Source organism: Amblyomma americanum, chromosome 3, assembly GCF_052857255.1.
Source record: "Amblyomma americanum isolate KBUSLIRL-KWMA chromosome 3, ASM5285725v1, whole genome shotgun sequence".
NCBI classification, from domain to species: Eukaryota; Metazoa; Arthropoda; class Arachnida; order Ixodida; family Ixodidae; genus Amblyomma; species Amblyomma americanum.
Window position 1 is genome coordinate 136,435,230 of NC_135499.1, and position 144,179 is coordinate 136,579,408.

The 144,179-nt window shown below is 46.4% G+C and overlaps 4 protein-coding genes across 38 annotated transcripts in view; 2 read left to right on the forward strand and 2 right to left on the reverse strand.

Annotated features, from left to right (window-relative positions):
• The window catches only part of para (sodium voltage-gated channel paralytic), a 178,491-nt gene extending 161,673 nt beyond the window's left edge, over nucleotides 1-16,818 (forward strand). For all 6 annotated transcript variants that reach the window (XM_077657917.1, XM_077657918.1, XM_077657920.1 and 3 more), the window contains 6 exons: nucleotides 4,214-4,477; nucleotides 5,635-5,691; nucleotides 7,437-7,574; nucleotides 7,979-8,086; nucleotides 9,421-9,691; nucleotides 10,251-16,818. In XM_077657917.1, the coding sequence (XP_077514043.1) occupies nucleotides 4,214-4,477; nucleotides 5,635-5,691; nucleotides 7,437-7,574; nucleotides 7,979-8,086; nucleotides 9,421-9,691; nucleotides 10,251-11,341 (1,929 nt within the window). In that variant the 3' untranslated portion in view covers nucleotides 11,342-16,818. The remainder of the gene's footprint in view (nucleotides 1-4,213; nucleotides 4,478-5,634; nucleotides 5,692-7,436; nucleotides 7,575-7,978; nucleotides 8,087-9,420; nucleotides 9,692-10,250) is intronic.
• A 17,689-nt stretch (nucleotides 16,819-34,507) lies between these two features.
• On the forward strand, nucleotides 34,508-47,527 carry LOC144123338 (apolipoprotein D-like). The gene is made up of 5 exons (XM_077656191.1): nucleotides 34,508-34,661; nucleotides 36,202-36,338; nucleotides 37,781-37,866; nucleotides 41,880-41,972; nucleotides 47,328-47,527. The coding sequence occupies exons 1-5, from the start codon at nucleotides 34,527-34,529 to the stop codon at nucleotides 47,450-47,452; spliced, it is 576 nt and encodes a 191-aa protein (XP_077512317.1). The 5' UTR covers nucleotides 34,508-34,526; the 3' UTR covers nucleotides 47,453-47,527.
• Nucleotides 47,528-47,596: 69 nt separating this feature from the next.
• On the reverse strand, nucleotides 47,597-114,883 carry LOC144124954 (CREB-regulated transcription coactivator 1-like). Of its 30 annotated transcripts, none has more exons than XR_013313324.1 (16): nucleotides 114,645-114,809; nucleotides 108,732-108,806; nucleotides 101,960-102,214; nucleotides 101,554-101,618; nucleotides 100,730-100,818; nucleotides 98,330-98,410; nucleotides 96,797-96,909; nucleotides 90,955-91,025; nucleotides 87,241-87,530; nucleotides 84,683-84,951; nucleotides 78,998-79,270; nucleotides 61,921-62,205; nucleotides 57,076-57,331; nucleotides 51,498-52,558; nucleotides 51,299-51,404; nucleotides 47,600-49,880 (listed from the first exon to the last, which is right to left on the reverse strand). XR_013313324.1 is itself a non-coding variant. In XM_077657947.1 (14 exons), the coding sequence occupies exons 1-14, from the start codon at nucleotides 114,753-114,755 to the stop codon at nucleotides 52,329-52,331; spliced, it is 2,466 nt and encodes an 821-aa protein (XP_077514073.1). In that variant the 5' UTR covers nucleotides 114,756-114,820; the 3' UTR covers nucleotides 47,597-52,328. The 30 variants fall into 30 exon arrangements, 22 of the variants coding, with proteins under 22 accessions (XP_077514073.1, XP_077514066.1, XP_077514061.1 ...); XR_013313326.1 differs by having other exon boundaries at nucleotides 84,755-84,951; nucleotides 100,724-100,818; XR_013313321.1 differs by having other exon boundaries at nucleotides 57,061-57,331; nucleotides 100,724-100,818.
• A 13,875-nt stretch (nucleotides 114,884-128,758) lies between these two features.
• Nucleotides 128,759-144,179, reverse strand: part of LOC144124957 (A disintegrin and metalloproteinase with thrombospondin motifs 7-like) — a 130,372-nt gene continuing 114,951 nt past the window's right edge. Inside the window, exons 18-20 of the mRNA XM_077657948.1 lie at nucleotides 135,712-136,041; nucleotides 132,827-133,006; nucleotides 128,759-132,312 (exon numbers count right to left, since the gene is read on the reverse strand). Coding sequence (XP_077514074.1) covers nucleotides 132,157-132,312; nucleotides 132,827-133,006; nucleotides 135,712-136,041 — 666 coding nt within the window. The 3' untranslated portion in view covers nucleotides 128,759-132,156. The remainder of the gene's footprint in view (nucleotides 132,313-132,826; nucleotides 133,007-135,711; nucleotides 136,042-144,179) is intronic.

Genomic DNA, 144,179 nt, shown 5'->3' on the forward strand with positions numbered 1-144,179 from the left:
ATTGGTTGCCTCGTACATTGTTCGTTACACAATATGGCTGCGGCAAGTGGCTCAAGCAAGTGTGCTTCACATGTTCCCATGCCTGCAAAGCTTGGCAAGAAACACGCACCACAGATGCGTTTTGTTATTTGTGGAAAGTTAACTTGCGTACCCTTTAAAGCACACAGTAATAGAACACACAGAACTCGCTACCCCCCAGTCAGCTCTTCAGACAAGATCGTGTCCAGTATTCGGACTGCAAATTATGTCTAGTCACACCTTGCTGACCTCTCGTAAATCAGTGACGTAATCTTTCTGCCGAGGTGACTACGGGGAACTCGCGAGGCTGAATACGCACCCATTACATGACACTTTATATTTTTTGCGTCCCGAAACACAGGAATGTCACTGCATGTTATCCTGTGTGCCCCTGCATGTGCTCATGACTGCCAGCATGTGCCCGTGCCTGCACTCGCTGAGATCCCACACGTAAGCGCCATCTCACCTGATGGCTGTTTTAAAGTTCCAGGTAAGTATGTCATTCATAAACATACTCTGACGGTGAAACACTGTGGCGTCCTATTCGTGTACCAACTGTGCTCCTACTCCTAAGGTGAGCGATCCAACGATGTCTGTTCAAGTATCGGTGTCGCATGTTTGTCTGCGTGTTTCATGACTCACAACACGAACGCCCAGTGAGTCGTCAACCTGGCGAGCGGAGGCTCATGTACAAATTTAGCGTAAAATGGCCAAAATGCGACTGTGAACGAAGTCAGCTTAACGTTAATGTCATACTCCGTTCCTGCCACTGTTGGCTACTCACAGAGAAAACAAACCATCGTACATCACCCACAACTTCGTTCTTCCCTTCTCATGAAGTTATTTGCACCTCGTTTTCATTTACTCCTTCTGGTTTTCATCTCTTGTGCCTCATGGAAAATGTGCTAATGAGCTTGCTTTGACTATGTTGCCCTCTGAAAATAGTAGAATAGAATATTTCGCACATTACTGCACACTGATAACTACTTATTGCTGCATGAATATTGATATTGTTTATATTTTTCAGTTCCTTTACGTTGCCCTGCCTTGAAATTTAGCCTATGGCGGCATTCACTAAATAAACTGCCCGATTTGAGTTTATACCCTTTCGAATCATTTTTTTTTTCTTCTGTGCTTTGCACATCAAAGCATGGTGCATTCCGAGCACACAGCCTTGAATGGCAAAGCCCTTTTTATGACAATGTTACATATCTCGTTTATTACACGCATCAATTCAAAGAATCCCAATAAGAAGACTAGTACTATTAACCACAATTACTTCCCTTCATTTAATAGAGCCAGCGACTTTGTCATGGAAAGGTTACAATTTATTCACCTCCTTTACAGGCTCTGCACGAATTCTTGCATTCTTTGTGGTGACCTGTTTGATTTAATATTTTATACCATTTGCTCTCATGTTTCGCATTTCTGTAAATCAAAATTCATGTCAAAAATTAAATTGCTCATTTGTGCTTACAATTTGCCTCAAAGCGAGATCAGAAAGACAGACTTAACACAGGCTGAACCCAAAGGTCGTTTCAAGTTCCATGGACATAACGAATTTCATCGGCATTTCATTTTTCATCCTTGAGAGCCTTGGAATAATATACACACTTTGATTAAATTTACAGTCATCGCGTCCTCTGCACACTTTCAGGGTTGTCAACTTTCTTCTTCCGCATAGTCCTTTAGTTCATTCATTGCCTACGGTGGCACGTTTAGGATTTTCTGTCTGGACTGCGCAGGTTTTCTGAAATACACCATTCACGCTTTAATTTTCAGTTTTAATGATACTTTTCGCTGTTCTGAGTGAAATAGGTAGAATGCAGACCAATCTAAACTCGGGTCTATGTAAACGTTGCCTGTTCTGTGTAAATACGCATTCTCAACATCACAGTTATCAAAGCGGAAGAGAGAAAGCAGCAGCTCTGAAAGGACATCTGGCTAAACTACATCCCTCGAGAGGCTCCATTCTGCTAGTCGCAGCTTTGCTCAAACGTTGCCTTTTTGTGCTAAGCTCCACGTTCTCTCTTTACTGTAATGGTATGCACAGTAAGGCCGGTGCTTCCATCTTTATTTCTCAACGAACCAGACTGACTCAGCTTACCATCGCCAGAGTACATATTACCATTCAGCAACAAAGCAGGCTATTGCGCTGCCAAATGTAAGCAAGACGCAACGTTTTCAAACGTTAACAATGTGCCTTGTGCCTGCAAAAGTCTCAGCGTTGCACAAGTAAAAGGGGCAAGTCCTACCCCTGTGAAAGTCTTCGTGTCACAGAAAAATCAGCTTGGCAGTCAAGTCCCACTTTAAAGTTACCGCCGTATGATCAGCCATTGTAAGGGTTCAGGCAACCGTCAATGCATTTCACCAAACTGAAGAACGAAAAGCCAAGAAATATCTTATGATCAGGTCGAGTTCTGAGTGACATTTTACAGCTCAGGAAGCACTCGCATGAAGCTTTGATTGCCTTAATTCACAAAGTTCGCTCAGAACTTGCAATCAAGCTGTAAATGATGCAAATGCTTTCGATTAAGTTCTAATGTGGTGATTAAGTGTGCACTACTTTGCCCCTGAAAAAGTAAAAATCACTCAGAAACCAAAATTTGACTGAACTTAGTTGAAGGCTAGAGCCACAAAGAATGCATAGATTTCAAGAGCTAACATCACCTACTTGTATCGACTAAAACGCAGCACTCTACATTTTTTTTGTTCTAGAAGCAGAAAAACAGGTGCGCAGTCTGATTATTCTTGAAAGCTGACTTTTTTTTGGCATATTAAATGTAAAAGAGGAGAAGGGGTGCAGCAAAAGCTTACTTAATATCACTTTCTACGTGCTTACTCGCTCTCATCGACGCCTATCAGCTGACAGCATTCTCAGCCACCTCCTCTTTACGCGTTTTAATTATAAAAGCGAGGCTACGTTCAGCTATAGCATTGCGTTTCTCGGGAGTATAATATTCACTCTCAGTTGAACACCGTCCTTTAGCCTGAAGACGCAGAAGGCTTTCAGCTAAAACTTTTATGACGCAATGATCTCACGTGGGTCTAGCATCGACTGCTACAAAATACGCTTTTCGAACCACGCGCCAATGCAGATGAGCCATAAAGGTCCACGAGGAAAAAGGTCGCTGCTTTGCACAAAAAACAAAGAATGTTTAGCAGAAGCCACATGACTATTCTTCTTTTTTGTGGCTGGCCAGTGTCGTTGGGAGTGCCGTTTACATATATCTCTGTATCAGTGGTCGATAGTGTGCGGTGGCCTTCGACTATGTAAACGAATGGTGTCGGCCGAAACCAGAGTTCCACAGCAACGTTGGCGCAACTAAAGTTCACGCTACAGTTCAAAGTTTAAGAATAAGATGCTTACCCAAATGCCTGGCGCTCCTTCATCACTGCGGCGATCCATAAGGTTTGCTATATTTAAGCGGCCGAACTCTCTCAACATGGTCCGAGTGTTATTAAGAGTAAAATTATATGCGAGAAAATGCATGTAAATGTAGGCACAAAGTGGTTCGTCTACCGTACGAAGAGGCAAGCCTACCGCATCGCTTACGCTGGCTTCATCCGCCATCTAAAAGAGTGGATAGCCGCAGGGTATTAAGCCGTTTTGCGGGACAACGTAACTACATTTTAATGAAAATTAAATGTTTCAGCGCTCCAATGCAGTTATTCCAGCGGATGTCAGTGGTCCCAAGTGCCTTCAAGTGTGTAACACGACGACTCACATTGTCGAGGCTGCCATTTCGTCAACAGGGCTAAATTCGTGCGTGTGCGTGCAAGCCCCAATACATTTGCGAAACCTTGGTCGTAGACTTTAGTAATACGTCAGTTCTGGTCATGATTCTGAGGTTAAGGCCCTCAGCCGGAGAAAAGTCCAAGAGCACGTCATATTTTCCTCCCCAGAACGCTCAACTGCGCAGAAGCCGTCAGGAATATGCGCGCACTTTCCAGCCCAGCGCGTCGTGCGGTAGTGGCACGCTCTTCCTTCGTGTCTAAACAACCCACAATGAAGCAGCTCGCATCCCACAGAAGTGCCAAAGGCACTTGCCACGGCTATAAAATAAAATAATAAAGAAGAGGTGGCATGAGAACCTGTCGGCGTCACAGTGCTGCCAAAACCTTTTCTTTCTTTTTTTCCACCTGACACTTGCGCGTTTCTTCCCTACGCCGCCGCTGCTGCTGCGGAACCTAGGTTGTGGTGAACGCCCTGGTTCAAGCCATCCCTGCCATCTTCAACGTGCTGCTGGTGTGCCTCATTTTCTGGCTCATCTTCTCCATCATGGGCGTCCAGATGTTGGCGGGAAAATTCTACCGCTGCGTCGACGCCAACGGCACACGGCTCAACAGTTCTTACGTCCCAAACCGGAAGACCTGCGAAGCCAACAACTACACTTGGGACAACCCAATGATCAACTTCGACAACGTCCTCAACGCCTACTTAGCCCTCTTTCAAGTGGTCAGTGGTGGTCACGTCTACAAACTCCCGCCATAATGCCATGCATGTGCAATACGAGCAGTGATTGCAGTGCTTTTTCAATGTTAGTGCCAACAAGCTCAGTTATGTAATCGAGCTAGTGTCTCGAAGTGCACAATCACTTGACGCCTCTCATAATAGTTGCGTGCCTTCAAAAACATGCATCAGTTGTAGGTTTGGCAGTCTCTTTTAAAATAAGCAGTTTTTTTTCTTAAAGCACTTAAAGTGTCTCCTCGTGTGTACAACTCTATTTTTGTCTCTCTCATTCGCTTTCTAAACTTAGTAAATTTTGCCCATACAGGGACACAAAAAGGAAATACAACACAGCAGTTGCGTCTAAGCTGCCTATTAACACGAATTCAAAGAAATAACGTGTCACTCATGTTTGAAATCAAAATTACCCAGTATTAAACTGTCCTTTTCACTGTATTACATTGTTCTTTTGACGAGGACACTAAACACATCAGATGCTTGAAAAACGACTCCACTAGAGTATGCCGGCGGCGATGAAGCATGCCAGATATAATGCACATTTTCTTCATTTCACTGTAACTGGATAGAAAAGAATACGCGAGGCTTCGTCGCCCAGTTGTTGAAAGGTAGAGACATCAGCAATAGAAAGAAAACATTCCATTTAAACTCAAGAACGCGATTCATCAGATTCATATGGTAATCAGATTCATAGAGCGCTTGCATATCAAGGCGTCTGTGTATAGCTCGGCAGGAGAGAGCACGCTAAGAATTGCATCGCGAAATGCGATGGTGCTTGCAAATCAAAGCGTCTGTGTATAGCTCGGCAGGAGAAAGCACGCTAAGAATTGCATCGCGAAATGCCAGTTGTATGTTCCAGTTATTATTTTCTATTTAGGACTTCTCCACAACTGTGCAAGTTCTATGGTTTCAGTTTACGTATCCTGAATTGTGTAAAACGACTCTCAAGTACACACCTTCTGCTCCGGAAACTTCCGTACACATTAGGGCATAGCATTGAAGAGTGCATGCACATAGAAGTGACATGTCTTGTTACTTGTCTTGTTCCAGTCTCTGTTGTGTCGCACACTACAGTCACTGGCAGCCCATGGTCTGGCAGGAATGACCCTTATTACGTGTTTCTCTATGTACCATTTTCTCCACCTCAGGCAACATTCAAAGGCTGGACGGACATAATGGACAATGCAATCGACTCTAGAGGCGGCGTAAGTTCACTATTTCGCATGTTTGACAATAACGCATTTTAAGTAATTTGTTATTCAAGGAGTATCACGTTAATTTTTACCCTTTGATCCCACAGCCAACTTTTAAATGCAAATTATCGGGCTTTATTGGAAGCTAAGTAGTGTGCCTCAGAATAATCCGCAGTGATGTGCCCCGCTTGTCTCAGTAAAGTAACCGGTCTTTGTTTAACAATTGGTCGAGATATGCCGGCTGCTCTATACGCTTCCAAACATTAAAATGAGCCGTTTCAGCCAGGCATGCTAGAACTATTTTTTCAGAGATAATCGCACTCACTCTATTTAACTGCACCAGAACGAAGACCTACGAAACTGCAGACCTGCACAAATAGCTGGCTCTTATGAAGCCGCGTGCGCCAACTTTCGTTAGCGTCTGGGTCATTGAGGTCACTCGATTGACCTGTTCTTCTGCTGTAATCATCATCGCCGTCTGCTTTCTTCTGCGTGCAAATTTAGAACATTTGTTCTGAGTTCCTATGCTCTCTAAAAATCAGCAATGAAAACAGACATAACGACAACTTTTCGCACTCCAGAACAGGAAACAAAAGCGTCTTCATCGGCGCCGTCACGCTTAACACAAATGAATGAATGATAAAACGAAGGATAAGGCCATTTGTACGCGCAGGTATACATTAGCGCCTCACCACCAATACTGTTTCTGCCCTAGCGACGAAAGGGATGAACTGGGACATGCGTCCTGGAGCAGTGCTATCTATGCAGGCCTTGAGTTTAGTAGGTATTGGTCAGTATGCCCCAGGTATTATCCGTTTCACAGCTTGAAGTTCTTGATTACTGCACGAATGGCGCACGAATTCACAGCACGCGCGAATTTCCAACAAAAAACAAAAAAGTGCAATCCAGACCAATAACATAGCACCATTAGCTAGCACAAAGAAGAAAAAGAAGTTTCATAAACATTAGTCATGCTTCAGGGGCAATCTTTATTGCTTCCTACTGTAATAAAAATGGACACCTTTTGAACGCTTAAGCACAATAGAGCACTGAGCGCAATAGTTGCCTATTTGAACAATGAACTGTTTCTTCGGCTACAGTTTCGTTTTCAAAACAGTGTCATACTTTCTCTTGCTCTTTTCATACACGAAACACACTGTGCCTTGCGTGTTAGGTTCTTTCCACAAAACCACACGCTCACAACAAACCAAGGCTGCATCGAGCAATTCAGTTCAATTTCTTATCTCATTTTCGTTAGGAGGACACAGGGCTAAAACCTGTGATGGCGGATTGACGTGGGTCCTGGCCCTTCATAAGTTCTCATTTTACACAGATATGGCTATTATGGCAGGTTAGAGAAAGCAAAAGTGTTATAAACACATTTCAAAAATTATTCAGCATGGAGCAGTAGTCAAGCCCAGCGAAATAAGTGAATACAGAAGTTACCGAACGCTCAACAGTAAATGTACACTGAAGCATATTACATACATCACTTAGTCAAATACGATAAAAACAACTTAAGACCGCAAATTACTAAACGGATTTGAGTATTCATGGTACGACCGGTTCGATAAAGAAGCTAAGGTATATGATAAAGATCGCTCGTGCCGTGGGCACATTGCATGTTTAATTCGCACACCTGCAGGTTCATCTTTGATAAAAACTCGTAAAAATGCTGTAAAACAAAGCGGGAGAACGTTACAAGAGTTTAGTTCGCACTGACGTGGCTATGTGTGCTCCATCCGTGCTTTTTACAGAAAGAGGACCAACCCGAATACGAGGCAAACATCTACATGTACCTATACTTCGTGTTCTTCATCATTTTCGGTTCGTTCTTCACCTTGAATCTATTCATCGGTGTGATTATCGACAATTTCAACGAACAGAAAAAGAAGGTGCGTACTCGATAAATATATGATCGCGTCATGTGCTATTTGTGCATTGTACGTAGAGCGATTGTATGTGGCTTAATCACTCGCTTTGTCGTGTGAGATGCGCTTCTATTGAAACGCGACCATGGTGTTCTCGCTGTGTGCATCTGCGTCTTATAATATATTTTCAAAAGCGCCTATTGGTGGTTTGCTGTTAAGGCATGGCGCTTAGACAAAAGGTTTGTTATCCCTATGCCTTAGTGCTTTTTTTTTTTGCATAGGTGTGTACTGCCCAGTATAAATACACAAATGGTTGTGCTGTGTGAGACAAGAGCTTTCTAAATCAACCCTTCAGCGTCATATCGAACATTCCATCTTGCTGGAAAAAATGTTATTACACACTTTTTCTCCCCTCATTCTATTTCCAGGCTGGAGGATCTTTAGAAATGTTCATGACTGAAGACCAAAAGAAATATTATAACGCCATGAAGAAAATGGGTTCTAAAAAGCCAGCCAAAGCTATTCCAAGGCCTAGGGTACGTACGCAGGCTGCAGCGGCTGGTGTTCGACATTGTACCTAACAGAGACAACTGCATACGGTACACTGCGGCTTGAACAGCGCCTAGATTGTCCGTGTGAAAGAACTGTCCGCACAACGAAAGTGAGAGCGTCGGTGCCGGGGCATGCGAGGGAGTAGTGCATGAGAAAGAGGGAGAGCGCACGGTGGGCTACCATTGGAGCGCAGAGCGCAGCTTGGAGGGAGGAGGGAGAGAGGGACATGTGGGAGCACGTGATGTCCTCCCATAGGAAAGAAGCGGCATTGTGTGCTCAGATTTATCGGGCCACTTCTAGAGGCTCTGGTTGACTTCATAGGCGGTGGGTACGGTGATCGACTCACAGCAGCTAGCCCGCTACAGTCGCATAAAAGAACGCAAGGTCAATGTTCGCGTATGAGCATGAACCCGAATAAAAAGAACATAACTTTTGTAGATGTGTTGTTGACCGACCATACCCAACTACCCGAAAGTTCTCCTCTCGCCATATTTCTGTGCTCAAAGCATATCGATCTCGCAGGTCATAACAATTTCCACAAGCTCACAGATTATTACAAATGTCAGGAAGCCTTTCTCGACGCAGTAGCTCTTCCTTATTCCGCACTTTTCGAACGCTTCAATAAGTGCGATGGCCGGGCTGGTTTGAAGTACACTTAAATGTTGAAAACACTGGAAACATAAGATGTTTCATGCCGCTTCAGTATCGCTGGGTCAGTGTTCAAACTTGCATCCCTTTAGAAGACGTCACCTTCGGCGAAACCTGATTTGCCAAAATGCTGGAAGAGGATCTATCACCGCATCCGCTTCCGGCGTTTTGATCAATCAGGTATCAGCGAAAGGGACGCTAGTTATAATACGGGCTCTGATCTCATCACAAGCCCATAAATATTTCCATAGCCTGAACACTCTTTCAGCTTGGCAGTGCACTCCCGATGCTAAAGGCGAAATTCAGGCTCATTTATTCAGCCTGTGTCCTTGAGATACGTCATCTCATTAATCCAAGTGTTGCTCGCAAGGTACCCAAATTTCACTGAACGCTCTAAGCCGCATTACAGGTAATATCGTGCTCAGCGGTTTTTTCAATGAGCGTATGAGAGAGCGTCGAAGCAATCGGTAGAGCACAAACTAACTTCAATGCACATATCCTTCACCGCATGCATTAAAACTTATAGTTCCTCTCATACGTTGCTAAAGTATATATGGGACAGCTTTCCTAGCTATTTTTTTTTTCAATTGGCTACTACTGCATTCTGCCAAGTACTAACAACAATTGAGTGGTTCAGTAAATAGACCGCTGTTATTTTCCAACTTTGCAGTTCAAACTCCAAGCCATGATCTTCGACCTGACCACAAACAAAATGTTCGACATGGCGATCATGATCTTCATCGTGCTCAACATGACGGTCATGGCACTCGACCACTACAAACAGTCTCGGCTGTTCGAGTCCATCCTAGAGAGGCTCAACATATTCTTCATCGCTGTCTTCACAGCCGAGTGCCTGCTCAAAATTTTCGCCCTACGCTGGCATTACTTCCGGGAGCCATGGAACATGTTCGACTTCGTAGTTGTCATCCTGTCCATTCTAGGTAACGTATTCCTCTCTACGTTTCCTTGCTTATAATTTGCAGTTTACAGCGATTAATGAAGCTTTCTGTGCGATTGAGATGGCAAAAAACACTGTGGACGAGATTGTGATCCGCAGTAACATTTAGGCTTTGCACATTACCAACAACACGTTACATTCAAAAATGATACTCTAATTTCAGTCCAGCACTTTGACCAAAGTTCGTGTTGAAAGTGGGCGTACAAATCTGTGTGTGATACTCCAATGTCATCTCCCAACAAATGCCTGCTCAGCTATACACCAGATGCAGGAATGATGATAGAAAAGAGTAGATGTGTGCTTCGTCAAAGCTTTCCTATGCACCTTCTTTCATTGCCCATGCCTCTGTAGAGTAAATGTAGTACAAAGTGCCAGGCCATTACGCAACTTAATGTTGGCCGTGGCTGGGATCGTCCTGTAAATAGCGGGTAATGAAGACCTGCAGCCCCACACATGGCGGGAAAAGCATCTGGATCTTGCTAGTGCATGCGTGTGGAGCATGCGTGGAGAGCATATCTGAGCAGCGCGGGCCTCTTGCGCAGGTACGGTGCTCAAGGACCTGATCGCGACCTACTTCGTGTCGCCCACACTACTCCGTGTGGTGCGCGTGGTAAAAGTGGGCCGTGTGCTGCGGCTGGTCAAGGGCGCGCGGGGCATCCGGACTCTGCTGTTCGCCCTGGCCATGTCGCTGCCAGCGCTGTTCAACATCTGCCTGCTGCTCTTCCTGGTCATGTTCATCTACGCAATCTTCGGCATGTCCTTCTTCATGCACGTCAAGCACCGCTACGGCGTCGACGAGAACTTCAACTTTGAGACTTTCGGCCAGTCGATGATCCTGCTGTTCCAGATGTGCACGTCTGCCGGATGGGACGGCGTCCTGGCGGCCATCATGGACGAGCGCGACTGCAATCGGCCCACCGACGAGTCGGAGGGCAACTGCGGCAAGCGGGGCATAGCGGTCGCCTACCTCGTCTCGTACCTCATCATCAGCTTCCTGGTCATCATCAACATGTACATCGCCGTCATCCTCGAGAACTACAGCCAGGCCACCGAGGACGTGCAGGAGGGCCTCACCGACGACGACTACGACATGTACTACGAGATCTGGCAGCAGTTCGACCCAAAGGGCACTCAGTACGTAGCCTACGCGAACCTGACCAACTTCGTAAACGCACTCGAGGAGCCGCTGCAGATCCCCAAGCCCAACAAGTACAAGCTGATCGCCTTGGACATACCCATCTGCAAGGACGACATGGTGTACTGCGTAGACATCCTGGACGCCCTGACGCGGGACTTTTTCGCCCGCAAGGGGCACGCCATCGAGGAACCCCCCGAGATCACAGAGACCGTCATCCACCTGGACCGGCCGGGCTACGAGCCGGTCAGCTCGACACTATGGCGCCAACGCGAGGAGTACTGCGCCCGCGTCATCCAGCGGGCCTGGCGCCGGTACAAGGGCGGCGGCGGCGTCGGCGGCGGTGGCGGCGACGCCTCCGGGGCCGAAGAGGACCCTCCGGCGGCCGCCCAGACGGCCATCGTGGTGGACAGCGACGGTCACGTCACGCGCAACGGACACCGTGTGGTGCTGCACTCGCGCTCGCCCAGCGTCGCCAGCCGCTCGACGGACGTGTGACAAGAGTAGACGCCTGCCTCCGCTTCAGGTCCCGCGGATGAGCAGGACGACCCCCCCTCGTTCTTCTCTCTAGCGTTGTTTAACTCAAGGGACTCAACTTTACAATTACTCCAATTGCTGAAAACCCTTCGACGCAGCAGCAGCAGCACATTCCCCTTCGCTCCCCCTTCGAATCTCTCTCTCTCTCTATCTCGGCGCACTCCCGCAACAACAGAGGTCGCGTGCGTGTGTGTGTGTCTCTCCACTGCATCCGGCCAACGTTGAAGAGTACAGCACCGTAGCTTTGGAACTGCCACTTCTGCAATGCAGAAAACAAAACGCTTGCTGCGATTTTGAATTTTAAGACAAAGAAGAAAGGATATATATATAAATATAAATATATATATATAAATATAAATAATATATATTATACATATATGTGTGTGTAAAGGGAAAAAAAAGGAGCGCTAGTTGCACACCCGGGGGTGACCGGTGACCTTCTCTAGCGAGCAAAAGCTGCACTCGCCAACAATGTATGCACACAGGACCACGCGGGGGTATTCTTGCACCCTGCGCCGGGAACTCATCGCCTCTCGCGATAGGAGGACTGCCGCCGCCGCTGCTGCTGCCGCCGCTGCCGCCGCCACCGCCGCCGCCGCGAATTTTTCTCTCTTCCAAACGCAAGAAGAAGCCGCCGCTCCACGCCGTGGTGATCCCGTGGCGCGGCCCCCTTCGGACTGCCCGCCGCCGCTGTGCGACGCCGGCCGCCGCCGGCCGCCAGGGGTCTCCGCGGCTAAGCCTGCTTGGACCTTACGCGCACGCTCCGAGATCGGGGGCTGGCTTCCCCGTCGCGGGACGCTCTCCGGGTTCAAGGAACGCATACAATGCTCAGCACAACAAAGTTTGCTTTTTTGCCGTTAAGAAACACATAACATAGTTCTACTTAACAAGCTGATACTTGCCGAAGGGAGAGAGTAAATAAAAAAAAAGAGAGACCCGCGAGCAGCTCCCGCCGACGTCCGGGCCCAGGCGCCGTTAGCGTGCGCTCAAGAAAAGGCATGTGTACATAAGGTGTATATCTGCGAGAAAGGCTGCTCCAGAAGCCGTTCACAAACAGATTTTATTTCCTATGTGCCTTTATGGGTTAATACCTGCTTTTCATTGACTGCATCAGCTTTCAACCATGCAACGAGTGTCCTGGTTTTTCTCTCTCTTTTTCGTCCCGTTGCGCGTCCTGCAAAGTTGTTAGCCAGTGTTGTCGAGGATTTTTTCTCTTCGGGACGTCTCAGGCGACTCCAGGAGCGTGCATGCAAAAAAAGCCGCCGCCACCGCCACCGCCGCCGCCGGCCAAGCTGTAGTCCCTTTGGTTACCCCCGTCCCGTCCCGTGCCTCGCCTCATGAGGGACCGCGCACGGAGTCCTTCTTCACCTCCCACCTCCTCCTAGCCCCATTTGTCCCTGTCTCGCACCCCCCCCCCCCCCCCGGCCATTCCTCCTCCTCCTGCCCCCAACTACCGGCCTGCAAGCACAAGAGACGCACTCGCCTGCATCATCTGCCTTGCCTGAAGAGAACAAGTGTCTCACAAACCACCGCGGAGCCACGTGTGTAGGTGAAGCCGAATGCACGCAGCAAATATGCGAGTCCGTTTCGACAAATGCTGTCGCTATGCTCATTTATTTTTCTTTCTTTCCTTCCGTTCGCGAGAGCGAGGACAGGTCCGAGTTCCACAGAGTCCAGAAGCAGGGTGCCGCAAAAGCCTTGTCCAGCGACACGCACGGAGTCGGGAGAGACGCGCGCCAAAAAAAAAAAAAAAACCTATAGGCCCCGCTTTTTCTCGCGCATAAGCCGCGCCGTGACACGCCTTGTGATGATCGCGCGCAGCCAGCCACTCGAAAGAGCTGTACAATAGAGAAATCTCAGCCCCGCATCCGCCTCTCAAGGAAGGACCAATACTCTCGTTTTAACGTCCATTGGCGCCAGAGGGTGCGAAAGGCCACCGTTAACCACTTACGACACGGGGAAACACGCATAATGGCCGCGCGTTCTCTCCTTCGCTCGCCCGCCTTCGTCTCGAACCAACCGAGCTCCCGCTTTCCGCAGCGCCGGCATACACCTCACACACGTGGCTCCATCTTTTGCCTTTCGCAAGCACCGGACGTCGGCAGCGCAAAGTTGATTCACTACGTGTTACAGCAGCTCTAGTCTTACGCACGGCTTCCTTCCCGGGTAACGTTCGAAATCCGGTTCGCGTAGACGAAATGCTACTTTGTCCCATTCGTCCAACGTCGCGCGGGGCGTTAATATTGACAGTGGTCGTCGCGACGTGCGCTTTCCTTGAGCGTTTCTGCGAGTCCCCAATAACGGCGTAATAAAAACCTTCCGTACTCCATCCTCCCGTCTAAGCTCTGCGCCCGTTCGCCTCAGTTACCGATCTTTGAAGAGTTCTTTTGTCTTTTCGGGCAAGCTCAACAAGTAGCAAATAAAATTTCTTGTTTTCTTCAGCGCCAAAACCGTGTGAAAACGGCTTCGACTCCGCACACACCTGCCAAGGAAAAGCTGGCACACAACGCGCTTCCTGTAAAACGAGACAGGCTGTTATGCACGCTACCTCATTTCCCCACTTGCCTCTCTTCCCATCCCTCAAAACATCCCGGAGATGCGCGAATGCCGTCTTGTCTCGGATATCAGACAATAAGCACAAGCCTTGCGACGCTGAACCGCACTGCCTCGACGCCGTGCGCTGTATTCGAACGTAATCCGGTTGTCGTACCACAAGCTTCTGCACGTATACTTCTTGCTAACAGCCACGCCTTAGCCAATGGCTTGAATGTGTTATTTTCTTCATTCTGCCCTGGTCCCAGCCAGTGACGTCCCGGTACAGCCTATTTCGATTGCCAGCTCAACTTCACCGCTGTCGCCAAGCGTTCGAACGTGAACGACTTTGTAGGAACGGCGCATCACACAATAATTGGCTTTAGTGCAAGTAGGCGCATCGCAGACGCCATAACCTCTTGAGCTCTGTGAAATGTCCTTGGCATCCTTTCCTTCTAGCTTGAGGCCAAGTGGGTCCCCTAGCCCGTTTGTCTAAATGGCGGAACAGCGTATGTTAGAGGAGTGCACGCAGTCTTCGTCAGTGTCTGCAAGCAAGTTTTTTCCGGTGTAAAACAACAATTGTCACTGTGCTGACTAGAAAAGAACTGCGCTGAGCGATCAACGCTGTTCAAGCTTTGCAAATTTATTGTGTACGACGTAAAGCTTTCCGGCAATCCAGACACAGCATACTTCAAGAAGAAAAGAAACAGAGATCTTTTTTTTTCTACTTGACAAAAATCATCGTAAACATTCTTTTGCAGCCTTGCAGCTTTCTTGCACGACTCAATAGCTGTCATAGAAACTTTCCGTCGCCCCTACGTGGGCCTCAGCCAGTATGCAGAACAGCGCCTTCGTGTAAACTAACCAAACCATCGTCCGCGCCTTCGGAAAATACAAAGGCTGTCCAAATATTGCGTGCATAAAAGCTATCGAACAGTTTTCATGAATGTCAATTTACTGCACTACACCACAAATTTCTCACAACTCCCTCTTCTTATCCGTAATCATGACAGAACGATACGCGCACGACCCCCCCCCCCCCCAAAAAAAAAACATATATATATGCATCGTTCTTAAATTTTTGTCACTAGCTGACTGAACGCTTTTCAGGTACCCACTGCCGCTTGAACGTCAAGTGTATAAGCTTATAACTCTCTCTAAAATGCAGCAAAAATTTTCGTTTGTTGCCTCATCTCGCTAAGTCTCGTTTTCGAGTGGAAATTTATAAGTTAAGGTGTCAAGCTGCCTAAAACGGAGACGTCGTGTTCAGACTCATCCAGTGTCTGTTTGCAGCAATATTTAAAAAAAAAGAAAGCTTATGTCAGAAAACAGGCGACTGTAAGCGTACAGTCAACCTGCTCACTGAACAAAAGTCCACCGAAAGTTTTTGTGTTTTTTTGCCCGTGCTCAGGACCATTATTTCTCGACAGTAGTCTTTGCGTTCTAAAGTTTAAGCTCCAAGACGTTCTTGTAGTGCACAAAAATCCCTTGTGAACAGCAATTCAAAGCAAACTTATAACAGTCGATATGTTGCTTTCAATACCGTATTATCTTCCGTGTAAGACGCAAGCCTATAGGTTACCGGTGGCACTACCCTCTCTCTTATTTCACCAGAAATCGCGCAACCCGAAAGCGCGTCTGCACACTTTCTTGTGAAAGCGTGATCAGACTGTTTCCTTTTTTTTTTAATAAAGAAGTTCTTCGCTCATAAAAGTAGTAAAAGCACATAAATCAAAGCGCGTTCGAGCTACATTTCGCGTAGATCGGTTCAGACTAAACGACTGAGTGAACTGTCCGAGGCAGGCAGAACGATACGCTTCTCCTTGAACCCTTCCAACCTTTCCCCCATTCCTAAACCTTCCCGTCTCTCCTTCCACTGTTTAGGGAGTGTGGGATCGACAGTGTATGCCCTTCTGCGTTTTCTGTTCACCGCGCGGCGGGGGACTCTCGCCTGCAGTGTTGTTACAAGGCGGCATTGTTTTCTTCGCGAAGGTTGTACTGCTGCTGCCATGGTTAACATGTGCGCGTTGTGCAATGGAAGATGGTTGACACACAACATGTGCGTTTTTGCTATCTGCAATTTTACTGTATCAGTTTTTCTTTATTTGTTTTTCCTGTATCAAAGAAAACTCGCGCGGCGCATCAAGTGAATGCAATGTAAAAAAAAAAGTTAGATGAACAAGAAGAAGAGAGAGAGAAATACAGTTGGCTACTGCAAACAAGGGTGGCGCGTTTCTAGACATAGGCTGTTTTCACACACATGCGTGCTGTTATTAAAACATGATCTCTCCTTTTTGCCCAGCAAGACGCGCCGCTGCTTGTGCGCGCGTTTCTTCTTTTTTTTCCCCCTTTCGCGGCTGTGGCTGAGTGGTGCCATGCACAAAACGTCCGAAATATTGCCTCATTTCTTTCCTCTCTCTCTCTCTCTCTTTATTTGTTCCGAACCCTAGTTTTTAGTTCAGAGACCCCCTTCTTTCTCTTTCCTAAATCATACCTTCGTTTGTTCTCCCTTTCCACGGCGCACACACATTGTCACTTTTTGGAAAACGCAAGGGCGTACAGTGAACGTTGGCTCGAGCGCACTGATGGTTGTGTCTTTTTCACTTGCGATCCGCCGTTTCTGTTCTGTCGTCCGTACAAGTGTCCTCCGCCCCCTTACCTGTTTGTAAGCTTCCGTTTTTGTTTTTGTTTTTCTCACCCCCCCGCCTGTTCGCTGTTTTTCAGCAAAACACAAAGTGCTACAAATCGCTTCGTTATTCCGTCGCGCCACGCACGCCAGTGTGTGCGCCTGCGGACAGATGGCGCTTCATATCTGTTCCGTTTGTTGGAAGCCTGTAAAAAAAAATACATGCAAGCCACTCTTTTTCGGCAAGCCATAACAAATATATATATATATATATATATATATATATATATATATATATATATATATATATATATATATATATATATATATATATATATATATATATATATATATATATATATATATATATATGATACGAAAGGATGGGTTCGGACCACCATCGCCCCACCAGGCTCGGTTATAATAATGAGGGGAAGTTACAGAGAGAGAGATACAATGGGAAAAAAATGGTTGTGCGTAACGCCGCAGTGGTGGACGATGTCTATATACGTGAGAGAAGAAGAAAAAAAAAGAAGACGAGAGAGAGATAAGATATATATAAATATATATATACACACACATATGACGAGGGCTGTGACCGACGATGACGGTGATTCTTGTCTCCAGACACACAAATTGTTTCCGCACAAAATGTAAGCCACTTCTTCACACACATGCGCGACGTCGCTCTATCTCTCTCTCTCTCTCTATCGCTGCGTCGTTTTTTGCAAAAACGCGGACGCTTAGACGTAGTGTACAAGAATTTCCATGCTATAGGACTGAGCAGCTAAGAACCTAGAGAACGTCGAGGGTCTTTTCTGACTAACACTTAGGATCAAACGGCGAGTGCATGTGTTCAGTTGTCTTCTCTCTCGCCGGCAGAGGGGTGAGGGGAACGTGCCGACCGCTCGCCCTCTCCTCCCCCTTTCCCTTGCCACATAACACAACCCCTTTTCTCCACCCCCAGCCTGGTCAACGCCTCTGTTTTAGCCAACATCGCGCCCCGATGTTTTCCCGTTGCAAGATCGGGCGACGCGAAGAAAAAAAAAGGAAAAAAAACGTTGCGTTGCGTTGCGTTGTTTTCGGAGCCACCGCCGTTGCCACCGTAACGATATAGTGAGAGTTACAATACCTGAGACGGATCTTGTTTACAAGCAGTTCGCCGTTCCGTGTGCGCCGCAGCTCATGTGGTTTCGACGAAGTTGTTGTTGGCCGTCTCGGCTTAGACAGAGCAAAGCGGTACACTGTTATACACACGGTAACGAGCGGTTTTAGAATTCTACTACCGCAGAGCTCCGGCAGACGAGTTATATATTCCGGGACAATGGTTTACTGCCGTTACTGCGCCTCTGTTTAAGCTGCGTGACGCGAGAGGAACGTTTCCTTGTTTGCTTGCTTTTGAGAGGAGGCTTTGGCGAACGGTTGCCAGCCGCGGCCATCCCCATTCGGTCTGCTCGTGCCCACCGCGCTTTTAGGGGAACGCGAATGACTAATGATACTCTCCTTGTACTCTGTGGCTGACGTGTGACGTGACCGTTCCAACGAAGTGGCGCATGGCTACACAAGTGCACGCCGATGACTGTGTTCAAATGGTGCTGTTCACGGCCTGACTGCAATGAAGCCGTGATGAGAATAGTGTACACTTAATTGTTGAGCGATAGCTGCTCAATATATTCCTGTGCAATCCTTCCTTCCTTTATTTTTTTCCTGGCCACATTATGAAAGTCCAACCCTATCTCTTTGCCTACACGCTTTTGGCCTCTGGTCTGAAGAGCAATATTAGTCCTAATGACCACTGCTTGTTCATGTACTCAAACTGCAATCATCACGTTGTCAGCGCGCCTTAATCCACAGAGCAGGCGAAAAGGCGAGCGATAAAGTAACCACTACTTTTCCCTTACGACGTAATGCAAATATACCCCGACAGCATTGTTGCCCCTTTGCTTTCTTCAAGCGCCTAACGCTAATTGTCAGCAGAACGATGTAAGTACACGCCACGACTTCCAAGACAGGATGCTTGTTTGTTTTTTTCTCGTAATAGTAGAAAAAACGACGTGTTGTTAACGTTCACAGGACAACCTTTCCCTTGGCCATCGTGCCTTGCCTCAGGAAGTGTACGTGTAGCGTTTCTAGTGTTCGTAAGCCCGGGCATATTCGTCTGCTGGCATCTTGGCACCCTTAGTAGGGGGTCGGATCCTTACCGGCATCCTTCTCTTTCAAGCGCGTCGGTCTTCTAGTCGGGCTTTCATAGGTGCGAGGCCCTGCATACACGCTGGCAAGCCTTAAGAAGGATCATTCTCCTCAAGGGGGATCAAAACAAGGCCAACAATCTAGGCGTGGGTGCGCGCTGGAACTTGTCTTAATCTTCATGCATCTGTTTGTTACGTCCTCTGCCAGTGTACGGTGCTGACGCGTCTTAACGGGCACCTAATCAAACGCCAGCGCACGGGCAGACCGAATGAGCCGCTGAGTGAGTAGGGCAGGAGTTAACAACAAACACAACACGTATAGCCTTCGTTGTTGACCACGAAGCAAAAAGAAGAAGTTGTTGTTTAACCTTGTTTCTTCCAAGTCACGGCATCGTGAGTCGCTCTGTTTGTCCTCAATTAATTCCATCTGCCTTAACAAGTATGGTCAGGTCTTAAAGCGTAGTACTGAGGAATGAAGGTACCGTAGGCGACTTGTCCGCACCAAAAATAAAATAAATTAAGAAAATATGCGCAGAGAGAATAACCTGTCATAAGCGAGCTTCTCGCTAGCCGGAAGAGAGTAATCAGAATGACATTTAAGAAGGTCCGCTCAATGAAATGTGTTTTCCTTCGATAGAATCCGCTGGATCTTGCCAATTAGTTGTCGTTTTTTTCTTCTCATCACACAATCGAGACAGCATCCAGCGGAAACAAGCCTAAACAAACAAAAATATTAGCAAATCAGCGTGTGTAGCAGCACATTGAAAGAGGTCGTAAAAAACAAACAAAGAAGAGAGATACGCTCCCTCCTCTCCTCCAACCTCCTCTCAGCATGTTTCCCTTTCCAAACCTTATTTTATTTCTTCCCGTTATTTGCGAGCGAAACAGCAGAAAAGCTAACAATTAAAGACCGTTACCTCTCTGGATATAAGGACGGGGAAAAAAAAGCAACACTCACTTAAGCCTTTTAAGCTTGTACTTACTTTGTAAGATGTTTTCAACTTCACAATTTGTACCACATTTCCTGTAAATACATCATTGAATAAATTTTTAATAATTTATCACAACAGAATTCTACTTGTTATTCAGTTGTGAACTCTAACTCTCGATAACCTTATCTCGAGAAAAGGCCCCGGCAAAGCCCTGGGACTGCCGAATGGAACGGCGCATTCATCGCCTTGCAAAAAAGCACTGCTGGCAGGCACTTCAGTGGCATTGTCGAAGGATGATCGTCATTGTCATCCCGATTGTCTGCAATTAACATAACCGCGCATCCCAATGCGTATCGTTTTCCACACGCGCTGATTAGCAAGTGCGCTCTATTTATTTTTTGTTCGAAACCGGTGTCTAGTAAGTACACATAAACTACTGCAGATATACGTCCTAAAACATGTTCCGAAAACAAAACTCCCCGATGTATGTGTTCCTTAGCACGAACCTAGTGGCGCCGTTTGCTGTTCTCGTGTGACCACAGAGGCAACGGTTTCCGAGAGGAGAGGGATTTTATTCAAGTATACACGAGTTCACCGGAGTCATCTCGTGGATTAAATCATTAGCTTAAGCTAGGCGCTATAAGATGACAGCAAAACAGCATGAAAGAACCCAAGAACGCTGAAAAAAAAAACTGGCTCAGTTCTGTTCGTCTGTCCTTTTTATTTTTTATATATGCATTTGAGTTTTGCGCTACCCGCAACTACCCATTTCTCAGAAGCTACTTTTGAACAGCACGTATTAACAGCGTCAAATGAAACGCGAACAAGACGACTAAAACGCTAACAGCAAAACCGAATGGTCGCATGCACTTCAAGCAGGCTGAATTCTTGCGAGGTTGATTTCCACTTCGGAGGTGGGGAGGATGCTCTTTCCAAGTGTTAACGGACAGCCCCTATATTTCCTCTGCAGCAGCTGATGTTACTAGTGTTTTTGTTTCGGCTGCGCAGTTCGCGTTGCGTTCTACGCTGGTGGTATACCGAATACTGCCTACTCCTTTTATTCTTTTCTTTTTTTTCACAGGGCAGCTTTTAGCCAGGCAATTGCCTTTTGGGTTTTTCTTCGATGGGCATATCTGACAGCAAGAGTGTAGCACCAGAGGGAAGAACGCTTACGCTCTGGATCTGTGTGATCACTTAAGGGGCATATGACACGACGACATTATGTAAAGCGGGTTGTGATTTTATTGGCCCTGCCTGTGCAGTGAGGAAGCGTAAAGCGCAAGATCGCGCTCTCTAAAATCACCCTGACGTTCAGCTGCCTCGCTTATTTGTCGGTTCACACAAATTTAAATTTCACGCGAGCAATATGTGGAACTTGGCAAGCTCATTCACCTGGATTGGCTTACTCATGAATTCAATCACACCTGAAAGCGATACGCCACAAAACATGCTCATACAGCATCATTCCCAGTCGTTTTGTCGTAACTGCAGGTTTTTCTGTTTTATTTTAGCTTTTTTTGTAGTACTGTAGTATTTTGTGCACTACTTTTCTGTAGCATCTACTTCTGTAGTTCATTTCTCTTACAACTACAGAAAATTCTGTTTGTTACTACAAAAACTCCTGTCGGTACAAGTTTATGGCCAAAATTAATAGAAAAATCTGTTGTGACGCCAGAAAATTTTCGGTTGTGTTTTTACGGCTGGGCTGTGTTTTTGTTTTCAGTAGTCTGAGCACTCATTTGGAATCAGGTGACAGGCGGGATTCAAGAACCGAAGGATGTGATGAAAGCAGTTGTCAATCAAATCTGCTCTGATTTAGGGAACCAGCTTCGCGAACCTAAGTGTTTGTTGAGAATTAGACTCTTCGTGACCGAAGTGTAATTGCAAGCATTGCGTTTAAATACGATGGGATGGCGTCAAAGCATGTAAAATAGCGTATTCGCAGTATCTTTTCTACTGTAGCCATCACAGAGCTACGCCGCCGCCCTTCAATCTCCTTGAGATTAGACACAAAGTTCGCTCGTCTTGCATCTGAAGCAGATAATCCGGATATCTCGAATTACTGGCTATATCGAACACACAGATTGTCCCACGGAAAATCCTGCGTAAAAGAATAGGAAAGTCGCTCTCTATATCAAACTAAAATTTCGCCCCGCCGTTCGATATATCGAACTTCCCTTTCAAGGGGCGCTTCTCCTAGTGGCGCTCTTCGAATACTTTCCACTTGCAGAGACGGGTTAGTTGCGAGGCCTTGAGTGCCTGTTAAAAGAGCCAGCGCTGTAAAACCGTGTGATAAGGTAAACGTGCGATGCGCTTCAGGGTGACCTTCGATCTCTTGTACGCATTTCCCACGCCACACTACTGTCATGCGGTGAAGCCAACCTAACTAACTAGGTTGGCTTTAAAGCGGCCGCTCTCGCACGGTGTCCTTCAGTGGGAACCAACTGTAGTATGATTTTAATTATCTATTATTCTATTCATATTGTACTAGTACAGAATTACACTTCTTTTGATAGGCAGCGCATAGTTACGAAGCAGCGTCCGCTGCGGCTTCGATGTGAAGCAGATTGGACCTAGCAAGTGCGCTGGACGACGGCGGGGGGCACGTCACTGCCATAAAGGCGTCACAAGCGTAGGTGCAATGTATTCTCGTTTCGAGGTTAGAGATAAATTTATCTGTTGGCATTTTTATATATCGAACTATCTATATATCGAACTATTTCGTAATTCCCTTCGAGTCTGCGCTAGAGTTTGTGTTCGACCTTCTCCGATTTCTTTTTTTATATTTGTGGCTTTTACTGAACTGTCAAAAGAAATTTCCCCCATTATTTCTTGAGGTAAAAGTATTCCCGCCATGCGTCAGTCATGCGAATTCTCCGGGCTAGTGCAAAACTAGGTCTCCGAGAAAAAGTTGCAGGCAAATTGTTTTTCTTTTTTTCACACAAAATTTTTTATGAACAATATGTAGGAGTTATACTTTTGTATCATGCATCAAGGAATTTTCGGTGCAGATAGATAGATAGATACAGATAGGGGCAAAAGGCAGGGATGTTAAGCAGAAAGGTTCCCGGTTGGCTACCCTGCTCAAGGCGCATCAATTTCGAATGTTTTAAAAACTACATGCGAAATTTGTGAACAATGCAAAACTTTATATCGTCGCTCCATAACATGTAGTATTTGGAAAACTGTTTAAAATAACTTTTAGCTTAATTACGTTAAGGAAAAATATTGTCATTTTTTTAAGTGCGTTGTGCTGCGTATTCGGCCGAAAATTTCATACTGAAGTGCTTCTTGCAAAAACACAAAATACGTTCAACTGATAGTTCGTTTGATTGTAATTTAGCTCAGCAATTATTATCGAAGTATTTTTTCTTTTAGTCGAGAAAAAATTTTCGAAGTGGTGCGTCGCAGCACAGGCGATGGTGGCCCCGTACTGCTACTTCACTGCAAAACAGTCTCGGTGATGCTCAAACTGCTCTCCTTCCGTGCACTCGCGTGCTCAGGCGTTGCTCATCCGCTTTGAGCGAAGCCGGCATTATCGCTTCTCGTGTGCTGTATTTACAAGAGAGCCGACGCGCGAAGATGGAACCAAGTGACTCTAAGGGGCAACCTCAACAGCAGATGCATGATCGCCTAAGGAGGCCTGCGTTTTGCCATCGCGACCTGAGCATATCACTGCTCTTGAGCACTCTTGCGCATTCTTTCGAGCGTGACCTTCAGCTTTAACGCTTGACAGCAGGCGGATCGGCATTAGCGGCGGAGAGGTGTGGAGAAGTCTGGAGTGGCAGCTGTTGTGCCTCCACTCCTCTGTGCTATGATATCATACAGCACGTGGCAGGTGATGTCACAGCGGCAGATGGGGACATCTTACAGCTCTGCTAAGCGGACCGGCTTCATTGAAGCTTCGCGCAGGGAAACCGTGCATAAACCTCAAAATGCACAGCTGTCGCTGCAAAAATTCCCGGCATTCCTTAGTCACTCCATGGTGGATGAAGCGTAGCATAGCCAGCTTTCCCTCTAGTTATATTAAGAAGCTCTATGATTTGCGCAACCTGCCTTGACCTCATTCTGCGCCAGTCTGGCGCCTGCACATTGGTAGCGGAATTAAATGTGCGCTGTCACTGCCGCGACATGCCATCGTGGCCTGTCGCCTGACCTGCAGCTTTTATCAATCTGCTTGCAAACTCGCGACAGACACACGGCTGACTGTGATTCTGGCAGGTACCGAAGTAACTCTCGAGAGCATCAGCGCGGTGTTCGCATGCAGTGGTTTGTATTTGAGGTTGCCTACAAGTTATCCATACAGTTTCTAAATATTACCTAGAGGGAAAGCTGGCGCCACTGTCTACGCAGTTTCTGTAAGAGCACTTCATCCACCGCGGGAATGCAGGGAAGACGCGGTTTCTTACTTGGCATGGCTAGTGTTAGTCCTAAAACGTGACTACGACTGTAGAGATAAAAATTTCCGCAAAAAAATAAATTGCAAGGAAACGTTGTTTAACAATCGAAATGTGCTATAATGAAATATGCTTACTGTCAATTTCAATAAATGAGCAGAAAAGCACATAGGTATAAACGAACACCGAATAGGTGAGGTGCACTTCCGAAGTGAACGCAAAGGATCATGGGAAAATCATCTCCCAGCTACTTCCCGTTCCGATTTTCTCCCGCGCACTGCATTTTGCATGGCAATCGCCGTGCATGCGTGCATCGTTTTCTCACTCATTTATTTGTGCTGCGACATCGCTCGATGTACAGCATCATCGTAGCTTATGAACGTGTCCTGAGCGCATAAATTAACAATAACGAAAGGTGATTGTGTTTTGTCGCGGTTATATATGCCAGTGTAGGTTTTCTGTTCTGCATAATCACGGCAGGCAGTTGGTTTCACGTGTGTTTGAATGAACTTAACGCGTTGGTCATTATATATTTGTTTTTCGCCGCGCTGTGCAGGGTTTTTCACCTAAGGCTTTAACCATTTTTTTTTAAAATAGGCTTTTTGAGTTGGAAGAGCGTTTTTTTTTTTTTGGCATAGAACTGTCAGCAGTATAGTAGATCAGAATACAGCTAAGACGTGCTAACTAGCAGGCTGTTTAGCTAATATTGAATAGCTAACTTTTAACTATTACCGTTAGGCTCCTTAATTACTGAAAGGAGTTTAGCCCACCGCAATTAATATTCATATCAGTTTTTAAAATTTCGAAAACGCGGTTACCTTCAGCGCTGTGGGCCGACAAATTTTGGCTATTTCGACAAGTTACGGGCGCTAGAGAGGTTGCTTTGCCTGCAAGCTTCTCGAAAGCGCACCTATTTTGACGCTACGCAGCCAAAGTTTGTTGGGCCACATCGCCGACGGTAACCGCGTTTTCGAAGTTCTAAAAAGTGATATAGGTGTTGCTTATGATTGCCTACACACCTCTCAATAATTAAGGAGCCTAACAGTATTAGTTAAAAGTTATCTATTCAATATTAGTTAACCAGCCTACTAGTTATCTTGCCCTAGCTATATTCTGATGTAATACACCGCTGACAATGGTATGCCAAAAAAGCGCTCTTGTAACTCAGAAAGCCTATTATTAAAAATTGTGTAAAGTCTTAGGTGAAACACCCTGTATAGGAAGGGCGGAAACGCGTGCACAGTTTAGCAGACGATATATGTATTTTCCTCACAGCGTGTAAAGGCTGCCAGTGGGTTAGAAAATTATCCATTTATGCCGCTGTGCGCACAGTGCGTCTCATCACATCGCACATAGTACGCATAAAAAGTCTCATACCATTATAACGTTATTTTGGTTGCATTTCGTGCGAGAGCACGCTATGAAGCAGAGCGGAGTCCACGTCGCGTTCGTCTTGCGATGATGCAATACAATCAGCGATGTTGTAGTGAAAACAAATCAGTACAACAAATGATATTGAAGCGAAAAGCTTTCCTACGCTAGGTAAAGCAGCCGTCGCGTAGGCCGGAGAATAACCTTGAACGACCTTCAGCCCAACCAAGGATAGCCTTGTATGGTTGAGATGTCTACCGAGATGTCGAGATCTGAGAGCTACTGCACCCCTTCCTTTCGTAAAAAACGTTTGCTTTCCTCAGAGCACGTGCTTTCGCATTCCTCCACGCAAGCAGACTTAAGTGCCCTCAGAAAACCAACACTAGCTTTAATGCGGCTACACTGTGCCTACACACTCCACAGGCACCAGCTGGGCAATCGCATCTTGCAGACGCAACTGATCCACAGCTTTTCTAAAGTAAGGCAGACCTCATAGGGCATTGATGCCTTCTTCTGGAAAAGCTTCACTACGCTAGGTAAAGCAGCCTTCGGGTAGGCAGCATAACGACCTTGAACGACCTTCAGCCCAACTAAGGATAGCCGTGTATGACAATATGTGGTACAGTTATGGTGTCGAACCCCTGACCTTGACCCATAGCCTTTAGTTGACCTTTGACATTTGGTGACCTTTGGATTGACCTTTGACATTAAGAACATCCGATGGGCTGATGTGAAGCCACGGGATTACATCCGATGGGGTTGTAAGACCATGTGATACCAGGTCATAGCCACGTGGTCGTGTGGGTATATATAGAATGGCTGTCGCGAGCGTGTAGCATAGCTGCCATGGATGAGCCTCAGACGCTTAGCAAGCGTGCTTGCTTTTCGCTGAATTCCAGGGTTAGCCAGGTTAAGCCACTGCCATTTTTTTAACACAGCGACTGCATGAAACAAGCGAGCTCTGGCAGGGAGGAAAAGTTGGAACCGGTAGTAGCATTAGCAGACAACTTTCCCATGATCCTCTGCGCTTACTCCGGAAACGCACCTCACCTGTTTGTCCACAGTGTGAGACGGTTTTCTCTTCATTGCGCCAAAAATAGCTAACCGTCGAAACCAATTTTTTTGCGTCAAACAAACATACTTTTCAGAAAAAATATTTTTTTAATTTGTTAGCGATTAAAAGTCAGGAGCTTTCGTTTTCACACTGTGAAAAATAGAAACGTCTTATTGGTGCCGTCTGCTATTGAGGGTTCGCGCCCCATGAGAAGCTTCTCAGAACTCTCACCTTTCTATAACAAAGTTCTCTGCGCGCGCAAAGTTCCGGCTCTCGCTCTCTCCTGGCGCTGTGCTTATTGATTTTGTCGAGTATTTTGAAAAAAACGTGAACTAGGAAATGAAATCCCATCCTACCACATGTGACAGATGTGTTCATGCTGAACATGCGCATAATTCCATGAACTGATTCGTGAAGTGTAAGTCGCTTCTGCACGCAATGCGCAGCCACCGCCAGACTTCGAAATCAAGCAAATGCCAGCCTCAACGAGTACAGTTAACATAAGTGGCGCTTGTAGAAGTACGTTGCGCTTCTAAACGATTAGTGTCTCCGAGACTCCTATGAGAAATGCGCGGTGGAGTCACAGTAACAGGGTGCTGAGTTTTAAATTCACAAAAAAAAACTTTGTTCCCTTCTTCATCTATCCCAGAGCTTGTTATGAACATTAACAAACAGTACTATAGCGAAATCGTGTTCGTGTCTCGTGAATGTTTTTGCTCGGCGACCGATCTCGCGACGACACGGTCGGCAGACCGGTTTTGTCGGCGTCGCGGGCGTCAAAGCATGTCACACTACGGAGACATCTGGTCGTCGGACGAGTTGGTGTCGTTGTCGGCCTAGTGTGACAGCTTGGTCTGCCACAGACAATGTCTGCCGACCGGGTTGGCCGATCTTTCGTGTCTTTGTCGGGTCGGCGTCGGCGGCGTGTCGGGCTAGTGTGACAGGGCCCTCAGTGCAGAGGTTCCTGCTGGACAAACACAGCTTGCTGCGTAAATAGCCCCAAGCGATGGGGGAAACGGACTTCAGGCTTAGCAACACCGTTCTGAGCTCACGTCGAGTCAAACGCCTTCGGATGCTTCGGATCTCAAATAAACTGCCAAATAAACTACACCATCACAATGCGCACAAAACATCAATGAAAACGAAACTGAGCAAATAAAACCATAACTCGTAGAACAATCAATAAGAGCCACCAGATGTCAATCCGAAGCCACGTACGTCTTCCCGGCATGCGTAACGCGGCCTTGCTGGGTGATGTCCAGCGCCGCCAGCTTTCCCTCTAGTTAATAGTATAAAACTCTATGCAAGTCCGCAGTAATGGCGTCCCTTAGAGAAGAGCGTGTTGGTATTGCAGCGTTTTGGTGTTTCCTATCTTGCAATGCAAAGAAAAATCGAAGATTAGCAGCGCTAATCTACGCTGTTCAGCATTTGGAGCGTGGCTTACCTGTAGAAACGTTGCTTGTGCATGCAGAGGTCAAAACGCTTGTCTGGAACGGCCGAACTGCGTGCTCCGAGCCGCTCCAGGCCAGGCGCGTGGCACATGGCGATAACGCCTGGCTCGAGACGGGCTGGGTGTGAGCATGCGCGCGGCCAAACTGATAGCATCGCTTATCTTTTCGCACTTCGCTGGTCGCCGCGGCCTCACTGCAGAACATGCATCAGAAGTGCTGTCTACGGTGCCGGCTGCGATACCAAATCTGAGCAGCGTGCAACATTTCGTCTCGACATGATTTGCCAAATCACTGCATGGTCATTGCGTGCACCGCTCCATAGATAGTGCGCAGGGCTTGGCAGTTTGCGGCCGTCGTCAAATCCCGTAATGAGCATGGCGTTATTTAAGGTTTCATAGAGTAAGCGCCGTACGTATTAACAGCGTAAAAAGCAGAGAATTTAGCAAGATTACTGGTTTCGGTTTTTGCGCATAGAAAGGAAGAAAACGCTAGCTTCTCAATTTTTTGTTATTTTATGGAGAGTAACCCAAGATTCTTTATTTTTCCAGGGGGTTGAAATTTTTTATCGAGCAAGGAAGAGTCCTTGCTTATTCTTCCGACACCAGTAATAAACTACATGAAGACAACTCGTCGCACCAGCTCAGCCGATCTAACCGCCGAAATCAGAAAGTGTAATGCGCTGTGTTTGTCTGTGGAATCACCGGTATACGTCAGTGTCTTCATTGTTAAATCATCGCGGGTAAAACGACACCTACGCTGTTTTAGCATGATTTGGCCGAACGGGCGAGTCGAAATAAATTGGTTTCGTTCACAATCTGCGATTTGGAATACTGCTAAGATATTTATATGAACAAAGTTTTCAGTTTATCCTACCGGCAACACCAGTGTGTAGCGTTCATAAACGCATCCAACTAATATCTCTTGCTTCTATCATTGTTGTGCGCTGGCCTAGCAGAGCAACTGAAATGCATACAATTGCTAAACGGGCGAGTTGGTAATACATTCTTGAGGGTAGCAGCGGGAAAGACGGGGACGGAAGAAAGAATACAGGACGAGCGCTGACTCGCAGCTGAAGTCAGCGCTCGTCCTGTGTTCTTTCTTTCGTCCCCGCCCTCAAGAATGGAATACGTAATTTAACCTTACCGCGGTTTATCAGGGCGCCACACCCGCTTCTGCTTGTTCCAGCCTGTGCTGAAGACCACAGCCCTCCAATTGTCTGAGATCCCGTCCATCACGCACAAGCCTTTCGGGTTCTCGAAGATGTGTTTTCTGCGCAGCAGTTCTTTTTAAGCCTGCTGCCTGAAGCCTATTCCGAATCATCTCAGTTCAAACGTTCAAGATAAACAAATCCCGAATTTCCTTTGCGCTGAAGAACATGTCATCAGCGGTTCCTGCGACTGTCATTCTGTCCTCCTTCTCAGTCGTCACACATTGTGGCCTATTGCGAGCAGCATCACTATAAACGATGTTTTCCAATTGGCGATCCGAAGCAAGTCTCCTTGCTCCGCGAAACCGAAGAGCGTATTTCAATGGGCGATTCAGATTCAGATCCCGAGTTCTGACTGCACCGCGACGGATATCCTGCTCCTTCGCGGATTCAGGGAGCTGCCCCGGATCGCCCATTGAAATACGCCATATAAGCCGACCTTCTCTGCAGAAAGGCTTCAGCACTCTGTTTACTGTAGCCATATAACGCTCTGTGGTTTCAGCTATGGCTCTTTGGGAGATCGACCCTCCACCAAGGGATGGTTTTTCTCCGCTCAAGCGTTAGTTTCGATGCCATAGCCAATCCCTCCCGGTGCATCGCCAATCGCCAATCCAATGCGGCATGCAAAAGTTTAATCTGCCTACCGTATGTGCGCTCTTGTGCATCTGTGAATCTCCACGTTCTCATGACTCCGAGAACAATGACACAAATAGTACGTGATTCACTAACGGTGGCACAGTGCCAAGCCCTGCGCACAAGTGTGTGGCGTGTTGCACGCGATTATCGTGCAGCGAATTGGCAGAACCGTGACGCGACGAAATGTAGCCAACCGCTCAGATTTGGTTTCGCGTCCGACAACGTAGACAGCGCTTCAGACTGCAAAATCGTGTAGCGAAGCCCCAACGGTCAACGAGGCTCGAAAATACAGGCAATGCTATCAGTTTGGCCGCGCATGCTGACACCCAGCTTGTCTCGAACCGGCATTATCGCTAGACGCGGCGCGCGTAGCCTGCAGCGGCTCGGAGTGCGCAGTTAAGCCATTCTATACAAGCGTATTGCCCTCCGTACGTCTTTGTAAACTCTTTGCGCCAACAGGTTTAGTGAAGTTTCGGCGACGGCGGAAGACGTGCTTTATAGACGAAGATTCTCAGAGCAGCATGGTCATTTCATAATAATAATCATCAGTCTGACTACGTCCACTGCAGGACAAAGCCATCTCGCATATCCCTCCAATTAACTCTGTTCTGTGCCAGCTGCAGACTTCCTGATCTCGTCCGCCCAACTGACCCTCTGACGCCCGCTGATACGCTTGCCTTCTCTTGGAATCCCCTCAGTTGCCCTTAAGGGACCATCGATTATCTGCCCTTCGTATTACATGCCCTGCCCAAGACCATATCTTTCTCCTGATTTCAACTAGGATGTCATTTATTCGCATTTGTTCCCTGGCCGATTTTGCTCTCCATGTCTGTTAACGTTACACCTATCATTTTCCGTTACGTAGCTGGATGCATTGTCCTCAATTTAAGTTGAGCCCTTTTCGCTAGCATCCACGTTTCTGCCCCATAGGTTAGTGCTGGTAAGATACTGAAGTTATATACTTTTCTCTTGGGGGATATTGGTACACTTTCATTCATTATTTGAGAGTATCTTCCAAATGTACTTCACCCCATTCTTATTCTCCCAGTTATTCCACTCTCGTGGTCCTGATCTGCGGTCACTACCTGCCGTAGGTAGATAAATTCCCCATCATTTCCAGCACTTCGCTGCCTATAATAAGTTATTCCCCACCAAGACTGTTTAACGATGCTTAAGATTTCTTCATATCGATCTTTAGTTCCACAGTTCTGCTTTGCCTCTCTAGATCCTGGATCATGCCTTGTAATTCGGCCCCTTAGTTAGCAAGGCAATGTCATCAGCAAATCGGAGATTGCTAAGATATTCTTCATTAACTTTTATGCTCAATTATTCTCAATCCAATTCTTTGAATACTGCCGGTAAACATGCCATGAATATATACTGAAGAGATAGTGCCTACCTGTCTTACACCGTTCCTGGTTAGTATTTTATTAAGTTTACTGTGAAGGACTACGGTCGCTGTGCAGCTGCTATAGATATTTACCAGTACATTTACATATGCCTCTTCTACACCCTGGTTACGCAATGTCTGCATGGCGAATATTGTTTGGTGTCGGGTAGCCTTTCCTAAAGCCAACCTGATCCTTTGACTCAAAACTAAAGCTGACCTAAGTCGATTAGCGATTACCTTGTCAATACTTTGTAAACAACGGACAGTAAGCTTATCGGCCTGTAAATTGTCATGTTCTTGACGTCCCCCTTATAACGGATTAAGATGATGTTACTGTTCTTCCTATATTCCGGTGCTCTTGAGGTCATGAGCCACAGCGTGTGCTGGATGGCAAGTTTTTCTAGCACAACTCTTCCAATTCCGCTTCCGGTTCTCCCATTTGAGGAAGGTAGTTATGATTCGTAAATTATTTCGTTCTGCGAACTCGTTATACTAATAACTCTTTTCTGTTATCCTAGGACTATGAAGTAGTGTCCCCACTGCCTATTCGCCTACCTTCGCATTGAAGCCGCCCATCAGGACTGTGTTTTTACTGTGTTTTTACTTTACTCACTGTTAATTCCATGTCCTCATAGAGTCTTTCGACCATCTCGTCATCATGACTGGATCAAGTCCAGCTTTCTAGGGCAAACATTTTGAAAATTAGAAAATTGTAAGTCACTGTTTTGGAAATATTGAAGGTAATGGTCCATTATTCTGATATGTAGCAAAATCTTTCTTTTAAACTGTTTCCAGCGGTCGCTTCCAACAGTTAAGACTACCATAGAAAACCAACTGAGAACGCTTTTGACGATAGCAAAAACATGAATAGAAAAAAATACAAGACTGCCGTCGGGTGACCTGCGGATATATTGACTGTTATAGTAAAATCTTACATTATATGACAAAATTGCGTCTATAAACGGTTTCCGGCTCAAAAAGGCTTTTGTCCAGAATGGCTGGGTATGCTAGGTTCTTAGGCCTGTACAGCCTTCAATTTGTGCCTCTTTCAATACGTGCATACGACAGGGTTAATTGGAAAGGCATACGGGAGAGGCCGTTTGTCCTGCAGTGGGCGCAGTCAGGCTGATGATGACAATAAATGATGAATTTTTACGACAACTGCCACCCTCTCGTTAATGATGTACGATTACTCATTGTTGTCAGCTATACTCTTATTGAGCAGGAGTCCCACGCCTAGCTCTCGCCTGTCCGCTAAACCACGACAGCACAGTATATGTGCTCGCCGTTCAACACTGTATATGCTTCATCTTTCCCTATGACATCCCATCAAACGCCCGCTAGTTTCTCAAACAACACTGCAAGGCTAGCCTCACTAGACAAAATTCTAGCGTGAAACAATGCAAGGTTCAGTTTCCATTGATGGCCTTCCCGGACCTAGATGTTCTTAACATCCTTCGCTGCGTCGCACGTCCGACCGCCGCCTTGGTGAGTTGCTCCGCAGCCTGCTGCCCTGACGGCCAATGGTCATCAGCTGGAGGCCAAATCCTGTTCTCTTGAGAGAGAGCGTTGTCAGCTCTGGCCGCCAGTACCAGATCACACCCCAGGCCTAGTACAGCAAGAAAACTTTCCCCACATCGCCGAGTGGCATACGATAATAGAAAGGTGATATGGTATGATGAGGCCCAGTTTTGCCGCAATTCAATAGTTAACCTTCAAAATTCCCCCTTGGTCTAAAGCGAGCCCCCATTGGCTCCGGCATTCCAAGAACCCGGTGAGGTGGTCAGTGAACGCGTGGTGCGGAATCTCGAATGACAGGACCGTGGGCCCATATTTCTTCAAGGCCAAATTTTACACTGAAAACATACTCGGTGACGCACTGGAAGAGGTCAGAGCTTTGAAGACCTTCCGATCAATTCACTCATTACAGCAAGATGGCGCTTCGACGCATGTAAACTTACTTTCTGTGAGGTGCTTGAACGAGATCTTTCACCGGTACAGGGTAGGACGTGACAGCACCGTCCCATTGCCATCACGACCTCCGGACTTAACACAACTCGATTTTTTTCTGGCCCAACCTACTAGCTAGCCACATGCATGACAAAGAACCGGCTAGTGGGGATGACCTGAAATTAAAGGATCATGACTGCATGCGCACAAATTGAACCTGTTATGCTGAAGAATGTTTCAGAGCTCGTGAGGGGGCCACCCGATGGTGCGCCTAAGCATGAACAGGCGGCATTATAAGCATCTCTGCTTTAATGGCCATCAGATACGAATAAAGTCACATCCGCATCAGTTCTGTTAGTTGTTAAATGGATACAGACACAAAGTCTCTGGGTATCCGTTTTTTTGCCCTGAAAGATGCCAACATGGGCTACCAGGATACTGATGACATCGGCGTCACCGGCAAGCATTAGTTGTTCTTGTGAACAATCGCCAAGTTTGGTGACGTCACAACAATTGGGGCAAGTGCACCTCGACGTCGATGCGAGTGGAAATGCCTAGCGCCTCTGCTGACAACATTCAAAATCATATTAAGTTTTGTTCCACTCAACGCCTGCAAATGAAACTTGCTAAAGGCACCTCTTTACACCGATGAAACAAATGATATCGCTTGTTTGCTTCCGAAATTTTGTGTCTGGATCCCTTTACTTTAAGACGGTATAAATAGAATTATACAGATCAATGTGTGTTTTGCGTTATGTTTAAGAGAAAAGCAGGAAATCGTTTAGTTTCAGGTAACGGAGAAAAATTTATTGTCCCTCAGTACCCGAGGATGAATATCCTTGAATGTAGTTCACCCAACTTCATAGTATGCAGTCATGGACAAAAGCTTGAGGGAAGGTGGATGCCAGAAGGAAAGGAAAAAAATATAAGCAAGAATGCGTCCATCTTAAACCGAAGCAAAAGGGGTTGATCTTTACCGCCTTAGCCAAAGAACTTGGCTTAACTGGCGACTGCACGTAACGAAGACTCAGCTGTACCCACTCTTGTTTTGTGCCAGTCAACTAAAGCGGCTCAGCAGCATACAGTGCTCCTCAGAGCTCCTCACCCCCGGAGCCGTCTTCACCTCACCTCACCCGTCGCACTATAGAGCGACATTTCGCCTCACTAAGTAAAAACAGCGCGTGCGAAATTAGTTCAACGGCCCGCTCCGCAGGCCTCCCGTCCTAACAGCGCGCCCCATTTGGCAGGGCGCACTAGTGAACCGCAGTTCCTGACATGCACGGGAGCCGAGCGGACGACGTCCCACCCCACCCGACCGCGCTCGGCTGGATCGGCGCGCGCCGACCTCGACGAAGTCGGTCTTTCGGCTGCCGTTTGTGAGGTGACGACAAAAAGGAAAGGCCCGACAATAATGGCAGCACAGCTGTCGCTGCCGCTACTAGTGACAGCAGCCCTCGTTGCAGCAACGTCCCCGGCCTCGTGCCAGGTGATCGACATCGGGCCCTGCCCGGCGGTCAAGGTGCAGGACAAGCTGGATCCAAACAAGGTGAGTCCTTCCTGTCGCATACTGCTAAACATCAACATAAAAAGTTGAAGAGGCACTGAAGTTGCTTCTTTATAGCGGTTGATTCGTTTTACCCGCAGGGAGATACTTTTTTTTAGGTCAGATTCGCGTAGAAATGGAATTATTCAACAAAGACATTTATAATTCGGGTTTTGCGGTTTGTTTGTTTGTTTGTTTGTTTGTTTGTTTGTTTGTTTGTTTGTTTGTTTTTCAGGGGGGAAAAGTCATTTTTAGCACATGTTGTTGTTTGGGGTCTAAAATTGTCTGTTTGCTTTCATCAGTTTCATAAGCAGTTTAATGGTAGCAGCAAGAAAGTGCTCTCCTCATCAGGTATCTGTCGTTTTTTGTTGTTGCTATACAACTATTTCGTCGTGTACGTATACCATCGTAGTGAGCGTGTCTTTGTTATACCTGCCTTCCTACACTGCGCAAATATTCAACATATCAGAGAATATTTCAAACGACCAACGGTCTTGGAATGCGACGGCGTAATCGTGGGTAGCTCTTGAGACAATGATGGAAATAAAACATCCCGTCAGTGCCTGTGATTTAGCTTCTCGCTTCTAAGACGTACTTTTCAAAATTTTCTACAGATTAGACAATGTTGTGGACAACACACATAAACTATACTTAAAATCATTACCATGTAACTGAAAATGCCGCTCGAGGAAAAGTACATGAGATCCGCTAGTTTCCGTGCGCTGCCATCGGCACTGTGCTCAGAAAAATTACAATTTTTTGTGATACATTTTCTGGTATAAATTGGGTTTAACCACAGTGTTTACTCAGCTCGGGGTGCAAGAATCGTGTGAAACCAAGTTTGACGAGAAAACGAAGGCCATAACGTCTCAAGGAGAAGTTCGTTTCCTCCATTATATCCTTTACCTCGCTTTAAACAGTTTTGTGGCGACGATTTTTTTTTTCGTTGGTTACACAGTTACAGCGCGCTCTGTAGCTTGTTTTCCCGTGTTTTACCAGCATGTTTTTAGATGAACATTAGACTCGCGCTTCGAGACGAAAGATAGCGCTTATGTACAGTATAATTCTTTCTTCTGCGTATTTTTTTTTCATTTCGGTGCCTAAAGCAAAACCTGCAGCCTTAGCCCGGCTACACGCATATATATATATATATATATATATATATATATATATATATATATATATATATATATATATATATATATATATATATATATATATATATATATATATATATATATATCAGTTAAGGAAGCATTTTTTCATATTACAACGTGTTTTTGCCCGAAACATCGGAGAGTGACATATCCGGAGTTGACACTTTACATGCTGGTACTGAGGAGTGCCATCAGCAGCGAATGGAAACATTTTCCAGCCTTGGAAACACTTTCAATGTCAGGATTACTTTAAAACTTGGCAAATACCTCATAAAAGCTTATTTTTTTTATGAACAAGTGAGAATACAGGCAGCGTGAACAGGGAGGTCGTCGGTCCGCTCGCAATCAGTAAAGTGCGTAGCTGATGCGCCGTTGCGTGCGTGCAGTTCTCCGGCAAGTGGTTCGAGATCGAGCGCACCTTCGCCAGGTACGCGAACAACCAGCGCCTGCACTGCGTCAGCGTCGAGTACTACTACGACGGCCAGGGAAAGTTCTCCGCGGTGAACAGCGCGGTGCTGCCCAAGTAAGGAGTCTGCGTGCATGCTGATCGGCGCCGTGACATATTGCGCATTAAAGCAAGCGCTCAACTTCGAGACTGGTCAGTTAATTGTCTAAAGTTGCGTGCTGTCTGTGAGATCAAAAACAAACAGACAATACAGCCGTCTTGACGCCGCTTCTCCGAAGCGTTCCATACGCGACAATGCTCTTGAGTGACTCGCTACTCTTGCATAGTACTTCCTTTCTCTCAATCACTCACGCGCATGCGCCTTTTGTATGCGACAAGTGCAGGTGTTAATTCTTAACGCGCTTTTTCATTCTTCACAACTTCCTCCTGTTCCTCCTCCCTCCACACGCATTTTTTTACTACGCTCCTTGCTCGCCACTGACCCGCCGCGGTGGTTCAGTGGTTAGCGCTCGGCTTCTGATCCGGAGTAGCAGAGTTCGAGCCCGGCCGCGGCGGCCGCGTTTCGATGGAGGCGAAATTCAAAAGGCGCCCTAGTGGTGTGCGATGTCGGTGCGCGTTAAAGATCCCCAGGTGGCCGAAATTATTCCGGAGCCCTCCACCACGCGGCACCTCTCCCTTTTAAGAGCGTTAGCGCTTACTCATCACTTTTCGAGATTTTGTGGGGTCTGCTACCACCCTGAGGTCAAAGCGCCATCTGTGGCTGCAACTAGAAAACAGCGCATCTCGCATTGAGGCTTGTAGCGCCATCTACAATAGCATAGTAGAAGCAACTACCTGCCGCGTGCCAATGATGACGTCACGGTCCAATATGGTGGATATAGGTGGAACTATCTAAGTATGACGTCAGGGGACGAAATGGCCGCATAGTTTCGGTTTCTCGAATCCAGCACGGCGGCCATTAAAATTGGTTGTGCCCTCTGAGCCCACTGAGCCACCGCGGCGCGTATGGCTTGCGTCAATGAATGACGGCTCTCTCTCCCTCTCTCTCTCTCTTCCCACAACCATTGTTGCCCCCTGCGTCTCCGCCTAAAACGCTGGTTTTCAGAATATTTGCAGGTTTCGACACTTAACTGTAATGTTGCCGACATGCCTTGAGGATAATGTCAACGTTAAGTTTTTTGGCCGCCCCTATGGCACAATACCACTAGTGCCTGCTAAACACAAAAACGTGCAGCATATTCCTGCTACCAGAAGTAGAAATAAGCGTGAAGTGATATATAGAACATTACCGACAGATAATTGCTCGCTGCCGCTCGTCGACATCATTGTCTTTCTCACTACAAGGCCATTCCTTTTTCCTCTTCCAATGTACCGAATGCTCCGCCAGTATTAGAGATACCCCGAGTGCATGCTGTCGCCGATGCCGCTTCACAAGGTATAAAGTGGTGGTCCAAGGATGCTAGAATGGATAACCTAAGAAATGTCTGAGGTATGAGGAAATAACGTCACACGTAGTCGCTCTTACTGGATACTTGCTAATGAGAGCTCATTCAATGCAGTGGACACACAAACCGCGTCCTGGGTGAGCTCACAGTCCTCAACCAAACAGAACCAGCCAAGATGTCGATGAGGTTCTATGCCCGAAGTAAGTATACTAGAAAAAATAGATAGAACGGGAGATAAAGATTGTATGCAGTGGTGAAACCAGCGAAACAGACGCAGGACAAGAACAAGGAAGCACGCACAAAACACCGCTGGACTTACAACTGGTTTATTGCGAGGAATTAAGCCACATTTATACATACTTCCTGGGCAAGCGCACACTTTACACAAGGTGAGGGAAACTTTAGGGTGATAAGAATCGAAACTCCTTTTCAGTGATTATGATTGAAGGGTCGCTTACGCATATCTGCTTATTTTTTCCTGATTAAAAAGCATTTTTTTTCTTATTAAAAAGCGTCTTTAATACGTCAGCGACCCTTCAATCATAACGACTGAAAAGGAGTTTCAATTCTTATCATCCTAAAGTTTCCCTCACCTTGTGTAAAGTGTGCGCTTGCCCAGGAAGTATGTATAAATGTGGCTTAATTCCTTGCAATAAACCAGTTGTAAGTCCAGCGGTGTTGTGTGCGTGCCTCCTTGTTCTTGTCCTGCGTCTGTTTCGCTGGTTCCATCATTGCGCATTATGAACCAACTAGCCAAGCAATTTACTCTATTGAAATAAATATTCCGTCCCCGCAGTGAGATATTAACAGGGTAACGTGTTAAAGGAATTCCACGGCAGTTAGCACGCGCATGAAAATAAATCCTGACTGCCGTTCGTAACAAACAGCTCAAAATTCTGCGCTGCTTTCGGATAGTGTTACATTTACCTGCAGGTAGATGTCTCTAGCAGGATGTCAGTATATTGGCGTGCTCAGTGATAGCCACCACCGAGACACGTCTAACCCTTAAAGGGGGCCCTGCAACACTTTTTAGCAGAGTATATAAACTTTCTCAATCGTTAGGTTATGCTGTCATGAACATCTGACCCAAATAGTACACTTCTGCATGCAGCAGAGAACCTACAATCGCTCTTAAAAGTTGGTTAGATCTTTCCGGCGACTTTTCAAACTTACGCCCTTCTTATTACCGTGTGTGTATCTAGGTTAAGAAATGTTCATTGGTCAGATTCTTTCAGACGGCCCACAGCTGCCGTGGCCGCAGCCAGTCAGCTGCATCGCGCAGAGGAATCAAAGCTCCGCCTCACGGGGAATTCCCGCGCGCGTCAACAGCCCGGCTGAGGGGCGGGTTGTGTGGGTTCAGCGGAGCAGAGGAAAGCACAGAGGCGCTGAAATTCAAATTTACTCAGCACACGATTCCGCTTCTATTAAACGCATTTTAAAAAAAGAACTTGGAGGGACACCTTAGCTCCGCTTTAAAGGTATGACGCGACAGCGTTAGTGGATCCCTCCAGCGGACTCACTCCGCAGACATGGGCACCGTTCTTTCTTTCACCTGCACATAACGCTTAACCTATTCTTAAGAGTGCACTGCGATAGCATTAGAGATCCCTCCCGCGCAAGTACTCCTCCGTCGCCTAGGTTCTGTCTACATATACCCATATATGCAGAATAGGTCATTCACTACTTTACATTCAAAGATCGCTGGGAGTCCTCATACCCCTCCTGGTGCAGTGGCGCAGCGGCTAAGAGATGTGCCACTGCCCCGACAGGTGGCTGTTTCAAACAGTGAGCAACCTCTCGCGACCAATCATTAATTTAACTGCCACCATTGTGGGAAGGGTGCGACAACATCACAAGGTCACGTGACCTAGGTGACAGGTGGAACGCCTGCTTTTCTCAACACACGCTGAACGGACCCTTAACTATGTCGCGTTAAAATTCTTGCTGGATGATAATCTTATAACGGCATCGTTTAATATCCGAGGCATGCCGTAGCTTTCTTTAGCAGTGTAGCATGCAGTGTCCCCTTTAAAAAGAATGGGTGGTCCGCTCTTCTCGCCATACAACTTTCCCGAACAAAACCCATTTCAATAACCTGCGGTATCATTCCACTCTTAATTGGCAGCAACGCTGAAAACGAGAGCAACTTGTCTTTTTTGTTTTTTTGACCAAGGGTAAGTAAAATGACTGAGCAGTTGGTTAGTACTAGTGCACACGTGTAGAAAAGTGAAGGTCCGCGTAAGCTTGAGCACATGGCGCCATGCGTAACGAGTGACGTTGCGACAGCACACCGCGTAAGCCAAGGCAGAACATTGCACAGGCCGCATTCTGAGGTCCAAGCCCGGCCAGCGGCTTCAAGCCCGAGGCCGTTACTTTATCACTCTGCCGAGCCCGGGCCCGGCCTGCCAAGCTCGATCGACGTGAGGCTCGGCCCTGGCCCGGTGTCCATTCCCGAGCAGCTCAATAGGTAAATTGCTCACTGAGTGCAAGTAGCTTCCTTCTACAGAAGTAAAGAAGTGGCCGGCAAAGACGCTTAAATCGCAATAACACTTGAAATAATTGGTTTGGTAAACATGAAAATAAGAAAGAGCGGGTACTCCCGTTCGACTCTTTGGACAGTGATCTTGTCTGTGAATAGCCCCGACGTTCCGAGAGCCAAATGGAAATGATTGCATTCACGCCCAACGTACTTTGCGCTACGTCCACAGTTTTGAGCAGTAATTTTTTTTTTTTACGAACCGCGATGTCTAATAAAACGTCCTCGAAGCCGTAGCAATAATATTCCTTCTTTTAATGAGCACGAATTCGCAGGTTCGATTTATCGCCGCACTGACCGCGCGTTTCTATAGAGAAAAAAATTGGCGGTGGTTTAGCTCCGGTTAAACCTGGAGTGACGCGATAGCTACAGCTGGCCGAGTGGAATTTGCTCAGTTGAATTGCAAAGTCAGTCTTCCGGCGCTCCGTTTCTCTGGGCTTTCCTTCTTCATCTTCGTCCCACTTGACACGGCGCATGCGCACAGCTGTTGCAGCTCAGTTTCGCCGGCGCGCCGCGCCGCCGGCAGCTGCTCCGCACCACGTGACCAACCACGTGACAGCGTGGCGGCGCAGCCACGCTGAAGGCTCGAAATGCTGCCGTAATGTAGCTATCGCTACAAAAATACAAAAGCGCCTGTTTATTGCACATATATGTTTGAAGACCCGAAGTGTCCTATATCAACATGATATTTTCCAATGGCGTTCGTTACTCGTAGCGTAATGTGTTTTGGGGAGGCGAAGGTAGACAATAAAAGACTATATATCTGGTAACAGACGGCGGCCCGTTGAGTAATCGAATGAAGGTACTTCTCCTGCGGTTCTTGACTTCAAATGTTCAGTCAGATGCGGAGATACCAAGCAGATGCGGAGCCCACTGATATATCTGAAACAGGCCAAGCCAGGCGTGCTGTGTACTTTAGTAGGTGAACGCACTCGTACAAATGAGCTGTCAGAGGTTATATATACGAATCGCTTCATTAAGAACGCCGCTGCAGCGCAGCCCACTGCTGGATTTCGCGATTTTTCTTTTTAACTTTTGTATCGTTCAATGCGCCAGCTGTGCGTTTCCAATATGTTACTTGGACATAGCACTGCGAGTGACGCTGATTAAAATAGGTCTACATGAGCTTTCCCCCATTCCGCGTCAGCAAAAAGCAGTACTTAAGGTTTATTAATAAACATCTCGAAAGATTTTAACGCCTCGATTACTTCATTTACGATACGTTCCCGCCCCTAGTGTACTTCACCGAGCAATAATGAATCAAAAGCCGTACACAGCATCTCTATGTACGGGTCCGCGCCGACCCAGGGCCGCAAGTTCAACGCGGACTCGACCCAGGCCCGGCGAAACAGCACATTTTCCGGCCCGGCTTGGCCCGCTTGCCGGGCCGGGCCTGGTTTTTCGGCCAGGCCCGAGCCCCCTGAGGTGCTCTAAGCCAAAGGTTACGCATTCCTCGTTACACTGACGAGTATTCATTTACAGAGATTTTCCTGCAGTCACAGTACGTGCCACAGTTCGCATGCGTTGCCTTCTGTATCACACTTGGGGCCTTCAAGTTCCAAACAGTACCACGCGGTTTGCGTATTACCGATGAAGAAAAAAAGCCCCAGCCAAGTAAATCATATATGCCTCCTGAAACGACTGAAGCACCGTCCGCTTTTCTAACTGTGGTTGCAGATCCAGAGCAGCGGCCTTTCTGGGTCCTCTACACGGACTACGACAAGTGCGCCATCGTGTACCGCTGCCGTCGCTCCCTCTGGCTTCACACAAGTATGCCCCTTTTAATCCCGCTGACTGAGACGGTGGCGAACTGTGTAGCATTCTTCTCGCCCCAGCTTCTTATGAGTGTTGCTTGTTCTCAGATATAAACGAAAAGCATAACGACATCTAAATCCACCATAGCGCCCAAAGACGTTGTTGAGAAATTTTTCGGCGCCCAAGCAGGGTTATCAACTGTGATGCGTGCACAGATATCTTCCGGGCATCCACTTTATGTTCAGGCATGCAGTTGCGTGCGTGCGTGCGTGTGTGCGTACGTACCGCAGATCGACCATCGTGAGTTCAGGTTACCTGGGCTTGCCAAACGGGAACGAATAGGCAATGAGAACTTGGAGGAGGCCACACGTGCGCGCGCGTGAGACGGCATGTCTAGAGAAGTAAGCATCTGAGAAAAACCTTTAGAATTTGGAGGAAAAATACCTTGTCTTTTCATTGCCCAGAAGGAAAAAGAGCCTCCAAAATTTCCAAACGGAGATTGCTGCACAGTAGCGCGCCAACGTAGCGCCCTCTGTAAAATTTGGTCCAAATTTGGGGATGTTTGAGAGTCTGATAAGCGTCTGGAGCTGTGCACATGGTGGCAACCAACCGTTGACGTCACTAGCATCAGACTCTTTCATGACGGCTGCGTCATGTAAAAAGAAAATGGTGGCATGAAGTTCCGTAACGTGCATACCAAGCTGCGCAACATGCTTGCCGGAAATCGCAATCAGAAACCGTGTACGTGCACTCGAACCTCAACGAGGGAAAACATGCACAAGCAGACATTTTCGTGCCCAGCCATAGAGTTTTCAAACAGTAAGAAACTCAGCCAGCAGTTACAGTGAACTAGTCAGTACCAGCAGTGAAGAGTCAGACCAGAGTGGTCAGACTGACGCAATGCTTTCCGTCGATTGTGTTGCAAGCAATATGCCGCTATATTTTCCTGAAAAAAGTCTACACATCTTTGCTCTGGCACAAAAATATAATTTTTTGCTTATTTTTGAATTGCAAATTAAGAGAGAGGTAGAGGAAAGGCGGCCGGGGAGGTTAACCAGAAGGGTGTTGCAGTTGGCTACCCTGAAATAGAGGAAGGGTGTGCAAAAGGGAAAGAGATAATTGGCAAATTGGTTCTTGGGGAAAGGAAATGGCGCAGTATCTGTCTGACGTCTCCACGGACACCTGAACCGCGCCGTAAGGGAATTGGGCGGAAGGTGGGAGTGAAAGAAGAGAGAATTAAAGAGGTGCCGTAGTGGCGGTCTCCGGAATAATTTCGACCACCTGGGGATCTTGAAGTGCACTGACATCGCACAGCACACGGGCGCTTTTGCAAACGAGAGATGTGAAAATGCCGTCGAAGCAGTGGCATAGTGGCCTGCGCAGCGCCAGCGATTTCCCTGCACACCACCGAGGGTGTGTTTACACATCCCTGTTTTTTTGAAGGCACCCCCTTAATTCGTTACATTTTACAGCGACAACTGTTAAACGCCCGACCCTGGGTTTCGCGTCGTAGTAGTATGTCGTAGTCGTTGGCGTAGCCGGTGGGTGCGTTGCCATGGGAGCCACTCAGAGGGTGGTTACCCATGCGAGATGGAAGGTATCACGTGATGCGGAGAAATGCGTAACCGGTGGGTGGTTACCACAGCAACCATCCGAAGGATGGTTACCGTGGAAAGAGGGGGTATTGGGACAGCGGAGCAATCCCCAACCGGATGATAGTTACCCTGGAAGGAGGAGGGTATGGCGAGAGCGGAAGATGCAATCGGTCGGCGGTTGCCACGGAAACCACCAGGTGGGTATAGTTACCCAAGAAGGACGAGAAGCGTTACCTTGGAAGGAGGAAGAGGGCGTAGGAAGATCACCAGGTGATGGCTACAATGGTGACCGTTCGGAAGGTGGTTACTTTGGAATGAGGAGGGTATGGCGAAAGCTTTGAAATCCCCAATCAGAGGATGATTACCATGAAAGAAGGAAGAGGGTATAGCTAGAGCGTAAGAAGGTGCACCTGGTACGAGTTTGCCATGGGAAGCAACTGGAGGGTAGTTACCCCAGCAGGAAAAAGGGTTGCCGTGGAAGGAGGGTACAGCGAGAAGAGGAGGTGGTGAGAGTGTAGGAACGCGTACAGCCGTTAGAGGCTGTTGGTACAGCGGTAACCATCCGGAACGTGGTTACCGTAAAAGAAGGATGAACGTTGTGGTGAGAGCGGAGGAATGTAGCCCGCTCCATCTGCGACAGCTACTGCGAAACGCGCCGCCCGAGGAGAGGATCATCGGCGGCGCTGTGCTTCTGGAACAGCGGACTGGAGAGCAGACCTAGATGAAACATGACAGTGTGGAAAACTAAAAAGAGCGCCCTATAAAGCTGTATAGATGTAAGGTCGCTCTCATATTCTCTACCATAACATATCGTAAAGTACAAATACCATAACAGCTCTCGCTGAATCTCGCGTTAACCAGTCAGTGGTAACCATTCGGTCAATTTTTTTTACATGCAACGAGAAATATTTCACATCCTTGTCAGGAGTGTTGGGGTCATAAACATTGCTAGTCCTACGCAACACATCAACGACAGAAATAAAAATAGTGACTGCTGTTTTTCCTGCACCCTCAGCACCTCCTTCTTACTTTCCCCCTAGAAATTTAAATCCGCTCCTGTAATTTCAATTCATGGGGAAAACCCTGCTGCGTACCTTGATGGCTGCTAAGCACTGTGGTCTCAGTACAGCACACAGCACTCGTCTTTCATTGCCAAACAAAGGGCGTTCACACAACGCAGGCATTCCAACATGAAGCAAGCCTGCTTTCCGTCATGGTTGATTAGACGAATTAAATGTGAGTTGGCTATTGTTGGGCATAAAACGTAGATTCAGCCGTGAAACTATCACTGTTCTCAAAGCAAACGTCACAGAAATGCTGTGAATGTTTCCATACCAGCCTAATACCGAACGTTCTCTTGCGTTAATTCTATTGAAGTAGTGAAAAAATTCGGCAACACACTTAAAGTGCTGACGTGTGGAATGCGAGAGCATTACTATCCCTGGTTCATTGTTCATGCGCAATGTTTATACATGCATTAAACTTCTTTTATACAAGATTATGTGTATGATACCACCCAAAACGCTGTATGATGAACGGTTGCATCACAATTTTGATATGAAAGTCTGGGAAGGCATACGAATGAATGTGCAGATGTCGGTTCGAATCAGTGTCACAAGCTAGCCTCCAACTTGACTAGCACATGTAAGCTATATGCAACGAGAAATTGTGTGACACCACCTTGAACGCTGTATGACAATTGGTTGTGTCACAATTTTGGTACGAATGTCACTACATGGAGGTCGGCCAGTGGGGAGTATGTACAGATGAACGACATGTATAGGATTGCCTGAAGTGGCGGTGCTCAGCTTGCTATGTGCATCGTATGGCCGCTTTACGACGTCCCCCTATTATTCTTGCCATCACTGGGACTTTTTGCACCATCTACGAGTACACACACACTTGCCGCCGGCTTTTCTTGTAATGGGTCTAGTATTTATTTCGCATTAAAATGCAGTACCAAAATAACATTTAATCTGCGCACAGAGGAAAGCGTCACGGCACAACTACCAATTTCAAGATACAATTCATGCTTTCGGCCTAACCGTAGACAAGCCAAACACTACTTCGTCTTCCCGGCATTCCCGCGATGGTGAAGGGGTTTTTAAGAAACTCGCATAGACGGTGGCGCCAGCTTTCCCTCTAGGTAATATTTAGAAACTCTATGATCAGACCATCCGCAGTAGCCACAATATTAATTCTGCAAGTTCAATTCAGTTTATCTCAGAGGAATGCCGGAAAGTATCCAGCGGGCCTATGACGTACAAGTCTAGTTCGGAGTTCTAAATCACCCTTAGGGAATTTATTTAAAAGAAATCCTGATGAATTTTTTCCCTCTAAAAAGAACCTTTCCAGAAAGCAATTCGCATTTCCCGCGCTTCGAAGCAGTCAGTGGCATCATTGACATCACAGTATCATTTTCAAAGAAGATTTGACGCCGAAATTTCATCAGAAAAATGACGCCGCAGCTCGTTTTTCATGACAGTCATAACTTTTATGCAAAAGACAACATAAACACTGCGTTGCTACCCCGAGCGTCAGGGATATGGGGCCACCTGTATGCCACTCCTCTCATCAGCTACTCCGAACCCCTCAAACACTATACAAAGCAGAAATAAAAACATTCCCACTCCAGCACAAATCATTCTCTAAACACGGAGATCCTATACAGAAGATTCCAAACCAATAGCCATTAAGTCATACACTAGTGCATATCGTACTAGTGCATATCGTAACCAGAACAATATAGCCTGGAGTGTCTACACTGTGGCCATAGCATAAAGGAGGCTATGCTGTGGCAAACCATGCCACCCGGTACCACGTCACTTGGACATGCCAACACAATCCCAGTGTAGACCAAATCCCGAGCACTCGCAGTGAGAGGCTGCTCTACGCAGCGGCGCCCCTCGTAGAGTTTATAAATAAGAAACTATGGTGCCCGTGCCCCTGACTGCCAGAAATGATTAGTTGAAAGGGCCCTTGCATTGAATGATTTTTTTTTTTTTTACCATCACCATGAGGGCAAAGTGCATGGCGAAAATGGATGCAGAAACGAAGTGCATATGTTGCTTGGACACATGCATGGGTACAAGCAGCTGTGCAAGCCACGTGCTCAATTCGTATTGTTGCAACTAGCCCTTGCAGACAGAAACCTCAGCAATCGGGCCCGCAACGTGGCTGAGGCGCAAGCTCGACAAGTTTATCTTAAGCTCTTGGGAACTATAGCAGGGTACAAATCAAGAATGCAGCGGCGAATGCTTCTCAGAGAAGGCCCTCCAGCCAATAGGGTCCAGCTTTTGTTAAGTCGTCCCGTAGCATGACATCGGAGGGGTCTGGCAGATGCCTCCATGAAATGGGATTAGCCGCGACGTCACTGGGGAGGGCCTCTGATGGGCATCGCTGCGTTCTTGAGTCGCTGTATAGTTAGAAGGGGCACAGCCGACCTAGCAGCCAGCCGAGGGGCTCGACAGAGGCCGGCAATCATCTTGCTAACCCATTTACAGCGAACGGCAATAGAATTCCGAATTGTAATTTTTGAACTTCTACATTCCATGAAACTGCCGAATTCTTAGGAGATTCAGTGATTCGTTCATGAGGAAGCTGAAGGTAGCACAAAACAATCATAGCCCAAAAAAACCCGAATTCCTTGGAGAGCCCTGGACTACAGGCATTGCCAATCAGTGTACTTCACCATTTCCTCCTTCCAACGGTCGGAATCAAACCGCATGCAGGTCGCAAAATGCCCTCTGCCTATCTACGCTTTGTGTTTATGCAGTGTATGTCTGGATCCTCTGCCGAAACCACACTGTGACGGAGCCTTACCTCGCCAACTTGCGCGGCTACGTTCAGCAATGGACCGGCATCCCTGCCCGCCTGTTCAGCAAGACACCCTGCAAGTAGTTGTGGCTGCCTCTGGTCGGCTTCTCGATCGCTGCAAAGCACTATGAAGGTCGTCGTCAACATCAGGAGCTCGCAATTCCATTACCACCGCCAGGCTCCTCCTCCGTTTGGAGGGTCGACGAATAAAGAGACAACACACCAGCTGGGAAAACTTTGTAACTTTTTCATTGATAATGATTCACTGTACAAATGATAAAACCATTACGAACACGAACAACATAATATCTTGAGCAGACAACTTGGCAAGAAGACGCTAAAAAATCCCGAACAAAGGGTGCAGCGACGCGCTCTTTGAACGGCGACCATGTGTGGTCCAGGCGGTGCCATTCGCACGCAGCGTCCCGGAAAGGTCACGAAACGACGGCGGGAGGGGTGAAAGAATGGGCAGCCGTTATGTCAACAAACATCAACGGACAAGACAACGCGCGGCGGCCACTCGCTACGAAATGGGCGAGGGCCTCAAGAACCAAGGGCCGAGAGAAAAAGGTGACAGGAAAAAAAAAACCAACAGAACTTTTTACAAGTTGATTGCTTTCACACACGGCACTCAAATCCGTTTTCTGGTGTCAGATGCGCTACACCAAGTCAGAGGGGGAGCAGTATGGCAGTTTGTTTCCGCAAAAATGCGGGCTCCTGTTTATATGCTGTACAGTATTATACAAAAACATGCGCCTGTGGCTTGACCCCAGTATGCGGGGGCTTCTCCCGTCAATGCCCTCCAAGCTGATGACCCCGACCAGGAAAGACAGCAGTCTAGACCACCCAAGTGCATTATACCACACACCTTGGTGGCAATTCTTGTTGCAACTTGCCCAACAGCTGCTTATTTCACTAGATCAACACTCCCAGAGTCACACCAACCATATTCGAAAAAGCAACAAAGTTCATGCGTGTAGGTGCAGTGAAAGAGAGAGGTGAATGCAGATGCCCATATAAAGTGGCATCATCAGCCTGCCCCATAGTATTTTCAAGTGCCCACACCACCACATCTTTTTATATCATAGCCAATCAGGTTTCAAGCTTCACCTTGCATCATCATTTTTCCAAGGCCTACAATAATTTTCTCTCTTTAACCCTAACCCATGTGCCCATCACTGTCTGGCACACAGGTAATTAAAATCAAGTTCACGGGAGAAGTCCCCTTAACTGAGCCAAAGGCCACAACGTGGTGGACACGAAGGTTTTTGCAATGCCCACAAATTCACTACAAAAATCCTGATAATGACACGACAGGGAATGCGATGACCCATGGCTCTGAACGTTGCACACAAGTTTTTGCACCGAGAAATGAGACTTTTCTTGGGAGGGGGAAGAAAGATACAGAGAGCTAGAATTAGAAGTCTTTAAAAAAGCTAGTGAAACTGTACAGCAAAACACTCATCGCTCGTCAGTTCTCCTCCTTTCTCGTGAATGGTGGGAGATGGGTGCAGAAAGGAAGAGGTATATGTTCGGTCCCTGCGACAGCGCTCACACTGCCCTTCGTCACTGAAAAGATGCGTGCACAAGCACCCATTTACAAGAACCTGTTTGCAAGTGCATCAAGCGGAAACCGGGAGGGCAGGAGGGGATGGGAGGGGGCACGAGACATATACAACATATGGAAAGCGGGTCCTCTGCCTAAAGAAACACCCAGCACTTCATGAGCTCTCCAACAAATGCATTTAAACTCGAGCCAGCCGAATGTGGCACTAGTGCCTCCCACATGGCCAGAACACCTAGTTTCCCCTAGTCGTTCCCCATCAGGCGACCACACACGCAAATGCACAGCTTCCCAGATGACACCAACATCATGGTACTGCAAAGGGCAAGCACACCATTCTTTTCAGCCTGCTAATAAAAAAAGAACACTTGTTCTTGCTTCTGTACAAACCACAGCATCACTCACAACTTGCCAAGCCTTGATAGCAACGACAAGAACTGTCGAGCTCACCTTTAAAAAGTGCATTCAACAAGTGCTTTTGCCAGCTCGACCGTTAAAACAAACGAGAATTTGAGTGCATTAATTTCCATGGCCACAACTCCTAAAGTCCCTTGGAATGCTAAGTAACGACAGAGAACTAAATTTCTATCTACAGCAAATAAAAGAAAAGCTCATTTTTGCAGCCAGAATGCACTGGATGTTTTAGCCCCAAACTCATTGCACATGCCCAAACAACAAATGTAGAAGTCTAAGCAGAAGCCCAGCAGCTTCTAATTTACAGTGAAAGTCAACACTAACACAGGCATTGGCGCTGGCTGGCGGAAGAGCCTATAGAATACACTTCACAGAATGCATAACCGCTGAAAGAACTTTCCACTGTTCAAAACTGCTTCTGCTGTGGGACTTAACCACACATAGTCCTCCCTGTGCATCCATGTGCAGAGTCACCAGAAGAGCTCCCAAGGCATCGTTATTCATTCTTGGCACTTTTTCTGGCAGTTGACGCAACTGTTGATTCCAGAAACATAAATGTCAGGCCAATCTCTAGGAGCAATAAGTACAGCAAGCTCATTATCGCACCCTTGTTGTTTAGCTCCTGTGAAGTACTTTGTAGCAGAGATCAATAGCACAGATACATAAAAACCACTCAAGTGGAGCTTCACTGTTGCCAAGGGCGTTGGAGAGAAGTTAATTGTAAATGACAAACGATGTGAAAAGAGGCATGACAGTGTAAAAGACATCATAAAAAAGTACCAAAACATGAGCGATATGAAATGAACCATGCTGCGATATTGAAAATGTAATGCCGGGCAAAATACCTGTAAATACTGAAATTCCTCAGCTCAAGTGACCAATACTATGGCAAGGACTATGCTATCACAACAATTAAACAGTTAATAAGCTTAAATTATGTTTAGCTCAACATGTAACAGTAACAAACAGGACAAAATGGCTTCACTCAACTTCCCTGCAAATGCTGAACTTTCCGATGTAACACACAAACATGAGCATAAATGCCAATCAGGTAACGGCCAGCTACAAGTTTGTGCAAGGCATAACAATTCATTGTTGTTGAACAGAATAAGCTGCATGGCTCAATAGATTTAGTATCTACTTACACCACAGATGCTTGCAAAGATGTTGCTGTGGCTGAACCATTACACTGTGCTATGCACAACTGTCCCATTAGATACGATTCACAGAAGTTGCTGTTCAGTAAAATTTTACAGAAAGCACACAGAGGCGTCAGGTTCACCGAGTTGAAATTGAATTTCTGGTAGCAATCTGTCATGTTCTCTGCTGCTATTCCCACACGTAGTTAATCACTTAACATCCTCCTGAATTGCAAATGATGTACACTCACGCCGCCTGCACAGTAACCAGCCCCGTCACTGGCAGCGTGCTACCATTTACGCAATTATGAGCCACGGTACAGCTCAAAACACAGGAAAACAACACAGTCCTCAACCAATGGCCTTCATCAATGATTTTGATAAGCAGAGCTTTACTAACAACAGTGCTCTGTACTACAGAAGGAGATCAAATCAGTCGGATATAGAGCAGCAAATTCAACTGTGACTATGTGCGCATTTCTGCTGTATACTTGTCTTTCTGCAGCCGATACACAGAGAGGAAGTTTCAGAGCAAATTCATGTTTACCTCGCAAAATTGCTGCATGAGTTCTGGATAGACAAGTGTGCAGTCAGCAAATTGTACATACAGAAAAGTTTGCACTGTTACGAGAGCAATCTGGTGACTCTGCTACACCCATATGGCAGGCAGGCATGCATGTACTGAATGCTGCAGCCTGCAACCAAGCAAAATAAAACGACAAAGGGGCTTGGAATACCAGAATAGTGCAAGAAAGTGATGCGCATCTGCGAGGCATCCTTATCACATCAAAACTGACAATAAGATGCACCTACAGCAATTTTTTCTTTCATCGATGCAAAAGAAAGCAGGAAACCATCTTGTCTTGATGCAGCACCAATGGCTTTTTGACCACCACAGCGATGCAGCATCCTCTTGCACCTACAAAGCACAACAGCAGACTATCGGCCTATCATGGCCGAAATTACATTTGCTGCGGCTGCTGGCTTCAGCGTTTCAGTGATGCATGCGTACCTCATGCCTTCAAGGCTGGCTTCTCGGCTGCTGTCATCAGTCTGGCTGGGTGCCACTGCATATCTCCACATAAAAAACCTTTCCTCTCACTGCTCCAACCGCAAAGGTGTTCATTAAACCTTCACACGTTTGGCTGGTGTCAAAAAAGGTGAATAAGAACATGCGTGTGCTATCCCAAGGACTCCCCTAGCAGACAGTAGGGAGGAAACAATAGGGCAGGTACCTTTCCACACACTTCCCTCAAAACACAGCCTAGGCCCATTGTGCACCCTGCCATGCCCGAAAGCAGTTCCCCTCTCCATGCACACTCTGTGCCCCCTTCTGAAATCACAAACATCCAAGTCACAAAACGCTCGCTGAGATTTGTCCGCTAAGTGAAGGGACTGGTTGGAAGCGCCCAAAGCGGGGGAAAGGGCGGTCAGTCGCGATGAAATGTATGCTCAAAATATGGTGGTTGGCTTGCTCTCGATTGCTCCACACAAGCTGGTCGTCTCCCTCCCACACAGACAAGCTGGCCATTGGCCGTTCATGCAAGGGCACATTGGAGTGCTGCCAGCAAAGGTATAAAAATGGGAAGGGTGGTAGTGGTGGGAGGAAGAACATCCCAGGGAGAGAGAGCATGACAGCAAGCGATACAGAGCAAGACAAAGAGAGAGGGCAGAAGGCAGGGAGCAAGGTCTGTGTGTTGTCCTCGGTTCAATCGTGGCGGTCTTCGCTAGCCGTGGCTCGCCCCGCATCTGGCTGCGCCCGCGGAGTCTCCGGCGCCCTCAGAACTTCTTCTTCCTCTTCGTACTCTTCCTCTTCCTGGGGCGGCCATAGCTGTGGCGACCACTACGACCGGTCGAGGCGGAAGGCTTCTTCAGCAGCGGGGTCGCTGATCACTGCCATGTCGGGATCGGTCAGGATCTGCAGCCCATCAATGTCAATCGGACCAAGGTCTGCACGCAAAGCCTCTTCGGTAGAGAACAGGTCGGCCGAGTCAAACGAGCCCAGGGACTGGCCATCGACCTTTGCCTGCTGCAGCGCACCCTTGAGCAGGGCTGCCTCGTCCGTGCCAGGCCCTGCAAGACACAATCCAGTGTTTGTTCATGGCCACCTTAAAAGGAAACATGGATAGCATCCAGCTCCTTTTCTGTTTCACAGGTGCAGCATTCGATTCACAACCTGGTTCTCCGAGGTAAGTGCTCAGAGCTGCAGTAAAACCCTGTTAAGGAACGCTCATTTAAACGGTAACCTTTCATGTCGTTTCAGGTATCAGACTAGCCCGACAACAACTCTTGCTAAAGTTTAAATGGTAGTTCTAGTCACATTAAATCCCTGACTAAGCTTCCATTAAACAGCGTGCATTTGGTGCCTGCTTACGACGCACTAGAGGCTTATCATGAAAATGTTGGTTAGCATGTAACTGTAATCGCGTATGAGGCTGAAGGGATCTCTCATGAAGCAGCCGTGGCCTACGTTGCGCACTGTAAAAAAACTATTCAAGTGCTCCTTATATATATATTGTAGCAGCATGTCGATAGTGAAACGATGCAGCACGAGACATGCACACTTGCAGCTGTTGACATGGCCAAAGAGATGAGCACTCTCACCTCTCGTCTGTGAGGGAGCCAGTGTACCCCATCACCCCCAATGCCCCACCAACACCCCATTCGCAAACTCCGGTGTCCACGCGGTCACAGTCTGAGCTATGTGGATTCTACATTCGCCATTGCTATCGCTTATTGTCACATGACACAGCTTCTCTGCAGCACGGCGGCTCCACAGTTTAGGCTGGCAGCAGCAAGCTTTAATTTTCCTCTTTGTAGGCACTGTCAAGTTGCTCGCTGACCAGCATCACTCCAAGGTTGTGATTCTGCTCCATCTGGTTGCATTGTCGTGTTACTGGTGTTGTCATGGATCGCATGCTTTCCACATTTAGTGCTTCCCAAGTGACATTACTCTCCAGCATGTCTCATGTAGGGACGAAACTCCAAGTGTTGACCACCACTGGCGACCTTCACAGAAATTTTGAAGCGGGAAGGCACTAATGATACTTTCATCTTCTGCATGTTTAAAGGCATAGACAGTGCAGTTGAGACTTCTCCACCATGGTTCAATAGTGACACTGTTGCCTCTATCGCTGGCAAAATGTCATACAGTGCAAGTGATGCTGACGAGGAAAAGAGACCAGGCACCATCGTTGTAAAAATTATGCGCACTCAAGACGTGCTTTGCCTGTTCGCCTGAATATCGGGCCTAACACAGCAGATGAGACCCGGTTTAAATGCGTTCAAGGCTGCAATACTAGCTGCGAGGTTGCCTCGGCAGCAGACATAAATAATGAATTTCTGTGGTCCTACGTAAATAAAAGCTTCTGCATATGCCTTCGTTCATGAAATACCTCAGGTATCATCTTCTACCACGTCAGTAGATATATTAAGCCGTTTTCGATTAGAGCGTACTGCTGCTTTGCACATGGTTTTCCCACAGTCCTGCGAGGTATACCTTAATTAGGTTTCACTGTACAGCTCTGTCCATTTATAACGTAACTGCTTATAATGCGCGACCGCATTATATGCGGCTTTTTGTGACAACCGCTTCGTCTCCCATAGAGTTCAATGTATTGGCGTACCGCTTAATACGCGGCAGTGTGTAACCGAGGACCTCATATAGTGCAGGTTCTGAAAAACCTGGCCGGCCTGGCGGCCCGTGTACCGGCGCGGGTCTGGGAGTACCGGCGGGCGCGAGGAGCGTGCTTCCCAGATTGTGCAAGAAGGGGCAACAGGTGAGACGGGGGAGTGTTGTCAGCGTGGTTCAAGGCAACGCTGAAGACAGGAGAGGATGGGAAAAAAGAATAGAAGTCGCAAAGCAGATGCTTTTCCTCTCACTCTCCAATGCGCCTCCATTGGGCACACTGATTGGACAAAACTTGAAAGCACGTGATGGCACGGCTAGACGAGCATGCTGGAGCGGCGGTGGCGGCGAGCGCGTACTGCGCGCACGTGCAGCAGAATCTTGTCACGCCTGAGCCCATGAGCGAGACATGTGTTGTTGCGTGTAGCGAAAAGCCGACAACGCAGGCAAGTCAGCTGACAACGTGAGCAAGTCTGCCAGCCTCTGCTGTCTTCAGTTCCAAAGCCAGGAAACGGCAAGCTTTCGAAACCAAGCAGAGAATTGTGAGGGACGTCAAGAGCGGTTTGAAAAAGGCTACGGTGGCAAAATAGTATGGTGTCGCCGACACTGCTGTGTCCGCCATTTGAAAGAACAGTGACAATTTGCGAACAACAGAACAACAGCAACAACCGCTACAGGAAGACTCCGCGTCGCTTGGAAGGAAGCATATTCGTGTGTCAAAGTACGAAGATGTCGCCGCTTTGTTGGAACGGTTTCGCGAGGTCTGGACCCAGAGCGTTTCTGTGAGTGGCTCGATATTGCAAGCCAAGGCCAGGTACCTTGCAAACGTTTTGGGGCATGATTGTTTCGACCCAATTGAACGGTTGTATTCAGCGTTTCAAGGACCGGCACGATAAGGTCATCGTCGCCGATCCCGACAGCGTTGAGTGTGAAGTAGCCGCCACAGATGACACTGTGGCAGCGGTGCGCGGTCGCGATGAGCCTCTATCCGAGGATGAGCCTGACGAAATGAGTGAAAGTGCAGCAGGAGTTTCGTGCAAAGACGCGCTCGACTGTTACAACAAACTGCACCTCTACTGCGTTCAGAGAAACCTCAGTGAGCAAGCGCTCTGTTTTTGAAGATGAAACCATTTGCAACACAGTTCAATCGCAGCACCAAATTAAAATAACGTCGTTCTTTCATTCACTACGACGCTTATAAATTTTTTTGTTGCCTTTGATTGAAGTGTTGTGCGTCTGATGCATCGTCAGGTGCACTTTGAAAGGTAGGCTGGCCATTCTGAAAATGCGAATGCATGGAAAAGCTGCGTTTTGGTTACAGTGCAGTACCGCTTATAATGCGGATTTTGCCGACTCCCGCGGTATGCGTTATAAGTGGTCTATGCTGTATAAGTTTTAAAAGGCTACCGCGTCAGCCTCACCAGAGACAATTACAAGCAGTGCAAGACCTTGATGCGGCTGTGAGAAAAAAGTATCAAGTAGTTCCATTCACATGCTAGGCTACCAAGATACAACAGCGGTGCGGGGGACTACCTCTTTTCTATCCAGACTCAATCTATTCTCTCTTATCTCTCTCACATGATAGACTACTTGCACCCTTCATTTACACAATATCTGCAATTTGCATGACCTTCAGATAGGTACAAATGCCACCAAAGCAGAAAAGCTTTTGTTTTGTGCAATAAAGGCAGAGACACTTTTGGGGCCTTCCTTGATTATCTACTGACAATCTCCTATTCAGCATCAAGAACTGTTTGGTGATAACTTTACATCTGCTGTTAAAAAAAAATGTGTATGTAGCTTAAAGAGATATTAAGGACCACTCCATTAGGTTCAGTTGTTAATAAAATTTGATAGCTGGGCCTTTGATGATTATGACCCTTGACATTTGCTCAGCAGCAAAAAACGCTTTCATTACAGAGAAACTTGAAGTTGGAATATATTTTGCCCCACTGCAGTTCCAAGCTCGTGATGTTGGGTGAAGACAACGAGGGTCATGGGTTTGCTTCGTCAAGTTTTCCATGTTTAATTCTTGCTTTCATCTTCCTTGTGCAAGAAAAAGTACATTAGTGGCGTGATGCAAATGTTACCTTGATATTCGCATGCACACTGCTTCATTTTCTGTTCTATTTGACAAAAATCTCACTTGGCATCACAGCAGTGTACTTATAGAAACCGCGGTGGCAGCACCACCTGTCCATTTCTGGATTTTCTTTTTTCAAGACATCAATGTTTTTCTTATCAAGACAGCAGCCTCTTTGCAAATGGGAAGCCATAATCCATTAATCTAGGCTAACTCCAATCTGCCCTTAGTGTCCTATTAAAGGAGTATAGACACCTAATTTTAGTGGCATGTTTTCTTCTCTACAATGATGCAGAAGACACTACTACGCATGAATCACCATGTGGTATTCGCCTACGACCGTTAAATAATTTATAACCGAATTTTTTCTGTCATGTTGTTTCGGTTTCGGTTTCAACAGCCGATCGATGGCTGTGACATCAAAGAGTGCTTTTGTGTCATGTGAAGCATCGAAAAACGTCCATATAATCGCTGCTTCATCGTTTTAATTTACTTCAGTGCTGAAGCCTTCCTCAAGAGCCGGAATGACAATGAAAGTGGAAGCAGCAATTATACTGCAGTTTTTCATGTCTCATGTGACCTGTAAGCACATGTTGACGTCACAGTCCTCATTCGGCTCTTGGAACTGAAACAAAACAGCACGAGAAAGAAATGCGATTATAAATTATTAAGCGGCCGTGGGAGAATACCAGGCGGTAATCTATGTATAATAATGCCTTATGCATCATTACAAACAAGAAAACAAGCACCTAAAAGCTGCACGTCTATACTCCTTTAGGAAACAAAACCATCACCAGCACACACTAATGAGTGCTATTGAAACCACAAGGCGCATGACACAGGCATGGCCTGTGCGCAGCTTACTTCCAGGTACAGCACCTGTAAGAATGATGTCAGGGATGCTGGTGGGAGTCTGAGGCGTCTGGGGAGCCCCACTCGAAGGACTGGCGGCTGTCTTTGCCGAGTACTGCAGGTCACCCGTGTAGTACAGCGAGTCGTGGGAGTAGGGCAGGGAGCAGCTCAACGCATCACCACCCATGCCTGATCCCGGGCCCATGTCAGCAAAGAACACACTGCCCCCCGAGGAGACACTGGTCGGGATACTTGGATTGCTGCAGTACCTGCCATCAGGCATCTGCATGTCCCACAAGTATGGGGTCAAAACCAACCCACTGTAACACTTGCTCCTAGGCCAAGGCACAGCTCATAACAAAGCAAATATGGAAGCAAGAAATAAAAAGAGAAACAGATTCGTGCGAAAGGAGCAAGCAACAGCTCTGTACAAATGCATGTTCAATCATTGGCTTGCACCACATCACTTTTAAGTTTACTTCCTTTTTTATATTCAGTGGATAAAAACTGGGCACTATGTTTGGCATTGAAAATCTGGTATGTACGTATACCCAATCAGCCGCAAACATCTTTGAGATGCCCTAAGTCTAAACATCTATGTCCTAGGGTAACACCTCTATGACATTCAATTTGCCACTGTTTCTTGAGAAAAAAAAACAGTAAATATACTCAAGACGCTACACCTATGTTAGTCGTACTGAAATCCAAGGGATGTAAGTGCAGTGTTCAACATCTACCCATTGACCTTCAGTCACACTTCTGAATGACTTGTAAACAAAATAGGTTTGACCCCACCAGCCTGTGCCTGTATCTTTTTTCCAGCAATTTCTTAACACTTCACAGAAAAACAGCCTTTGGGAGTAGCAATTCAAACAACTGATTAATGCTGACTGGCTGCTGGGCACTACTGAGATTTTTCAGTTGATCCCAGTCGGTTCAGACCCTGCTGATCTTGGACAGTTGCTCCCACATATGTGAACTAGGTATCTTTGCAACACTATCAATCTAAAGTACGTCGCATGGATGTATGGCATGGACGTGAATGAGAGGGCTATGCATACAAACCCAGGTTTGCTTCACCACATGATATGCAGTGAACAGAACACTGGCTTTCCCACATGACCATGGAATTTTGTTCAAAACAGGTGCACCAGACTGAAAGATACCGCCAAGCACGCCCCACGTTCCCCTTACCACACTGTTTTGCAGTATCTTCAGGTGGCCAGCGCTGCCAGCAAGTGTTCAAAACTGTGCTGTTCAAGACTGTGCAGCCGACCACTGCGCGAAGTGACGGCGGAAGCGCAGTTACGAAAAGCACCACATGCAGAGGCATGGCATGCCATTTCATATATCGAATGTTCCATTGCATGGGAGTTCGATGAAGCAAATAGTAACGCGATACTTTTGCATGGTGCTTTACAGCATTTTGCCCATTCGATATAAGCAACAATTCCATATATCCGGGAACCACTGTATATTTGCAAATGACCTGTAAGTGACAGGTTATCTGCACAGAGGCAACGTCTACAAAATCAATTTTATTCCCTTACTTCATCTCTTTCCAGTCTTTCATCACATGAATTACTATCTGTACTTGGCTGCCCACTCTTGTACAAATTCACTGTTGGTCTACACTCAGTTTCACACCTCCCATCTAAAATGCACAATCCTGGTAAAGCAGGGCAGATAATGTGGGATGGCACCAAGTTCGAAAATGCTAATGTCAGATGAACAACTCCTGGCTTCAAATGGGAACTTTTCAAGCTTGTTCTGAAGAGAGGCAATGTACACTGGACGACTTGCGTAAAGCTGGCTTTACTATCGTCAAGAAATGAAAAAAGCACCTAAGATGGCATTAAGATATGTGCCCATGCCCATACTGCACCTTAAGCTCTTTCGCTGCCAAGCTGCATGTTTAACTCGACAGTTCTAATAATTACTTTTGTGCAAAAATCGGGAATGTCTCCTGTACCCAACCACAAAGGACCCTAAATTTAGATACAGCAGAGCTCACTTTTAGCAAACATGACTGTCCACACTATTTGTTCTTTGCACAGTGAGACCCCGTTATAGCAAACTGGTAAAAAATTGTAAAATAGTTTGACATAGGCGAAATTAGTAATATATAATATTGCCATAAACTCATGCTGAATCAGCTACATTTAGCCACCCAAGGAACAGCAATAGGGAGAGACGTTTTCTGTAGTTTTAGCACCATTTCGAAGCCGGTCGCGGCAATTGCGGAGGCTGCAAAAAAAAAAAAAACAAGCAGCAAACACCAAGCAGGCTGACTTCTTCGCACAGCACTGCACCACATGGCGGTGGCAGGTCAAACACCAGACAGAGTGGCTTCCTCATATTACAGCAGTGTCGCATAAAAAATCTGATGGCAGGATGAAAGCTATTGTCGTTTTCACTACCTCCACTCCATGAAAGTCAACATGAGCAGAGGATGACTGCTGGAAACCTACAACAACTGACCGTGTCGCTAGTTCCGGAGCACTACTGATGGCTGCGAGAGGCACAAAGTGGTGCTGACTGCTTGGCTACCAGCTGTTTTCGCCACTATGTCTTCTGTGGAGCTGCTGGCAAATGCGAGATAAAGTGTGAACTGAGGCCCAAATGCCTGCCGCGCCACCACTAGTCAGCCGTTAGTGAGGCAAAGCCTGCCGCCAGCCATCTGAGCGGGCACAGCTTGGCGCTCGGCAGTTCGATATAATCAGTTTTATGGCAAACCGCCTTCGATATGCAAAGTAAGAAATGCATGTGCCTGTTAAAAATATTTAGGAACAGTTTGATAAGTAAATAAATCATAATATTGGTGTTAGCTATAACGAGGTTTGAATGTATGCCAGTGTTCACACTCTAAATGAACTAAGCATAACATATAGCACTCACGTAAGGAAAACTTTAATCATAAACTTTTATGTTACAACATGCACAAACCAAAAATCAACCCACTAAAATTTTGGCACTTGTTAGTGTCTTTTTGCGTCACTGCCCATTTCTGCTTTAAATAATGTGAGCAGCGCATGCATCAAGATCAACAAGCCTATCAGTACCTTAAGGCATGCATGCCTGCTGAATTTACCAATCAGAGCAGTGGGCCATTTGAACCTACCAATGAGTTAACGTTTTCACATGCAAATTTATTTGTTTTTTCATTAACAGTGTTCCAGTGCTGTCATGTTACTGTATGCGCTGAGTAGTGATAGCTAGAAGAGCGTGCTAGCGGAAGAGCGTGCCACTGCTATGTGCAAGTGCAGAAGCAAGTATTAACGGTTTGCAGAAAATGTATCGTGTTGTCGAAGGTTTAGTCTGAGCCTTATAAGCCAAACTTCGGGCCCAATAAAGGCCAAGGGACACTTGCAGTCACAATGGCAGAAGGCAAAAGTTGCCATGTGGTGCAGCTGGCTGTCTGCTTTTGGCCACGGGCCATGCTGCTATAGCAGATTTAGTTACATAGTCCTTCAAGTTTCTCCATCTGCATAATGTTTCATCTCGCTTTGAAGGAACTGCTGATTGGCGCATAAGCACAAGTGATAACCTAGCAATGAGGAATGCATTATTTCTTGCAGTTCAGCGAAGGTGCGCAGTACAATGGAGGGCCTTCTGTCAACAAAAAGAACGGAAGGCAGCATTGTGCAGCCATGAATGACTGATTCCTCTTTTCTTCCATGCCACGCGGCCATTTTTCTATGCTTAGCACTGCCTACGCCTGCAGGAGTGGGCTGCATTTTCCTCTCTATTCTTTGCTTCTGAATCATAACAGTAACTCAACTGCACAGTGGAAGTCATGGCAGTAATCCCTGCATTTTCCCAGAGAACACACACACCAAAGTGTGCCACTCAATTTGCTGTCACAATGTGCAAGTAATCCACTGAGCTAAACAAAGCAAGAAGAGAGAAGCCATAAATGTGGTCAAGCCCATGCCAGCACCGCTTCCAATGCTGCGCTGACCGTACGAGAAGTTCCTCAAATGCAAGGATGTATGCAAGGAAGGGGAGGAAGATAGCATCAATTTCTGCTGCAGCATACTAAAGTCACAAGTGCTTCAAGTGGTGTGAAGTTGGTCTTAGACACACAGCATCTGGTGGTCAGAAGAACAGCCCCCATCAAATGCTTGCTTTATCTTTAACGATGCTAATTCGCACCAAGAGGCATTTAATTAATGCTTTCAGGCACGAGCAGACACGCTGCAGTTTGCTTGAAGGTTCACTCAGCTGTGACATCAGTACAAAGTGCACTGCACGAAGCATGCAATCTATGCCACCAGGTGGCATCATCCACAACATGCCTCCACCGATGCCTCTATTTGTGCAAATGCTATGCAGCCCTCTGCTAATGCCACAAGGGGAAATTAATGTCCACTGCCATGCACCATCACTCCATTACCCCTAAACACTTTCAACAACTATACTCCGGGACAACTTTTTCTGGTAATGGAGCAGAAGCAATACAGCCGAAACATGCCCTCTATTTCTACGCAGCACAATGCAGACCCTGCTTGCAGTTATTAGTTTCCTCTTAAAACATAGCATATTGTTAATATTCATTATTTAAGGCGTATTTCTAACACAAATGCCCACTTTCAATGTTGGAAATCATGGAAAAATAGTTTTCTTGATGAAAACAAATATTCTAGACAAGTTTAGTTAAAAGAAGCTTCAAAAGGTGGAGCAAACTGCTACTGCGACGGAATGAAGTTACCATGGGGAGGGCAAATGAGAAGGCAGCCAGGCGTACTGGCGTGACGCTGAACTATGTGTTGGAAGGACACAGTTACAGATGCTCCACACCGCAGCCTTCCCTCCATTGCCAAGAAAAGCTGTCGTTGAGTACAAGGGTGTGCCAATGGCACTGGTTCTCACCACAAAGTAGGGGCTCTGCGTTTGGGCTGCAGAGGGTGAAGTGGAGTCATCCGTGCTGCCGGCTGCCACACGGAACTGCTCCATCTGCTGCTGCAAGGGGGATGTGCTACCCAGGGCAGAGCCCGTCCGGTAGCCACCAGCCCCATAGGGGCTGCCCACCGCACTCGGAGACGAAACGGGGGATGGTGCGCCATGCGACACAGGGGACGCAGGAGCACTACCCGACCGCTCGGAAGGCGGCGCGCCACCCTGGTACAATTGCCGCGGCCTTGGACTCGGCGCCTGCTGCGCAGAAGACAAAACCACACGCTGGTCTCCTTGCCACATAACACTCTCACGGCTGCGTTACGTACGGTCTTGTACATAAACACCCTCAAAAGCACAACAGCAGCCTCACCACATTTTCCACGAGCATAATGGCTAAAAACTAACATTATGGGTGATACAGGGAGACTAGGCAGCATGAGGGTTGGAAGCATGAATACCAACAACGCAATTTTCACAAAGTGCAACCAAATACCAATGGTGCCATGAAATATGTGCATGTAGAGATTTGAGTACAAGCACCAATACATTTACAGCTCATGTGCACACTTCAGAAAAGTATAGTTTATTGTACCAGACCACCAGCACAGCAAGCGGTATCCAACAATGCAATCTTGCAGGAATGTGCAGTGCCACTTTGCTAACAGATGCACTGAGAGGCGAGTTACTGCTAGTTAGTATACTTAAGAATCATCAAGTAACTGCATGAAAACGAAGAACAATGGAAGAGATGAGAACACCTAAGCTGAGCTGTGCTATGCCTGTGGTTTCCATGTGTTTTTTACCATTCGCATTTATTTGCGCAGTCTTTCAAACAGGAGTTACCATTAGCATTTCCAAGTTGTTCAGCACTCAGGTTGTAATAAGAGAGGACATGGCAAAGTAAATAGAGTAGATGCAAAGGATGTTATTGTAGCTACATGTGGGATAAAATCACCTATCTCTTGTGATGGCTTTTGATGCTAGAAACCAAAAGTTTAGGTTTCAAGATATCTGGTGAACACATAACAAAGTCTTTCCAACGTCTTTATTCACTTTGCACCTTAACTAAGAGAACTTATAATGACAAGCATGACAGCAATGCAGAAGGAATATTGAAATTCTTCCCTGGATACAGGCAACAAGTCAGCTCCGATGCATTATCTGCCAGAACATATCTCCCAGAGCAAGAGCTGTTTTGTCAATCATGAGCCAGAGCCAGCTGATATGCCTTGATTAAGAAAAGTAGGGCTCAAATTAACACTGGCTATCTGTTCATCTAGTTTTAAGGTGCTCCATGTATGAACTAGGGCAGATTTAAATGAGCAGCAGGTTGTACTTTTACCCCCAGTTTTGAACCCTAGCCATTGTGCTACCTCTCCTCTACCAAATCAACATAGCAGCATATGCATGAAATTACAACAGTAGAGTCAACTGGGCTTGCTAGCATGGAGACATCTTATGCATTTCCGGGGTGTGCAAAGTTGAAAACAAAGTTGAAAACATATTCATTTTCTATGTTTTTCTCTTTAGTTTTATTATAGAGAGGTTATTTCAGACTGTTTTTTGTTAACGCTTAAGAGAGCTATATATTCTGCTTTCGTTCTGATAAAGTTCAGTTGCATGCAATTAAATGGACTTTCTAATTACTTTTATCGACAACATTTTTCTTGGCATCAATCGAAAGTTCCTTGCCTAAATAAATGAATACCCGGAGGTGGTACTTAGAGACACAGCAGAACAGTTTAAAACCTGATTTTTTTTCACATAGTAGTCTCGTTTTCTCCTCGTAGGCAGCATTTACAAACCCTGACATTGGGGACACAATATACAGTTAGTATTATAATTCAATGCAACTCTAGGGACATGACGACTGCCTCACCGCTTAGGCAACATGCACTGGCAATAATGAGTGTGACATTAAGCAAGATGCATAATTTTATTAAACCTACAGTTGAGAGCACTAAGGTGGTTTTAAAAATACTGTCAACAAAATAAAACTGTTGACATCTATCAGAGATACTAGCAACCACTTTTGCCAGTAGCAACGCTGTCAATAGCAGTACCACTGGCAGCAGAGCAGCAGCCTGCCTTTCTGAAAATGTTGGAAGAGATGATGACGCAGCATGATTAAACCATTCAAGAAACCGTGATTAGTTGCAAGAGAAAAAAATTGGGGCGTCTGAAATTTTTCCCCGGCAAAAATAGCAAACCAACGCCATGTATAGTGCTAAGACCTATTCATAAAGCGTAGTATATCAACTTCATGTGATGTAGACACATAATTTGGAGAGCCACAATGTTTTAACATGGCATGATGCAACCGTTGGCTCTCGCCAACCTTTCTTTGTCAATTTAAAATACAAATTGCTCTCAAAACCTTGAGTTCTACCGTCAATACTGTCACCATAGTAAAAGATATACAAAAACATGCCAATAACCAATCCAAGCCTTGTTATCATGACCCCTCCAAATGGAAGACGAATTGTGGACAAATTTTGGGGTGATGTACTTATGTCAATGCACTGTGACCTCATTATTGCAGAGACTCATTGTTCATACAGCAGCTAGGCCAAAAGTGGGTACAGCCTATGGGAGGCCTTTGTATTTTTGTCATGTTCACCTAGCATTTACATGAAGTTAATATATAACAAAAGCATCTGCATCTAATGTATCAGCACCCAATACAAAGTGTGCAGATGCCTATGCATTTTTGTTTTACTAATGTGAATGGCACTGGTACCTGCAGATCCTCAAAAACACATCAAAAAGGAATACAGTAGGTATGGCTAGACTGAAGGTCAGTGCCTGAGATTGCAAGTATATCATTTTCACCTAGAAAATTGATTGGAAAAGCAAGAAAATAACGTAAAGCCAATTAAAATACAGCAATGCCCTCACAGAAACCAGCAACTGTGCCCCATCAAGTGAATTCTTCACCAGCCCCGACTGATCCCTCACTGTCATGCACAACTGTACTTGACAACAGAAGAGGAATGCAGCAAGTGCTGCCGTCATATGAGAATGTGAAGTGCTGCGTGCATCACAGATACTGTGGTGACATCTGTTCACAAATACTGTAATGAAAGACTGATAAACTGACTTGTGGTCAATTAGTTTCGTTTTCGTTTGTTCTCTTCAACTCACCATGAGCTACTAAGTTTAAACCTTAAATTTAAGCGCAAGTATAAAAGGGGGAGAAAATCGGCGACTTCATTTGCGATTGTCTTAGCAATACAGTAACTTTTTCGTGCAGAAAAGCAGTGTTGGCATTGTTTGCCAAGGATAACTTATCTGTGTAGCATTGCTTCCTTCCTCCATTAATATTTCTCTTCAGTGTCCCTTCAACAAATGGAAGCAGACATACTGCTTCCTGTCCTTTTGTGTACTGAACCCCCAAGTGCCCCAGTGGTGGCATCCCCTTTCACAGTGGAATTTCATGTCCAAATGTCAACATAGTATACACAAAACATGCTTCTATTTACTGTGGCAGATGTACAAATTGGCTTCCAGCACCAGCAACAAGAAATGAAAATTGAGAGCAATCAGAAATTTTCCTACTCTGATATCTAATTGCATTTGGCACTAGTGGACAACTTCAAAGAAGACACAGTGTGTTGGATTTCAGCTGAGAGTGTGCAGTAATAGTTGAAATCGGACTATTTCATCATGAATCCCAAGGTCGCAGGTTCGATACTCGCCACAGCGGCTGTATTTTGATAGAGGTGAAATGCCTATGCGCTGAGCGATGCCAGCGCAAGAACCCTAGGTGGTCTAAATTCATCCTGAGTCCTCCACTACAGCATCCTTCATAGCCCATGTGTTGCTTTGGGACGTTAAACCCAATTTACAATTTCATTTTATCATGACTGCCTTTACGAAACCTCTCTCTGTGCGTATTTGATTTTACAAATGAAAGTCCACTTCACTGTACTTGCTAATGCAAAACTGTGACAGGAATATTCATGTCTTACATAAGCAGTATAGTCTGAAAATCCATAGAGATTCCCCCCCTTTCCAGACACTCCTGTCTCAAAGCCGTGACATTCCAGTTGCGAATCCAACATGTCAAAGAGGCAGTGCTTCATGTTAGACGCACTCTGCTGCCACTACACAATGCTCTGTGATATAACTGTCTATTGAAAACTTTCTTAGAAGAAAATTTCTTCGGAGTGTCCCTGTCCCTTGACAGGGCCTGCATGTCATTGATGGGCCTTATGCTAACAATAGTCTGATGCACATGAAAGCTAATTTAAATGCCACTGACCCTTTCACCCACCCCCCCCCCCCCTCTATAAAAATTTGGGCGACATTTTGGCTAATGTGAGACATCATGCAAAGAATGCCCTTCTACAAAATATTTTTAATCATAAACACCCAGTAATTGTGCAGTTACAGCCATTATAATTAGGCAATTTTTCCATATTTCTCCCAGCTATGCTCTCTCCAAGACAGTTCCTCTTACATGTCACCGACTTCGTAGACCGCAGCCACTTCTGCTTTCCTTAATGTCATTAACTACAGTGGCAAGGAAGCTAAGCATGCAGTTACCTTCCCAAGTAGTAAGGACAACCTGCTTTTCACCAAAACAATCCCACCAAGACATCCAGAAGAACGTTCTTGTGGGTCACTCCCATTTGTAACTTCCAATTCTCACCTGATTATTTGTTCATTAGCTTAGGACAAGCAGCATTACAGAGGCATTTAATCAAGTAAAGCTTATTTTCGGCTGAAGAAAGCATCCATAGCCATCCCGTTACTGATGTAGAGCTATTTCAGTATCTCTAACTCTAGAGGAAATAAATTTCTGTGCAAAAAACAATTCAAAATACGCTGTAGTCTCTTTCAACAGTGGTTGATGCAGTGTGTCAGCTAAACCGCACTGACTACATCGAAGACATCATGTTGCACTAGTAGGCTTATATGAAGAGTGACTTTTTGGTTGAAAGCAAATTCGAAGTGAACAGTAACTTCCTGCACACAATTCTGTACCGAATATTCCAAATTGTTTTAGCACACAAGGCCATTACACTTACGTACACAAAAAATAAGGTGCAGTTTAACTACTTCTGAACCTGGTTACAGAGTGAAAGCTGTGGTGTATCGGGCAAGTAGGCACGGCCTAAAGTCTAACGTTGAGTGCGTTCCACATTAGGCAGCGCGCCCACCCTGCCATCCTGGCAAGTGGCAGTTAAATTAATGGTTCATCACGAGAGGTTGGTCACCCAATGAACGCTGCGGCCCAGTCTACCGCCCTCTGCCGGCGAATCGAAAGGCAAAAGGTCAAAGTCAAAGGTCAAGTGGTGCGACACCATGGTGGACCACATATGGTAAGGCCTATAGCCACACTTGACCTCTGGCTCATTTGAAGGTCAACCAGCAAGGCACAGCGAAATCTGCTTTACATAGCGTAGTGAAGCTTTCGCTTCAAACTAGAATGAGTGCACTGAAGCTTTGTTGCACTCACTGAAGAAGCCATTTCAACCTTTTGCAAAAATGACCATCCCCCAAGTTGACACAATCGACATACACAAGGAGCCAGCCCATTTGCGGAGTTCAAGTAGGCGGCCAAGCCACGGGTATGAATGTGCCTCGTGCCAGTACCTGCTCCCACAGCGATTCATGGAGCTCCGTGCATTAAAAACTGTCTAGCTTTTGCCAAAACGGCCACCCGAAATTTGGAGAGTCGACCCGCATGTGGAGCTGTCCTATTTGTGGGGTCTAAGATAGAGCCGCGGGCACTAAGCGCCTCATGCTGGTACCCACTCCCACCATAATTCATGGAGCTCCACGCATTAAAAACTGTCGAGCTTCTGCCGAAATGGCCACCCGAAATTTGGAGAGTCGACTCGCATGTGGAGCTAGCCTATTTGTGGTATCTAAGATAGAGCCGCGGGCACTAAGTGCCTCATGCTGGTACCCACTCCCACCATAATTCAAGGAGCTCCACGCATTAAAAACTGTCAAGCTTTTGCCGAAATGGCCACCCGAAATTTGGAGAGTCGACCCGCATGTGGAGCTAGCCTATTTGTGGTATCTAAGATAGAGCCGCGGGCACTAAGTGCCTCATGCTGGTACCCACTCCCACCAGTGCCTCATGCTGGCACCCACTCCCACCATAATTCAAGGAGCTCCACGCATTAAAAACTGTCGAGCTTTTGCCAAAATGGCCACCCGAAATTTGGAGAGTCGACCCGCATGTGGAGCTAGCCTATTTGTGGGGTCTAAGATAGAGCCGCGGGCACTAAGTGCCTCATGCTGGTACCCACTCCCACCATAATTCATGGAGCTCCACGCATTAAAAACTGTCGAGCTTTTGCCGAAACGGCCACCCGAAATTTGGAGAGTCGACCCGCATGTGGAGCTAGCCTATTTGTGGGGTCTAAGATAGAACCGCGGGCACTAACTGCCTCACGCTGGTACCCACTCCCACCATAATTCATGGAGCTCCAAGTCTAAAAAAATTGTTCGTTTGTTAAAAATCACTGGCACTAACAAAAATTGTAACAGCACACTGTATAATAAACGGCAGTTGAAGTCTAGCGTCTGTCCTGCGTGTTTCTGCTCTCTGCCCTTTGTGTGTATTTTAACGCTAGTAATACGTCGCAGTCTGCGGATCACACAGTATACCTGGCACTATACCACTGGAGATAAAATGCATAAAAGGTGTTCATTTGTTTATATACTAACGCCTTATTATGGCAGGGATAAGTAAAAATAAATAACATTGGGGCCTTGAAAAATAGTGCTTAGTGACAATGTAGTATATGAGGACCCGACAGAAATTGTATAATTAAGCACTAGGGAAGGTTCGAATTTTTTTCTGTGCGATCCTGTCATGCTTTCTACAAAAACCTGAAATTATGCAAATTTTCTCTCCACTGGATTATAATTCACGCTGACGGGGTTAAGCCCCATGCCCACAAGCAGATGCACAAGCAGTCGCTTTTCGTCTGCTGGAAGCAACACAGCACATGATGTGCGTATGACACCATGTCAGATCTCTGCGCTGCACAGACTGCAAAGAAAGACAAACATCTTTCCTGCATTGACAAGAAAGCACCCCAGCAAGGAACTTCCTCCACAAGAAAGCTTCCCTTGAGGCAAGTTTCCCGCAAATTTCATGCCTTCATTCAGACAGGCTTGAATGTGTAGGGAAACTTTTTTTTCTTCCTTGCTTGCCTTGAGAGTGCTGCAGAGTCCATAGGCGGCACTGCGCAGAGTCGCCACAGCTCACTATCACTAAACGTCCCGCCTTTATCAAGAAATATGCATAGCCGCTAATATTAAGTGAATTTTTTTTACATCGGGTCTATGGGGAACCAAACATATGTTCTCGCATTATTTGCTTCAACCAAGTTTGTCTTGATGGGAGTCAAGAGTCATCATGGGTCACTGAACCCTTACGAAAGGGATACATAGCAGTTCTGTGCCACCCACTGTGCACCTAGTGATGACTTTTGTTGGGTGGCATGAAAAAAAAATGGTAAGAAAATAAGCCAAAAGCAAGTGCGGTAAAAGGATAATAGATTATGGCAAGAAAAGTTTGTGGAGTGCCATTCCACAACCAATTCAATGTTGACTATGGTCCAACAACATTACATTGGTTACAATATGGCCCTTCTATGTGAAGGGTGGGACAGATGCTTGAATGATGCAATCAACAGTGTCCCAAGTGGCGAGAAGGGTTTTAAATTAATGTCAAACAATTCACTGGCCAAAGCCCCAGGACAATAAAGTCTTAACACTCCTGGAATAATTAACCCTAATGCTGAAGAGCAATTGATAAAAATTTCTGTTGAGTAGCACCATGCCTTTTGATCTCTGAACCATTTGCACCCCCACCATAAGCTAGTTTTTTTCACGCGGCAGTTTGTTTATGTAGACACACCTTTTGTACGAAGTGGTGGCAAGCAGCAGCTACTGCCTGACAATGACAGTTATGATTTGAAGTAGCACGCTGTACTGTGCCCAACTTATACCAGGGCAATCTCAAGCATTGTGACCAGGGTCCGTATTCCGAGTTTGTGCCATAATAAAAAGCGTCATAATCTGCCGCAGTGACCACACCTGATTGGTCGAAACGCCGGAAGCGGATGTGGTGGTTTGGATGCAGCGAAAAGGGTTGAATAAACCGGACGGCGACGTCAAACACATAGCATACGCTGCTCAAGGACAGCCAACATGGCGGCGCACTCTGAAGCTGAGCCTCTCGCTTCGAAGTTAACTCATCGGTGTTACTGCGTTTCTCGGCACATGAACTGGCTATAAACTGGATACAGGGTTTTTGCTCCGTCTTATGTTGCCTGTAACAAATTGAATTGACTATAAATTTTGCCTGTTTTTATTCTGTTGTACGATTCTGTAGCTCCTAGGCCTAACGGGCACTGGTTTATTACAGAAATTGTTCTCTTCATCCAAACCAGATGGCGCCACTATCACCAGAGTCATTGTCTGCGTACGTTGAATGATCTAACAGAAACCATAATGTCCCACAGAATGCTTACGCTTACTGTAGTTTGCTGCACGCAAACGTGAATTTCCTATTCTAGAACTCTCTATTAGCTGTTGAAGCGCCCTGCATCATGACCGTGTCTAATGCCTGGAAGCGTGAAACCGCTCATGTGCACGGATGCTCAATCGCCAGCGACGCGCTACTAAACTGACGCGTTTGACATGCCATATACGGTTTTTCAGCACGCCTTAGTGTTCTCAATAGCCGCGGTGGTGTGGTCCTGCATTGAGCTCGCGAGTTAGCTTGCAAGTTAGTTTTGTTTCGCACCATGGCGAAGCTATGAAAACTTCGTCTGCGAAGTCTCCCAACGCATATATGAAGAGAAACACAGCAAGAAGGTTTTTTTTACCTTATCCTTTTTATTTATTTGCTGCAGAAAAATTAGAAACCTAAACGTGGCATCTCCGGGTTCTTGCAGTGCCCGCATAAAAGGAATGAAAAACGTACATTACCATCTGCACAACCGTGAGATTCCAGCACCAACTTACGTTCAGCATTAATGCAGACGGCAAGTCGTCACGGCGTTTTGGTTCAGCACGGGATGGAGCGTGCATTGTGCAGCGAGTAAGTGCATGCCACAAATTATCCTCTCCGTACCCTTTTACTCTCAAGATAAATGTAAAACGACGTGTTGTGCGGACAAGCTAGCTGCCTTTTATTTACCATCGGCGATCGACGGCTGTAGCAGCCGCCTTCTGTCACTTCTGTCACTGCAAAGCCATGCGTAGTTGAGTACAATATTTTCTTCATTACGTACACCTCCGGCCTTTACGGTGCAGAAAAGAATATCTGAAGTATTGTTTCTATTGGTTGAAGTCGATTGGTAAATAAAGCAGCTTTGACATTACCCCTTTACTGCGGAATCTGATGTGCAACTAAACTAATGGCCGGTTTTTTCTTCTGTCGCATTGGTCGCTTTCCATTTGTCAGCACAGAGTAAAAGCGTCGCTGGACGTTTCGCAACAGCAACCGCAACGCAGTGACATTCTGCCGCCACTCACAGCCGCAACCGAACTGACATCCGCTTCCGGCATTTCGACCAATCAGATGTGACCGCTGCGGCAGATTATGGTGCTTTTTATTATGACACAAAATCGGAATATGGCCCCAGTGCTCATGCATCAGCACATGCATCAGCTCACAAAATGGTGAGATGCACGTGTGGCCAGTTGCAGTACGTAATAAATGTTGCATACCTTAGACAATGTAATCAGTAAACAGCCTCCTCTGTGATCACAGGGATCAGCCAAAACCAGTTTGAATTATATCTTCCCTTAAACATTTTTATAGTACATTGAGTTATCGATATACTGAACCATCTTGCTATATCAACCAAATACAGTATATGTACTATTAAAGTTCAACTGCAATGCATTTCTGCGTTTGGAATCTGCTAATGATACAGCAGCGCTGCTTCCTAACATGTCCACATTAAATTCCTCTGCATGGCCCAGAATGGTTACTATGTGCACTGATACGAAGAAAATGTATACGATGGAACCAAGAACTGGGACCGAAAGAATCTTAAACATCCACATCAAACACCTACTGAAGAAGCCACATCACAGTTAGCAGGCTTAAATATGCAGTGGCAAATGACATCTGCTGGATAAGTCAAACCCATACCACAACAAAAAGCACTCAATAATGAAATAGACCACGCTGTTATGTTAGACCACGCGTTAGACCATGCTGTTTGGCAAAGCGATGCTATGCCATTTTCATCACATGTAAATTTATGAGCTCTCCAATAATCAAAGGAAACAAACAAAGATAAAGCTTGACCCATTAATCAGACAGCCATTCACTACCATATTTATCAACACACAGTGAAGATACTGTTTAACACACTTCACATTGCAACAGAGTAACCCTAAGACATGGTGGCTTCTCCATTGAGAAAGAGCGCAAATGGCCCTGAAAGCTTGTATCTGGCTAGTATTTCTGAAGTTTCCATGCATGACGCCTTCATGCAGCCCAAGTGAGTGGCATGCGAAGCTTGTGATGATTCGCATTCTCACTTCTTATCAGCACTTGTCATGCTGATTTTCACACGCCGCTGAAGAACTCATTTGGCCAGGCCCAGTTACCAGAATACTAAAGAGGCGCCACTAAGTGTCTACAGATGCCACTACGGATGCCACTACACAACAGCCAGCGCAAACTGAGCGCGACCTCTCTCGCCTGCCCCCGACATACTCTCCTCCTCCACTTTTCACCTTACGCTTCTTGCCTTTCTCTCTTCCCCCACTACCCCCTCCTCTGCCTTTTCATTCTCGCCCTAGTTTCATCCTTCGCCATGCTCTTCGATTTGCAATAGTTCTGCTGGTTAGGCCAATGACGACGATGATGCACAAGCCCGGAACGGGCGCCTAAGAGCTGCACTATAAAAGATATTTAGTATGTATGAAATGTTTTCTGGAGCAGGCAAACACCGCCTTCGCAAGTCGTTGTGGTTGCTGCAAACTGAGATGAAGCACAGGACGGACTGTAAAATCAGGCCTTCTTTGACAAAACAGTTTTAGAAGAAACAAATATGAAAAAGAAAAAGAACTCGACAAGCTGCACACTATACAAGATTATTGCTACATGCGATAGAACAGACTTGAGACAATGCACAAGGTTGACACACCAGGCATGTACTACGGGCAACGTTGTTGCTCCAGGCATACAAACTGGCACAAACATATCAAGACATGTGCAGTGCCTCCTTTATTCTTAAAGAGAAAGAAAAAACACCGATTGTGTATTCTCATGTTTCTTTCTTGCTTTTTCCTTTCTTTTTTTTTTGCTGACATTCAGGTCAGTGTTCAGTTTTTGTGTTTTAGCATATTTTCCTTCCGGACCTTCACCGAGCTTGTGGCTTCTGCTACCTCCCTTTAGAACCCTTGGTGTGGACGGTCACTGCAAACAGACAAATGTGTGCCTAAACATTACGCTAATTGACCGAGCTACAAATTCTGATGTATTGATCCGTGTGTTGAGCTTTGTGCGACTCTACATACTAAACATGCTAAACATGTCGGGCATCTCCATAATTTCTAGCATCTCATTCGTAGCCTCAATAAAGACACCAGATTACAAGAGGTGCGCAAATATTCAAACTTTCGAATATGAATCGAATATATTTGTTAGTCAGGTCATACTCGATTCAGGAAATAGATATTCGAAAGTTTCTCAACATTCAGCAGTGACTGAGTAAAGCTGAGTTTCGTAAATCCGATCCTGATAAAACCACAACATCTGGGTAAATTGTCTGAAGATCAAGTTGAAATGTCAGGAAAAAAGTACAGTCTAGTTCACTTTTATTTTCAACTTGGGCCTTAATCGCTCGTTGCTGTTTTTGCTTAAAGCTCGCACTTCAGAAAGCACCAGTAGGCTTAATTTAGCTCTCTTATCACTGTGCCCTCAAGCAAAATTCCTCCTCGAGCAACTTCACTGTATGCATCAACCCTCACGTCAAAATCAACTGTCCCAACTCTATAATTTTGACTTTTTTGTCCACAGTCTATTGCTTGGACTGGTCGCATTCCACCACAGATGTCATCGGATGCTCCCGGGCCCGCTTCCAAAGGTTAACATGAACGGTCTTCGAACGGGCGAATAAGATGAAGTGTGACCAGAAGGGCAAGCGATCGAGCAAATACCATATTAACGAGAATCTAAGCCCTTTTTTTTGTGTGAAAGCACTACTTCACGAGGTCAAATCAGCTCACCAGTTTGTGTGAAGCTTGACCTTGAGGGTTACTTAGGGCAAACCATAAATAAATAAATGAATAAAGTAAATACTGATGCGACTGGGATTCGAGATCACGGCAGCGTAAACAGATCAGCTTCACTGGCCACTGCGCGAGAACACTGGGTTATCACCACAGCCGATCACACCTCGTGTTAAACTGCAACACATTCTCGCATTGTGCATTGAGCATCATCTCCTTCATAAACTAATACCACTATCAAACTAATATTCGTGCTTTGAGCTATGTGGCAGTAGTGACAGAAAGATATGCGCTGCATACGTTGGCAGTTGGCACTAGAGCATTATGCGTTGGCATTGAGAACATTGCCGCGGAAACGCAGCACTGGAGCATAAGCCACTAGCGTACATACGGTAAATTAGCATTGACGACAAAATAAGTTGAAGACGCGTATGCATAGCCAGCTCCCTGGGTCAGTGGACCCCCCAATTGCACTTTCAGGTATGTGGCGGTGGTGTCCACCTGCAAAAAACTGTGCTTTTGCACAATATTTTGTGCTTAGCGATGCTAAACCACGAGCTATTTTTTTTTTTTTTAAATGACGAAGTTTTGGGAGTCACTCAAGATTCAGGGCATCTGAAAATCGGGTTCAAGAGAGATCAGCCCATGCAACGAAAGAAGAAAGCTTAGGCAAGAAGTGCACGAGAGGCTATGGCAGCAGCCTGGTGAATCTAGCAGGTTGCCCACGTCCTCTAGAGCCCAACTGGGTTGTGGCCATACAAATTTTGGTGGTTGCGACCGTTACTTTGTCGTTCTCTGTTACTGTGACAGAGAACGATATTTGACTCAATATTCAGTCATTTTCTTCTGCAACTCATATTTGATTTGCATTAAAAAATTCCAATATATTCCTCATTCTGTCGCCAATCGATTCTTCAGGCTCAGCAGGACCCGAAAAATGGTCCGAATAACCAAACAGTCCAAAAAAACCATGAGTATAAAAAAAATTCAGCCTAAAAAATCACGAACTTTGCCGTTTTCTACACTTAGTTTGCAAACGATAATATTACATTATATCTATGCTGAGTCATGCTTCTGTTATGTCCACAGCACCTCATGTCACCAATACTACCAGAAAGCGCACCATGGATGAAGGTCATGATGTGAATGCGTCGCAATGCATGCCCTGTGCCGTGCGACATGAAAGTGTTTCCTTCCCATGGCAACGATGGTTACAATGGCCAAAGAGGAACCCACAGAAAGAAGCGAGCGGAAGCAAGCAGCACCAACTGCACTCCAACCCCAACATCCCCATATCTGCCCCGCACCATGGGTGGTCTCACCTAAGTGAGCTGTCCGATTTTCAATGCAAACGTGTGCTCTTTTTTGTACGCCACCTTGATGGAAACGAAGACTGTGCCATTAACTCAAGTGGCAACAATGAGGAACAAATAGCCAAGCCTATGTAAGCTGATCCATCCGATTGACTTCATTTAAATTCAAGATGCAACTTTCACGGTGGCAAAGAATCGGTTGGGTGTGACAGTGACGGCCGCATGGGTCTATATTAAGTCCAAGAAACAAACTTTTGGTAGACAAAATGATCTCCTCAGTATTGCTGGCATTTATTTTAGTCTGAAAAATCAAACCTTTAGACTACAAAGTCCGAAAAATCGGTCATGAAAATGTATACAAGTGAGGTGCACAAAGGTCAAGTCCAAAATATCGTGCAAGTTTGAATTACTGAAGACCAAAAATTTTGTCAGCTACTGTATATTGTTCACGTGACATAGCATTGCTTCTGTACTTTTCCTCCCCTTCATAAGTCTACTTCTCTTGAAGCAATGCATGGCGAATGTGTTTTCTGGTATGTGCATACAGAGGGCATTTCCGTTTACTCGACTGAAATTAAGCATAAAACAACACATTATAAGAATAATGATTATGTAAGGTAATTAATAATTTAAAATTTAAAAGCATGCTTGAACAAGATACTATCGATCTGGTAGGATAACCCAACTTCAAAAACAGTGCTTCGTCTGCACAGAATAAAAATAAACGGCCTATATGAGCCACTGCTGCCATGTCTACACCTCGTGTTTTAATGGCTGGCACACTATCTTCAGCAAAAGCGAATTAAAACAACAGCTAAGCTGCACAGTGGGTGGTACTGGAATAATGAGAGCGGTACAAGAGTGTACCACACAGATTATATGCAGTTATGTTTTGTCGCGTTCGCTTAAATCCAGGCCTGCAACACTCTGCAGTCTGGGTTCGGCGTTTCACAAGGCACAGCAGGCATAAGGTACCTTTCTTGTGTCCCTTAATGTCCATCCTACCGTCTCCCTTATAAGTGCCAACACCAATCTCTGACATAACCAAGAGGCGGTCGTGCTGCTGTCACTGGATGGGAGTAACAGGTTGAAGAACTAAAAATGGCGCCGCGACAACGGACAAGAAAGAAGAAGGACAAGCGTTGTTTTTAGTTTTTCAATGATGCATCAACTCGCTCAGTTTTCAGTTCTTCTGGGGTAACAGGTGGGTGTACGGCCCATAGGAATGTATTCGATGGTTTGACGGCATTTTGTCTGGTCAGGAATCATGAGTGAAATCAACTGGTCACTGACCATGGTGAAAACATTTCTTTTGATGCGATTGTATCCCATTCAGCGCGAGTGAAAAATCCCCAGAGAAGCAGGTGGCCCACCTGCCAGCCATGTGACCTTGTGATGTCATCCCAACCTACCCATCAAAGTGTGAGCAAACTGGCCACCATGGCATGTGGCAGTTAAATTAAGGGTTGCTAGGGAAGAGCAACCTGGGTCTTGCAAGCTCCACCGGTGGTTGTGCTTGAAACAACCACCTACTGGGGCAGTGGCACATCGCTTAACCACTGCACCACTGTGCCAAAAGTGGTACGAGGACTCCCAGCAATCTACGACTGTGAAGTAGAGATTGACCAATTATGTAATTCTGCTACACGGTTAGTGTGCAGTGAACTTCATCGGCCTAGAGGAATGCATGCAAACAAAAGTTTTCATAGTTTTTTGATTTCTCAGAGAACCTATGAGTTTGTCCCTTTGGCCGCCACGATGGCTCAGTGGTTACGGCGCTCGGCTGCTGACCCAAACGACGCGGATTCGATCCCAGTCGCAGCGGTAGAATTGCGATGGAGGTGAAATTCCAGAGGGCCGTGTACTGTGTGATGTCAGTGCACATTAAGGAACCACTGGTGGTCGAAATTTCCAGAGCCCTTCATTACGGCTTCCCTCATAGCCCGAGTCGCTTTAGGACGTTAAACCGTCATAAACCAAACCAGTTCGTCCCTTCGTTAACAAAAGGCGAGCACATCCTATACCAGAATGTGGAAATAAGGAATCTCATGTCAAAGCCAACGGATTCTGTACAAGTGCATGTGGGAGTTATCCTAGGGATGGGGGTACCGGGCAGGAGTGCAGCACATAGAAGCACATGAAAACAAAACTTTCCAAAATAATTTTCTCATTTCACAGTGCACCTATCAAGGTGCTTTTAAGAAGAGCTTCAAAAACAATGAAACATTGTTTCAAAGCTGATATTTTTTTTAGACATCAAAATAAACATGCATTGTGATGTGGGACATACCTCCCACAATGTCTAGGCGCTCAAATACCTAGCTGGGTGTTTATCCGAAACGAACAAGCTTCTCATGTAGTCTGACATCCTGTCACGTGTGCGACACTTGCTCGCAAATACAGCTGTTCAGAATAGACAGGCTAGACAGCTGCACATGGAAGGCAGTTTTTAAAAGGCGTGACAATGGAACTGTGCACCATAGCAGCTGCAGTAGACGACAATCCCACCAATACCCCGGCCCGCGCCCGGCATCAGCAATTGCCCCTTATGTTTGTAAACACGGTGTTGGTCTACAAGAGCTCAGCATTAAGGAAACCTTTGAGAGACACCAAGGAGGCAGCTAATTTTTCTTTTTTTCAATTTACAGAGTATCACAACAGCTGCAAGAATGCCATTACATTCAGCACATCTCTACTTAATTTTTTTTTATCAAGCAAAGAGTATTCGTTGCACTCTAACAATCTGGTGCTATATTTATTGTTTATCAAGCTGGTGGATACCACATCTTGAGCCTGTTAGGTGAGAAACTAGTGCCGATTTAGAAAAAGAAAAGAGAAAAATCATCCGAGTCCAACAAAATACACATATGCAATGCAAAAAATCAAGTTCATGCATCTTTTACTATGCCATTCCAGATGCTTTGGGGACGTTATCTCACATGCTGTTCCTGCACAGTACAGAACAGATTTTGTATGCCTGATCATAAACAATTTTTGTGGCAACCTGCATGCACAGCCATCAATGCAATCGAAGCAATAAACATCCACTAAAAATACCAAAGTTGCAAACTGAACTCAGAATAGTTTCTTTTCCCCCTCTCTTTAGCATTAGTCTGTGCAGCACCCGCATGGTACCAACATATTACAGATGACAACACTATGTCAGTTTTTTCGACATGCAATTCTGGTGCTCCACATCATCATCATCAACAGCCTGACTATGCACACTGCAGGACAAAGACCTCTTGCATATCTCTCCAATTAACCCAGCAAGCCACGGCTACATTATTGCCACAAACTTCTTAACCTCATCCCCACACCTAACTTTCTGCTGCCCCCTGACATGCAATTTTGTGGAATTTTGAATATCCCCTACTGAATCAGAAGAAGCATTGACCCAGCAACACATTTGACAGAGAAAATGGAGGTCAGGCCATTCCACAAACAACATCATTCAACCAAGAGAGAGGCCAAAAATAAGAGAAAAAAAAGGGAAGAGCGCTCACTTGGGTTAAGGTTGGTGAGGAAGGAGGATAGGCCAGAGGGGAGCCTGGACTCTGCCCCAAGCACTGCGGTGACTGAGGCGGGTAGTAGCCAAGCTGCTGCTGCTGCTGTTGCTGCTGCTGTTGCTGATGCTGTTGTTGCTGCTGCTGATGTTGGTGCTGCTGCTGATGCTGCGGCTGATGCTGATGCTGCTGCTGATGCTGTTGCTGCTGCGCCTGCTGAGAACCACCTCCATAGCCATCCAGGGAAAGCGCATTCGTGTCCATGGTCAGGCCCTGGCAGAACATGTGCAAGCAAACGAAGGAGCCTCAAGACCCTGACTTCTGACCAGGCCAACGCAGTGAAAGAAAACAGCCTTTCGTCTCTGCGCAGAAAATTTCCGCTATGTTACCCTCAGCAAGTTTGGAATCACTGTTTAGACAAACAGGTTATGTCAGAACAGGTTATGAACAGGTTGTGAACAGGTTACAAACAGGTTATGTCTGACTGAACAGATCATGGTTATAAACAAATCTAAACAAACTACAGTCTAGGCAAACAGGCTCCAACATCCACGAGAAGAGGAAAAAAAAAGAAATAACCCAAAATGACTTTGGCCAATTTCCGACAAGTTTTGGCCAATGGGCAGTCACCGTGAACTGCCAAGACTGGCAGATCAAACACAGTGCCAAAAAATTATTGCCGCTACACCAAATCTTAAAACTACAAAAGTGCCTCGTGTTCAGGCAACTACTTACTCAAATGTGCTACTTAAGCACACATAGGCACAATAAAAGGAAATGTTTTAACAACTTTGCATTATGAGGCGGCTGTGAACACTGACCAAAGACAAAATGGCTGACCTAGGAGCCCTTCTGCTAGGCCCACTAATTCTAGATGATCACCATACACACGCTGTCACACAAGCCCCAAAACCAACTAAACAGTGACTGCTAAAACAAAAGGCAAACCTGGCTTTCTACAGCTACCAACCTAAACAAAAAATCTACAAAGGTAATATCCAAATGAGACCAGAACGTTGTTCAAACCCCACCATATGCACTCTTTTAAGAAACATTCCTAGCATACTACTCACAAGAATCAAATGTAAGCATTGAAGATGCCACAATCTCACGAGACAAGAAGCGGACAGGTGACCGTCTCCTCAGCAGCCATTAGCAAGGGGAGCACTTCTGCAGCCACGAAGCGGACGGCGACTGGCGGCGTCACGGCATTACGGGTGCGCGGATGGCACGGAAGGGGGAAGGGTGGTAGGTCAGTACGGAGAGAAGGAGAATGAGCCCTTCAAATAAAAGCCTCAGGTGTTATTGGCAAACGCTGTAAGGGTAACCTTTTAGGCATTACGACAGACAGCAGGGGACGTGTACAGCTCAGAATGCTTCGTCCCGCCAAGTCCCCTGCCAGAAGGACACACGTGCGTGCTGGTGCATGCCATGCATACTAGGCAGGAAAGGTCAAGCAAAAGGACTCGATAAAACAGGCAGCGGATGAACCAACAGCGAAAGGAGCATTGCATTGTTGCTTTACAGGTATGGACCCAGATGACACAAGTAGCGCAATCACAACTACTTTTCCTGACCTACACAGAACTTTCAAGCATACAATACAGTTCTGTGCCTCGTAAAGCTAACTGCAAAGCAATAGGTAAGCGCTAACTGTCAGGCCACACAGCCCTGCTGCCGAAAGAACTGCTGACATAGGTTCAATGGAAAAGCTGCACTGCTTGATGAAAGCCTCACAAATTAGCGGCACTAGAATGAAAAGGTAGCAGGAAGGAGCAGTGGTGGCGATGAAAATGTGCCTTATGACGCCACTTTAGAAAGAATCATATGTCACTACTAGTACTTGCAGCGTTTGTTCCAAGCATGCTGACAACTTTGACCATCTGGTGGTGCCTGTGCTCTGCAAAAGCTCTGACTGATTGAACAAACAAGTTCTACAGTGCTCCAAAGCCAGTGGAACAGATGGACTGATTTGGCAGGAATCAAAATATATGTGCAAAGGAGCCTATGATTCACAATGTCAGAAATGAAATCTAGTGCTTGAAGCAGCTACCAGTGCTATGATGACAATAAAAGATATCACATATTTCACTTGATTCATCCGAAGTAGGCACTGCAGGTCATTTTATGCAGTAAATCCGAGTTTCAAGTTTATTCGAATTGATACTTTGGTTCAACTGCATTATTAGTATAACACCATATATTATGTCAAACAGCTATATTTTCAAGCATCCACTTTGCAGATGAGCATACTGTTGCATAAGTTAACAAAAAATCAGCCAAGCCACTGGAGTGGAAGTCAATCCACTACAAACTGGCAAAATAATTTGTGAAATGGCTTCAAGCCAAATTCTTAAGCCATGAACAGTCTGCCAGAGATCCCGTCTTTACTGTAAATGTTGGCAGGTACAACTCTGACTGGTTACAAACGTACTGCAAATTAAGACATGGAAGAGACTAGCGTAAGCTTTCACTGTTTCCTGTGCTGTCAAAAAAACCAAAAAATGTGAAGTGAACATAATCGAAGGTGAACACTTCTGTGAAATGCTCACAAGCAGAGGAGCTGTAATAATAATGGTTGTTCTGGAAAAATTAAGTGTGGACGGCTGAATAACGAAATTTAATACACATTAATTTACACTGGGTGTTTCATATAACCTGCAAGCAAGCATAAGTTAGATTAGCACAGACATTATTATACACAAGAATTCAAGCACGTTTATGACTCAAAGTATGTCATTATGACCCAAGGCTCACCAAGATGCAAGAACTGCTATGGCACAATGATAAGGACACTATGATAAAAGCAGATTACAGAAAGAGGGCTATGACACAAAAACTAGGATGTAAGGAATGTCATTTTAAGTATGTGCACATATGTATCATGTGATACACACTACATGCAGCGATGCAGTTGAATCAAAAATTGATTGTACAATTACACTTGTGAACCCATAAAAAGCTCAGCTTCCAAAGAAAGGAAATAAGCATAGTAAGGTAAAGAAATTGCACTGTATTCAGGATTCCATTAAACCGGAGCTAAATCTGAATAGAATTAATATGAATAAAATGTGAAGACATTTGAGAATTCAAGAATTCAGTTCAAGAATAATATGCATCTGCACGCTTGCCTTTTAAAGTTTCCTTACACCCGCATGCAAATTTTCATAAAAATAAGTTTGATCCCTAGCATGAGCTAGCCTGTGCACACAAAACACTACTACTGAGATTAGTATACTCGCTACTGCTGCTAAGAAATTCTCAGGCCAGCTCAATTCATAGTTTAGATAATACAGTCGAGCCCACTTATAACGAACACGAGCGTCACACGGCGTCAGTTCGTTATATCCCGAAGTTCGTAGTAAGTGGACAACAGCTTTAAAGACAGTTGCTTGTCTTACACAAAATTTTTTCTTTGCGAAAAAGTCCGTGATGGACGTCTGTTTTTGCAGCGCAGATCCGATGAGGGAGGTTTCCAGTTTATTTAAAACAGAAGCGTGCTCTTCGCCGAGGCCCTTGGCATAGACAAGTTGTCTGAGGCTCTCTATGTAGCCCATTGCTACAGGTGCGCTTACGGGTGCTGGCTCCTAAGTTTCATCCTCATCTGATTCCTCCGCGTCACTCTCGTCCAGCACTTCAGAAACGATGCCCTCGTCCGTGCACAGTTCTGCGTTGTCGGCGTCGTCACTGACAGAAATAAAATCATTAGAACCAATGTAATGACCCCCCATGTAGGAGTCGACGGCGCGCTGCCATAAATCGCCGCCGGGCTGGTCATCTTCCGAAGCATCAGGCTCGGCATCAGACACCGTGTCGACAAAGCCAGCCTTGCGGAAGCAGTTCCACACGCCAGTGGCCGTCACCTCCGCCCTGGCCGCTTTCATTGCCTCTACCACTGATTACAATGGAAATGGGCATGGTGTTCCCATCCGCAATCCCGAATTACAACCAGGGCCCGAGATTTGAACAAAGCCAACGAAACGCCCACACCCCGCATCATAAACAACAAGATTGACAAAGCGCACGGCGGGGTAGACGTGCAACGCACACAGGCGGCAATCAAGCCAATCAAGCTAAAGATACAGACGCACTGCGCCAGCGGAGAGACCAATGAGGGGCGTCCGTGAGCGTCAAGTCAGCCACCTCTTGGCTCCCATGGAAAGCCTGCTTCACGAAGCGAGGCCTCCACTATCGGCACCGGCGGTGTTGCGGTTGATCCCAGAGGCCACGCGCAGATTTGCAAGAGAGTGAGGAGAAGGGAGCGGAGTTGCGAGGAGGGGCGGGGAAGGCGCGTCGGCACGGAAAGGGTAGCTCGGTACGAGCGGTACGAGCGGTTCAGAGCGGTACGAAACGGTGTGGGCACTTTGCCTGTGATGAGGCTCAAGAAAACATGCCACGCGCCGGGCGCACAAAGGGGTCGGAGGCAGGTTATCTCGCATCGCGGTACCGGGTTTACGCCATCCGTTTGCTGTAACCGATCAGCAGGGCTTAATGACGTTCGTTATACGTGTGATTTTGTGCCATTGAAACATTGTATATTTTGACGGTCGCGCAGGTCTCCTTCGTTATAAGCGAAAGTTAGTCTTAAGTGGGACCGTTATGTGTGGGCTCGACTGTAACAAGAGTTCTGCCAAGGTCCCAAAGCAGAATGAAAGTGGCAAAGGCATTTTCTGTTTCATCTACAAAGCAGCAAGATTTCAAGAGAATGAAGCACGTGCAATAAACTCTATGGTAATGTCTATTATGCAGCATACTTAGCACTCCCCACAGGCCCTCAGGGAAAAAGGAGTACTACAGCGTGCAAGGGTAGGAAAGCAATAGCAAAAAGAAAAAAAAAATAGGAAGGTAGCGAACAAGTAGCAGAAAATAGGGGGTGCACGCCAAGCAGGTGCCTCATTGACTTGACAGAGGACCCATTGGGAACAAGGGTCGAGCACAAAGCATGCCGACCCAGTGGCAGACCAGGCATGTAGACCTCTTTCAGTAAGCGCTGCCTTGCAAGCAAGGGAGGCTTCTTCAGCCTGCATGGCAAGTTTCAGAAAGTGGCAGCTAGATGTGCTGCGAATACCAGCCAGTTATAAAAGCTTTTACATGGTTCATTTTGGTTAAAGATACCAGAGAGGGAAAACATGCGTGAGGAAAGACAACGGAATGATGATGCATCTGTCTTCATGCACGGTCCTGCACTGGCACCTTTCAACAAGATGAACTGTAACCAACTGGCCCAACAAGTTCTCTCTGGCTACATTTTTACCCAGTCATGTGTGTGTCTTCTCCATGTTAAAAAAAGAGCACATTGCCTCATCACCTTCGTGTTTTGTCCCACATTGGCACCTTCTACAATAAACAAGCATTAAATACCTTTTTGCACAATCGTTTTACTTTTTCCTTGGTCCTGAGCAGCTTTGACTTTGACACGGTGCAAGGTCATGAACCACGAAGCCAATACCCTCCATGTTCTTGCTGCTCGCATTGGTAGATTTGGTACGACACCGTACGAACGTGCCCAAGTGTCCATTCTTCTCCAATGCCCTGACATTCACCACAACCTTATGACTAGCCTCTCCTGAAAAAGGTCTACAGCCAAGGCACCAAATTTCACTCTCTCCCCCGAGGGGTCTCGTCAAAACAGACAGACCTGTCCCCTTTCCAACAAATGAGAGCGGGCTCCTTCTTCCTCCATACCTCGACAGTGATCCGGGGTGGGTGGGGTCGGTGGTGTCGGCGGTTGTGGTGCAGGGGTGAGTGTGCACGTACTTGCCCTGGGGCCCCCACCGTGGCCTGCTGGGAGGCCGAAGACCCGTGCAGGCGGCCGCCAGAGCCCAGCACCATGCTGGTCGAGTTGTGGTGTACCCGGCGGCGCGATGACGGCGAGGGTGCGGGGCCAGGGCTCGCGTGACGGCCGCCTGACGGGCTGGTGCAGCCACGCGGGGAGCCCGGGGAACCTGCATTGCCTGCAAGTAATGCAGGGATCCACATGTCAGCAGCAGCAAAGTTGATTAACATTCGACCGAACAACCACGACTACAGTGTGTATGGGTGTGTGAATATTCAAGTGGGAGTGTGTGAATATTCAAATTTCGAATAGCTTGCAAATAGCATTTCCTATTAGACTCGCACCCCACTTTTACTAATAAAACCAGGTAAACATTAAAAATTTACAAAATTTCCTGTTCACCTGAACTCGTAGCCAACCACAGCGGCATTTTCAAACATTTTCAACTGATCATACTATTGAAATTGCTCTTTCCTCACAGTATCGAGTGCACTCACGGTATTGCTAGGCCTTGCATAAAACCCTTTGCTGACAGCCGTCAAGAGCCATTGCGACATGCTCGCAGGTGGGAAAATTACCAAGTGCAGCACCAAGCGGGTCACTGCACTGGTAGTGGTGGTGGTAAAGGGCACTGTGACGACAAAAGCAAACGGATTCCAGCGATCCTCTCATTTTCGATCACTACAATAAGAGACATGGCGCACAAGGAAACGGGCCGATTCAAGGAGGTTAGTGGAACGGGCGAAGCTGCAACCCGTGCGCGCTGCTGGGTTGTTTCACGGCGACCGCTTACATCCCTCACAATTTCTTCTATTAGATGCACAATTTACAGAGGACAAGAAAAAAGCTTATGACTTAAACATAAGCCTCGAAGCCAGCCCTCACAACCACATTGCATACCGCACGGCTTGCGCGCTGGGGTGAACGAAACCGCGTAGCAAGATATTTCTAGCAACACGGTTAGCATGACTTCGCTAAGTCAGAGTGCCACCACTGTCTGCATGGTGGTGCTTGAAGCACTGAAGAGTCCGAAAAAGTGGCAGTGGCTTAACTTGGCTAACCCTGGAATTCAGCGAAAAGCTTCTTTCTGCACACATGGTTACACATAGTAAAGCTCTACTGTTACACAGTTGTTTGACTATGTTGTAGATGCGATCATTTTGAGGAAAGGAAGGGTGCATAACTGGCTTCCTGGTTCAGAGGATGCCTCAGTCCCACTTTGAGGTACCTGGCGGTGGTGAGAGAGAGATGTGGGCTGCATGCATTAGCGCTGACAACCTTATGCAGACACACCGCACTGCAGCAATAGGCCGCAGCGCTCACAAGGGTGACCAAGCTCTCGCGATCAAGCATTATCTGCCACCTACCAGGGTGGGAGGGTGGGCGCACTGCCTATTTAGTGTGCGGAACACAATCAAAGCAGGTTTTTGCAGTTGGACACCAACCCCACATACAGTCGATGGCCGAAAATTCGGACGCCTGATTTTTCGAACATGCTTGAGTATTCGGAATTTTTCGGGGCACCGCAACATGGCCCATAGAGCCAATGTATAAGAGTGCCTAAAATTTCCTCAAAAAGTTCCTTTTCTTCGAAACACATGCTTTCCCAGGGTTGATGTATCCACTAAGATGGTGATCCATCCACTTAGATGGACTGAGATTGGAATCCATGGTCAAAAATGTTTTGTTTCCTCAAAGAAAAAATGAGTTGATTAGTAAAGTTAAAAAGAATGATAGAAAGAGAGGCTTGGTGCAAAACCCCAAAACCCCATCTGCCGAAACAAGCTGGTTTGAGCAACCTGGTTTGAGCAACACATATCGCAAGTGCAGATGAAATCCCAGCAATGTCGTCATTGATTGACCTCAATGTGATCAACCAGATAAAGATTTATGGCGCATGCGCCATTACCATGGCAACCAGCTGCACCGTTCCGCCGGTGTTGCAGTCGCGCCTGACTATGGAGCTTGATGGAGCCTGGCTATGGAGCTAAGCCACTGCCAATTTTTTTTGCCTTTTTTTTAACCTATAAAATCTTATAAACTTATAACTTATAAAGTCCTGAGGGTATGCGCATTGCTAGTGATGTGCTCCATGGGTGAAGAAGCTGACGGCGAGTGCGTGTACTGCGCGCGCATCTTCGTCGGCTAAGAGAAGCTGCTTCGGACGACCCCGAAATCGCTGCTTGCCGTGAGGAGGCCCGGCAACGTAAGAATGAAGCTCCAAGGGCTAAACGTGCGTACGTAGCTCTCACTATGCATAGCCTGGCCTAGCTGAGCTAAGCAACTGCCAATTTTTTTTTTCATTTTTTTTTTCCAAGTTATAAAATCTCCATTTTCAGTGAAGGTTGCCTGTTTATCATCAGAACGGCATAATCTATTGATACGGGCCAACTTTAATTTGTCCTCAGAATACACTTAAAGAACAGCTTGGCACCAGTCCCTCAAGCAGTAGCCAGATGGCACTGACCGGGGTGCAGGGGTGGCAAGGAAGGTGGCCCCCCCTGGCCGCCTGCCTGCTGCTGATGAGCCAGCTCCTCGGAGGGGTCGAGTGGTGTGGCCAGGGGTGGAGGAAAGTGCAGGCTGGTCAGGTCCGGCAGGGACCCCGTGTTGCCGTTGCCCATGGGAGGTGGTGCCTGCAGACTACCGGCACCAGGAGGTACCCCTGGTGCCCCGGGCGGGGGCGCCACTGCAGTTGCACCGGGGCTATTGGCTGTCAGGGGCCCCCCGTCACCACTCTCGTCCTGGGGCAAGTAGATGCTGCAAGCAAAGCATATGGTATTTGTGAAAGTGGCCTGAAAGCTCTTGCTCACAGTAAACAAAACTTTTTCTTTGTTTTTTTTTCAAGAACTGTCCTGATTTTGGGTTAATCCCAGAATGAGAGGATCCAGGAACAAAAGAGTTGTAGCAAACAAAACATATCCTTCACTACTTATGAGCAAGAAAGATGGAGAGGGTGGCAAGGTCAGAAAACTTGTCCTGTGTGCAGCTTTCGTCAAAAGCACAGAGTCCAAAAGGTTTGCTTCTGGGCTAAGTTGTGTGCCTCATTACGCACCACCAGCGTCCCAAAATTTTTGAAGGTGAGAGGAACTTTTGTCCTCATCATTTCGAAAGTTAGGACTTCCACAGACGTTACAAGAGACCCACTGTATGGCTTAGGAGCAAACTATTTGGGCTCTTTGACTCTTACAAAAGGCTGTATACTTGCTGGCTGCCACTGTTGATGATGAGGATTTGGTTTTAATGGCTCAAGGACAGCTTGGCCAAAGAGCACCATGGCTAATATGTTTCATCTGCATGAAGTGGGCCCAAGCATTTCACCAAAAAAAAGCCAAGCCAGGAAAAAGATTGTAGCCATTGGAGACACAACCAGAGCCCAGAGGCACTGGGGATCGAACTTTGCATCTTCCATGCATATGTGGCACAAGCGCAAACCACTGGGCAATTGCTGTGGTCGCTGTTACTGTTTGTCCCAAGTGCAGCTCTTAAAGGTGACAAGGGCCCCGCAGCGTGAGCACAAAAGCCACCCATCATCAATTTTGAGGTACTACTTTCCATCCGTTTAGCAAAAGTCACTGGCTACTTTTCCTTTGTTTTTCTGCATCAGAACTGCTTTAGCCGCCACTAGTTAAACTCAATTTAGGATGCATTGCTACTGAGTTTTTGCATGAACATGCCATGGTATTGTGTATACATCCGAATCTACGGCTGATTGCATCACATCCTGCGTCTGCTTTTTCTAACAACACATTGCAAGTTCACTCAACGAGAACATAAGGTTGCATCCATGAATTTCCTTGCTTTCTCATGCTTTCATGAGCTCAGCGTACGATGATTGTACTGTAGACAGCATGTCGCTGAAGAATGCACGGGTTGGAACAAAATCTAGATGAAAAGAGAACCCGCCGCAGCATGAACTGCACTGCACCCGCAGCGCAGTGTATCGTATTGTATAGCGTATCGTATCGTCGTGACTTGCGATACGCATTCTGCGGTGGCTTGCATATAATAAGAGGCATCTCGCCTATCATCAAAACAGCCATTGTTGATGGTTTTATGATAAAAAAATCAGGGTTGCAGTGCATTTTGCCACGGATACCCTCATCTCGCTTTGAATTGCACCACCACTGTCTTCCGCGCTTGCCGTCTCCGGGAAGCCGTACACCTCTTAAGCACTTCGCTGTGACCTCTTCCCATATTTGGGACGAAAGATTCAGCACAGATGAGCTCCGCGAACTGTGACTACTGTACAAGTTTATGCGGTGGCTGACGTACAAGGATGGTGTGGATTCGAAACCATGCAAGCGTAATGTGCCAACCAGCGGAGAACATCAGCACCGCCATTTAAAGGCTCCATTTTAGCTTGAATTTCATTTTGTTTGATCACATTTTCAGTCTCCCTTACAGTATGAACTAACGACTGAGGTTCCACTGTACACATTATACAGAGGCTTGGGTATTGACGGCGAGAGCGAACAAGGCCCAAAAAATCGCGCGGTCAGTTGCGATGCATCCAAAATTTCAAGCACTCTTTACACTGGTTCGATGGGTCATGTCGAGTGCTACAATTAGAATATAATCGAGCATGTCCGAAATATCAGGGGTCCAAATTTTCGGTCGGCGACTGTAGACGTACACATGAAACTAGCACAACAGACCGAGACACGTCAATAAGCCCCTAAAGGAAGAGATTCAGGATTTGTGCAATCTTTCTCAAATATTCCCAAGCCACTTGGCCTGTTACTAGAACAGTCACCAGACTTTTTTGAGAGTCATGGAGGTCCACCTGGTGGCAAGTAAAATGTGCCTCCTTACTAAGGCAGGCACCAAAGTGCTAAAAATGCTACAGGAGACCCAAGACATGACCTCACTATGCACCTCAACAAGACAACAGCTGAAGCCAAGCAAGCAGCGGCGTGGGAATATTTAACTAAAACAGTAGTTTTTATTACTTCTTTCCCTCTTCTGCAGCTCCCATACAACAGTGACAGTTGTTTTACCCTTTTGCTAAAACGAGCATTTTCTTTTCGTTTAGCAGAGGCAGCACATAGCGACCGTGGTTTCAAGATCAAAGTGCCCTGCCCATGACCCCGTGAAATTTAGTACACATAGCGTGCCCATGTGCAAGTATTTCAGTCCCACATCTGTGCGGAAATATAGCACGCCCTGGGAATCTGAAGTGGCGGCCTCAGACCACACTGTCTAGTGTTGGCAGTTTCACCAACCGTTCCAGACCTAATGAGGCTGTCAACAACCCAAAACACCTAAACAAAACCAGCAAAACTTCCACGACCAAATGGACTGCCAACTAGAACCTTCCTGCTGATTCAGATCACCTGACTTGAACCCTTCCCAACATTATTATCCACCCATTTAACCGTGGTAACTGACAGTTTGACCAATTATGTTTTAAGCAAACACTCTGCCTAACAGATATTTATTTATTTATTTAATTTATTATGGCACTACAAATTGTCCGTAGGCATTGTTGTAGGGGAGGTGTTACAGAAAGCGAAAGCGAGAACAGTGGTTAAGAGAGCAAAGTATCATTGCAAATAAAGCATATAACATTATATTTAGTATATTCAGTACTTTTTTTTTTTGCAAAGAACATCCTTTTCTACGTTTCTGACCCAAAAGGTATCATCATGAACGGGGGAACCAAATTAACTATCAATGATATGCAAGCAAACCTACACTACAGCGAGATGCTAGTAGAAGAAAGCTGTTAAGACCAACAAGCTCACAGAATGCTTAAAAAAGGCCATTGCCAACGTGCACACAGTGCACACCGAGAATGCACACAAGACATGGCAAGTTATCCTGCTTTTTATGGTGTTCACAAACAACACCGTAGTACAGGAAACAATGCAGATCACACACTTCATGCTCGTATGCAGCCGAAAAGTTATGAACACGCCCAATGCTACACCTGTGAATACGCAGACAGAAAGTTTAGGCAGACTCCCTAGGACAACGACCTTGAACTGTTATCCTAACATAACACTGCTCATCTGGAACACTGCAAGCAGCTCTGGTGGTAGCAACTACATCATGAGAAATTGAGAAATGAAGGCCATTTCCAAGCTGCACCCAATTACGCCTAACTGAAATTTTGCAGGCTTTTGATCAAAGCTGGACACTGATTATGAAAAAGCAAAAATCATTCTCTAGGCAGACTGACTTGATTCCAGGGACATCACAGGATTTTGGTCGGTGCTGCTGTTGCTGGTGCTGGTGCTGAGTCGAAATTCCCTGCACAAAGCCAGTACATAAAGTATAAATCAGCAAACACTAACAATGTGCTGGAAATAATTTTGAAAGCTTTAAACACTTGGGCTGCACTTTGTTAAGCAAGCAAAGAGATGCTGCTTCTTTGATGAAGCTTGTACAATGCAAGGACAGTGGATAAATGAGTACAAAAGCATGAGGTACTGCACAACAAGAACTGTAACTCTGTGACATACACAGGTCAGCATTAGGAAGGGTTTTGAAAAGTTTAGCATGGCACCTTGAATGAGCACACCAAAAGGAAACATACGCTATCAGTGCTGCATGCCTCAACACCAAAGATAGTACCAATTTTCCTGCCAACTAAAGAATGGCCTATATTCGGATTAACATAGTGTTGTGTATGTACTGTAATGATAGGGTGCAATTTATAATTTTTTTTTAACACTCAATAGGCCTAAGAGGGCATTACATAGGGGAGACATAAAAATACTGCATAAATATCTATACAAAGGCATTATTAAGAAATACAATGGGAAAATATATATATAAGGCAAATGAGGTGAGGGGCTCGTTTGACAAACATATTAAGGAAGCCAACAGTCAACGAAACCAGGGTGCATAGGGGAATGTTTCTATCTTTTTTTTAATATCTAGTGCCAATCAATTAGTTTTAAAGAAAATTACTTATCAAGCGGCAGAAAAAACAACCATGCCGCCGGTGGGATCCGAACCCACGACCTCCGAATATCGCGTCCGGTATTCTTACCAACTGAGCTACGGCGACGGCTGTCCAATCTGCAGCTTTCGTGGGTATTTATGTTTAGCGTGTAAGCGAACCTTGAGAGTGTTCACCAGCGCCACCCTCGTCCATAGCAGTGGACGTAGCACGTCCTGTAATACCGCAAGTGTGACGTAGAACACCATCTAACGGCGAGGGCGGAAACTGTGCGAGAACCCTCTTACACGCTAAACATAAATACCCACGAAAGCTGCAGATTGGACAGCCGTCGCCGTAGCTCAGTTGGTAAGAGCACCGGACGCGATATTTGGAGGTCGTGGGTTCGGATCCCACCGGCGGCATGGTTGTTTTTTCTGCCACTTGATACTTGATAAGTAATTTTCTTTAAAACTAATTGATTGGCACTAGATATTAAAAAAAAGATAGAAACATCCCCCTATGCACCCTGGTTTCGTTGACTGTTAGCTTCCTTAACACACACACACACACGCACACACACACGCGCGCGCGCGCACACACACACACACACACACACACACACACACACACACACACACACACACACACACACACACACACACACACACAAAGGTTAAGTTAATTGCACTAAACTTACGCAAAAGAACAGGTTAAGATAAGAGAGAAATCAAGATTGTGGCAGATTAAGGCAACCAACGTGCGTCGAACATTTCGTTTGAGAGTCAGGTAAAACATTTTAAGTAACTTCGTCATTAGCCAATGAGTTGCAATCTTTCAGGGATACGAAGGGTGAGGTTTGGTATCTTATATTAATGTGACGTGGGCACTTTCAATTCAGATCGAACATAGTTCTAAATGAAGCGCTGAGCGGACTCCACAAGCAGCGCTGTTACACATTCCCACTTAATCCCAATTGACGAGTTGGCCTGCTACACAACAGATAGCGCCGCATGCACACAAGGTTGTATAAATAGTGGCAAACAAATGCGCCTGTAAAAAAAAAAAAGTAAGCGAAACATTTCTGATCACAAATCCCAAGCCTGTGATGCAGCTGCTAGAGGTTACATCGCAAATGCACACCAAACAATGCCAATAGCTTGTGCACGTTGGTGGTATGCTTGTTTACTGCCCAGGCAGGCAGACGGCGCTGAGAGTATGAAAGCAATATGGAAATCATGCCGCACTACATAAAATAAAAAATTATTTTAAAATTTTAGAGCCTTTATAAAATAACTTTCTGCAAGTTTTATTTTATTTTTGTTTTTAATCTGCCTATTTCCCGAGTGCCAGATTAGCAGCCCCCGATCATATTCAGGAACCGGCTTGGGGTCGAAGAGGATGAGGCTTGATCATGATTGAATTGGCCATGCAGCAATGGTACATTGTGTTGGGCAAGTTGGAATTGATTCATATTGTGAACCAGCGCAAAACGGACAACGGACCTAGGAAAGAGAAGCGCCCGTGTCGTCTTCTCTTTCCTAGGTCCGTTGCCCATTTTGCGCTGGTCCACAATATGCAGCAATGCGTGATCTGCACAGAGTTCGATCCCAATCATCTCGATATAGATTCAAGGTGCCCATCTGACAGCTGTGTTAGTGTTTATGCAAAGATGGTTTGCACTATGCAGGAATGACCAGTCTGGGATGAGGTATGATGAGTAGGAGAGATGTGAGAGCAGCTTCAAATGGGAAACCACCATAGTACAGGAAGTATTCACTGAGGTCACAGCAGCCACCATTTTGTTGTTTGTGGAGCACTGCGAAAGGTTGCGGGCGTGTCTAATGGGATTATCACCGCCTGCTCCGACCTGGACTGCTGAAGCTACGAGCTGGACAACAAAGTGGTGCCCGTGACATCATGTGAATGCCCCTTATATTAAATGAAAGCACAATAAATAAGAGAACTTGTGCCCAGTGATAAGGTCAGGAATATTGAGAGTATGCTTTAGTAAAGACACACTTTGATACAATGTGTGATCAAAGAACGAACCTGACACGTTTTTTTTGGACGGGCTCAGAGCGATTAATTAACGGGAGATGTGGCAACTAAACCTATTTTCATTATTTATGCAACAAATGTAACAAAATTTGGCAAAGATATGAAACTTTTTATGCAGATTTCAGAAGTGCATTATATTTTAAGCTAGCTGGTATAGTTTCTGAGCAATTAGAATTAACACCCTCATAAAATCATCCTCTTTAAGTAAAAAAACCAAAAGTTTCTTACGGTAACGCGTTCACAAAGGCCTGTCTTGTGCACTAAAGTTATTAGTTCTTTTTCTAGATGCCCAGTACTGATGAAAATAAAAGTTAAACTCTAGCATACATACTCACAAGAAAATGTTTCTTACAATAAAACATAAAAAAGTGATCCTCAAAGTCACAGGATTCATGTGAAAAAAATAGGAACATTCTACTGTTATCCGTTAATACTAAGTGCCGAAGGGATGAGTGACAGCAATCGAAGAGAAAGTTAAAGCTGAGAAAACCAAAAGTTTATTTTCTTGTTAGCCTTGTTAGTCGCCATGTATGCTTTAGCTTTTGGTCAGAGAAATGCAGCACTGCAACCAGCAGAAGCTCTAATCTCCCCTTTTCATTTTGATACTACAATGGCGATGTTCCCTCGTTAGAAACCCGCGGAATTCGCGATGCGTCAAGCCCACCAGAAGTGTGACTCGCTCACAATTTTCGACGACCACTCATTAAAAAAAAAATTTCCAAATTTGTACTGCATATTTCGCTATAGTTTTTCGTCAAGAAACAGATGAAGACCAGAGGGTTATACAAAAATAAATAAATTGAGAAATGAAAAATTTTGACGAATTGGTCATTTTATTTGTTGCATCCCCCTTAATGCAGTACTTCTTGGATTCTATATTAGTGAGGCATATTCTAAGGTAACTTTATGAGAGAAGTGTGAGCATGAAGCTTCGTCTCAGAGTGAGACAGATATGCAGCATAGACCGGTTATAAAGCATATTGCGGGAGTCGGGAAAATCCATGACTAAAGCGCAGCTTTTCAATGCATTCGCGTTTTCAGAATGACCAGCCTACCTTTCAAATTGAACCTGACAACACATCAGACGCACAACACTGCAATCACAGGCAACAAAGAAGTTTATGTGATCTTTTTGTTGAAGCGCCGTAGCGAATGAAAGAACGACGTTATTTTAGTTTGGCGCTGCGATTGCACTGCGTTGCTAATGGCTTCATCTTCAAAAACAGAGAGGCACTTGAGCGCTTGCTCGCTGAGGTTTCTCTGAGCGCAGTAGAGGCGCAGTTTGTTGCAACAGTCGAGCTCGTCTTTGCACGAAACTCCTGCTGCACTTTCACTCACTTCGTCAAGCTCATCCTCGGACAGAGGCTCATTGCAACCGTGCACCGCTGCCACGATGTCATCTGTGGCGGCTACTTCACACACAACGTTGTCGGGATCAGCGACGACGACGAGGAGCTTATCTCGTGCCGTTCGTTGAAACGCTGAATCCAACCGTTCATTGGGTTGAAATAATCATGCCCCAAAATGTTTGCAAAGCACCTGGCCTTGGCTTGCAAGGCACCTGGCCTTGGCTTGCAATATCGAGCCACTCATAGAACGCTCTGGGTCCGGACCTCGCGAAACCGTTCAAACAAAGTGGCGACATCTTCGTACCTTGACGCACGAATCCGCTTCCTTGCAAGCACCGCGGAGTCTTCCTGCCGCTGTTGTCGCAACTTGCCGCTGTTCTTTTAAATGGCGGACACAGCAGTGTCGGCGACACCGTACTATTTTGCCACCGTAGGTTTTTTCATACCTGCCGCGGTGGCTCAGTACTTAGGGCGCTCTGCTAATGATCCAGGGTACCCGGGTTCGAACCCGACCATGGCAGCCGCGCCCATGTGCTGTGCGATGCAAGTGCATGTTAAAGATCCCCAGGTGGTCGAAATTATTCCGGAGCCCTCCACTACCCTCCGCTACTGCACCTCTTTCTTCCTGTCTTCTCTCAGTCCCTCCTTTATCCCTTCCCTTACAATGCAGGTGTCCGCAGAGATGTGAGACAGATACTGTGCCATTCCTTTTCCCCAACAACCAATTTTCAATTTCCTCTTTCAAATCGCTCTCAACATCCCTCACAATGCTCTGCTTGGTTTCGAGAGCTTGCCGGTTCCTGGCTTTCAGAGGAGCAGACGCCATCAGAACTGAAGGCAGCCTAGGCTGGTAGACTTGCTCACGTTGTCAGCTGACTTGTCTACGCTGTCAACTTATCGCTACACGCGACGACATGTCTCGCTCATGATCTCAGGAGTGACAAGATGATGCCGCACGTGTGCACGGTATGCGCTTGCTGCCACTGCCGCCGCTCCAGCATGCTCGTCTGGCCGTGCCACCACATGCTTTCAAGTTTTGTCCAATCAGTGTGCCCAATGGAGGCGCATCGGAGAGCGAGAGGAAAAACGCCTGCTTTGCGAGTTGTACTTTTTTTGCTATTATCCCCTCCTGCCTTCAGCATTGCCTTGAACCACGCTGACAACGCTCCTCTGCCCCGCCTGTTGCCCCCCTTCTTGCGCAATCTGGAAAGCAAGCTCCTCACGCCCGCTGGTACGCGGGCCGCCAGGCTTTCAAGAACCCGCACTATATGCGGTCTCCGCTTACGCGCTCCCACGTATTAAGCGGTACGCCAATACACTGAACTCTATGGGAAGCGAAGCGGTTGTCACAAAAAACCGTATACAATGTGGTCCCGCATTATGAGCAGTTACATTATCAATGGTCTGAGCTGTAAATGACATTTGATGAGACGTTAAGTCTTAAATGCTCTGTCAGTGACGTGATCTTTGTGAGCATTTCAGCTTAAATGAGATAAGGAATGAATGCACAGATTTTTAGAGCCCTTAGTTCTTTCATTTCTTAAAATTTGGCCTTTAAAATTCAATTGTCAGTCCCTTTTAAACACTTTTTTATGCTAACATAGGACAATCCATATCTACTCAAAACCAAGATCTAGCTTACAAAAAACCACTACAGCAATACACGCAAGAAATCATGCAATGGGCAACAAAATGAAAATGAGAGAAACTTCAGAAGCGACACTCACACATCCCATACTGGAAAGACTGCTTGGATAACAGTCACCTCCCCCTCCTCCTTTGGGGTCCCAATATCCTTTGAGATTCATGCTGTCCATTGCCATGCTGTTCATGTCCATACCTGTTAAAGGAAGCGAAGACACCAATGAGGAGAAAAACAACAGCAGACTGTGAAAGTCTGCTAAGTTGAGAAGACATGCACAATATAACAGGCCGCAGCACGTTGCACGAAAACAAGCATGCAAGAATACTTTCAAAGCATGCATCGGAAGCAATTAGCACAATATCATCTTCAGTCCTTCAACAGCCATAAGCAATGCACAACACCACAGCAATTGCTCCAAAAGCACGAAAAAGCCAATTATAACAACAATGAGCCAATAACGCTGTTCTCATAGATAAGCAAAAAATGAAATTGCGCCACCTGCCTCACACTGCCCTCTTTCAAGCTCATTTACCATCAACAAAGCGTCCACGCCAGAAATCTCAAGCACATCTAGGAGAGCAAACCACCAAAAATTTAGTCCAGAAGGAACTGGAATATCAAGGCTGACAGGAGAGCTGTAGAATTCTCTCTTTTCCTTTACAGCTTTACGCATTTCTTTCTCTTATGCTTTCTATCTATTCCTCTCTCTGTAAATCTTACAAATGCATCGATAAGTTACAGCATGCAGCACGAAAACCACTGAACTATCATTCCACGAAAGTTGAGTGAAAAGTACCACTGTGGCCACAATCATGAAGGAAACAAGTGGGTTTATAAACCATGAAGTGAGCTTATATTACCACATTCAAATTCTTATTCTGTCACATTCTGAAGCTCTGTTATCTAAAGCAGTAGACAACTGCACACGGAGGTATCAAGGTGGAATTAACACTGATTGACTATTTTCTCATTGCTTATTTCCTCCTCCATGCTGTCGAGGCCCAATATTTCATTAATGTCGTTAATGCCACAAAAAGGAAGAGATGTTAAGGAAGACGCAGCAAGAGTACCAAGCCAAACAGTGAAGGACCAATTTCCTCGTCCACAGCACAACTTCCCTATTGGCAAATAAACTTTGCAGTGACAAACCTCCATTAGAACCAACAGTGATAACAAAAAGAGATACATGGAGCCAGGAATTCCAAAGCAACATAAAGCCAGTAGAAACAAAAGATTTTGGTACCCTTAAGTCACATTTCTAGAGAACTAATGAACTTTCCCAGCTGGCACCTGCTCATCAAAGAACACAATAAATCTCACTGGACAAGTTCATAATAATTTCACAGATATGCGGCCACCATGAGTCAGTAAATGCAAAGCTGAAGCTCAGCATCACAATGCCATACCCACAACACAACAGCAGCAAGCAGCATCACCAACAACAAAAAAGCATTCACTATTCATGGGCTTCAACACTTGCCCGACAGATACCTCTCAAGACACCATCAGGGAAAAAGACAACGCGAATGATCACACCGGCAGTCTCGCACTCTATTCTACTGTGCAACACTTCTGACATGCGCGAGAGGAAGGTATGTCTACTAGACCCGCGTACCAAGGATCTCCTGCCCAAAGCCATCAACGCGCCCAGAGCAGTCACGGTACATCTGGTCCAATTCCCGAGCTGTGACGGGGTCTGCAAGGGACACGCACAATAATGGCAGCTGTAGCAGACACTCTGCCTTTGGAAGCACTCAAACCTAAACGACTGCAAGGACATCACCCCTGCACTTCCTCTGTGCAGGGCGTAGGTAACGAAACAACTTCAGTTCAGGAAAGTAAACAAATGCATGATAACCTCCAGAAATTAAAGCAAATATTTCTCTATTAAACTTGACCAGAACGATCCCCCACTGGACTGAACAGCAAAAAAAATCTAATACCCGACATGATGCAACATAAGTATGACACATCAATAGGTATAGTACGCCTACATCTAATGGGTATGCACAGCTGCTGTTGTTGCAAAGCAGGTTCCCAACTGTGAATTTAACAGCCATCCCACGCAAAACCTAATACAAAGACAATTCTTTTTGTGTGCAGGAACAGCCAGAGCTTTTATACAAAAGAACAATGACTGTCAGACTGAAAGCAACCAGCAGCACACAAACCGACAAAAAGGTTAACCTCTGCTGGAGCAAGCGACCTTTTTCACCACAGAGGACAGAAATTAGGCTTAGTAAGCATAGTAGCCAGTAATATACTGAAATTAATTTCAATGAAGAATGTTTAAAGCTTCACGATCTCTGCATAGAAAAACAGCCAAGTTATGTAGTCAGTACAGGCTTAGGCCAGTATAAAAAAGGTCAGCATATTCCACCAAATTTTGACAGCCCTTGGGCGACGTTCAAAACCCAACGTCTCTCATGACGGGCCGGCTTATACCAGCTAATAAAGGAACTGAAAAACCATGCCTCTTTGCAGCATCTTTGCACAAAAGGTACGGAAACATTTTCCAGAAAAAGATCAAGCAAGACAAAGTCATTTTGGCTGTCATTTTCCCTGAAATCTTCTAATAAAGCGAAATAACACATTACACTTTTTTTTGCAAAAGCAGAGATTTTCCATAGAACATAAGATTTTCAAGACTGCAAGTGGCATTTTCACATGCCATAACCTTGATTCAAACTTTGGAAGCTATCACAATGCATCAATGTCACTCAAAGTAAAAATAGAAAGCCCAGATAGCAACACAGTCATGAGCCAAAATTACGCTCCACTGTATTATCCTTTCTGTGGCCAAAGGAGAACATGCACAAGGCAATAAAAATATTTAAAAACATTCAATAACAAACTGCGTGATCGGAATGTAACAAATGTGAAAAATGCTCAAACATACAAATTATCTGCATGGACATCCAATTAATTTCTGTAATTCTGAACACCCACTGAGCTCGCTTAATTTTTCAGAGTATGTGCACTAATTTTTGAAAGATTAGCCTTCAGATGGCAGACACTGTGTATCTGTGTATCATGATGGGCTTCCATTTTAAATGCCTGGGACCATTTGCAATCTGGTCCTTACAATGACCCACAATGACAAATAAAAAATTGGATGGCACATTATTTTCAACACCAGCAAGTTTACAAAGCCATGTTTTTCAGCAGTAAGAGGCTTCATGAATATTGGCATGCAACTGATCAAAAGGAGCATGAAATTCATGGCAAATCCGGAGACCTACCACTATGTTTTCAGTTACATTGTAAGTTCAATGTAGCACAAATTTTTCAGAATAATAAATGCCCGCTTCAGACAGCCCTATTGCCGGACCCTTCCACACTTGAGCAAAATGCTTTACTTCACAAAAAAGCACCAAAAGAAGCAACATAACCTAACCTGAACATTTCCCTTGAAAAACCGTTTTACCCCTTTCGTTCGGCTCAATTCCCCTAAAAAATTTATTGAATTGCATCACTACCTGTTCTACAATATTGTCTCTGTGCTTACAGTTAGCATAACAGGGATCTGAACAGTTCACTACCTGATTACAGGCAAATGGTGTCGCGCATTGCGAACAAAATGCTGCACACAAGCTATCCACTGATAAAAATTAGCATCACCCTCGAACTTCACAGAATCAATGTGTGACCATTCTCTACAGGCTCACATAAAAAGGAACATGGAAACAAAGAGAAAAAAAGAGCAAAAAATGTGCAGAAGGTCTGGAAAAAGAAAGCTCTCCCATGCCACACAGCACATATATCCTGCATAAGCGAGAAGAGAGTCATGCTTTCATCACCCACGGCTTTCCATTCGTTCATGCAAGCGGTGATGCGGCATACAGGAGGTGCCAGGCGGATGCCAACATCAGAACCATCTTCTGTGAAGTCCCAGATTCTTGGCCACCAGTCAGAGACAGTCAAGAGGGGGAGAAGAGAAAGAGAGAAAAGAGCAAGCGAGAGAAGAGGAGCAAGCAAGACAGGGCAGAGGGAAGCCCCCGGTGCGTACCGGTACCTCTGCGCTGCCCACATGACGGCCCCACTCCGGGAAAGTTTTCCTGCGGGGTCTGTGCGCTCTGGTGCAGTGCTGAATCCGAGTTGGTCCTGAAAAACAAAGGGCCGTCAGGCAGTGCAGCATTGAACGTAATCGAATTGAATGCGACCACCCTGAAACCGCCACTAATAACCAAATTTAAGCAATTTCCTACTTTCAAGGAGCAGATTGAGGCAGGCAATGCCAGTAAGTGACAGCACAATCCACTTTGTTCCTTGTTTGTTCCTTGTGCAGCCCAGATCTCCAGCTTCTGAACAGTCTGTCAACATTTAAGTAACATAAAACACTCCAGTACACGCCTAGACGAAATGGTACGGATGGATTCCATAACTGACTGCTTCTGGATCAATCATCAAGAAGCTTTTGTACATGGAAACTGCATGTGTTACCTCCAAAACTGAAAGTATGCAGAATAATTCTAGGCACCTAATTTCAGATCAAGCATTGATCAAGCAGGTAAATTCCACCTAAAATGGAAGTGCCAACCCCACCTGCACAGTCACTAAGTACGTCACAAGAGCACAAACTGTGCGTGCACATCACAAATAAGACAGGGTTCAGTGCTCCTTTATGGTCTGCTAACATGCACAATAACCGCAGGTTTTATTGCCTTAAATACAGTAGTCAAAGAAAGCAGTCTGCTCCTGTTTAGAACTCAAAAACAGTCTTCACTAAACAGAAATAAAACTCTTGGCTTTCAGGCATACCAAACACTAAGTTCATACAAACACATGTGAGGAAGGATTGAAATGGATAGGTTCCTTCAGATTCCAAAGGCAACTTACCTTCTCCAACTGGTATCAGGCGGCGGGGAAAGGTAGAGCGCTGAGCTGTATGGAGACACATCGGCCTGCGACAACTAGTGTCAGGAATCAAACGAACAGTGCAACGGCTCTCTAGTTAAAGCAGTGGTCAAGAAGTATTAGAAGCTTTCAAATCTTTCAAGCACAGAATGTTTTCCTGCACATAAACCAACCAGTGGTCATTTTTCATCATATCACTTATTCTTCTGGAGCACAGTTGTTCTACTATCCTTAGGAGATTAGAGGCAACATTCTGTGTTTATTTATATTTAACAGCCCGCAACCAACAGCTGTTCAGCCAGAACAAGAAAGGTATTAAGAGACACTGCATCATGTGCACAGTACACAGCAGTTCGTATCCATCAGCATAAACACCCAGCAAGGATACACGCTTGTCAAAGGCCATCTGGCGGCCTTTGTGGGGCGCAGTGGCATGACGGCCCCGTTCGCGCACATGCGGCCGGTCAGGAAGCATAGAGGAGGCCTCGCGCCCTTGGCGCATGTCCTCCAAGTGGTTCAGTGCTCCCTGCAGGTCTATGCTGTGAGCTGGCCCTCCGCTCATCTGGTTCACATTTGGCAGTGAGCCACCCCGGTAGGCACCCAGGGAAGGTGAGATGCTCAGCTGGTGCTTCGAGTATGCCCCCTGCACATGACACGACACCGGGAACAATAAAAATGCTGTTAGTGCCACGCAGCACCATATGTGTGACGCTTCCCTCTACTGAAGCAGTGCGTGTGAGGCACCGAGAATTACGTGGACCCTCACACAATGCTTTTCAAGGTGATCATTCATAACTGGCACCTGAACTACTGAAGATGGATGGGTCATGACCAGCTCACCTACAAAGCACGATGTACACCCTCCCAATTTTTTAACATGAACGCACGAGCGCCAACTAACCGGTGCAGCGGTGCCGAGGCGGAACAGAGTGGAAATCGGGAGAGGGAACGAGCATGCACGCCGATCATGCCGCTGTAGCTAGCGTCGTCTGTTTGGCTGTTCTGTTTCGTGTGAAGCAACCCCTGCGAAGCAAGTTTTATGGCCGAGTTCTAAGAACGTTTGTTTCGCGTTCTACCTGTTGCGTGTTTGTGGCTCTGGGCTGTTGCAAATGCGTAGCGTTCCAAGCACGACTCTAGGCCCCAGTTGCATTTGCAGGTATTGTCTCGAGAGCATTTGCTTTAACGAAATTAACGCAGCAGCATCGAGGGTCTTCTTCAATATATTTTTCGTAAGTAACGATTGCAACTGGTTTCTTGGGCATGCTAGGCTGTTCCCAAATGTATGCTCTTTCCAGAATCACTCAGGCTATATGCAGCAGATAAAAGCAGTTGCTCGCAGCTTTATGGGGCTCCGATGGATAACATCCGATGATGGGCAGGGGTTGCTTCGCATTAATCAGAACAGCCAAGCAGACAAAGCTTACTACAGCAGCACGAATTGTGGGCGTGTTTTTGCACCTCGCACGCTTTACCCTCTCGTTCTTCTTCCAGCGCAGCAGCGCCGGGCAGTCGACGCTCGCACGTTCATGTTAAAAAATTGGAAGGCAGTCTATGTCTAACACCCACACATAACTCGGAGGATTCCTGTAGACTACCATATCACTGCCACTTGCTCTTTTGTTCAAATCACAACTCAAAAGCCATCCAGTGCTCAGACAGCGTAACCATTTGACAGTGTCATCGTCACTTTCATCGTTTATCATTATCATATCAAAGAACAAGTAACAGTCAATCACAGTACAGGAAGAGCAAACAACGAGACACATAAGCAAGCATTCCTATGCAAGCAGGCAGCAGCAAGTGAAGCGATGGGCCACGACGAGCTTCCAGAGTAATGGGCAGAGTTCATAACAATTTATGCATTGAGTAATGCACACTGCTTTCACAGCAAACAGGAATTTCCAAACTGCCTTCCTGTACGGCCAGTAGAGGGCAAAAAGCTTAGTATGAATGCAGTCTGAACTTAGCAACAACAGGTCAAAAGCTTACCGCTAACCTACACACCTAAGTCCCACATTAGCTCCCCACTGTACGCCTCCTAGCAGATGATTTCAGAACCACTGATGGGCAAGCCAGTGCAGCCAGCTGACCATGACGAGAACAGCTGGGTTGCAAGAGTGCTGCTTTCCACCAGTACGCATGAAAGTGCACTTTTTCTGCCGTGAACAGCACCAAAAAAAGCGAGAGCCTTGTGCAATAATAGGCATGTATCTGTTGTCAGCTCCACGCAGGTTCTTCCAGCATTCGGAGTGAATACCGTGGATAAATGTGGCAGGACCCAGTTTTGAAGCAAGGGCTGTTGCACGTCAGCTTTTTTGCCCCTTTTTATCACTGACCAAAAGCTTCTTTTCACACCTTGTTGGCTCGTTAATATTACAATATCCTCATACTGGCTGTCTGTATCACACAGGCACTTGATACACAAAAGCATCCTCAAACAGCACTGCATCAACTTGTTTCTACAATCGAGTTTACAAAGGAAACTGGCCGTGACCATTCATTAAAGGTTCCATAAGGATTTTATTGGTTTGTACAATTACACTGACAAGGGCTATTGGCCACGCCACAACAGAAAACAGTGCCAGACTGAACAGCCATTTCACAAGACAACAGACAATGGCAGTTCTTGTAATGTGATAGCTCAGACAATCCTGCGCACACCGATAGAAAGTATTAGTTCACCCCAGCAGCAAATCACTCCGTCTTTTTCGATGCTGGGACGCATGATCCTAAGTACAGTGAACGAAAGCTCATGTGATAGTATGTGTTACTGATAACGAGTAACTGAGGCTTCTCAAAGAGCTTCAGAAGTTCCGACAGATCTGCCATCATGCATTTCTGGCCATGCATTCTACCTCAAGGACTGCCTTTTCATGGACAACAACATTTAGATGCATTGCTGGCTGAACAAATATGCATGCACTCAGTTTTCGACATGCTTGCAGCCAAACCATAAGGTGAGATAGCAAAAAGAGGACAGTGAACTTATCAGAGCATGGCCAGGCCGAGGCTGCTCAAGCCTAGCCTTTGTGATTTGATTTACATGATTCTTGGTGGCATATTAGGGGATGCAACACTGGAAATAATGTTGGTGTCTTGGTGCCACAAGAAGACAGGGCCGGCCAAAGACCCAAGGCCAAGACCTTAGCAGCCCAAGACAGTTGCCGTAATGTAGTGACAAGAGCATGAGACTCGGGAACAGTAACCGAGAACAAAGATCAGAGGAAAATTTAAAAGGTGACATCAAGCAATAAGGTCAAACAGCACGAGTGTGAAGCTTGGAAAATAAAGGGTACCTTGAACTGGACACTGCAGCAGAAATGTGGATGTGAGGCAAAGCAATCGATTATGAAGAGAGGCAAGGGCAGAAATCTGGCATACTCTACAGGATAACTGCAACTGACATGAATGGTAGTGAGAAATGCAGCATGAACAAGGCATTACGTCCCAAAGAGGTGGTCAGATGGGTCTCTCTTTAACTGCTTTCTTTTTGTCTTCTTGCACATTTGCCACATTCATTTTGGATTAGCTTGGCCATAGCAACAGCTCTAACACCAAGACAAAAGGGTGCATACCTCACCAAGGCACTGCCAGCTAGCAGAAAAGTGCACAAAAGCAAAGTGGGACAGGATGCTGCACATCACACTCATCACCCTTTTTCGTTATAAAGTGAACAAGTGCTTAAGCACCAGCCTGCATCTGGTGCAGTGTTGGCACAAAGTGCCCAAAATACTTCAGTTTAATAATTCATGCTGTGTGTTCAATGAAATAGCACAATTAATCACGACTTGTGTTGCATTCCCACCACTACAAGGACCCAGAGTGAGCTAACTAAACACTGATGAGCAAACACTGCTCGGTAAATTAACATCTGTAATATTTGTACGAAGCAGAGAGTGAAAATGGGTGCTACAGCTATTTATACAAAATAAAATCAGATAGGCAGATACATTATGACACTTCAGCACCCGTCTGTAGCCACATTGTCTATGTTCTTCATTTTTATTGGCCACCAAGGACAATGGACATGCTCAATTTAAACAACAAACTACAACTTTCCTTGCCTCTTCTCTTTCGCTCCCTTAAACCCACTCCCTTCACATGCCATTGTCTGCTTAGCCGCACCACCTTTCCGTTCTTCTCTGCTCATATGACAGCAGGTTCGTATGATATGGGCACACAGCGATCAAGTGACTCCAGATTGTCATCCACACAAAGGTTACCAGACTGTACAAAGCAATTACATCCACTTCAGTACCCATAACTATGTGTTAGCAACCGCATAAGTAGAAGCAGAAGACAACAAGCCTAGACCTTTTGCTAAACTCCGCAGATGAAAGCAAGGCCCTTATTGCAGCATCAAGATTTTATTGTTCTCATACTGGCAAAGAGAAAGGCGTGTAGAGCATCTATGTGTTAAGGGCATGGCTTTTAGGCACAGAGATGAGTGACCCCTCTATTAAGCAATAAAATCACAGACACCCACTAAGTGCTTCTGTTGCAACACATCTGGCAAACTGCCCAGATGTCAGCATTACTTGCCATCGAGTTTGACATAACTCAAGATTGTACAAAATGCTAAGGTTCAATTATTGTTGAAGAACATTGTCAGGTGCTTCAAAACAGCCCACAGACTCCTGTGCAGCGTCACAAACAGCATGCTTACATCAATATTAAAAGTGTGTGATTAGTAAAATTACTAGCTACAAATATGCTTTCTTTCAAACCAGAAGAGTTTGAGTACTGCACACCTCTACAGCTTTTTTTTTTTTCTTGGATTTGCGTTTTGAAAAGGCTGGCACCATGATCTGGACCCGGGTACTGCTATGCTTTTTACATAATCAGTAACACGAAAATCTATAATACCAAAGTGTCACGACCTCTACACCAGAAAGAACAGAGGTCCAGTTCTGCACAAATAATGTTTCTGTGCACTAAGTTTTCCACACAAGACACTAATTTATAAACCCTTTATAGAATGTTTCCTGAACCTAACCTTACATAATGCTTTAAAAATCCTAACATGCAGGGGAACACAGCTTCACAATGCAACACAGCAAGAACACTGAGGTTCTCACCTACCCTCTGAAGCATCTTCAAAGAACTGCCCTTCAATAAAGAGCTCTCTGTAATAAATTTAGTTCCTAACGAGGTACACTTTTGTGTTTGTCCATAAAAAGCCGACTTGTTGTCCCCATTTTTCCACAAAGACATATGACACACCAATTATGTGAAGAATTAATAGCATTCACAAAAAAATTGCATCCTTTAACCATGGAAATCTACAAGTACTTTGCACATTCAAACTGTCAGTCCAGTTCATTGCTGCAAGGTGTAGTTCCCCGTCGACTTGAACTAATTGGCAACTTCAATGCAGTGACCGCAAAATGCTAGAGGCCCGTGTACTGTGCAATGTCAGCGCAAGTTAAAGAACCCCAGGTGATAAAAATTACCTGGAGCCCTCTACTACGGCATCCCTCACAGCCTGAGGAGCTTTGGGACATGAATCCTTATAAACAAAACCAAGCCAGCAATACAGTGACCAAGCCTGCCACAACTGTATATGAAAGAACTGAAAGCTAGTAGGCATGTGTTACCTTCATGTCATGGCCAATATATGAATATATATATGTGCGACATTTCCAACAATTCTTTGCAAGACATGTAAACTGACTGCTTACACATTCACAATATAGGTAGGGCTATGTTACTGCATAAGGATACTAAGAGCAGCACTTTTCGTGCAGCTCATAGAATATATTCATTCATAAATAAGCAGCCCAACATGCCCTACAAATTATAGGTTCAATGTAACAAATTTCAATACACAAAAGGATACTGGCTGATTTGAATGTTAAGCTCTCCAGAGATACAACAATACCCCACCAGGTAGTAGCTATGAACGTAAATAACCATGACAAATGAAATAACTTTAACTTTGCACTCCAACATCTGATTTTCTGGTAGCTCTGGTTTAGCTGTGTACAGTGGGTGACATCTATTCATGTGTAAAATACTGCAGAGCGGCAAAAAAAATGTCTGACAGGCACTTGTGAGCATGAGTAGAACCGGTGCGATAACGAGAGATCGGTAATGCACCAAACTACCGCCTTTAATTGGACTTTTTTTGTGAGTATACGCAAAACTATCTTAGAAACGTTACACCACTTCATGTAATTAGTAATTCTTGTGTAATTAGTCATGCTTGTGTAATTAGTCATCCTTGTGCTGTGCCAGTATGTAGCAATGTTAGACATTAAAGGAGCACTTCTGAAATACTGAAGAAAGAATTACTTCTGAAGGAAGCCCTCCTGGAAGAAGCACGTTTAAAATATGCCAAACCCTGAAGAGGCACAGCTAAGCTCAAGTGCTGGAAATAAACTTGAAAGCCTTAGAATTGCTCCGACAGATAAGAAAAGATCCATAGACCTCTGTTTGAGCACACTTGGTGCAAGTCAGGTTTATGTATCACACACCCGATAAAGCAAGGACATATGGACATTTTTAACACTGCCTGACTCTCATCCATACAGCTTCACAATCATTCTTCAATATTTGTCACCGAAATCAATACTCATGTCCACACAGACTTCTCACGGTCTATAATGTCTGTGCTTCAAAGGCTTTGGGTTTACTACCACAAGTACAGGCACTGCATAATGCCCTCCACAACAAGCACTACTCCTCATAAAATAGTCCAATTAGAAGATGCAAATAACTTTGAGCATTAAGAAATTCTACTCGGGTAGCGAACACATCCAAACTGCTGTGTCGCACAATACATACGGATATTTTCATCATGGTAAGGAAAGAAAAAGGTGAAGACTAACACCAGAACAAATGAATGACAATAATACAACCCTGGGATAGCCTATTCACACCATACCAACTAACACGTACGAACCTTGCTATTTGAACTACGGCTACAACAAACCATTTCAGCCACTTGCAAAGCATCTCGGAGCTCTTGCAACTTAATTAATGCCTTAAGAAATGACAACATGCAACTGAAGCCTGCCTGCTATGCCGTAACATCAACAGCACCACTTTTCGCGAGACAAGTGCCAACATTAAACAAAAGCCAAGCAGACAATGCCTCAACAACACAAGTGAATGTTTTCCGTAAGCAACTGCATTACAATGACGGTAAGATAGCTTACATTGGCGGCTTGCTGCATGTATGAGCTGTCATACGAGGTTGCATAAGCCTGCATATTGTCTTGCCCATGGCTGGTCTGAAAATTAAAAAAAAGAAGAAAAGAACAGAAATAAATAAGTGCCCTGTGTAAAACTATGCAAGAAAAAAATGATGCCAAGATATCTGCAATAAGAAAATAACAAAACAAAAACCAACTACCATTCATTACCAAAATCAAATGCTGCAGGCACTAGTTTGAACCCAACTGATAGGTAATGGTGGCATTTTTTAGCTGAAGAAAAATTCTCTCAAAATAGTCAAAATTATGCCAAACTGATAACAAATTTCGAGAGCAGAGCTCTTAAAGACAGGGGTCGAAGTCTCGCGTTTCTTAGCTGCACCAATAGCCCTATTTTTTCCCCAATGGTATGTGTAATGTAAGTTTGGGCAAGCTAATGATGGTAACCCATGTGCTCACTGAGCACTGTGAAAACGTGAGGGATGTGACAGCAGAAATGATGAGCACATAAGTGCTTAAGTGCGGGGATAAGTGCGGGGATAAAATCACGAAATATCGAAAAAAATTGGATTTCAGAAAACGCCAGATTTGGTATCTATAAGGTCTTTACACTTATATCCGGAAAAATTTTTCTCAAAAAATCTTGGAAGTGACTTTAAAAAATGTTTTTGCGACCACAAATAGCGAAAAACTGGCTGAAATCTCCGTAAAAATGCCAGTTTTCTCAAAAACGTTTTTTGACCTGACTGTCCTGCTTGCAGAAATCATAGCATGGCAATGGCTTTACGGATTCTCGTGCGGTTTCCTGCACTAGTTCCATGACAAATTTATTACGCACTGATTTCATATATTTCCAAATTACTTTCTCATTTTTTCATGCTGTCACTAATTTGACATGACAATAATGAGTGCATTGTGGAAGTGTGTATATAACATTTTGTGCAGAAAAAGAACCGGGCTGCTAAAAATATTTGGAGCATGCCACTGCATCAACCATTCCGTTGGGTAAAACTTAAAAAGAGTGACTGCATGCTCCTAGCATGTTTTGTTATCACACCAGGCTTTCTGCAAGTTTGGTATAGCAATGAAGCATATAAAAATTTGTCAAAACTGCTTAAGTTATTTCAGTGAAATTTCGTATTTAAGAATTCAGCGGACTTCCCTATAAGCATGCCAAATTTCATTGCTCTACACCACAAAATAAAAAATTTCACCTCCGATCCCCACGTCCCCCCCTTAAGCGAAGCCAGGAAAAAAAAATGGAGCAGTGGAGACTCATGATGCACGCCTAAAGCAAAACTTTTCCTCTAAAAAATTAAAATCACCACAAAACAACATTTAATATGAACTGACAGCCTTTGACTCAAACCTCTTATGCCCAATACATGGCAGGGCATTGATGGCAACGCAAATATGCTTTAGACAATTATATTGATCAAACTACTGACCAAAGGAAACGTTTGTGACCGTTATACTAGGCAACAGCTTTCTGTGGCCAAGCAGTAGAAGCTACGAGTGCAGGCTACAAGCTCGCAGGCCTGTCTCTTTGGCTCGTGCATGCGTGCGAACAGCACGCTTGTGGAAGCCGGAGTTTCAGGCTCGTAGCCTCCACTGCATAGCCACAGAAAGCTGTCCCCTAGTATAGGTCAAACATACATTTAGGGAAAGACCACTGAGCTGCAAACTTTGAATCATTTCGGTGGATAATACGCCAGCTGTGGTAGGTAGGTGTCCATGAAAAATCAAAGCTAAAAAAATTTGGACAGCTTGCCCACACTGTGCATGATGAATATAAAGAAACCCCGTCAGATTAGCTGCACCAGTTACATAACCAATGAAATACATCCATCTCTGCAACACTAACAAAACAGTGCAAAATATGTCACTGTAAGTGATGCATGTGCCACATAGCTCAAGTACTACCAAAACCACACCCATACCTTTAAGAGTCTACATGCACAATTAAAATTATCAACACTACTAATATAAAGTAACCCTCTACTAGCCGAATATGTAGCATGCCTTTCCTTAGTTTTATTTCAGAACCTTTCAGTCCTGATTCTCAACTAAGAAGATGTACATGTCTCTAGAGCATCACGACCTTATTTGCTTTTAACAATGATGGCCTAGGCATATTGCAAATTCAACAGTAATCACTTCAGGGTCCTTAGATGGGTGAAACATATCTTAAAAACGTCCGTGTTTCAAAGATAATGCCCGCTTTCCCAGATAAGTTCAGTAGGCAGCTCTGCAGCTTAATATTCTCTCTGTAGCTGATGCCAAAGGCTAGTCAAGTAATTCCCAACCATGATCAAAGCATTGCGACGTAAATGTAAATCACCAATTACCAAGTTCCTGCACTTGTCAGCATTGCATCATTTTCACACTCCCAATTAAAACATGCAGCTCAGAGCCCAAAACCGTTTGACATTTACATGCATGTTTAAGCAACTTTTAAATGTGAAAACGCTTCTTCAGATACCTCACTTTATGGCACGTTCACACCATGTTTTCACCATACAAACTATGTTCCAGTGCTCACTTCAGCAATTACGCAAGCAAACAACACCATCACTGATACTGCTGTCGCATTGATACTCATCAGAGGTGCCCTGGTTTGAACAGGTTCATGGAAAATTGCAAACGACAGTGCCACCCTCCCGCCCGCATAAACAACATACTTTGACACAAAATGCGGGCAACCTTTGTAAAGAATGGTAGATAACACTGGCTTCAATCAATCGAACTGTTAGGTAACGTTGATTATGGATTGCTTCAAAAAAAAAACATGTCCAATGAGATGCACAATGCACTCTGCAATCCGGTTTGCACACAATGATCTGCAACACAGTGCGCATAACTGTGCTACCCTCCACTGAGTGCACTAAGACATGTTTCAATCGTCCACACACCACTCAAACAATATTTCACTTTTGCGAAGCTTCACAAGCACTTAGGAAGTTGTGCCTCATGCTCCCATGTTAGTCTGAGACCAATAATGCAGGTAATAGTTCTCGGCAGTTTTCTTTACCACATCACCGTGACATTTTTAAGTGGAGTCATAATACCACCACTATAATTGTGCAAAGAGCAGAATCTTGTAGTGAAGCTGCATACTAAAGAGATGCTTACGCATTGTTATCAATAGTAACGTATTAGCAGAAACACAGGCACCTTCTTTTAACGACCACTTATGCCTTAAGGTGCAGACAAGCAAATGACAGCTACGAGCGAACTGGCAAATGCACACTGTGAAAAACGAAGTGCGCGCCTGCTACAGGCTAGCGTGCATTTCCCGCACCATGCGCACGCCATATTTAACACATTGTGTTCAACAGCAGAAAATTAAAGTGAGCAAGATAATGAGCTCCAACACATTGAGCGCGCACTATCAAATTATTTCCTCAGTGTCCTGATAACTCCCAACGCAAAATTTGTACAGTTAGGAACAGCCATTTCGACATGAACTGCAATATAAATGCATAAATATGCCGCCCTTTCATAGTTACCGCCAGACCGCTTTCAGGTTCGTTTGCTCGGTAGTTTCATCACCACTCCGATTTCCAAATGCTAGGACTATCCGTCTATGTACTCTTAAACCCCATTGGCAATGAACCTGAAGGCATTTTATACATCACACAAGGCTTTCTTTCTGTGCGAGATTTCCCAAAGCATGCCATCTGCGTATCGTGTTGGGTAAAATGATAAAGCATGGCTAGAGTAGGATGTTAGCTTGATGCACAGTGCTGTAGATAAAAGCAGCACAATACAAACAGCACATGGCAGAAAAAAAGAAGATATGTAGGAAGCCATGCCTGCTAGCCTATCATCAATGGCTCAGTGTGTAGAAGAGAAACTTGCGATCTTTGGTAAAACATAATTTGCAGATAGTAGCTCGGAAAGCATTCCACCTCACCCCTAGAGAGGTGGCGGGGAGTACGGTTAAGTTTTTTGTTTTTGCAGAAACTCTAAAACAGTATGCATAGAAAGAGATGCCATGTATAATGTAAAAAAGAACGCTGCCAACAAATCAGCAAGACCTCTATCCCGATAGGTGCTTGCAGGTCAGTTAAAGTACATTGTAGCAAAATGGAAATCATCTGGAGCAGCACAGATGCTGTGAAGAATGAACATATAAAACAGGAAGTTTGCATGTTTTTGTAATAATAGAAAATGTGTGTCCAACAGCTGTTCTTGATAAGAACATAAGCAGGTGACAGACGGTTAATGACATTCACATACATCGACAAGCCAAGCTGTACAAGAGAAAAAGGAAGCACAAGTCACACACTGAAACCGCTCACAGATGGCAGCTGTAGCCTTTTACTGCAAATACTTTATTGTGAGCAGCTTCAAGAAACACCTGCACATAACTTAGACAGGTTTCTTTGAGCCCAATGCAACCGCCATCTTTGCAAAAGTGTGTTAGGTTAGTTAAGGCTCTCAAGCAATGAAATTGTGGTTAAACGCTCAAGATGGTTAGAAACCTACACGGCATGTGCAGGCTGCATGACAAATGCTTCGGGAAATAAGGCGCAAGTGCATCAATCAACGAACAAGTAGTCTCAGCTCATTTTCTCAACGCACACATGTATCACAGATGTCAACACGGACTGTTCACTGCCATTGCAGCATGAGGAAAAAATAAAAAAAAAACAGAACCAGCAGGGAAAGATATAACGCGCACTGCAGCAAGACTGTGCCAAATACCGCCAACCCGTTACCTGCACGGACGGCTCTTGGGCGTCAGCTAGTCTAAGGAGGTCCGCGCAGTCCGATACGCCCGCCAAAGCGGTGCGAGACAGACGCTCAGCGTTCGCGAAATCCGTGATGGGAAGTGTGGTTCGTCCCCGAGATCCGCTGAATGGCCGGCTGCCGCAGACAGGGCTCGCGCCTCGAAGCGCGCGTGCGTCATGCGATTTAGCGGCGCCAGCCAACGGTACTCGCATTTCCGATTGGCACGCTTCGCACGAGGCACGACATGAGCACCGTACGCGATTGCGTTTCCCTCCAAAACAATGCACGCGGCAGCGATGCCGAGCTCGGTGTTACGTAACGAGCCTGGAGCTGCGACAACGCGGGCAGCGATCGGCGCGAACGGGGTGCCGCTGCGCCTCATAGTGCGAGGCGCAATCACGGTAGCATGCGCCGAGTGCTCTTGAATTCCGGCCCATACCGTACGTTAGACCGGAGCTACCCACTAAGAGCAGTTCGCGACGCACACGGGGATAAGACGGGGCATCGCGCGCAGCTGTTATCGCGGGCGGCTGTCAACGATACACGCGGAAGGCTCGCCCCGGACCACAGGACAGCGGTGCACGAACGGGTAGCCACTTTCGCACGGATCTGCAAGCACCACGGGAGGCAAAAACAAAGCGCGCGCACGGAGTTTACCGAGGTCGCTTCCCCTCTTCCTCCCCACAACGCAATCGTTGGAAAAAGTGGTGTGCTGCTGGGTATCTATTGATCTGTTTTTGTAAGGGGGCCAGCCGCGCAGACACCTCGAAGCGTCTCGCTCGAATTTAGCGTACCGCCGCCTCGCAAGGAGTAAGGCGAACGGCCGGGATGTTGGTCCGTACGGCACACGACCGCTGAAACGTCAGCGCGCGATCCAACCTGGTTCGTAAGCAATACATTTCAGCGACAGTAGAGCGCCTGGCATCAGACGCGTATCGTTGGAGTGATCCTGCCTGGTAAACGGTTCCACTTAGGCGCCTCGGAGCACTGCGGAAGGCTTGGAATGCGTGGGAGCACATGCTGCAATACACAGCGACGCTGATCGATGTCCAAGGCAACAGAAAACGGTCGTCCGCGATGTTTTCTTCGTGGTCGCTCCGTGAGCCTCCAGCGACCGTTTTGTTGTGGCGCGCCGCAGAGACGCCACAATGCACAGCATGAATGACAACGGGCACTTACTCGGGTCGCCCCAATCACTTCCCGCATGATCTGCTCGAACGCCGCCGTTTCTTCAGCTTGTTTCTGATTGTGCAAAGCGATCTTTTCGCTAAATTTCCTCGGATTCGCCATGATAGAATAGCGCCTCGCTACTACGCGATACCCTCGACCCCGTCCACAGCGACGATAGGTAATGCGTCCATTGGCCGCGCTGGTGCGCAGCGAGCGCGAAACAAATGCAACAAAAACAGCAACGAAGAGAGTGCGCTGCGAAAGTTGCTGCCGGATTCTAAGTGGGTATGTCGCTTGCTTGCCGTTCGTTTTTGTCGCGCCCACCCAAGTGTTGTGGCGCTGCAATCGCTAAAGTGGTTTGCAGCCGTAGCGTTTTATGAACGAAAAGCAACAAAATGCCCCCGCTTTCATTTTTTTTTTTGCCTTGAATCTGAACGCTAGCTAATGTAAAGCTTAGTTATTGACTGCCTGCGACATTTTTTTTTTCATTGCTCGCACATCAGGGTCAACATTGACGGCTACTCTTTCAGCCTCGTGGTTTCGTTTCTCTCACATAAGCAAAACTATGAAATCATTTCTAACAAGGTACGTACTTGCGCGAATAAGATAGGGCACAACGAAGAAACGCATACGATATTTGCAGAGCGCAACTTCCAAGTGGTTTATTTAAACGTAGAATACAGCTATATTTATACCAGTGAGGGCAAAAACAAAGAGCAAAAGAGCAGACACGTCTATTTCATGTCAGCAATCCGCCGCCAAGCGTGATTTCGCATGAAATTATGCGAAATAATTTCACAGAACAACGTAGGCAAAAAAAAAAATCGTGTTCCTCAGAGAGCTGTTTGTATGGCCATACTTGCACAGCGCATTTTTTTACCTTTTTGGTCGGCAAAATGGTGGCCAGTGTGGTTTTCACGTGGAATATTTCTCGCTCGGTACGGAATAAGCGACCTCGTAAATCCGCCCCTGATAATACGAGCAACGTTGCCCCATATGCAAGCTGTAAGCCAGGTTAAAACATCTGTGCACCTTAAAGTAAAGAAATAAGAAGCAATAGAGGAACTATATCGTTTTCACGAATACGTAGGAACAATCTAGTTGCACTCTGGTTTCACGAATACTCTGGGCGAAACTATTCTAGTACAAATACTCTGTTTTCACGGATACGCTGCTTTCATGGTGCTCTGATAAATCCGGACCTTTCTTAGAAGGACAGTCACGGTATTTATTTTTCTTCTTTTTTTTTCGTATGGCAGTTCCCCCACTCACGAACCACTAAAGACCAAGCCGGCTTTTTTTCTTGTGGGGGGGGGGGGGGGGGAGAGGGGGGGTTAACGTCCTAAAGCGACTCAGGTTATGGGGGACGCCGTAGTGGAAGGCTCCGGATAATTTCGACCACCTGGAGTTCTTTAATGTGCACTCACATCGCACGCGTCTATAGGATTCCGCTTCCATCGAAATGCAACCGCTGCGGCCGGGATCGAACCCGCTTCTTTCGGGCCAGCAGCCGAGCACCATAACCACTGCGCCATCTCAGTGGTCAAGCATTGAACCCTGTTTGGAGTCAAAGCGACTCTGCAGTATTAATAAATAAACAAATATCCCGCAATATATTGGCCGCAGGAAACTGGCTTTGAAGATAGAAAGGGGCACAGTAACCGTATTACTCCTCGTTGGACACCTCAACCGCTCCGTGAGGGAAGGGATGTAGTGAAAGAAGAGAGAAACAGGTGCCGAAGCAGAGGGCTCCAGAATAATTTCGACCTCCTGTGGATCTTTTTGAGTTTCGCCTCCATCGAAAACCCGCCGCGGTGGCTCAGTGGTTAGGGCGCTCGACTACTGATCCGGAGTTCCCGGGTTCGAACCCGACCGCGGCGGCTGCGTTTTTATGGAGGAAAAACGCTAAGGCGCCCGTGTGCTATGCGATGTCAGTGCACGTTAAAGATCCCCAGGTGGTCGAAATTATTCCGGAGCCCTCCACTACGGCACCTCTTCTTCCTTTCTTCTTTCACTCCCTCCTTTATCCCTTCCCTTACGGCGCGGTTCAGGTGTCCAACGATATATGAGACAGATACTGCGCCATTTCCTTTCCCCCAAAACCAATTATTATTATTATTATTATTATTATTATTATTATTATTATTATTATTATTATTATTATTATTATTATTATTATTATTATTACTCCATCGAAACGCGGTCGCCGCAGCCGGCACTAAACCAGTGTCATCTGAGCGCCATAACTCGGTTTCTACACCATGTGTTCCCGAACTTTTCTTTCCCTTTTCAGACCCTTCATCCTTTCCCTCATGGTGCTGTATCCACCCTGAATGATGGGCGTTGCTGCTGACCTTCATTTTGTTATAGCCTCGATCCTGTTCCTCAGTACAGCGAAATCGGCGAAAATGACTCAAAATGATTCACGAAAAAAAAACGAATAAAAGAATATGACGGTTGTAATTTGCACACACCAACTGTGTTTTGGGCGTACTGCTGCTGCTGCTGCAAAAACGAAACGGATGTAACAGAAAGAGGCTCTCGACGCGCAAGTGCGACAGCACAGCGGGTGGACGCCATTTCCAAGTACGGTTTGTGACAAGTCCGTGACAACTCAATTACGGGCGCGGCGTTCTTCACATAGCCCGGCCACGACGCCAGGGTATATCGGATGCGCACGCGTCGTCCGTTCCCTGCTGCATAGCACAACTCTGCGAGCACCTACGCAGTGCCCTTGTGAGGTTATCGAACCGTACTCGATCGAAAGCCATTTTCGCTCACAAGATAAGCCGAGAGTTGACCACGTCATTCGAAGAACTCAGAATTGTTTCGGCTAAATTAGTGGTTGAACCGACTCTTCTTCCTGTGCATTGGGAGTACTGATATTTTTGCGTGGCCAGATAACAATGTAGTTACAATTTATGACATACATTGAGGTAAGGAAAAATTAAAGTGGGAGAGTGGGGGGGGGGGGGGCGACACTTAAGCTCTGACTTAAGGGCATGACGCGATGGCGTTAATAGGTCATTGCCCATATATGCGGAAATGGTCATTCTCTACTTTACATTCAGATATCCGGGGAGTCCTAATAAGACTCCTGGCGCAGTGGTGAAGCGGTTAAGCGATGGGCCACCACCCTGCCTTGGCAGGTGCAGCCACCGCCCTGCCTTGGCAGGTGCAGCCACCGGTGGGGCTTGTGCTACCCAGGTTGCCCTAGTCGAGCAGCCTTTCGTGACCAGTCATTAATTCAACTGCCACCTGCCGCGGTGGGCAGTTTGCTCACAATCCGGTGGGCAGGTTGTGATGGTACCACAAGGTCGCGTGACCTAGGTGTCCCACCAATGTTATGACGACGCCGGCCTTTCTGCGACACGGGCTTCTTGCGTTAATACACTATTCAATGAAAAATAACATTCAGGAAAGGAAAAGGGAACAGCAACTGTCTCACTTCTCGGTGGACATCTCAACCGTGCCATGAGGGAAGGAATGAAGGAGGGAGTGAAAGAGAGAAATACGTGCCATAGTGGAGGGCTCCAAACAACAACGACCACCTGGGGATCTTCACGGTGCACTGACAGCACACGGGTGCCTTTCGCGTATCGCCTCCGTTGAAGAGGAAGGAGGAAGAAAACAGAAAACTCTATTTGAAGACAGACCCGCCGCGGTGGCTCAGTGGTTAGGGCGCTCGACTACTGATCCGGAGTTGCCGGGTTCGAACCCGACCGCGGCGGCTGCGTTTTTATGGAAGAAAAACGCTAAGGCGCCCGCGTGCTGTGCGATGTCAGTGCGCGTTAAAGATCCCCAGGTGGTCGAAATTATTCCGGAGCCCTCCACTACGGCACCTATTCTTCCTTTCTTCTTTCACTCCCTCCTTTACCCTTTCCTTACGGCGCGGTTCAGGTGTCCAACGATATATGAGACAGATACTGCGCCATTTCCTTTCCCCTCAAAACCAATTAAAAAATTAAAAGAAGACAGCACTAAGGCCCAGTGAAGAAGAGCGCTTGATCCGCCAAGACCTGCTGATAATATGCCGAGCCCGAGTGAAGCCAAGCACTCCAGGAAGGAGGGGGAGATAAGTGAAATAAGGAGAGGCAATGACAGTGTTACATGAGTAAAGAGAGTGTTCTGTTTCTTGCCTGGCCTCTCGACAATTGGGACAGTGAGTTGTATCACGCCTCCATCGAAACGCGGCCGCCGTGGAGGTGTTGAACCCGGCTCTTCTGGCTCAGTACAGCCGAGCACGCTAACCATTAAATCACTGTGGTGGGTTAAAAAAAATTAAAAAACTTGAGGGCCTTCTTAACCACATTATTCAAGAAGAAAATGCAATAGCCTTTAGGTTGCCTGGTACCGGTGCCTAAAATGTCTAATGTTCTTCTTGCGATATTACCGCCGAGTTCCGGTTGTAACTGGTTTTATTGCTCTTATATACTATGCATGAATCACCAGCTTCTATAATGTTCGAGTACCTTCTGTTGGATTATCGTATGAGCTTATGCTAATCAGACCAGCTGATTCACATTAATCCACCCAATAATTCCCACTAATCTGCCTTAATTCATTTTCTGGGGAGGGCTACATCCAAAATTTCGGGAGTCCTTTGGAATTTTGGGAGTGGGCCATATTCCAAATTTTAGAGGTCCACCTGCCATGGTGGGCAGGTTGTGATGACGTCACAAGGAAATGCGACCTCCCTCGACCAGCGAGGAAATTTCGTGACAGAGAAATTGGAAACTGCATGTCAACCTAAATGCTATCGTATTCATAAACACTTACGACACTTAACCTAGGTACCCTTAAGGGTACAATGCGACAGTATTAGAGATTGCTCCCGCGCAAGTACTCTTTCTCCTTCATAGATGCATAGATCGCGGGCAGTCGTTATACCACTACTGGCGAAGTAGTGCAGCGTTTAAACGATGCGCCATTGCTCCAGAAGGTGTCTGCCACCGGAGCGGTTTGTGAGGCCGAGGTCGCTCTTCCCGAGCTCCTGTGAGGCTCATTTCTGTACAGGTAGTTTTTCGGCACTGGCTGTGTAGGTTCCATGTGAATTTATTTCAGTGCCACTTGCCATAGTGGGCAGGTTGCCACTGCCCTCTGTGGCAGGCAGGCCACCTGCGATTTCATGACACAGACGGACGGACGCCGTCTTTCCTCGTGAACGGGACCTCTACAGACAGAAAAACTTTATTCAGCAAGTGAGTTTTAGACCCAGCTGGGTCCCTGGGCCACTGCGCGGTCCCGCACTGCATCAAGTAGGTCATGCCGGGACATGACGTCGGCAGCCCGAGTTACCGCAGCAAGCTGCGATGTCGGGTCTGCAGACATAAGCAGGACCTCCCAGTTCCCCAACTCGAGATGGCGTGCTGTCCCCGTGGGGGAGGGTCAGCAGGGCAGCCGAAAAGGATATGGGAGAGTGTGGCGTGGGGGTCACCGCATAGGGAGCATGCAGGGGATGTGCCGCAATGGTGGGATAAAAGCTGAGGGGATGACAGAGAGCGGGTCTGGAGGCGTCTGAAGAGGATCTGTTGGGAGTGCGTAAGAGAGGGGTCCTCTAATGCCGGGACCTCTAATAACGGGACCTCTAATGCCGTCTCACTATACTCCGTTTCAAACATCATGTGCAACGCTGTCAAAGCTAGCGCTCTTGTTTGCGCTGCCTGCATCCGCGACCAAAAAGTAGTGCGTTATTTGTGGTAAGCGAAACATACAGTAAATGCTTTGCCTATAGGCTTACCACATGACACATTTGTCACGATCTTGATTAAATGCTCTGTTATTGCTGAGAACACGCTGTCGCTTTCTCGTGCCATAGACCACTCGGACACAGAACAAGCGCGGAGTAACATGCCTCCCTTTATTTTCCCGTCCGGACTACTTCCATACCTTTCACAGCGTTGCACCTGATGTATGAAACGGAGTATAATATTCAATAACCAAACTACACTCGGATCGAAGAGAGCAGGCTGAGGTGACTGCGCTCACTGGGAGAAGGATTATTTAAGGGCCACACACAATCTATTTTTTGTCCTTTTTTTTCTGCGAATAAAGTGCCAAAAAAATTAAACGCTTCCGCTATGCTGCGTACGTCGCGAACCACATCAAGCAGGCAGCGTAGCAAAAAGGCCCTTCTCACACGCGGACGGAAATCTCAGTTCTCTGTGCTTCGCAAGCCAGCGAGGACGGACGAATTTTGAGGCGCGGATGGTAGCATGACAAGAAGAGTATGGTAGCTGCGTGGCGTCTTGTTCGGCGACTGCACAAAGAAAGTGTTTCGCTGCTGTTCTGCCATTTTTTCTGGACTGCTGCCATTGTAACGTTCAGCTTTGTTGTGCTGCTGTGCTCACTAAGTTTGTCGTCCTTGACAGCACTTCAAGCAGGCAGTTCAAGACAGTGCATGTTAGTCACCTGCTGCGCCCGTTGGTTTTGTGCCAGTACACCTTCGCTATTATAAAGGTCTGCTGAACCTGCTGTTGAGTGACCGGACTCCTGCCCCCCCCCCCCCCCCCCTCTTATAAAACTAATTAAACAATGGCGCCACCGAGTAGCTTATGCTCTGATTTTTTTTATGGTATGGGCGTGGGCTATCGTGTTTTAAGCATATGTGTGTGATATGCTTGTTATATGCTATATACACTCAATGCAGCAAAGGCTAGGCGGAAGAGGGAAGGAGACTGGCCTTTGGCCCGGTGCTGTGGGGAGTGGGACACTAGCGACCCCGCACCATCTCTCCAACTTCCCCTACTTCACGCCTCCGCCCCTCTTGTTCGACAACGTAAAAACTGCCCCCCTGTAAGGCCGCCCCTCTATTCCAGCTGCATACCTTTGCAGGAAGCAGGAGGCCGGCACACGCGGAAACCGCTCCCCAGTATAAGCGAGAGCCCCGGAGTACATACGGGGAACGAAAATGGTCGCTTGACGCACGGACCCCCCCCCCCCCCCCCCCCCTAACGACGTGGGCTATCGCCGGGAAGGCACCCGCAGCGTTCCGCCGTGCCTCGTGAACAAAAGCGTATTCCCAGGAGGGCCGTGACGGACAGCTGTCATGGCGGACAGGCAGTGCTCACCAAGAATGTGGGAAGACAGGGGCGATCCTTAATCTGGTTTCCCGGAGCGACAGACAAACCCCTTCATGCTTATTAGCTGTGTCCCGCCGTCGGTAGTGCAGCAGCATCGTGGCCCTTTCGCTCCCTCTTCTGTTGCTGACAGGGCGACGCGGACCGAAGATGGGTGGCGGTGTGCCTGAGGCAAGGATAAGCTCCGAAGGGAGAGCGTGTGGATACTCTCACTTGAGAGAGAGCAGTGGCGTATTTGTTTTTTATTTAGTTTGTGTTGTTAACAAGACCCTGGGTTCGAGGCTAAGCCCAACCCAATGGGTTGTCCCCATCCCTTATGTTATTTTTGATTGGAGAATTGACGCTTAGGGCGGGCCACTGAAAAAGACCGCCCTTAGTCCTTTGTTAATTAAGCGCTTAAAAGCGCATGTAAACGGATGCAGTCCAGTCTGAGCTGGGGCTCCATGCTTGGCATGTAACGTGATGCTACTTAGGCTCTAACCTGCCCGGTCGATGAGTAAAGTAGCGCAAAGTTTGTTCTTTTGTAAATTCAGTTCTGCTTTGTCCAGTTTGGCTCTCTGTATATGTATGCTGTAAATAAATGCTCTGCTGTCATCATCTACAAGCTCGCCTCCTGTCCATGTTACAAGCCGAACGACACTAGAGGAGGGGTTCGCAAACCTTCCTCGAAGAAACGAACGACCTTTGAAATTCTACTCCCCCCCCCCCCCCCCCCCCCCGGCACAGAGACAAAGGCCCATCTCTCTCCTCTTCCTGCCTACCTTCTGATCTGCATTACGAAAAAAAGTTGTCCTCGACCAAAGTACACCTGCATTTTTATGACTGTGTGTACGATGTGCGTTTGAACGCACGTGCATAAGCGCGTGTAGTACGTCTTGTGCATTGCGTGTGCCGCTCGCTGCATTGCGACGTCATCCCCTCAAATTTACACTCTCTCTCTCTCCCTCTTTCTGACATGCCCCTTTTCCTCCAGCGGGAAGCAACATGGCAGAGGCACGATCCCTTGGACGACCTCTCCTATCTCTCTTAGAATTGTCCAGTAAGAAAGGTGTTTTCATTCGCTAACATAACCCCTTACATATCAACTTCAGGGGCATTTGTAGGTGGGGATGGCAGAGTTTCATTTTTACTTGCTTGTTCTCAGCTCTTTGCTCCTTCAAACAAAAGGACAATGTTTAATGTCATCAGCAGAGCCTTTAATGTCACCACTCTGTTTTCGTCCGCACTTACTCTTTGTTACTGACCTACTTACCCCATTCTACGCCCTCTCACCGAAGAAAAAATACCACAGCACAACGTTATATGTGTATCACTGTGGGGTGGTAATTTTTTAGCAAACAAAACCATTGCAAGAGATCAACCGGCAGAGGACAGCAATGCTTTAAACTCTAGCCTTTCACAGTTCTTACGGGTCGACGTTTCGAAATACCCCTCTCGTTCGGCGACAGCACAGAGAAATTGCTTCACTGCTATTTTGCTGTTTTTCCTTGACTGCGGCCATTGTAACATTTAGCTTTGTATAGTGCGCTGCCAGTAGGACTTAAATGGCTTCACATCTGCCACGACATACTCGAGTGAAAAACACTCGCACTCGAGTCGCGGACGATCGCTCAATGTCCACCTGCTGCTATTTAGGTCAGCAGCTAGAGGCACACTACGACCAAGGTTCCTGAATGCACACTCCAGAAGTCCAGAGAGAAAGGGCATAAGCTGATAGCCTTGCCAAGAAAGGGTAGAATAGATACTGCTTGTGCCGATACAACTCTCCCCCCCCCCCCCCCCCGCGCTGATACAGTGCGACGGGAACAGCGAAAGAGGCGAGTTGCTGCCTAGGCAAAAAGATATTCCTTTCAACGACACCCACGTCTGGCTGGAGAATCTATTCGTCCTATAGCCAGGCTGTAAAACCAGAAAAGACGCGACCCATAGCCAGACAAGACTAACATCAGGAAGCCGTGTGAAGATACTGAAGCGCATTCAGTGACCTTCAAATCAACGCCCCTCCAGAAAACGACAGGCATTAATATTCTTGGCGCGGAATAGAGGAAGAGAAATAAAATCTGTGGGCTTAAATATTTCCCGCGGCGCCGAAACCGTTCGTAGACATATTTATAAAACCGTCTCTTAAATACGCAGGCTCAAGTCGGAAAAGAGGCGGCTGCTAAAGATTGTTACTTTGTTTCATTTACGAATGGCTCAGAAGATTTAACTTGCAGTATATTTGCGACAGTGGGAGAGAAGATGCAAAAGTGGGTGCATCAGAAGAGCAAAGCTAGCATGGTCGATCATACCCAACAATTCTGGGCGAAGTTATTTTTGAGCGGGAAATTGTTTATGAACGCAATTTTTTTCATATAATGTTAGATTTCACTATAACAATCAACATATCCCCAAATCACCCGACGGCTGTCTGGCATGTGTGTGTGTGTGTGTGTGTGTGTGTGTGTGTGTGTGTGTGTGTGTGTGTGTGTGTGTGTGTGTGTGTGTGTGTGTGTGTGTGTGTGTGTGTGTGTGTGTGTGTGTGTGTGTGTGTGTGTGTGTGTGTGTGTGTGTGTGTGTGTGTGTGTGTGTGTGTGTGTGTGTGTGTGTGTGTGTGTGTGTGTGTGTGTGTCACGGTATTATCGTGGACGAGGATAATCTATTATGCTCATTAAATGTTTTTCACACACGCGCACACATTGTGCGATTATGGGTGAACACGTGCGACGGGCGCATGCTTTTATTCTTTTATATAACGTATATCGTTATATTTCCAACTTCCTTCAAATTTGTGCCCGCATAGACTAAAAAATGCTCGCATATATGGTCATACTCCTTCGCAATCCTTCAGTGTCTGATGTCTTCGTCGAAATTTGTGGTGCGCCAAGTAGTGTGCGATGCGCTCAGTACGTGAAACATAAATGTGAATCATAAGTGAATCACATGTGAATCGTGTGCGTGGTCGACATTAAACCGGAGCCTTTGCCCACGGCAACTAGCATGACCCATGTGCGGCGTCGGGGCGTTAAACCTCACGTTCTCAATGTATTAAGACAGGTGGGATCGAAAACATCCGAAGCATATAGTGCGCACTACATTTGTATCGAAATGTTGCCCTGTTTGGGTAACAATAAGGCTAGCAGAAATGATAGCCTTCTCCTCAAGCTGTGCGATGTCAGTGCACGTTAAAGATCCCCATGTGGTCGAAGTTACTCCGGAGCCCTCCACTACGGCACCTCTTTCTTCCTTTCTTCTTTCACTCCCGCCTTTATCCCTTCCCTTACGGCGCGGATCAGGTGTCCACCGATATATCAGATACTGCGCCATTTTCTTCCCCAAAAAACCAGATACTGCGTCATTTCCTTTCCACAAAAACCATTATTATTATTATTATTATTATTATTATTATTATTATTATTATTATTATTATTATTATTATTATTATTATTATTCTGGGGAAAGGAAATGGCGCAGTATCTGTCTCACATATCGGCGGACACCTGAACCGCGCCGTAAGGAAAGGGTAAAGGAGAGAGTGAAAGAAGAAAGGAAGAGAGAGGCGCCGTAGTGGAGGGCTCCTGAATAATTTCGACCGCCTGGGGATCTTTAACGTGCACTGACATCGCACAGCACACGGGTGCCTTAGCGTTTCGCCTCCATAAAAACGCAGCCGCCGCGGTCGGGTTCGAACCCGGGAACTCCGGATCAGTAGCCGAGCGCCCTAACTGAGCCACCGCGGCGGGTCCATTTCCTTTCCCCAAAAACCAATTTTCTCCTCAAGCTTATAATAATAATTATAACCCGCCGCGGTGGATCAGTGGTTAGGGCGCTCGGCTACTGATCCGGAGTTCCCGGGTTCGAGCCCGACCGCGGCGGCTGCGTTTTTATGGGGGCAAAACGCTAAGGCGCCCGTGTGCTGTGCGATGTCAGTGCACGTTAAAGATCCCAGGTGGTCGAAATTATTCTGGAACCCTCCACTACGACACCTCTTTTCTCCTTTCACTCCCTCCATTTTCCCTTCCCTTACGGCGCGGTTCAGGTGTCCAACGATATATGAGACAGATACTGCGCCATTTCCTTTTCCCAGAAACCAATTATTATCATTATCCTCAAGCTGTCAAAGAGCGGTGACTAGTTTCAAACATGGAATCTACAGTGTTACATAAATTTAACGGGACAGCTCCAACGCCTTTCGTTGTCAAAGCACAGCACGCATTTCTTTGTCGCCGACATACAAATGAGAGGCAGTGACGTCACTATGTTTATGAATCTTTTTTAAATAATGACGTATATAGTCCTGTTAGTATCCAAAGAAAGCTAACAAAGACAGCTACTTGCTAATGTCATGAAGAGCTGCATTCAATGCTTGCTCCGCTGTACTCGTAAAAGAAGTGCAACAGTTGTGTGAGTGCCGTCATAGTGAGCATTCGAGACAAAAAAATATCAGTAAGCCGTTGATATGCAACGTGAACAGAACGGGACCCAGAACTGGGCATTGAAGTAACACTGAAGAAAAATTGAAGTTTGCCTGTATCAATAGATTACCGGATTAGAAACAAAGTCACTACACTCCTTGAAAAGGTAACTTTTATAAGCTAGAAATAGTCAAAGAAAAAAGTATAGGTGCCGCCGGCACCGGCCGTTTTCGCTATTGAACTGCGGTGACGTCAAGGCAGTTTCTTTAATGCGGATCCTTGAGGCTAAGCACCATGACTGTTCACTTCCAGACAGTGATCACGGAGTCTTTTAGTCGATGTCACGAGTTTAAAACGGGTGGCGTGAAAAATGTTTTTCGTCTTTAAATCCAAATTTTCACAACAAAAAATGTGTATTTTAATTGCTGTCGAACAAACGTCAACGCTACTAGAGAGAGTCATAAAATCTGTTTCCACTAACAATATTATTGTATGGATTTATCCTTAATGTCCCTTTAACTCTTCAATTACCTTGTCCCTTGAACATGGGTCACCGGTGACCCATAGGTATCGCGCTCTCATTTCAAAGCTACCATGCACTTTCCGACTTTTTATGCATCCTGCAGTTGCACATTTAATGTAATGGTCGGGCGTTTCGGTTATTATTTTTGAAAATTCAGCAGACTTTCTCCGCTGTTTATTTCAGAACCCAATTTTCAGGAGGCATTTTCGTGAATATAATTTCCAACAGAAAGTAACAGGCGAACTATGCGCATACACACTTACTTCGAGGTGGCAGACGCCCCTCTCTAAGGCGGCTCTCCAGCCAATGGTATAAAAGAAGCGGGCGCAAAATTTGGACAAGGACTGAGAAGAAACACAAAACGACTGACAGACCCGCCGCGGTGGCTCAGTGGTTAGGGCGCTCGACTACTGATCCGGAGTTCCCGGGTTCGAACCCGACCGCGGCGGCTGCGTTTTTATGGAGGAAAAACGCTAAGGCGCCCGTGTGCTGTGCGATGTCAGTGCACGTTAAAGATCCCCAGGTGATCGAAATTATTCCGGAGCCCTCCACTACGGCACCTCTTCTCCCTTTCTTCTTTCAAGCCCTCCTTTATCCCTTCCTTGACGGCGCGGTTCAGGTGTCCAACGATATATGAGACAGATATTGCGCCATTTCCTTTCCCCCAAAACCAATTATTATTATTAAACGACTGACAAGCCAACTTGCCCAACAACACGCTCTTCTGAACTGTATTTCTTGTACAGCGGGCTCTTCCTTTTGTACGCCATCTGTTCATCCTTCTACCTTCTAGGTATTATGAACGCCTCGAGTTTCAGCGTCTTCAAAGGAGAAACTTCCCTCCACCTCATAGGAAATTAGACACCCCAGATGCCGTCTCTTGGCGGCAGATCCAGACGAACACATTTCCAAACCTTCATAGACTACATCTCATACACCCAACATTATACTCCGACACCTGTCCCTGGTGCCAGGCCCGCCCTACACTCTTTCACATTTCGTGGGGATGTGGGGCCAAACCAAACACTCTACAGACGGAAAACATGTCTTTTGATTGGTGGGAGGCGCTGCTGACCAGCGATAACCTGGAGGACCAACGGGCCCTCATACAACAGGTACTCAGGGCAGCTCAAGCCAGTGGAGCCCTGGAATGAGGGCCCCGCCCATAAGCTCGCCCAACTCCCTTTCCTTTAATAAAGTTTTTCCTCCTCCTCCTTCATCCCTGTTCTGGCTGGCAGGTGTCTCCGTGAAATGGAATAACGGTGACGTCATGACATTGATTTATCAATTTGGAGGCCCAACTCTTGGGCCAAGCTCAACAATTCCGGCTTCTTTAGTGCCTTCAAGTTCATGGTTGCCCTTAGTGCAGTTCACTCTATAACAACCTTGCCCTACTCAAAACTTCCGTCAACGGTTAAAGAAAAATCGCTGCACTGTACTTTCCACAAAATACGTAAAGCCAAGTGATATCTTAGTGAAGAAAAGCCGTGCACTCACCTGTTCTGGTTCCAGCGTGGACTGCGGATTCAGGAGAAAATCTCAGTAGAAGCTTACGCGAGCGGCTAGTTCGCCTGCAGATCGACTCAGTGCAATGGCAGAACACATGTGCCTTCCTCTTATGCATGGAAGAACTTGGACGTATTCTGCAGTTTATCTACAGAGATGAGAAACTTAAATGAACAAAGCTGAGAAGTTCTTACATGCGATCCTCTTAATACCCCGTTAGCGCTTATATTATAATAATAATTGGTTTTTAGGGAAAGGAAATGGCGCAGTATCTGTCTCATATATCGTTGGACCCCTGAACCGCGCCGTAACGGAAGGGGTAAGGAAGGGAGTGAAAGAAGAAAGGACGAAGGAGGTGCTGTAGTGGAGGGCTCCGGAATAATTTCGACCACCTGGGGATCTTCAACATCGCACAGCACACGGGCGCCTTAGCGTTTTTCCTCCATAAAAACGCAGCCGCCGCGGTCGGGTTCAAACCCGGGAACTCCGGATCAGTAGTCGAGCGCCCTAACCACTGAGCTTAGCGCTTATATAGTTGGTTTTTCAGGGATAGAGAGAGAGAGAGAGAAATAACTTTTTGCGCAGGCCTATAGGAACGGTTTTTTTTCTTTCTTTTTTTTTGAGGAAAGGAATTGACGTGGTAACTGTCTCTCATATCTTGGTGGACACCAGAACCGCGCCTTAAGGAAGGCATAAAGGAGGGAGCGAAAGAATAAAGGAAGAAAGAGGTGCCGTAGTGACGGGCTCCGGAAATTTCGACCACCTGGTGATCCTTAACGTGCACTGACATCGCACAGCACGCGGGCACCTTTTGCGTTTCGCCTCCATCGGAACGCGGCTGCCGCGGTCGGGATCTAACCCGGGTACTCAGTCTCTGTAGACAAGCGCCTTAACTACTGAGCCACCGCGGCGGGTTATAGGAACGGTTACACGAAGAAAAAGACAAAGAATACAGTATAAAAACCTAAGCAGACACGTCTTCCTACTGAGGAAAAAGGATGATCTCGTTGGCTGGATCAAAGGCCCGGTATTACAATTAAATCGTGCAAGCGGCTATTACGTGTTATGACAGCAACTTAAATAACAGCATAAGAAAAGAAACAATAGTTACTGCACTATGCAACTGTGGGTGCGATCATCGAGACTTTCCCTTTAATTTGTCACGTTTGTTTGTTTTATTGTCGCCATTGAAGCGAGTACCGATTAGACGATTAATGTAGCCATCGTCATCCTACCATTCCGGAACATCATGCGGAATTTACTAACGACAGCGTGCGCTGTATATACAGGTATCATCGTGAATAAGTTACGAACGGTTGCAACCAATCCTATTATGGAGGAGGGTGGTCCTTTGCACGCGCGCCTGCTCAGTCCATTTGTATAAAATATTACCAAGGATCCGCCAGGGGCAACACATAAATGTTTATCTCTCCCACCGAGCCGTCCGTACACGGTGCCCTATATATAATGGAAAGATAGAAGCTGTTCCCTTTACAGTTGCAATGCATAAAATCCTATTAGGAAATCCTCGGAAGGTTTGCAGCAATTCCTGACATAGAGGTTAGTAAGCGTCATGGCCATGTTTTGTTGCTCAAGATATCAACGATATATAGGCGCAATAAGGTGGCTTTGTTTCATAATCATGCGATACTGCGTCTCTTTCGCCTTTGCCTACATGTTCTGTACACTGCGCTCCAGATTTAGTTCTCAAGAAAAAAAAATTATCTCGTTGTTCGCAGTAGCATGCTTCGGATATTGGCGACCGCCCGAATTGCTTTATTTTTCTTGCACGACTGCTGAGCAGGCTCTCACTGATCTGTTTCGATTTTGACTTGCATGTTGACGAGTTCGAGCCAATAGGGACGAGTGTTAGCTGCGGTGCGCTACGTCCCACTTGATATACAACCCGAGGGCCCCCTTAATCGAAAAGGGCTCTCCTGTTATTTTCGCGGCTAATGATCCGCTCGCGCAGCTGTGGTTCTGCTGACGGTCTTGTTGGAATGCGTGCGGCGCGTATTTCAGGCGTACTGCCAAAACATTCATCAGTTTTCCACAGTTCATTAACTGTAAAGCTCGTGCACAGAGTCTACCGGCCTGTAGAAGCTAAATAATAGCAGTATGAGCAAACGTAAGCAAGCACAAAAGGTTACTCTGTTTGGAACCACTTTCTGCATCGTTAGCGATAACAGCGCTCCTGGCGGGGAGCATACTGGTTTGTGCGCAAAAAACTGGCGACTGTCTCACTTGTGTCATCAGCTGTCTCTGGCTCTCGCACACGGCGAGCGCGCACAGCTGTGCGGCTGTATGAAACAAGTCTATCCGCCTGGAGCAAGCACGAGACACGCTCGCAGTGAGGAAGCTGTTTGGTAACTGCGGTTGTGTTGCTTTAAACAGAACTTGTGACCAAAGGTAATGCTGCTAGTGGACCCACAACATCAGAGCGCGACGCATTAACGGTAGCAACGTGGTGCGCTTCAAAAGTAGTCGAGCAGTTGAGATCCAGGGAAAAAAAAAAAGAAATTAGGAGCTTCGCGCAAGCACAGCTGGTGGGTTTCAGCTTTCGCTAGAATCGTAGTCAGGAGCACAAGAGCGTCACCGACTCGATCGTGCTCGGTGTGTGTGTAGCAACCCTGTTAGCCCGTACGCTGTGGGCGCGCGTTTAGTAGCTGGTTTCCAGTGCCGAGTCGGATGCTATCGGGCTATGTGGGGTCATTTGTGCGCGCGCGCAGTATTTTTGGCAAGCGTCCAAGGGGCGGGAAAGAAAAGAAGGAAAGGAATAATAAAACGTGCAAGATAAAAATAAAGCTCCGAAACCGGTTCCAACTGAACTACTGTTCTCTTCCTGCCGTCTTATTTGTTGATTATGGTCAAGGCCGCGCTCGGTACGAGTCAGAATGCGCGCGGTTCTCCGTATACTTAATACCCACCTTTCCTTGTGAAGGTCCGACGAAATGCGTGCGGAATCTCGCTGTTGCAAGCCGCGCGCCGTTTGCGGTGCCGGAAAGAGTCGTCCGCCAGCTACATCAACAATGCACGCCTGGGGGTTGAGGGGTTCTGGCGCGGTCGCATCACAGCGGCGAACGTGTGGCAATTAAGACAGTGCCCAATAATTTGGGAAACGTTGCATTTTTTTCTTATAAATATACAAAGGGAGGTAAGCGCACTAGTAGTGCTCGAACATGTGTCGTACTTGCGCGACTTTTCTCAAGTCGTTCACTGTAAAATTAAAAAAACAAAAAGGAGGGCTGCAAATGCAGCAACAAACATTGAACGCTCAAAAAAGGGAGACACAGGTACAAGGCATGCCGTGGTATACACTTGGCCGTACCATCCACGTTGTCCACCAGTACACAAGGAGGTGGCGCACCATTGGAGGACATGTACTCGGGGATGTTAAATTTTTCCCGATGCTTCCACGCACAATACTATTTGGTATCGGTATATCTTTGATCGTTATGGCCGATAGCGCAAAAAAAAAGAATGAAACGTGAATGCGGCGATGAAAGGAAAAGGGGTAAGGAGGATGTGAGGTGTCAGTAAGTGCCACAATGTGCGTTTGTGACCCTTATAAGGTGCAACAAAAAAAAATCAGGGGTAGATAGAAGAATCAGTCAGCGCACATAAGATGTTTGTGGGTCCACGACCTTTTGCTTCGCTTCGAATAGTGTTTTGCACGAGCGTGATAGGCGCTGTGGGCCGCAGTAAAAAAAAAAGTAATAATATTAATGAAATAAACGAAACACAAGGGGGAAATCGGCGTGCCGTTTCCGAAAGTTGAAGAATGTCCGTAGAGAGACAACACAACACCGTAGCGTAACGGAAACGTTTGCACGCTCGCGCGTGAAACCACGACGGACAGAGAGAGGGTGACGCCCGCGGACGGCATTGCACGAATGATGAATCATTTAAAAAACAAACACGATCACGGGGGTAACAAGACAGCGATCCGTGGGCACCACAGGACTGGTGCAAGGGTAGGAGGATAAGGAAAGGGGCACGTGTTCAAAGTCCCGACGCCGCTACGGAGCCAGCCTCGACGAACCGGGTGTGGACTCGTGGCAGGGGCCACGGTTGCAGGCACTCGAGTTGGAGGGTTTCCGCGCGGGGTCGCACCGGTCTCGCAGAGGGCAGGTCACTTCGCGTTGCCGGCTGCCTGGTCCGCACTTGGCTGAGCACTGCAACATGGCATAACGGGGCGTCACAAACTGCCGAAACCTTCATTTGTGTGAGTATGTGTCGCACACTCAAAACGTCAATAAGCCGATATGGGAATAAAATAGGAGTAAGCTGCCCTCTCTTTACGGGCCAGGGTATGCTGGCCATGTTAAGGAGTAGATTTCGATCACTAAATATTCGGAACCCTTACTCTCGGCAACAAATGTGTGTTCCCACTGCAAAGCTTAGCAATTGATGCAGTTAGCAATGGCAGTTCTGTGCATCAGTTCTGTGCATGCGCAGAAACGCGTTAGTGCGGGCCTGCTCTGGCTGAAGAAAGTCGCACGTCCTTTAGTGGCTTTCCTTCTTTCCAACACCACAGTGGCATATGTCTTTCCGAAGCGCGAAATGATCAATCTAAAAATTTACTTTTCTAAAAAAAAAACATAGGTCCGTTCTCAAGACTCTCCACCGCGATACGGTCACTCTCTCGACTAGCAGGAAGGCCGTGCACAGAGCGAAGCGGCATCTTACTCTCGACCACTCGGATGTCTGCCAGGGCACGCACGGGTCGATGTTGCAGGTTGACTTTTCCGGAGGCTTTAAGTGCTGCGTGTGCAGGTAGCAGGACTTCTGGGGCACCTCCTTCTGCGTAACTTTGTCCACGCACTTGACCCGCCGGTGGCGCTCGCCGCCGCCGCACACGCGTGAGCACTGCAGAAATAGAAAGAAAAAAAAAAGAATGCATGAGCTTGGAATGACAAGCCTCTTTAATAATACTAATTGGTTTTTTGGGGAAAGGAAATGGCGCAGTATCTGTCTCATATATCGTTGGACACCTGAACCACGCCGTATGGGCAGGGATGAAGGAGGGAGTGAAAGAAGAAAGAGAAATAGGTGCCGTAGTGGAGGGCTCCCGCATAATTTCGACCACCTGGGGATCTTTAACGTGCACTGACATCGCACAGCACACGGGCGCCTTAGCGTTTTTCCTCCATAAAAACGCAGAAGCCTCTTTGCAGTTCTAAATATTTACCGCTTGTTGCATGGATAGTATGGGGGTCAGGTCAGGGGTCAGTGATAATAATAATAATTGGGTTCTTGGGAAAGGAAATGGGCGCCTGGTGAGGCTGAAGCAGGCGTGAATAATAATAATAATAATAATAATAATAATAATTGGTTTTTTGGGAAAGGAAATGGCGCAGTATCTGTCTCATAAATCGTTGGACACCTGAACCGCGCCGTAAGAGAAGGGATAAAGGAAAAAGTGAAAGAAGAAAGGAAGGAAGAGGTGCCGTAGTGGAGGGCTCCGGAATAATTTCGACCACCTGGGGATCTTTACCGTGCACTGACATCGCACAGCACACGGGCGCCTTAGCGTTTCGCCTCCATCGAAACGCAGCCGCCGCGGTCGGGTTCGCACCCGGGAACTCCGGATCAGTAGCCGAGCGCTCTAACCACTAAGCCACCGCGGCGGGTAAAGTTATCCCCAGGTGTGCGGGAGTCCTCCACTACGGCACCCCTTTCTTCCTTTCTTCTTTCACTCCCTCCTTTATCCCTTCCCTTACGGCGCGGTTCAGGTGTCTGCCGATATGTGATACAGATACTGCGCCATCTCCTTTCCCAAAAAAACCAATTTTCTTCGCTTTGTCGAGGTATTTAGAAACAGTCGGCCGAGGAAAAGTCGCGGCGGCGCTTCTGGATTAACGTTCTATTTTAAAGCATTTTAACTACAAATGATGCGTTTTGAGCGAGTAACTCTTTTCTCTGAACCAGCTAACATAGCTACACTGTGCAATAGTTAGCGATGGCTATGTGATTGTACCTTTTTTTATCTCAATGCGATGAAATATTTGTTTACTTAGTGCTGTACAACTTATTTGTAATTTCTTTCTATTTTGTACCAGCAAGGAATCCGTGTACGATTACCAATGATGCAACGTGTAATCGGGCCTCTGGAAGTGTCCATTAAGTGGGCACGTCCGAATGGGCGTGATTAAACACGCCTGATTCTATTATCGAACGCCTTAATGCACGCACGCACACACACACACACACACACACACACACACACACACACACACACACACACACACACACACACACACACACACACACACACACACACACACACACACACACACACACACACACATATATATATATATATATATATATATATATATATATATATATATATATATATATATATATGTATATAACTTCTGACTTCAGAATTATCACTTAATAGATCGAAATATTTTTCTCAGCACCGACTTATACATTACCTTTTTACACTGCCTTTTTTGTGTGGAAACATTTGACATGACTTTAATGTCAGATTTCTGATCACGCGTGATGGTTTTCTCATGACAATGCGCAATACTGTGCTTTTCTTGCGGAATCACGAAGTGGTCGATGTGTCGAATCTGTTCTTTGCTTCCAGAAAAGACTAGCAACTCTTCCTAGCAACGCCGAAAAGACTAGCAACGCGCAGAGCGCACAATGCAAGCTTTGCAGAGGAAAAATTTAGAGCTTTTATAGAACAAACATTTAGAGTTACCGCACAATGTATAACACGAGGCACATGAGGGATAAAATCAGTCGTAAGTATTTATGACACGAGTTTCGTAAAGTTCATTTTTGAGCGACAATTATTGATGCAACGGCAAGTGAAGTTACAGCCGAGATGACGTAACAGGAAAAGACCGGTCAGCTGTCGCCAAGCAGCTGTCACCTCTCTCATTAAGGGCTGCGACCAATCAGCGCAGACCAAGTCGGTTTCGAGAACACAAGCCCAGGATTGCGCTGGGCCTACATCGAGCTGCGGATTTTTAAATTGAATTGAATTGAATTTATTTCCATAAATATACAATTTATGGGGGATTTAGGAAAAGTTGCCCAGAGCAACTTGACGGGCCTCACACCCTATCTGAGTGCCGCAGCGGCAGGCAGAGCACTAATACATAAAGAAAAACATTGCTGGCTCAAACTTAAGCCATCAAACAGAAATTCAATAGAAAAAAGAAAAGCACAAAAACTAGGAAATACGTTTACACATGGGCAACTAAAAAAAAACTGCACTAAAAAACGTTTACGAGATAAACCCTGAGGAAATAAAGGAGGAATGATTACACATTTTACAGAGGCTAATATCCAACAAAAAAAATCATATAACGATAGCAATCAGCCTCGAAAGCAGTCACAATAATACAAAAAAAAAACAAATGAAGCTACAACTTAGGTCATGCTCAAATATGACAGAAATATTGGTACAATTGTGAAACAGGAGAAGACAGATCAATGTTATTGCGCATGAGGTTATCCACGCCCCTTCTCGTGTAAGCTGTGAGTAAATTGAATTAAATTGAATTAAATGAAAGACGCACCGTGCTTATTGGAGAGGAGGGCAGTCTCACCTTGGACCACTTGGAGGCCCTCCAGGCGTAGCGTGCGTCCTCCAGCACCACCACTTTGCGCGGCACCGGCAGGTCCAGGATGTCGGGCCGGCCCGAGATGCCCGACAGGTTCCAGAAGTCCCCGGGCGCGTCGCCCAGCGGGATGTCCAGCACGGTGTTGGACTGAACATCCAGGACGCTCGCGGTGGGGCGCGGTGCGCTGTCGTTCGTCTTCGCTTCCGCGTCGCAGCCGGTGGTGGCGTTGGCGTCGCCGCTGCACGGCGCGATGGTGACGACCGCCGATGGCTCAGGGGCAGCGCAGAGGTCGGGCCTGTCTGGACCGCAGGTCTCCTGATAACCAAGACGGCAGGACAGACAACACGTCATTCTTCGGAGTTTAGTAGGATGAGTTTAAATAAAATGGAGGCACCTGCAAAAATATTACCGACGATGAAAGGTATACTAATAATAATAATTGGTTTTTGTGTGGAAAGGAAATGGCGCAGTATGCCTCATATATCGGCGGACACCTAAACCGCGCCGTAAGGAAAGAGATAAAGGAGGGAGTGAAAGAAGAAAGGAAGAATGAGGTGCCGTAGTGGAGGGCTCAGGAATAATTTCGACCATCTGGGGATCTTTAACGTGCACCGACATCGCACAGCACACGGGCGCCTTAGCGTTTTGCCTCCATAAAAACGCAGCCGCCGTGGTCGGGTTCGAACCCGGGAACTCCGGATGAGTAGTCGATCGCCCTAACCACTGAGCCACCGCGGCGGGTAAAAGTATACTCGCGTTCTTTGCATTGCCGTGCGCGGCAGCGCCATGCATTGAACTTTCAATGCGAAAGCACTAGTTTACGAGGTCTAGCCGCTTCACAGAGTTTGTGTGAAGCTTAACCTCGAGGGTGATCTTGGCCGAACCATAAAGATATAAAATAAATACTGCCGCGATTGGGATTCGAACCGGTGGCGGCGGGCCCTTCGCTGGCCACTGCACGAGAGCACTATGATATATCGCGACACACTCTCGCTCTGTGCGTTGCACATCGTCGTTTTCATCAACTAATACTACTATCGGACTAATCGCCGCTGGACGTGCCGCCGGCCCAGCAAAGCAATACCTAGAGCCAACTTGACTAAACACATGCTTTCGCACGTCTACCTGGTTTAACTACGTTAAAATCTTGCCACTTTTTTTTTGTTCCTCTACCTGCCACGCATTGACCCTTGGGAAAATCTGACGGCCTTTTTCTATCACCTCTTGGAATGTATTTACAGCCTAAGTCCGTGACCATAATTTACTTCTTTTTGCATAGTTTCCTTTTCTTTTGCAATTCCTATGCTCTATTCTCGAACTGTCTCGCTTCCCCTTTATTTTTGATCTTTTTTCGTCTGCCCCAACATAAAATTTGCCTTTTTTTCTCCGAAGCTATGTGCCCTACGCAGAGTAGCATGTTGGCAGCTCTGAAAATCCCAGCAAAAATTTCACTAAAGAGCTTTCGTTCTTTGTCCTTCGACAGACCATGAGGAACACCGGGTCCACCCTTGCAAAAACTTCTTAAACAGTCTATAGACTGTCCATAGACTTCTGTGTATAAAGTCTATAGACTCTCTATAGACGAACCATAGAGAACAGCCCATAGGCAATACAAATCCTATTCACAGTCTATAGACAACTATTGATTTATGGCCATACACTTTCAGTAGACTTTTGTCTACAGACTATGTGTAGACAAAAATAAGTATCTATAAAAAGCCAATAGAGTGTAGAGGAAGTCTATAGACTGTCTATAGACCATTGCTATAGGGGCGGTACGGCACACATCGTCTACGAGTCGTACTGGGTTGGAACTGCAGGTATGCTGTATAGGTCATGTGACACTGTGCTCCAAGCAGTCGCACCCGGATTGATCCAGATAAGCATGCCAGAAACAGAAATGGCGAAAGTGTCCTTCGAATCGTCGCAAAGGCTGCGTCAGTTGTGGTCATACTTTAACGCTAACACATCTTTGTCTGGGCACCTGTGGCCGTTCGCAAGCGACTTCATTAAGTAAAAATTCCATAATCGCCAAACTTGACAGTCCAAAGAAAATGATATTCGAATCTTTGACAGCCAACGAGGAAGGGGAAAGCCAATCGGAAACTGCACTCATGTAGCATAAGTTTTGAGAATAAGGCCCTCAAACTTTACGCAGCGATTGTAGGCGAAAAAGAAAAAAAGCCAAGGTCAACTTAAATTCGCCGCACAGAGGCCCGTGTCTAATGTACCATACACTCAGAGAAAAGACGCGGTAGTTATAGATAGCGTACCACAACAGCGACCACCTGTCGACAGTACAGCGCAGTTCGGCACATGGCATAAAATAAATTCGGGCAAAACTCAAATAAGAACTCTCCCTAGAAGATATCTCCGCCTTTCGGGCGTCGCAGGGACGTTCGACCGTGAACTGGCGTAGTGCATTCTTTCACACGAGGCTTGCTAACTAACAAGCCAGCCCACCGGCGTCTCCGTCGCGGTAATCCAAACTGCTGGCTCGAGCTGGTTGATCAACAACGTGCTCGGTTGCTCGAGGTTTATTTTTTTATTTATTTTTTAAATCTTTGCTACTTCCTTTTACGTTCGCGCAAGCAGAGGGAAATACACACACAAACGAGGCTAACCTGTCGTCGGCTTCACGACAGCGTATTATCGCCCACTGTCACCAGAAAGTGAAACGAAGCGTGAAAAGCCGCCACTGGCACAACCGCGAGACAGCCAACTTATTTACATCGAGTAAGACGAACGCCAAGAGCCACAAGACCGGCTTAGAAGAAGCCAAGAATCCGGCGTTCTCTTCCCTCGATATCATACACGCCTTTCGCGCGCTGCCCGCACAATCCGGTTCACACGCCAACGAAGATGCCGACGATTGCGAGAGCGGTGACCGCGGAGAAGCGCAGCGCCTTTAATCGAAGCGCACATCGCGATCGTTATCTCCGTGAATGCCTCCGCGTGGCCTCTTATCTGGCCGCTCTCTGAGCAGAATGTAACAGCGGTATAAGTGAAGCGCTGGAACGTGCTACAAATGAATTCATTACCAAATTTGTTTCCTTTCAACCGACAGAAGTGTACTGGGTCGCTCGTTTCAATTCACTGCACGCGCACAGGCAGTCGGAAACGTGAAACGGGAACACAAAAGCGATGATTGGGCAATGTTTTTGTCGGCAGCCGCGCTTTTTTTTCTTCTTTTTTTTACGCGCCACTGAGTACTGCGAGCACAGACGGCGTTAAGTGAGAACTCACAGCAGGCCGACCTGCAGGTGTAGTGGATTCTTAATGTGCCGATCAGTATCTGCCATACCTCTTTGAGGTGAGTGTTGCGTATCCCAGACGTGAAGACTCGCACCGCACGGTCAGGGTACATAAAGCTTCTTAGATGTCAACGAAGCACTTTCAGCTGCGTTTGGGTGTATATATATACACACACACACATACAAACCTGTTGCGGTATCCTTCAATCACCTGCCTGCATTTTTTTTTCGTTTTTCTTCGTCTCTTTAATCAGCATGCTTTTTTTTAAATGATAGATCTATTTGATGCTTCTCCGCGAAAGTTCCGCGAAGCCACTTTTTTCTAATCGCGGATTGTGACGTCAGCCATGAGGTGATCTTCATCCTGCAGCTCCGAGACAAACAAGACACCCATATATACAGTTTAACCACGTACCGCCCTAATTTCACAGCGCACCTGTCCACACACTGCGACGAGCTCTTTGTGGAGTTGCTGCAGCATGCGCTGTAGCACATATATGCACTGCCGCCCGCAAGCAGTAAAGCACGGCTCAGTAGCAGATCATTTATAATGCAAGAAAAAAAAGAACAAGATTCACCACCCACTTCGTTGCGATGCATCATGCAATATTCGCGCAAGATTTTTCTGAAGCTGCAACGACGGGGAACAAGCGCTTGCATACTACCATGAGGGGCAAGCGCATGAACCGGGATGTGTACTCGTAAACGAGTTAGCGAACTTAAATATTTTCAGAATTTCGCCGGCCAGCCTACCTGGATCCACTGCGAAACGGACAGGAAGCGAGGCAGCAAGATTTATGGCGCGCCTCCATTATACAACACCGGGGACGATGCGAACACGGCGCCCTTTCACGTACGCCGTGCATGTTTGCGTTTCCCGCCCAACTCTTAAGCCCCCCTGAGCCGTGTGCTCGGTGAATCATTCATACCACTCTCTCGTCGGCATGGCTGCTTTTTGTCACTACGATTAAAATCCGTGCCGCGAGAACGACCAGGCAGGATGTGTAAGAGAAAAAAATATCTAAATAACTCAAATATTCCACGCCGGCGTGTAGGAGCACCCGCCGCGGTGGCTCAGTGGTTAGGGCGCTCGGCTACTGATCCGGAGTTCCCGGGTTCGGACCCGACCGCGGCGGCTGCGTTTTTATGGAGGCAAAACGCTCAGGCGCTCGTGTGCTGTGCGCTGTCAGTGCACGTTAAAGATCCCCAGGTGGTCGAAATTATTCCGGAGCCCTCCACTACGGCACCTCTTTCTTCCTTTCTTCTTTCACTCCTTCCTTTATCTCGTCCCTTACGGCGCGGTTCAGGTGTCCGCCGATATATGAGACAGATACTGCGCCATTTCCTTTCGCCAAAAAAACAAATTATTATTATTGTAAGCACTGTGAGTGACCTTCATCTTCATCTCAGCGTAATCATCATCGGTCATCGGGTCGTGCGAAGAAGACGAAGTGTTGCTAAGCTGTGACTAGTCGGTAGCTGCTGCTTCGGCCTACCTGAAGTAAAAAGGTGAATTTGCTGGTGCGTTCTTCTGCCTCACAAGTGGTGGAGGTGACTCCTGATCCCAGCGTCCTCAACGCGGCACCCCCTGGAGCTCCGTTCCGGTCGTGTTCTTGGCGGCACATCAACCGCCATGGCGCAGTCACATCCCCCTGCTCTCACCGTTCCGGCGCCTGTAGCTACCGATGGGCATCCCACGGCTGCCCATGCCACCTCTGCACCACTGACGTCCCAAGGTGCACTTGCTCAGCACCATTTGACCCACCCAACTTGGTCAGTTACCTCACGTCAGCGCGACCCTCCGGTTTTCGCCGGTCTCCGCGGTGACGACGTCGAAGACTGGCTACAGCAGTACGATCGGGTGAGCGCTTTTAACGGTTGGGACGCTTCTATGAAGCTACTCAACGTCTCATTCTACCTGAGTGACGTGGCTAAGACGTGGTTCCTCAACCATGAGGACGCCATTCCTGACTGGCCTCAATTCACGACACAGATCCGCCAGATATTTGGAACTGTTGGTGCTGGTCCGACCTCTTTTCAAAAGAAGCTAGAGACCCGTGTGCAGCTTCCAGGAGAGACATACACATCATACATTGAGGACGTACTCGCCCTTTGCCGGCGAGTTAACAATGGCATGGTCGAGGCTGAACGTGTCGGACATATTTTAAAAGGAATTGGCTCTTTTGCCTACGCAGCTCTAGCTGCCCAAAATCCCGTCACGGTGGCAGACATTCGTGCCACTTGCCAGCGACTTGACTATCTACAGTCGCGCCGCCTCAACAACACCTGGGATCCGAGCCAAATTCCCGAAACTGATCTGCGCACCATCATACGATCTATAATACGGGAAGAGCTCCACAATGATATTTCGTCGGTTCCTGCCTTCTCACGCCCACCTGCTCAATCTACTGGGTTGCGTGGCATTATCAAGGAGGAGCTTACTTCACTCAATCGTCCCATGGCTACAGAACCACCAGCCCCTCCCTACGTTCCGACGTATGCTGAAGTCACTGCGGCTCCTCCTCCTTGTCCTCCTGTCCATCACGCGCCCGTCTCACCCAGCCTCGCCGCCCTGTCCCCGCGACCACCGGTGTATGGTAATTGGCGGCCTCTCCCACCTCGTCCAGTATGTTTCTACTGCGGAATCCGCGGCCATGTAACACGCGTTTGTCGCCGACGACTGCGAGATGAGCGTGCGAGCTATGGGTACGTTCGACGTGACGACGCCTACCAGCTTCCTCCTCACCAGTACTACACCGATAATGACCTCCGTCCCTCTTCCTCCCCGTCGACTTCTCCTGACCGGTCTAGGACAGCACGGCCATCGCGTCGTCGCTCCCCGTCACCCTTTCGCCGGACTTCGTCGCCCCTTCGCCCTCCATCTTCAGCTTCTGCCCGCCAAACGGAAAACTAACCTGTGCAGTTTCCGGAGGTAAAACTGCACCGCCTGTCGTCGCTCCAATTCCTCCTCTGCTCCCATCAAACATGTTGACTGTATTCCTTGAGGGACATGAACTGGAAGCTTTAATTGATACCGGCGCCGCTATTTCTATTATGAAACTTGACTTGTGTTTAAAACTGCGAAAAGTGCGCACACCTTATACCGGTCCTCCTTTACGTGCTGCAAATGGACAGAATATTAACCCTTGTGGAGCGTGTACAGCCCGAGTCACCATTGATGGCATCTTGCACTTCATTGAGTTTGCTGTCCTATCCTCCTGTGTCCATCAACTCATCTTCGGCTGGGATTTCCTCCAAAACGCCTCAGCAGTCATTACGTGTTCCCCTCCCACTATTGAAGTCACTGAATGCAACATTCTTGCCGATAGAGAACCACTTTCTTCCCGTGTAGTTATGCTTGCCGATCACGTCCTCTATCCGGGCAACGAAGATATTCTATCTGTGACTTCTGACGCCGTCACCGATGGCGACGTCCTGATTACACCCAGCCCTCGTCTCCTGTCAAGAGGTATTATCATCATCGTGTCCCTTCTTCGCTTCTCCAGCGGTTCTTCTCTTCTCGCCGCATTCAACACCACATCAGAGCCCATTCTTCTGCGACGCGACTCTACTGTTGCATCAATTGCTTCCGCCCAGCCTGTCACACTTCTTCCCATTTCCACCTCCGATCGCTCTGATTCATCCCCTGCCTCGCTCAGTGCAGCACTTCGCCACACGATCAGCACCGACCTGACAACAGACCAGACAGACGCATTGCTCGCTGTATTGAACAAGCACGCAGACTCGTTCGACGTCAATTCCGGCACACTGGGTCAAACCGCTGCAGCAACGCATCGCATACTCACCGACGGATCAAGCATAGTTAGACGCCGGCCTTATCGTGTTTCTCCAACCGAGCGCAAAGTTATTCAGGAAAATGTTGCTGACATGCTTGCACGCAACATCATACGCCCATCGTCTAGTTCCTGGTCATCGCCTGTTGTGCTAGTGCAAAAAAAAGACGGTTCGGTTCGTTTTTGTGTAGATTACCGTGCTCTAAACAGAATAACTCGTAAGGATGTGTATCCCCTCCCTCGAATTGACGACGCCCTCGATTGTTTGCAAGGTGCCCAATTTTTCTCCAGCCTTGACTTAAGATCAGGCTACTGGCAGATCCCCATGAATGAAGATGATAAAGAGAAGACCGCCTTTGCAACACCGGACGGTTTATACGAATTCAATGTAATGCCTTTTGGACTCTGCAACGCTCCTGCTACATTCGAGCGTATGATTGACACAGTTCTCCGCGGCCTCAAATGGAAAACATGTCTCTGTTACTTAGATGACATCGTCATTTTTTCTTCGTCATTTCCTGATCACCTTACTCGTCTCGATGAAGTTTTGACAGCACTTTCCAGCGCTGGCCTACAGCTAAACACGAAGAAATGCCGTTTTGCATCAAAATCCATTAAAGTTCTTGGCCATCTCGTAAGCAGCGAAGGAATTAAGCCTGACCCTGAAAAAATCGCTGCTGCGCTGCACTTTCCCCGTCCAACTCGGGTCAAAGATCTCCGCAGTTTCCTCGGCTTGGCATCATACTTCCGCAGATTCATCCGCAATTTCGCCTCTATTGCCTCACCTTTACATGCGCTTCTTCACAACGACACGCCTTTCATCTGGTCTCCTGCTTGCGAAGAAGCATTTGAAACTCTGAAGCGTGCTCTGACTTCGGGTCCCGTCCTCTGCCATTTTGATGATAAAGCACCGACAATTTTGCACACCGACGCCAGTAGCCATGGCATTGGCGCTGTCCTTCTGCAACGCCAAAACACCTCTACAGAAAATGTTGTTGCCTATGCGAGCCGAACTCTGACTTCTGCGGAACAAAACTACACTATTACCGAACAAGAATGTCTCGCCGTCGTCTGGGCTGTTCAGAAGTTTCGTCCTTACCTGTACGGCCGTCACTTCACAGTCGTCACTGACCACCACGCCCTATGCTGGTTATCCACTTTGAAAAATCTGTCCGGTCGTCTCGGGCGGTGGATCCTCCGCCTTCAAGAGTACGACTTTACTGTCACTTACAAATCGGGCAAGAAGCACAAGGACGCCGACGCTCTCTCTCGTTGCCCTATTGCTTTGCCGTCGCAACCCATGTCCTCGCATTCCTCTCCTGTCCCAACGGAGTCAAGCCATATAAACCCTACAGTTATGCAGTCTTTGAGCGCCGCCTCTATTGCTCCCATGCCAGATATACAC

Bases quoted from the DNA above. Each gene is read 5' to 3' on its own strand.
- LOC144123338 (XM_077656191.1), top strand. From the start codon at position 34,527: ATGGCAGCACAGCTGTCGCTGCCGCTACTAGTGACAGCAGCCCTCGTT. The intron at 34,662-36,201 runs GTGAGTCCTTCC...GCGTGCGTGCAG, and splicing joins ACAAGCTGGATCCAAACAAG to TTCTCCGGCAAGTGGTTCGA. The intron at 36,339-37,780 runs GTAAGGAGTCTG...CATTCAATGCAG, and splicing joins AACAGCGCGGTGCTGCCCAA to TGGACACACAAACCGCGTCC.
- LOC144124954 (XM_077657945.1), bottom strand. From the start codon at position 113,677: ATGCGAGTACCGTTGGCTGGCGCCGCTAAATCGCATGACGCACGCGCG. The intron at 79,271-84,682 runs GTATGGAGGAAG...ATGTTCTGCCAG, and splicing joins CACCCCGGATCACTGTCGAG to GGCCTGACCATGGACACGAA. The intron at 57,332-61,920 runs GTGAGAACCAGT...TGGGACATGCAG, and splicing joins CGCAGAGCCCCTACTTTGTG to ATGCCTGATGGCAGGTACTG.